Source organism: Galendromus occidentalis, unplaced genomic scaffold (assembly GCF_000255335.2).
Source record: "Galendromus occidentalis unplaced genomic scaffold, Mocc_1.1 scf7180000077488, whole genome shotgun sequence".
In the NCBI taxonomy this organism is placed as follows: domain Eukaryota; kingdom Metazoa; phylum Arthropoda; class Arachnida; order Mesostigmata; family Phytoseiidae; genus Galendromus; species Galendromus occidentalis.
The window spans coordinates 873,364-1,011,074 of record NW_003805476.1 but is presented as its reverse complement, the minus strand read 5'-3'; the positions used below and the strand labels follow the sequence as shown (position 1 = coordinate 1,011,074).

At 51.9% G+C, this 137,711-nt stretch overlaps 13 protein-coding genes across 13 annotated transcripts in view; 6 read left to right on the top strand and 7 right to left on the bottom strand.

The window, feature by feature from the left end:
* The window catches only part of LOC100903665 (beta-1,4-glucuronyltransferase 1), a 5,621-nt gene extending 2,168 nt beyond the window's left edge, over positions 1–3,453 (top strand). Inside the window, exons 2-4 of the mRNA XM_029112254.1 lie at positions 1,635–1,817; positions 1,921–2,048; positions 2,210–3,453. Of these exons, the coding sequence (XP_028968087.1) occupies positions 1,668–1,817; positions 1,921–2,048; positions 2,210–3,293 (1,362 nt within the window). The 5' untranslated portion in view covers positions 1,635–1,667 and the 3' untranslated portion in view covers positions 3,294–3,453. The remainder of the gene's footprint in view (positions 1–1,634; positions 1,818–1,920; positions 2,049–2,209) is intronic.
* Positions 3,454–20,095: 16,642 nt separating this feature from the next.
* LOC100903521 (protein sax-3) lies at positions 20,096–39,801 on the top strand. The gene is made up of 10 exons (XM_029112282.1): positions 20,096–20,358; positions 29,005–29,271; positions 30,015–30,145; positions 31,773–31,932; positions 37,661–37,957; positions 38,063–38,314; positions 38,467–38,701; positions 38,816–38,929; positions 39,028–39,283; positions 39,547–39,801. The coding sequence occupies exons 1-10, from the start codon at positions 20,289–20,291 to the stop codon at positions 39,799–39,801; spliced, it is 2,037 nt and encodes a 678-aa protein (XP_028968115.1). The 5' UTR covers positions 20,096–20,288.
* Positions 39,802–59,992: 20,191 nt separating this feature from the next.
* LOC100900317 (facilitated trehalose transporter Tret1) lies at positions 59,993–61,867 on the bottom strand. Its single transcript, XM_003746062.2, has one exon. The coding sequence runs from the start codon at positions 61,790–61,792 to the stop codon at positions 60,377–60,379; it is 1,416 nt and encodes a 471-aa protein (XP_003746110.1). The 5' UTR covers positions 61,793–61,867; the 3' UTR covers positions 59,993–60,376.
* A 2,560-nt stretch (positions 61,868–64,427) lies between these two features.
* On the bottom strand, positions 64,428–76,385 carry Vinc (vinculin). Its single transcript, XM_003746059.1, has 9 exons — positions 76,329–76,385; positions 69,048–69,327; positions 68,672–68,909; positions 67,198–68,490; positions 66,781–67,054; positions 66,587–66,662; positions 66,042–66,268; positions 65,670–65,892; positions 64,428–64,766 (listed from the first exon to the last, which is right to left on the bottom strand). The coding sequence occupies exons 1-9, from the start codon at positions 76,383–76,385 to the stop codon at positions 64,600–64,602; spliced, it is 2,835 nt and encodes a 944-aa protein (XP_003746107.1). The 3' UTR covers positions 64,428–64,599.
* Positions 69,810–71,372, top strand: LOC114828376 (uncharacterized). Its single transcript, XM_029112259.1, has one exon. The coding sequence runs from the start codon at positions 70,130–70,132 to the stop codon at positions 70,925–70,927; it is 798 nt and encodes a 265-aa protein (XP_028968092.1). The 5' UTR covers positions 69,810–70,129; the 3' UTR covers positions 70,928–71,372.
* Positions 76,386–77,514: 1,129 nt separating the features above from the next.
* LOC114828375 (uncharacterized) lies at positions 77,515–80,202 on the top strand. The gene is made up of 2 exons (XM_029112258.1): positions 77,515–77,616; positions 78,029–80,202. The coding sequence occupies exon 2, from the start codon at positions 78,269–78,271 to the stop codon at positions 80,123–80,125; it is 1,857 nt and encodes a 618-aa protein (XP_028968091.1). The 5' UTR covers positions 77,515–77,616; positions 78,029–78,268; the 3' UTR covers positions 80,126–80,202.
* Positions 80,203–82,861: 2,659 nt separating this feature from the next.
* Positions 82,862–93,127, top strand: LOC100903233 (uncharacterized). Its single transcript, XM_029112281.1, has 9 exons — positions 82,862–83,118; positions 83,222–83,394; positions 89,720–89,800; positions 90,005–90,144; positions 90,361–90,424; positions 90,467–90,732; positions 90,824–90,965; positions 91,569–91,828; positions 92,789–93,127. The coding sequence occupies exons 1-9, from the start codon at positions 82,862–82,864 to the stop codon at positions 93,125–93,127; spliced, it is 1,722 nt and encodes a 573-aa protein (XP_028968114.1).
* Positions 93,128–95,809: 2,682 nt separating this feature from the next.
* Positions 95,810–97,816, bottom strand: LOC100903087 (sodium-dependent glucose transporter 1). The gene is made up of 8 exons (XM_003746163.1): positions 97,745–97,816; positions 97,516–97,642; positions 97,255–97,413; positions 96,987–97,135; positions 96,676–96,898; positions 96,384–96,569; positions 96,149–96,297; positions 95,810–96,022 (listed from the first exon to the last, which is right to left on the bottom strand). The coding sequence occupies exons 1-8, from the start codon at positions 97,814–97,816 to the stop codon at positions 95,810–95,812; spliced, it is 1,278 nt and encodes a 425-aa protein (XP_003746211.1).
* Positions 97,817–104,763: 6,947 nt separating this feature from the next.
* Positions 104,764–107,137, bottom strand: LOC108864586 (sodium-dependent glucose transporter 1-like). The gene is made up of 7 exons (XM_018640561.1): positions 107,066–107,137; positions 106,801–106,927; positions 106,527–106,685; positions 106,269–106,417; positions 105,686–105,911; positions 105,148–105,296; positions 104,764–104,979 (listed from the first exon to the last, which is right to left on the bottom strand). The coding sequence occupies exons 1-7, from the start codon at positions 107,135–107,137 to the stop codon at positions 104,764–104,766; spliced, it is 1,098 nt and encodes a 365-aa protein (XP_018496077.1).
* Positions 107,138–109,901: 2,764 nt separating this feature from the next.
* On the bottom strand, positions 109,902–112,525 carry LOC100902946 (sodium-dependent glucose transporter 1A). The gene is made up of 8 exons (XM_003746162.1): positions 112,451–112,525; positions 112,209–112,356; positions 111,969–112,127; positions 111,732–111,880; positions 111,382–111,604; positions 111,052–111,237; positions 110,240–110,388; positions 109,902–110,114 (listed from the first exon to the last, which is right to left on the bottom strand). Exons 1-8 carry the CDS (start codon positions 112,523–112,525, stop codon positions 109,902–109,904), a joined length of 1,302 nt encoding a protein of 433 aa, XP_003746210.1.
* Positions 112,526–114,235: 1,710 nt separating this feature from the next.
* Positions 114,236–116,839, bottom strand: LOC100902798 (sodium-dependent glucose transporter 1). Its single transcript, XM_003746161.1, has 8 exons — positions 116,765–116,839; positions 116,511–116,637; positions 116,264–116,422; positions 115,990–116,138; positions 115,224–115,446; positions 114,822–115,007; positions 114,573–114,721; positions 114,236–114,448 (listed from the first exon to the last, which is right to left on the bottom strand). The coding sequence occupies exons 1-8, from the start codon at positions 116,837–116,839 to the stop codon at positions 114,236–114,238; spliced, it is 1,281 nt and encodes a 426-aa protein (XP_003746209.1).
* A 2,170-nt stretch (positions 116,840–119,009) lies between these two features.
* On the bottom strand, positions 119,010–121,980 carry LOC100902651 (major facilitator superfamily domain-containing protein 4A). Its single transcript, XM_003746160.2, has 9 exons — positions 121,877–121,980; positions 121,564–121,781; positions 121,195–121,321; positions 120,925–121,083; positions 120,414–120,562; positions 120,063–120,285; positions 119,785–119,970; positions 119,508–119,656; positions 119,010–119,389 (listed from the first exon to the last, which is right to left on the bottom strand). Exons 2-9 carry the CDS (start codon positions 121,636–121,638, stop codon positions 119,177–119,179), a joined length of 1,281 nt encoding a protein of 426 aa, XP_003746208.1. The 5' UTR covers positions 121,639–121,781; positions 121,877–121,980; the 3' UTR covers positions 119,010–119,176.
* Positions 121,981–133,714: 11,734 nt separating this feature from the next.
* Positions 133,715–136,095, top strand: LOC100902509 (uncharacterized). Its single transcript, XM_003746159.2, has 3 exons — positions 133,715–133,850; positions 134,291–134,417; positions 134,499–136,095. Exon 3 carries the CDS (start codon positions 134,669–134,671, stop codon positions 135,821–135,823), a length of 1,155 nt encoding a protein of 384 aa, XP_003746207.1. The 5' UTR covers positions 133,715–133,850; positions 134,291–134,417; positions 134,499–134,668; the 3' UTR covers positions 135,824–136,095.
* Positions 136,096–137,711: the final 1,616 nt, after the last annotated feature.

The following is a 137,711-nucleotide window of genomic DNA, read 5'->3' as shown; positions in this document are numbered from 1 at the left end:
CACGAATCGAGAAGCGTTGGCCTCATCCGTGGGCAATTGTTTGCGATGACCTTTTAAGGCTGGCATGTAGACAGTGAGACCCTGTTCCTCTAGCTGAGTCTTCACATCCCGGAAGCCTCGATCCACGAAACACATGTCACCCGCTCTCAAGAAACCGCCTAGACCAGTCGGGTCTCGCATCGCGTCCGCCATGATTTTGGCATCGTTGACATTCGCGTTGTAGGGTCCCAGCATGTCGATGACGTATCCAGTGGTTGTACAGATGGTAAACGGTTTACAAAGTGGCGCTTTCTTCTGTACTGAGTACGATTTTCTCTGGTACGAGTTGTTTGCGCTTTTACCGTGACGAATATACGTTCCATCGAATATCAGAGCCAAAGAATCTCTTGCTCCAAAGAGCTGTCTGACGAACTCTGATGTCTCAGTCTGGATCAAGTCCTCTCGCGCGCGAGCTGAGAATCCGAATCCGACAGGGAGAACGTCTTTCTCCCGAATCGTCGGACCTGCGGAGATCCTTGAGTCGCTGTTCCGGGATGGAGCTACCGTTCCTGATATCAACGAAGATAGTGACGAAGACTGATTCGGGATCTATGTCATGCTCCTAAGTATCATCGTAATAAAATATAAAAATCCCCGCCGGTCAATTCGATCGAAGTGTAGTACCAAGGAGGGCGCGCAGCGTCTGCTCGATGCTCGGGAAGATTCAAATGTGTCCCGCGAGATCCTGGGTCAGAGTCAGACCAGGGAATAGCGATTGGGAGGGGCAATGGGCGTTTACTAAAAAACCATGGAAATCAGTGGTAGGGAATGAAGTGTTCGCGAATGAACCTATTTGGACTATTCCGATTTTGATGAAAATTGGTGTGCGTGTACTATGGGTTTACGGGGTTTATTTGTGACATAGTGTCATCCATGTTCACGAAGGTCTTCGGTGTCTGGGAGCTTGAAGAAATTAAAAATTCGGAAAAAAATGATGATGAAAAGTACTGAGGAAAATGGGACCGGGCTAGAATTGTGGCATTTTTCGCCAGCTTTCCAACGAGACCAAGCACGACCCTCTAGCTCTTACCGTTTTCGAGAAAATCGCATTTTAAGATTTTCGAACTTGGGCCGTTTTCTCGAAACTGGCCGCGTCGATTTCTGGGAGACTCGTGAAAAAGTCTTCTACTAACCGAGAGCTATCACCCTATCTAGTCAGTTTTCCAAAACAGATCGTAGCCGGGATCGCCACGTTATTCGGCTGTACCCTTTGCAGCTCGTTCCGGGAAATTCCGCATGTGTCCCCGTTGGAATTAGGATGAAGGAAGACGGAGGGTCATAGGGGGCGCGCTTTGCAGAGCTTAGATCCAGGTTCAAGTTCCGGGAATGTCATGCATAGGGTCTTCGAGTCCGAATATAAGCCAGCAGGGGTGCTTGATCCGAATCTTTTTCTTGATTTATCCCTGAGAGATTCGGAGCCCCGAGAGCCCGGCCAATGAGTCCGGTAGACACCGATCGCGTTTCTCCTGAGCAGCGGGTATGGGACTGACTCGACTGATGCATGAGGTTCACCCATGAATTTTATCTATCATACGTGATCGGAGCATTCGAAGCTAACGCATCGAGTAACCTTGCGGGGCATCATTCGATTTCAGATGATATGAGCGTATACACGGTAAGCCTCCAGGATGGGTCACACAAAGTTTGCTTATCGGAGCGGTCGTGGAGTTTTCGGTCGCGGTTTCCGGCGACGTGCCACGGTTGTCTTGGCCGCATTAGTATTCGTGGTCCTTGTGAACACCACCGCCGCGCTGATCGCGTCCGACTTCAACGCACATGTGAGCATAGGAATTAAGAAAACTGAGCTCAAATAACTAGGAGAAGCCATCATGAATACCGGGCGGTCGATTCTTCGGAGAGAACTCAGTCCCTCGATTGCAGAGTGCCTGGAAGCTCGTGTGGACCAATCGTGCCTTCATGTTCCGAGAGTCCAATGTTACAACCACCACAGTTTCCACGGTTATTAGTACAGGCTTCGATATGCCGACATTCAATCTTCGGAACGTCAGGTAAGAATGACGGATTCGAACGTGTATCGAGCGGAGTTATTCCGGGCTACCGGGAGAGATTCTCCACCAACATGTGTATGATGACCTAATTTATCCCAAAACTCACCAAGACTGAGGATGCCTGCTCGGTAGAAGCCGCTCAAGATTCATATTTCCCTCAGATTGGACCGGTCGGGGCACTATCGAATTTTCGAAGACGTCGTAGTAGCCGAGGACCAGGAGTCCACTTCGAGATCCCAAGTGTGTTTGGCGACTCTCTCGTCGATGGATCGTCTCCTGGGTCTCATGGATATCGCTCAGCACTGGGACGGACCTGTGTCGATCGCGGTTTTCATCCGGACCACCGAAGAGCTCCAGGCTCTCCGCCAATTCATTCGGATACTCGGTATCTGTTCGGATGCGGTGCGTCTGAACTTCGCCTTCCACCTCGTCCTTCCGATCAGCAATCGGAGCCGGATCGATCTCCACGCAAAAGATATCGTGAGTCGATCGAGCGAGTCGACCTCGTGCGCAGACCAGCTTAAATCTCTTTTGCCGGCTCCCCCGCCTGTGCCCATGAAATCTCTGAAGAACGTCGATCTCCTGAAGCTTCTGTTCCCTCAAAACCATCTGCGAAACGTGGCCCGCGACGGATGCGAAAGGATGGGATCGAGGTTCTTCTTCTTGACAGACATCGATATCATACCGAAACCAGCCCTAGCGTCCCAACTCAACGAGTTCCTGCAACCACGACAAGCCAGCAAAGAGATATTTGTGGTGCCCACGTACGAGATGCATGATCATGCCGAGATGCCCCAGAGCAAAACAGACCTTCTAAAAATGGTCTCTGTGGGCTATGCGAGACCGTTCCATAAAATTGTGTTCATACATAACCAGTACGCCACCAACCACGATCTGTGGGAGCGTATTCCCAGAAAGAGTCCCGACAAGATACACGTCGCATATAAAATCAATAACTACGAATTTTTCTACGAGCCCTTCTACGTCGCCCCCTTCAGCGTTCCTCGTCACGATGAACGCTTTGTGGGTTACGGCTTCACTCGAAACACACAGGTGTACGAGACTTACCGAGCGGGGTTCTCGTTTCAAGTCCTCGACGAGGCATTCGCCGTTCACCGCGGCATCCAGACTAGGAAGGGCCGGGGCTTCTGGCGCGAGAAACAAAACGTTCAGAATAGAAGACATTTCCTCCAATTCAAAAAAGACATGCAGACACGCTATGGCACAGCCAAAGCGACCGTGTAGTCTCCTGAAGATCGACGCAAGGTATCAGTGATGTTACTATTGCGTAAACGTATTCCTGATATGGGTGTGACGGTTATTGTGATGAGCGGGAGGACATCCTGAAACGATTGATAAAGGAAAAGTGAGATAGGAGGGAAGAACAGACAGCAGCGTGCTCCTCTAGCTCAAGCTTATTGTGATCGCTGATCATAGGTACCTAATGGGGAACGAGAGCGTTTCTCGAGAGAGAGTACAATATCTCGAAGACCAGAAAATCAAGTTCTGAACAGCCTAGCGGAAAGCACATTTCGAAAACTATCTTCTGAGCTCGAGCTCTCTCTCCCAGCGAAACGCACTCTCTCTCGACGTGCCGACCCCGCAAGCCTGAAATGTGGATTTTGAATCTTCGATGTGTTCGTCTAGCTCGTCTTCGCAACTCCTCCGACAGAATTCCAGACATGACTCGCCAGAAAAGTCTGCAAGTCGATTCGAATCGCAATTGCTGTATGTACACTCATTGTAGTGCGGCAAGAGACCAACTAATTCCTCCGGACTAGCACCTTTCGGGAACAGAACTTCGGGTAGTTCTCGCGAAGCCCCAACCTCGGGGAACGGATTAACTTACTGTTATCGTCCGGGAATGCAATCTCTCTATCTCCGACCCTGTTGACGACACCGTAAATTTTATCGACGGAGACATCAATTCGAAGTATATGAAGAACTCCTCGAAATGTGCCTCATGATGATCCTCAGACGTGGAAACGTCTCGGAGCTCTCTAGTAGCATCGATGATCCGCGTCAGAATGTTGTGAAAGAATGAGGCGAATTGTATAAAATGTAATATTGTCAACTCTACGTGAAATGCGATCAGATTTGATGCTGCACCAGTTTTCCAAGAAATACAAACCCCTAGACAGCCTTGCAATAAAGGTTGCGAATCGAGAAGCCGGCGAATCTTGCGGGCCCTATGAAGGGAGAAAATGTAAAGAAATTTTCGACCGGTAAGGGGAAGGGAATTCCAGCATGAAATAAACTGAGGCTTCATTTGCGAACCTTCATTCTCTCGTCAAACTCGAATAGCCCACAAGAGGTAGCGCTGCGACCCGAAAAGAAAAAATCGTCTCACGGGTCATGAACGGGGAATTATTCTTCATAGAGATCCAAGATGGGTGCCATCGCTTCGGAATGGCGGAAGGAGAGTCGAGGGCGCTAAAGAGGATCCGAGGACCGAAGCCAAGCGTCGCGTTCGACGCGAAAACAGTCGTCGCACCAAATCATCAAGCCTCCTACGCCAGAGCATCGAATTAAACTCGTGGCGGACGCTTCCCCATTCTTGCCTCGCGTGGACAGTCTCAAGCATCTTAGTTTCAACTGACCAACAACCAGACACACGTACCCTCACAGACACGAGCTGAACGAGAGCACAAACGATGAATAAACAAAAAACGGCCACTTACTTAAAAAGACCGACAGTTTAAACAAGAAAGGCTCGCCAAAGAGGTGGCGAAATTCGACGGGTGTGTTTCAGTGGCGGGTCCAGTCATAGAAATAGAGCTGTCTATAAACAACGACCTCATTAAAAGGTGAGAACCCATTCTCATAATTTCAACCAGAGCCATGAAAGCGATTTCGGCGGAAAACACGTGGGAGTCTCACGGTGATTCAGATGATTGACGTCCAGAGAGCTCAGACCACCTAATCATCGGTCGGTCACTCGGTGCAACATCTCAGCCCCATATACCTCTTGTCGGATCGATCACATTAGGATTTATGAGCCGGGGTTGACGACCCGGGAACCTCGAGGCTATCGAGGAGACGAGGCTCGGGAACATGTCTGAAGGTGCTACGTCGACGTCCTGTTGAAGGTCAGCATGACTTATTGATGAGGTTTTTCTATCACAAGACGCCTCAAAAACTTCCGTGTCAGACATCTGCTCATAAATACACTTTGAAACGATCGACAGGTTTCACGGCATTCCGAGGGAAAAATCGCTTTCGCTTGCTACGAAACCTTGGCTCTTGATGGTTCGAGATGTCTAGCCTTGCTGTGTCTATCTCAACGAGCTGGAATTTCGGCGATAGTAGACTCCGCACGCGCTCAAAGTCCATTGGGAAGGTCTCGGAACGCAAGACGAGACTTGAACTCGTCCAACCGACTGACAGACGAGGCTGATGGTTGGGAAAAATGGAAGAAAGCTCCCAGGTAACGATCTCGGTCCCTTCGTTTTCGGATCGATAAAGCCGGATGGTTTGTTTTCTATTCCGACGGGGAAGTCGGAGAACAATCCTCAAGGGGAAAACGAGGGTGGAAGGTACGGAAGGGAAGCCGGGTCAGGTAGCTATCTCGTCCCATCCCAGCTGTTCCGGGCTCTTCGAGGCTGACACGCGTGGCGGAGGACATCCCTGGTGTACCGCTCGGACGGTTTCGCAGACGTCCGAGAGAATCAATAAGCCGTTCATATCGCGTCCGACCCCGGTCTGAGGAGTTGAGCTGCGCAAACAGCGGCGCCCCGTAAAATCAGAGCCGGTCTAATCTGGGACAATTCATTAAACTTAGCGGGCGTCCCTAAATTACGGGAGAGGCTCGCGCTGTCTCTGCCTCCGCTATTTCTCTTCTCGGCATTTTCTCGGTGAACGTCTTGTCTTCCCCGTTTTGTCTCGACGGCCGACGTGTACATCACCGGAGGGGCAACGACTACTGAGCGTGACAAAAGGAGGCCTTCGCACCGGTCTGTTATTCTCACTTATCTCACTCTAAGAAAAAGAAGAACAAGCCCGCGAGCGGGAGAGCAAAGTGCCCGATACGAGAGACTCCTCAACTAATTTCTCGATGGGCTCGTACGTTGCCGTGTTCAGCAGGTCGAGCGGCAATTCATTCTATTGATGCAGCTCCGGGAGGCGCCAGGTTGTTCGACGCATCACCGTTTGTCAACATTGTATCTCGCTAGAGGGGCTCGGATGCCATTAGCATAAATGAGCTCTTCCTGCTCGTTAATAGCCATCGTTATCGCGTGATTCGTTCGACAACTTACGACGCGAAAACAGCTCAGAGTCTACGTCATATATTCTGGAAGCCCCTGAATGGGATCCATGCTCAGGGTCGGGACTCGAGCGTTTGAGGAGAATCGAAATTCCCCTGAGCACGCTCACAGAGCCTCGAATCCCGAAGATAACCGAAATTTCCTCCGCATACTTTTCGTCAAGCCCTCACGGCTCGATGGAAAATCTCGGTGGATCCGAGCAGAGGGCCCTCGCTGTCCCCATACATGAGCCCAGAATCCCAGAGCCGCAACCCGAGCGGCTTGGGGCTGATACGCCGCGCGTCACGATGCGATCCAGTCAGCCCAATGAATGAAGTGACCGGCACAACATGGTTTCATTGGCGCCGAACGAGCGAGTAATGTTCGTTCTGCCCATGATAGAGATCTCTTCAGTGAAAAGTTCTCGCGTACCTCAAACACACTCACGGGCTTGGCTCGTCGATCATATCTGGCTGGTGAGCAGATTTTCGGAGCGTCCGCTCCGAATTCTTCGCCTCGAACGACGTTTCGTGGGTGAGTATCAAACGAATGTCAAACGAGAAAGAAAAATTCGGGCCGAGACTTTCGGTCGTTTCACTCTGATCGGACTGGAGAATGTCGTCGCTGTCTTCAGAGAATCCCTTCTCCCGCGCAATCATCGTCACCGTGCCCGTCATCACGGTCAAGAAATGTCTTAGCTCGAACAACGGCGGGTCGAGAAATCGAGCAAACAAACTGTTGAGACTCCGCAACAAACCGCCAACAGTTTCGCGTGCGACATTGTCGTCATAAGGTATATGTATCCAGTCATCGCCTCTCGTGTCCCGGTTGAGTCGGGCCATTCGTCAGAACTCTTGCTGGTTTGGATCATGAAATCGGTCGACCCTCTGACAGACTCTTTCGGATAGATGGAGCCGTTGGGCGATATAACACCACGTCGCGAGCGTAGGGTAATGGATGCGTCGACACGGTCTCTCGGTCGTCAGGCGACAGAGCGCGAGAGGCTGAAATGAGAGTGAAAGTGCGCGGGAAAAGATAGATAGTAGACTGATAGTTGTCCCGCAACCCCGCGGAGGAGAGCGTGCGAGAGGGTGTAGTTTGTGTTTCGGTTTGTCGTCGCGGGCCAATATTTCCCGGCAGGCACAGCAGCGACGGAAGCATCGACGCCTACCCCAACAGAGACAGTAGCACCCGAATGGAACGTCGAACCGAAACTGTTGCCGTGGAGTGGAGAAGAATGGCGAGTTAGCAACCCGCTTATTTGGCCGCAATAGTATCCGCATTGCCTCCGATGTGCTGCTTCCGATTGGTGTTTGTCGCTCGGTGTCTCTGTCGTTTCTGAGCGTTCGTCGATACTGCATCGCTGTGCAGATTCCACGTCCGACGCCCGTTCCGGGCGTAAATGGAATAGTACCTCATGGGAGACAAACGTGCCGCGGACGGCAGATGAATTATCTTATTTCTTGCACCTACGCTCGGTTCTACCGAATCTTTCGGCACTCGTTCATATGGTTTTCAGTTATTTTATCTCTCGAATCGGTGAGCGGATTCCCTATGGATCCGTGTCCGAGCGCAGCGCAATGAATCAGTTCGCTTACCGGCCCGGTCCGTCGGCTGGTCTTCTTTCGGTCAACGAGACCACCCGAGAATCATTTTGCCCGAAAGTTGCGGCTTCAGTGATTCAAAAATGAAAAGACCGTTTGTCATTCCCCGCTGGGCTCGATTCGCTGACGCCGGCGCTTTTCTGCCGTGAACGGATTACACGATCTGTGAATACATACAGACTCGTTCCAGAAAGTGACCGACCGGTATAAGCGCGGACGCTCAGCGTTTTTCTCACAGTTTCGAAGATCGATTAAGCGCTCAATCACAGACATTCCCGATCCGGGTCTCCATTGCAGTGTGTTTCAACAGGACATATTTCTGTTCCGCGCGTTTATTGAGGGGGATCGTTCGGATCCACCGACGTCATTCCCCGCTCTAAACGCCCCCCCCCCTAAGAGGAACGTCCTCCATTGACTCCGCAGCAAGTCTCATTCATTGAAATTGCCTCGCTCTTCCGCGGTAGCCAGAGGCTCTTCTTGAGATCGCAGCCGTCTTTCGCGGAGACTTGACTCGAGCTCAAATCGAAAGCACTCACCCTGACTCGGGTGGATAGCCAGTCTGAAAATCGTCACGAAAGAGCTACGGGCTCTCGATTCGGATCTCCTCGTACGCGGTGGCGGGTACCCATCTCTGAAAGCATCAGAATCGATCCTTTGAGATCCCTCTTCGTGGCGATGATGGATATCTTCGTAGCTTGCAATCACCTCGGTGTCCTTCGTAAGAGGTAGAGATCAAGATCTCCTAATTGACCGAGGAATTTTCTCTGCGGGTTTCTCTTTTCACGGAAGAAACACCCGCGCAATTCAACAAGGATGACCTAATGCAGCGATTGAGTGCGACACATCGGAACAACAACTCTTCCCCTCGATGTCCCGCGCGCACGTGACGAGCGACTTCTGAGAGCTTGAAAGGGAATTCTCCGAGCGAGGCGACCGGAGTGCATCGTGAGGAGGCCAATCAAGGACCCACATTGGCAGCAGCCGACCAGATAGAGAAAGCAGCGGCGGAGCAGGCACGCGAGCGAGCTCGTGGGCGGGCAAGCAAGCGAGTTCAAATCAAATTGTCACCCTCGTTTCTGTCGTGGAATTAAATCTGGTTCGTTGGACACTACCCACCTAGCCTGCGACAGCGTACCACCCTCCAGACGAGTCGTGTTGACAGCTACGCACTGACTAGCCTTACCCTAGGCTCTTTCAGTATATAAGAAATATTCGGGGTGGAGAACGAGGGGATACGGATGGATGGGGATCGACGCTGCCGAGGCGAACTTCGAGCTCCGAGTCCAACTTCTGTTCACCATTGTCCGACAGAAGTTCGGAAACTCACTACCGTCGGAATTTTGACAGAGCCAGATGAACTGGTGGTTTGTCGGGGATGAGGGCGGGCTGGCCGAGCAAACAGACTGTCCAAACACGGGCAAGTCCGCCATCATCTGCCGTGACAGTGGACGAGGCGCTGCCACACAGAAATTTGGTCGTGGAATTACATCGGGGTCGGATGGTCGCTCGGCGATTCCACACTTGTTGACGTCACTGAATGCGTAGTTGACGGTGTTAGGTTGTCACGGCACTCTTGTCGAAGGCAAGGTGAATAACCGTAGTGAACGTAAATGAAAATAAAAAAATCAACCCGATGTGTCGCCGGAGGCCTCGGTCTATTATCAGCTGTCGACGAGATGTTTTACACAGGCTGTCTTAGCGGCCGGACGGCCGGCGTTTCCGACGACAGTCCCACGGACCGGGGGAATCTGAACTCAATCAGCCCTTTCAGCGACCGACCGAGCGATCAAACGGATATTCAAAATTCATTCTTTCCACTAAATCGGCAACGACTCTGGAATCCATCGAGTTCACCCCATCAGAGGATATCTGGAAGGCTCTGCGGAATTTTGAGAGCGGAGCGCTATTCGTCCACCCGGACGGCGCGGCGGCGGTTCCAGGTCTGATCGTGAGTGGGACAGGTGGTGGAACTGACGTTAGCGGGATCAGCGTTTTTTTAATTATCCCGCGCTCCGGGAAACAGGACACTTCACACAATGTCCCTCCCGCCCTCTGACCTCAGGTTGTCAACGCCACGCAGGTTCGCAGGCCATGGATCGTGGAACTTTGTGCATGCAATGACCATTACACGTACGTGATCCGAGCTCCATTCCGTACTCGCAGATGAGCCAGATTCGCCATTGAATCGTGTTCCGGAGCGGCGACCAAACGGATTCGGGTGATCCATCAAGAACGAGAGCACGGTTCTCACTTTTCGTTCGCATCCGAAAGATTTGTTCCGCCGCTTTGCGCTGGATTGAACTTTTTTTTCGGGTTCACAGGCGATCCCACACCCAACACCGAGACAGCGATTCCGGATCCCTTCTCCTGAATAATTCTAATACCCGACCACATTTAGAAATCGATACACTTCGGTAGCGCTCGGCTCTTTTGATCGGATCGTCCCAGCGAGTGACTGGACTCGGACATTAAGTAAAATTGATTGCCTTGATCGCTGCGTATCCGCTCCGCATTCTGGCGACGAGGGTTCCGGTGGGGTTTTCGACCGACACAAGTCTCGAAAAGCAATAATTGTTGATATCGTACGCCGCTCTCTCACCCATTCATCCGTATGGAAACGCGGTTATCTGAAACGTTGAAATACCGAAAAACCCTCCAACCTAGGATCTCATACGTCGCCAGGCCGAGTCGACGTCGAGGGGTCCCCTCAATGACTCGGTAGACCAGGACGCTTCCCACTCGGGAAAAAAAGTACGACGACAATGAGTTCACTTCCGTTTCTCTTTAGCGAGTCCGTCGATGAGCAACGTCCAGATACGAGGAGACGCAGCTCCACCATCCGGGGAGCCGCGAGCATCGAGCGAAACCCTTCCGGAGCGTCCCTGCGTTCACATTCGGCCTGACCGCGGACCGCTCAGTTCATCTACCCAGGATTGAGAGTCAGTCAAGTGTTCCTATCTCGAGCTGCCCGAGCGGTGTTCGTTGGTTTGCAACGGTCGGCAACTGTACTCAGCAGAGGGTTTCTTCTCGTTCGACGAAATTTCTCGTCCTCGTTTCGCGTTTCCTGCAGGTTTTGCTTCCGGGAGAGGGGAAAAGTGCCGGAAGACGCAGCGGAAAAAATCTTCATCGCCCTCACGAATCGCGGAATGCTCGAGCAAGTCCGTCGAGATCGCGAGAAGAGACTCCGAAGCTCGCTCGGGCTTTCCAATGCCATTCGCTGCTATTTCCAGTCGGGCTCTCGATCCCCTCGACGATCGAACTCTCATTTCGTGGGAACGATACTAAAGAAAATGTCGCCTGTTTCATCAATCGCTCGGTGCCCTGTTGCGTCGGTCGGTCGGTCGCTGTCTGACGCCATGGTCGCTCGATCAGTCGCTGCCAGATCATTTCGATCGTTTCAAATCGTTTTCAATTTCGATGGCGCTGATGCCGCGGCTTTCCTCGATGGACCTCGTCGGAAACTCCTGCTCGGAGACTCGGGAGAGCAACTCGTAAATGAAAAGCGAGCTTTGTGACGCGACCTCACCCTCTACTTTCTGTTGCCAGCTGTAGGTGACAGTACTCTCCGGAGGTCATTTTCGAACTCATTTTTCTCGGCCCATTTCTCTTCTGAGTCCTGCAGAACAACACGCTGGCTGAACGAGTACGATGACGTCGTCGACACCAGCGCCGACATCGACTCTGACTGCGACACCAACAGCGGAAGACCTCTCTCTTAAGTGACTTGGAGCTTGTCGGAAATTTTCCCCGTCATCGGGAAAGGAATGGCTGAAGTGAGGACCGTCGAGCTTGTGTTTCGGCCGGCGGAATCGGGTCGCACCGAAAACATTGTCGACGTAGGAGCAGAAATACGTCGCCGGGAGACTTCGCTCGGAATGCCGCCGGAGTCAGAGGTTCCAGCTTTTTCTTCCCTTTCCCGACTTCGTAGATGACATATGAGTGGCATGCGCGTGCACGCGTGCCTTCGTCACTGCTGGGAACGTTTGCAGGATTAAAGCAGCGTCTGTTGGTTCGGCTGCCTGTGTTCGTCCGTCGACCCGTATTCCCAGGACACTTCCTACATATCCGAGTCGTTCCCTCCGGTACAGTCTCGGCGAGGAAAGATGCCCGTAGGAAGGGTGAAGGGGAAAAAACGGGGGCCACCGGAGGAAAAAACTGCAAGAGAAGCACTTGGCATTTTAGAGAACAGAGCTCGAGAAGTTTCTACTCGAGTTGAACAAAATCAACAACGTTTCCAAGCGCTCTGTGTGTCCTCTCAGATGCTCGGAGAGCTTCGAACATCAACAACGAATCCACACGGAAAAGCGTCCGAGCGACGTAACAAGATACGAGCACTTCTACTCGCGCCGGGGAACGATGACAAGCGCTACTGTAAGCGCATACGAACGACCCGAGCTCTCCTCGGAGACGGGCGAGGGCATGATTGAATTTTTGGCTACAAATGATCCTGGAGCACCCCGTCAGCTTGTTTTTCCTCATCATCCCGTTCCTCATTCCTACTTGAGCCCCGTACGAGCCCGGCAGCCCCCGTGGTCCGGAGCGTTTCCTCCATTTCAGTCCATTTTGAAGCGCGCGAATTCGTCCACAGCGGAACTCGAACTCCGTCGCCGAGGCTGTTCAGGAGCCACTTGCAGCGTATTGCGGCTCCCTGACGAACTGGGAGACGTCGATGTGTTCTCCGTATCGACAATTCGCCGATCGAGGGCTAATATTGGCTCCATACGCGTAATCAAGCCGCCGCCGCCTCGTCGTTCCTCCCGATCGATAGAGAATCTCACCAGCTGTAACATTGGACCGAGGGGGTCTGCGCAGCCGTCGCTTTCTCATCTTGAGCAGCTGCAAGGTGTCAGCGCTGGTGGTAATTCCCCAGCGAATCGACGAGCACCGCCAAGATGGGAGACCGAATGTCGGTCTTGGCAGCTAGTCTACTTGCCCAACGAACCCACCGACTTGAGGCGCTGCTGCTGCCACCGGAGAAACGAGCGTGGCAAGGAAGAGGTGTTCGCAAATTGACAGCTCCACGAGGTGAACGAGTCCACGAGCCTGGAAATGGGAGGAAACCTTTGAATCATCGCTGATTGACGAAGGGATGGACTAGCTGACTTCGAATTTCACCAGCCGTGGATGGGACGGACGAGTTCTGGGTCTCTTCGATCCAAAGAGGAGGTTCCGCGTTTCCCGACCTCGGGCAACGAAGGGGGTGAACGCTGTAGCCGAATGCACTTGCCGCTTATCACGCGAAGGATTCCTCGATCTGTTGAAACAGTATTGAATTTCGCTGAGGGTACGCGCTCTCCCTCTCCGGACTCCGCTAAATGTTTGGCTACTCGATCTCGTGGGAGGCAACACCGAGGTGCTCTGCTGAACTTCGATCGCGTTCGTGTTTATATAGGAATCCGAATCTTTCAGGCGACGCTAATGATCGGTTCATAATTCATTTAATCGCGCGCCGGACTCGCCCGGTCATAGCTGATACTCCTCCCGCCTTCGGTCGATCCGGCGTATCGCCTCAGGGGAGTCCATTGTGTCAAAAAGTCACAAATCAGGGCCAATTTGTCTTCGGACGGACCTCCCACACGATCCCGAAACTGTGAGAAACAATCGAACCCGACTCATTGAGGCCGGCAGGCGAATCTATCAAGAGCCGAGCCTCAATTTAGTACTACTCATTCATGACAGTCTTCGAAAATAATCATCGTTGAGCTCGGCTAGGCAAATCGCGGCTGGCAGAGTGCTCGAGACATCGAGACTTTCGTTTCGAGACGGAAAAGAATTCCGAAGTATCTCTCACCGATCATTTTTCCATCGTCGATACCGTTTCCGTTTCAGGCTGTGTCTGTTGACAACGTACGAAGCTCGTCTCGGAAGTCTGACAATAGCGATGCGTTCCGATGGTCAGCGAAGTTCTTAATACCGCAAAGATAGAGGAACAGCTGCCACGAAGTTCGATGCAGGCTTCCCATACATTGTCTTTAATGACCAACAACAACGGAATCGTAAATCAAGCTTCCAGAGTCGACTGACAGAGCGCCATTCTCGTATGCTCGTGTGCCTTTCCTAGTGCCCTCCACCGGGACAATTTTTTTGTCTCATTCTCCGCATACAGTGTTTCGGTACATTTTCCCTCTTTTTCGGTCTGTTTCGCTTGAAAGCATCATTTCCCTTGTTGGTTCGAGAGAGTCAACTGCTCGGTCGATGTCACGACACCGTGGGGACGAGCAGCTCGACTGAAACGAATGTGTCAGATTACAAGAAATTACGATTTCGATTTACGAAAAAGATAAACCAGAAAGGGACGTCCATAAGAACGTCGACGAAGACAGCAGCTCGATGATAACGGTGAGGAGACAAACGCTAGAAGCAGCGGCGGCACCACCGGTAGCCGGTCTGATCGCATGTAGACGGTAGTGCAACTTTCCGCCAATTCTGTCTGTTTAGGGCCTCCTCCGCGCTCTGGATCAGATGCGACGATAAATGGGTAGATGGCTCTGCCGATAAGGTCCGAAACGACATGATAGAATTATTCGATTTGAATAAATCCGTACATCAAGCAGCGAACAAACGACCGAATACCCGACATGGCTCCCCTTGTCACCCACTGTAATGGAATCAGCCATGTGAAGGCCATGACGTCGGAAAAGGGAGCAGTCGTAGGGAAGCGCAAGGCACCCGACACGATAGAGTGACTTCTCAAAAGAGAATAGAAATACCGGAGGTGAATACCTGACGTGCATAGAAATCAGCATTGAAGTCTGCTGTGAGTTATATGCCAGAGACCGGGGAAATGGGAGACGCAGCAATATCCATGAGAGAAGAGCAGGGAGCTAGTAAGAACGGTTTCAGCTTTTTCCGTAATCGCACTAGACGGTGTCTCTCTGATGTAAATCAGATCTCCGACGGTTTTCCCGAATGGAGCAGCTGCTATCCGTCGCTCGATCGAGGGAATCAATACGATGAGAGAGACAGAAGAGCAATGTTTGATCATTTTTTTTGCATCCGTCGAGTCGGAGGGACAAGAAATCATTCGGAATCTTCATTGAATATTTATTTTCATACGTTTTATGCGCGTTCGGATTCGTCGACATCGCATAATAGTAGCCCCGTTCCTGGAGAGAATCCGGAGTGTTTCCGAATCCAACGACCACGCAGCAATAAATTAATTTTTTGAATCCATGCAGGGCATTCGAAAAGTTCTGGCCCGAATCCCCATCGAAAGTGTGACGTTCATTCGGAGACGGCTCACGATAGTCGCCGATAAGATCGAGCATTCGGGCTTCTCAGCATAGAGCTCCTTCTCCGACTTCTTTCCGTGGAGACGATGCTTCCCCAAGGCTGCCTGGAGCGAGAGTGGCTGCTTAATCGGAGGAGCCCGGGTCGGAAGTGACAGGCGGGTGGAAGGAGCCCTCCTACCTGCTGGAACATTCTAACATTCATATTACGTGAGTCAAATTTGAGACATCCACCGTCAGAAATCGTCGCGAACGGAGATGGGGATAGACCTTATCACAGGGGATGCCTGAGGGAGGGCCTTAGCGCTGAGAGCGGCTCGAGCAAAGCCTCAGCAGCGGATCGAGTTTGGCAGAGGAGACTTCCCTACGCTCTGACCGGTTCTCTAATGAGGCCTCTCCTTTAAACAAAACTCATTTTTTTTTCTGGTTTCGTAGTCTCGGGCGGACACATGTGTTTATTGCTAGTAATGTCAGCAGCGAAAATGTAAAAAAAAACTCGAAGAGAAACATACTTGTGGCGACCGTGAGAACGCCACGCGGGCTTTACGATTTTGTGTTTCATCTCAATAATTTCATGTATTTGGTTCATTCATCCATCAACGTTTCTGTCGATGTTCTCGATAACGGAAATTTGGGATGCGAGCGAGGAACGGAGGCTCGAAGTCTGGACCGAGATCTAGAAGTCGACGATGGGTGTCGGCGAGGTGCCCTCGCTGATTTTGATCGAAAACGGAATACTCCATGCTTATTGTACGTAGTTCAGTCGTCGTTACATCACACATTCAGCTAATCGCACCCAGGGGCCTATTGGGACTCCACTCGGGAGTTCGGGAGCCTTCCGCTCGGAGTTATTGTCCCCATAGCTCCACGCCGCAGCGTGACAGCGCGTCCCGAAAATGAACAGGCGGCATCATAGGGCTCAACACCGACGCCGAACCCCATATTCCCTGAGCTCGGAACGGACTAAGGTTTCCCTTAAACATGTGGAAAGTTCCACAGGACACGCCCCCGATACTCCGAATCGAACCGAATTCAGGTTCGAGGACAGTGTGAGTGTTTATGCTATCGAAGATTGAAGAGAAATCTGTGATACAATGACCGATTAGGAGTTGCCTCGCAAGTCCAGTCCTTCCGGTCCATCGAGAGGCTCGCCAGGCCTGCCGCAAATATCGAACGTACTGCCACCGAATCTGTCCTGGGACCGGTGGATACATCGAAAGATCGGGAGATCCCGGTTAATAAGTGACCTCGAGACCAGACTCACCAGTTACTGAGACAAGCGGATTGAGGAGCACCGGGGCTCAGGAGGGACCCTCAGAGCGGCTAGCTGGCCAGCCACATCTTGCATTCGATGCAAGACAAACCCAATTTATACGCCCCAATCTAAGCTGGGATTACCACCACACAGTACTACGTAGACTTCTTATCATAGGTATCGGGTCGGTTTGGTGCTAAGCCGCTGCTCCGACGACTACCGGCCGAGTTAGCTCTTCACGTGTTTATCCATTCTGAGCTCTCGTATTGCATTCGCTCCAAGCTCCAAGAAAAGACTGAGTCAGGAAATTTTTCCCAAGAAAAAAATACCGCTCACTTGTGCAGGGTACTATGTACCGAACCCTGCCGCAAGCCCCGAGTCCTACGACAACAATGAACAATGAGGAAAAATCCATATTCGGCCGGGTCTGCTTTCCTAAGGAAGCTTTTCGAAGGCGAATATGAATGACGAGACACCCCGACGCACCACGACTTCGTCTATCAGGGAACCTGCGCGAGAATTGCAGACTTTCAATCCGGCTCGACGTTGTGCACAGCTCTCGTGAATCTTTTCTATGCGCGCATACACACGCACATACGCCCGAATACATTTATTCGTAGTCTGGATGCTCGCCTAGGTGGCTGCCTGCTGATATTAGAACTCCGCTCGAACAATGGAAGCGCTGCTGCCGAGGAGAACGTCTTCATAAAACGGAATAACATCTCACTTGCTTCTCATAAACGGTAATGGGCGCTTGCAGATCGCCGCCTGAGGGAAAGCTGCTCTGATCTGCTTGCTCGGGTGGGGCGTACGGCAAGCTAATAATAAAGTATGGCCTTCTTTGATCTGCAGGGTGACGGGGCCTCTGGGATTTCGTTGGCGGTTGATGCGCAGGATGCCTACAAGCCGTCCAGTTCGGCAGCCCAGCCTGCGAACCCGGCCGCCCTCTTCCCCAGCTCAATGGGGAGCGGGAACTTCGGCTGCGGAAGGAGGGGGACCGACAGCGCCGTCGTCCGCGTGTGGGGGGACAGGCCGGCGGGGCTTGGCAAAACCACATTTATTAGCCATGATAACCCCATAAGAACATAATATCTTGGATAGAGATAGGGCAAAGAAAACGGGAGAGCCTGCTGACTAGATGGAGAGAGGCTAATGCCATTTGGCTTTTAGTGCCGACGAGTCGCCGCCACCGATGGTCAGTTGCAAATCGCTCCAACGGGTCAAGAGCAAGAATGAGAGGACGGGTTACAAGCCGGGATCTCACTGGGAGAACAAACAATGCAGGTGCAGCAAAAGACTGACGCCATACACTCAATCACATCGGGGACTCATCGAAAGAAATCTTCCCGACCTTTGAGAGCGATATTTTTCACAGACTCTTTTCGAGCTCGAGCCGAGAGGACTCCGCAGAAATCATCTTCCAGCCAGAGAAAGCGTCTCTGAACGTCTGAGGGTTTTTTCTAGGGCAGAGAAGCTACGCGGGCAAGGTGCAGTCGTAATTTCCTCAGCATCGACGGAGTTTCGCTAATCGTGGAAGTTGGGAAATTTCGGAACCCGAGCGTTTTCGAGAGAGCGTAACTTTTGGGGCCGTCGCCGAGGACAGTAAGAACCGAAGCAGCGTGTTGACATTGAAGTTGCCAAGTCTGCAGTTTACTCATTTATCTCTCTCCGCCGTCCAGTGAGTGAGTATTGGGCAGCAGTTTTTTTGCAGGTGGCGGCAGGTGTTGGGAAGAGGGAGCGGACGGAGCCGACCGACGAGGGGTGGAAAAACTAGGTGGTTATCTTAATGATGCCACAAACTCCGCTCCACTTTAGGAGCTTCTTAAAAAATCAGCGCAGAAATAAAACAGAAGAAGAAACGAGAGACAGCTCCGAAAACGGTGGACTCGACTTATCTAGGAATCGACTTATCTCAGTGAGTCGGACAGTTTTGCTGCTTGAGCGAATTATCAAGATGGAGCTGTTGAACGGAGGGAAATAAAATCTAGACAAAGAGACGGTGCTAAATACTATATTTTCTCACCATCTTCGGTCGGGGAGGCAGGAGCCGCGTATGGCAATGGACGAATGGACCTACGACCAACAGCCGAACTCAATACCGTGAATGGGAGGCACCGACCGAAATGCACCGTTCGGGCAATCTGAGAGCGAGAAAAGGTAGCTGTCTCCTTTCTGGCCTCCGCGATCCTTGTCTCCGATGGATGATTCCGAAGAATCCATCCAAACTGATAAAAGTACTGAATTGTAAATTCGGAGCTAGCGAATGCGGTTTCCTCGATTTTCCGCGGGTGAATCACGAGAGCAGAGAGAGAATGCGAACCCGCTCCCCTTGGAGCATCCACTCGCTCGCCGATACCGCCACCCATGAGGGGCTGGAATCGTTCGACTGTCCCGCTCTGTTTTCCTCAAAATCCCGGAGCTTGCGCTGGCATTACTAATCTCTAATCTCGGACAGGAGTTTGGACTCGCTCTTCCACGTGTCATTTATCTGAATCGCACAAAAGGCGACTTGACTAAATGCAGCGCAGCGTCACACATGAGTCACATTTTCAAAATCCTTGTTGCAAAACTCGTGCGACCCGCATGTCCCAGGTGGCCAAGCACATCCATAGACGCAGGCGGGCGAACGGGTGGGCGAGCGAGCGAACTCACTCAGTCACATTAAAGGTTAAGTGGCATGAATTCTGTTAGTCATCGTAATGTACCCGATGGTGTAACTTAGTCAGGTAGCTCAACTCTTCTCGGATTCGGGGCTCGGCGGCGAGCTTTCGCGGGTGGGCGTGTCTGAACTTGCACGATGATTTATCCAAGCGAAGAATCACTCCGTTCCTGCTATGAACTCGACCAATGCTCGATTCGAAACTTTTAATCTCCGGAGGGTCGGCGAGTTAGTTCAGCTCGGGATCGTGAAAAAACACGGGGAAACTACGGCGCAGTTCGGGCGCGGAGTAAAATGGAAACCGGAGAGAGGGAAGTTATTGGCTTTGGGGCTACGTGCCGTAGAATTTGGACAAGAGGTGGAAGCCCCCGAAGTCTCTTTCTGGGGCTCTAAGGCGGGCAGAAGACTCTATTCTGATCAGGGGCCCCAAGGACGACAGGGGGTTCATTGAGGCGAGCCATCCTCGCCCGGGTCTCGAAACGCAATCGTTTCGTGCGTTTCATACGATACTTCATGACGTGCGCTCAGGGCCATGATCGAGCTAGCGCACCACATGTTGCCATCGCTTCATGACGTTGTCCGAGCCGCCAATCGATATTGCGCCTTCAGAGCAACAACAGGTAGAAGGGCAAGGCTCCGATGTCATCCCCGGGCGGCTTACGCCGTCGACGAATTCCGGAGTCCAGCCCTCGAAGTTGAACGTCTTCATCGATGGCACCGTCAGGACCGAAGGGGAGGGTAAGGGCACCGCTATCGACAGGACTTCGGGATGGAGGGAAGCGCGACTATTCTATCCGAGGCAGGAGTCGCGATGTGGGAGAAATCGAAGAATATCTTATTTACCAAAAATAAGTTAGGGAGAAATCTGACCACAGGTAGTCAACCGAACAGCCAGATCGGCTTTCGGACAAGCAGGCAGGCACACATTGACAGGGACCACAACCGCCGCCCACTTGGTTTCTGCCCTTCCCGAATTGCCTGTGACCCTCTCCCACTCAGCTTTCGGTACTGAGGGGAGCAGAGAACCAAACCGCGAATCAGACCGAGCTGCCCAAACTAGAGGAAGGAGCTTGTCACTTTGTTCGTTGACACTAAAGTCTCGTGCTTATTAGTTCGCCCGTGTGCCGTGCAGGTGGTGCAGTGATCTTTCAAATTTCGCTCGCAAGCAGGCGGCGGGGTGAACATGAGTTGACTGATCCGAACAGAATTTGAGTGTTATCCGATTGGATACGTTTATTTTGCTGTGGCAATGATTCCGGTTTGGTTAGCACCGCGATTATTTTTCTTCGTCTTGATTACCCACGTCCGAGCCGCTAAAGGTAAATCAATATTGGGTTTTCCAGCCTGCAACGTGATTCCTACAGCTGCAAGCGACACCTACTGACACCTAGTAATTGACAATCATACTTATCCAATGAACGGGACGATTAATGGACGGTCATATCGTCATATCGCTTTCCGATTACCACTCCAATGGGGTCGCTTATGTCGCCACAAGGAGTCGAAGCGACGGTTTTTCCGGCGCGCGACGTTGGGAATATCGGTTGAGAGCAACCGTTTGTGATAATTCTATCGAACCATTCCTCGATCGCATCTGGCATCCCCGCGTGCCGCAAGCTCCACTATGGTGGTGTTCGGAGGAGCTGCTCTCCGAGAAAAAGCGGAGGAATTTCCTCGCTCAATCTCAACGAGTTACCCCCCATGAATGGAAAAAGTATCTATGGCCCGAACGCCGGAAAATAATTTCGTGATCGATGGATCTGGACACGGTAAGGATCCGAATGGTCTTGCCGACGGACCTCGACGTGAATCGGCGTCGTTCGCTTGTGATCGATTACGAGCGCAATACCAACGTTAATCAAACCCAGTAAATCGTCGAACAGTCGGAAAGGAACACTGTGGAAGATATTCACATACATATGTTCGAAGATTCCGAGCTGAACGGCGATCTCGACCGCTGGTATCTTCTATGAAAGCTTCACGATGTTTGCCCGAAACATATCTTCCCTTATCGTCCAAACTCTCTGAGAGAGACCACTATTCGGTAACATAAACCGATGTCTCTCGCGGCAGGAGGAGACGGGAAATATGTGAGCAAACGGAGGACCAGATCTCGGAAGCGAACCTGACTCATGATTTATTGGCACGAGAGAAAAAATAACATGGAAAACGAAACAATCCTCATGAGACGCTCTGAGTGAACAACCCGAGAGTCACATTCTCATTTTGAGGCAGAGGTGGAAAAAACTCTCAAGCATGGAAAAAATAGTTCTAGTACAGTCTGGCCGAACGCAGGCTGCCCGAACGCTGATTGACTCTCACAGCACAAAACAAAGAGTCATTCCTCCGGAAGAAATCTTGCAGAGAGTAGCAGACGGTTTTTTATCCGAAGCTCTTCGCGAGACCCGTCACAAAAATTTATCTAAAAACAATGCTGCGTCGGTCATGATAGCAGAGATGTCACCGCTTAGGCGATGGCTTGCCGTACAAAGCTAACTCAGACCACCAGGTCTCCTCACCAGTACGGGGCTCCGAGGTCCTTCGACATTGAAGCTGCACGAGCCGTCGACCTTCATACGTCGGTCGGTGGCGTTCTCCTTTTCGCGTCGCATAAACCAAAAAACTTGATCACTCAGATTAGGTCCTCCTTGGGTCGAGCACCGACCTTCACGTCGCTATCGAATATTATAACATCATTAGTCCAACGACATCGGAATGAGAAAAAAAAACAAGCCAGATGTCTTGGCCTGTCGCGCGAACAGAATCTATTGGGTGGAGACCAGGAGCCATGTTTTCGGCTCGTTCTCGTCGTCGATCCGTTCCTGTTCCTTGAGCCCGCTCTTGTCGACGAGAGATGGGCAGAGGAGGCGGGCGGGAATTTTCAAGCGCGAGCGAATCCTGTGTACAGACACGGCATTGATTAAATATTTCGGCTTCTTGCTCGTTAGAGACTGTCTCAGCCGCTTGCCATCCCTGGCTAACTGGTTTGCCAACGGAACGATGGCTGATGTCTGACGGAGGGAGGACGTTGAGGGCACGTCGCGTCGTGGCTTATGCGTCTCCTCGTTTTGCTTCTTTGTGAGCAGCCGTAATGGGTTGGTCCCAGCTGCAAACAACATCTCGTACTCTAACTCTCGCATACGCAAAGTCACACGCCGTTCCCTTTTCCCCTGTCCAGTCGCGCACCCACACGAGGCAAAAGAAGACCCGGAAACATCAGGAAAGCTTGTCGTCCTCGAAGTCAATGAGGGTCCTTCGCCCCACATTAGCGTTCGGAGGTTTGTGAGCAATGTTTGTCCTCCGTTCGTATACACGAGTTCGCGCGTCAGCTGATGCCTCCGGACGTATTTGGACGTGCCTTGTAGGTTGCAGGGAGACTGACCCGCCTCGTCAGTCGGTCGTCATTGACTTTGACGCGCCCGGTGGTCACGTTGGAACTTTTCAACGTCAAAGCGCACGAAATTACTCATGTGTCAGAAACTCCGATTCTTAGGTGTCACTGTTCCCCTGTAATTACCCGCCCGCCCGCAGAACCGTCAGCTCGCACCGACCCTCGCCATTGTTCATCGGTGCCATGTTGTCCTTTTCCGATGCATACTGCCGACTCGGTAGGATGGGAGGCGTTCCTTCTCAATACGCCTCGCGAAGGTGTTGGTCTGGTCGGTATTGGCGCTCCTAATAGCTTGATTATTCGCCGAAAGTTGAGTGCGGCATTGGCACCGCTGAGCCCCTCAATTATGGGGTTCGTTTCGCGTATTTGGCAACCTCTCGCCCTCTGCCTGTTTCGTTCCTATTCACGAAACCTGAATTGCTGCTTTCCGCGCGATCGATAGCCTTCCGGAGCCGCAGGGACGTTTCTTCCCGGTACAGACCGGCGGAGGTGGTTGAGAAATTGGAGTAGCTACCGTGCAGTCTCGACGATTCAGTCAACCGGTGTGACAGGCAGTCGACGGTTCACTCACAATCAGACCGGTATTACGCAACGACGGGAAGGGCGAGAAATTCAGTCCGGGAGGTGGATTTCCTGAATTCGGATGAACACGAATCGGATCCGAGTCGGATTCCGAGAAGATCAGCCGCGGCTGCATTGCACGCTCGCTGATGCACCAGCGAGAAAATTAATTTATTGTAAATCCTCTTTAGTCTGACGATTTTTCTAACAGGGAGCCGCCGGGAACGGAAACGTTCCGCAGGCGGGATGGATTCAGCCCCAGCCCATTCTTCCGAAAGGACCGTCCTTTCTACTCGGAAATTTTATTCGGAATTCCGACCGTTTCCACGGATAGCTCCGATGAATGGATCTAACCGAAAGCTGCATAGACACACCTCAGCCGAATTCGACGCAGTTTTGGATGGTGTGCCTCCGAGACTCGGAGTGGAGGAAGTCCACGGAGCGGTTGGAAAAACATAGGCCGTGGCCCGCGGGTCATAGAAACCTTTAATCCGCTCACTATCAACTCGCATGCCGAATTCTCCCATTTCACAAATCCCCGCATCCTTCTCCGATGTTCATGGTCGTAATTGCCGGATTCTGGGCCGCGATCCACACGACCGGACTGTTTTCACGCTGAATCAGACGTTCATCCGAATATTAGGTGTTTCATTCCTCCATAAATCATTGATAGGATATCCGATCGTAGGATACCCGAATATTTTATAAACTCGATGCCGGATCAATGCGGAGCAGATTGTGGAATGTAAACCAGGCCGGTGCCGCGTGTGTGTCGAGCTAAGAAAACGTTTGTCGAGACGAAACTGAAACCGCAGAATCCAGAAGTTCTGTCCCTCTGTCCGGTGGTCTCTGAGCCTCCATCTTCGCCCGTCCATATGTCGTCAGGTGGCGGAACACAGGAAAGATGCGCCCGGTCGCGTGGCTAAGCTGTTGGAGCGGCCGTAACCGGCAGCTGGCGTTCGAGTCCTACGGCTCGGATCAGAGCAGAAGCCTGACCTTGGAAAACCTTGAAAAATCTCCGTGCTTGAGCAAGTTTCACGCTCCACAACGTGCTCGTGCCGTCGTCTCCCAACTGTGGACCTCGCTGAGGGCGTTTAATTGAATTCAGAATTCCAACAGACTTCGTATCCATTCGCCGCCTGGGGTTCGGAAGTATATATGTATAATTGGCTTTTTCTCGGCGGAGCCGTAAACTCGTTTTCTCGTCCCTCAGATTCTATCTGCATTCTCGATCCGTGTCTCAGTCAATGAGTCACCAGAGATCTTTCAATCGGGGCTACTCAAACAGAAAGCCCGTCTCGACATCTTCAAAGGTCGGCCCATGAGCTGTTCGGAGGGTACCCGAGGTCATCAGCTAGCCACGGATGGGAAAAAAGCGATTCAACTCTGACGCAATTCCAGTCGTGGCGCTTGTTGGTTTCCGCAGTGAGGTCGGAGACGGAATTACGTTCGGAAGCCTCTCGGATGCTTCTCCGGCATGGTACGCTCCCATGCAAGCAAGCTCCTCATTGAAGCCTCCTCCGGGATTAGCTTCCGTCTTGCTGCTCGGAACTTCCCGTTTGCCTCAACGTTCTTCGAGACCTTTGCGCCGACTCCGCATCGGATATCGAGGCAGTCTCCAATAAAACCAAGCTTTCTCGGATAGGGCCAGAGGTTTTCGAGATCCTTCCCGCGTCGTCGGCAGCTCATTAGACTCCTCCTTTGGCTTAGGCGTGATTAACATCTTCTCGATAGCAGATCGGAAGTGTTGATGCCCAGGTCAGCTTATTTGCGCGGAGCTAAGCGAGACCGGAGTCATCAGCATTTAATTTGGGTACGAGGAAAGCAAACTTGTCCGGTCTCGCAGCGATCGATGAAAGACCAGCGAGAAATATCCCGTTCTCCCAGAGCAGTTTTTCTGAAACCGAACGGCTAAATTGCGATCCGGTCCAAAAGAGACGAGCCTCGGCAAGTCGTCTCGCGAGTCAACCACGGTATCTCGCTACTACAGATCCGTCATTTTGGCATCAAAGCCTTTAGGCGTAATCGACGCCAAGCGAGAAGAACCTAATGGCGGCCGGTCGGGCGGCGCGGTGTTGGCGGCAACGACCTGCCAAAGCAGGAAAGTCTACGGTTGCCGCATTAAAATACATGGAGTTATTGTTGCTTGGCGCTTTGTTGCCTAAATGCCTTCGAAATCCGGTGCCTCATCGCCTCCTCGTATACTAGTGGGAGTTTGTCTCACAAGTCAGTCGGATGAAGACTTCGAGGTGCCGGTCGCTCGTTCGACCGCTCCATCGTCCGCGCGGATTCACGGACGGGCCGGCCGCGACCACTTGCTCGCCTGTGGGTCTTCAATCTTCATCCGTACTTGACGTATCGACTGCTCGTTCGACCGATCGTCCTTCGCTCCGTTTGAACCGATGCTGCCAAAAATCTGAGCGATGCTTCGTTCTTCTCGCTTTTCTAAGTGCAATTTGCCCAAATGTGAAAGTGAAGCCGTGCATCATCATCATCGATGCCGTTATGATCTCTCCTGCTGCCTTCGTTTCGCGGATTACTTCGAATTAATCTTCGCAGCTGTATACTCGATTTATAACATCTTCCTTACCTGTGCGCGAACAAAATTATTGCTCCTGCGGTGGGCTTCGGGCTCGAGATTCGGGCAGTTTCAAGCCGCTGGTTCCGATCGAGAATTCAGTGCTTCCCGGATCTGATCCGATCCGACCTCGGCATGCGCTGGAGAGAAGAAGTTCGTTCGAGAATAAGATCCGCGACCCTTTTAAACGAATTTCCAACATTCCGCGAATGCTTACCCGACCAGATAGCACGGAGAGAGATCGCGGAATGGTGGAAAATATAGAGAAACCAAAGGAATAAGTCACTGTTCTCTCAGTCAAAGAAAACCAAGAAGTCAGTCAGTCAAGCAACCCACCAGCCGACCAGTCATCCGCCACACTGACAACACGGAGTTAGGTCGATGCTTGATTCCATTTGGGTTTTGGCATCCGAAAGGAGAAAACTCGCGCAACGGAGAGAAAAGAGGTGGAATAGGGGGAGAGATTCAAACAAGTTGGTTTGCCGATCTGACAGCAGCAGCGCTGTTCTGAGAAACAATTGTTCTGCTGCCATATGTCGCTATTTAAGAATAGCGACGTCGGTCGGTCCGTTCGTCAGTTTTCGTAGTCGGCGGTGGCGCATTCGTTGATGGCACTTTTGAGGTTTAAGGCTTTTGACAGGAGCCGTCTCTTGTGCTGCTTTCTCTTCGATGGGCTCGAGCGGCTCCGCCAATCGAGTAGATGTTACAGTTTCTCACATCGCAGCGGCCAGGCAACCGATGCTCTGCCCACTGAAATACGCATGAGAAAGTAGGCAGGACCGAGGGCTGGAGCATGGAGACGAACACGTGTACATCGAATTCGGGAAAAATGGCCCGGGCAAGAAACAAACAGTCGCCATTCCTGAAGATCGAGTCTCGAATATTGTGTCCTTGATGAGGCTCGGACCGCTGGAAGCCCCGGGAATGGCATGGGCTCACTCTCCGGCATTCCCTGGCTGTTGATTCCGGGAGTCATCTAGCCCGTTGCATCCGAGAGGTTCGAGCGAGGAACCTGCAAATGAGCGAATCTCACAGAGCGGCAGCAAGTCAGTACGTTCAGCGTGACGGGAATCACGATGACCTTGGTCGATGATGGAATGACATTCTATGAGGAATAGCGACTCGAACCGACTAGCTCGTCGCACGATGGACGATCCAGCGCGTCCATCCGAGGTGATAAACACAAGCCGTGGTGGAGACGACAATGAGCAAGGAAATTCCCCGGTCGCTGTAATGATGACATCTGATATCGGGGAAGAAGAATCTGTCCTTATTCCGATCGGGGATATCGCTTCGGATTTTTTAATGAACGTCTCGCGAAGGCGGGAGCTGACGAAACCCCACAGTGCGAAAGCGGATGAGGGAAGACGACATTCGTCTTTCGCATCCTACGCGAGCGAGAGATCCTCGTTTTGAAGCTCAGTCGGACCTGACACTGAAATTTCACTCGGACACGAGATCTGATCCTGCGGGGGCGCTAACGTTGACGGGCCATGCAAGTTTTCCATGATTGAGTTCATCCTCACGGAGATACTCCGGTTTCTCTTGGAATGGACGTCGAGCAAAACGTTTGTGCAGTCTGATTTTTCAGAGATTTCCTCTGGAATTTCCGCGGTTCTGGATGAGGGGATCAGCGATAGACTAGACTCCGTCCCTATTCGGTGGCAGAACGACACAAGCACCGAAGACTGATCCAGACCACTAGAATGAGAAGTCGTGCCGTTGTCGAATACGCGCGGTCGATCGCGTTCCTCCGAGCACTAACCGAGGCCGCGAGCGTTTACGCAGAGCAAAAGACGAATACCCGGACAGGGATTGATGTCACGAGGCGAGCGCTTATCGCTCGCAGGAAATTTATGGACATTAAGCGGTTTTTCTCCAGATTTTTTCTCGATGACACTCTTGTTCCCCGTGATCCGCCCGTCGACATTTCCCTGTGTCCGCGCCGTCATCTGGATCAGAGATTGTTTCGAGCGAGTAAAGCCGATTCCCTTCTGAAATGAAACAGGATTTTGATGAAGGGCGGATAACCGAAAGGCTGCGTCGACTAGCGCGATGTGATTCTGGAAATAATAATGACTTTCCTGCTTCTATTCCTCTGCTCTTGATTGATAATGCCGCGTTTTGGACTCGGTTTCTGTGCATTGCTTTGCCCATTAAGGCACGGTCCCGACAAAGTCCCCAAGTTTCAATCGTTCTATATCTTGCTAAGCCCACGTGAGCACAACCGTCGGAGGAAATATTCGACCACAAGCTCTTCGGCAAAGTTTTGGCCTTAGCGAGTAGACTTGTAGAATATCTACCCTGTCCGGATCGAGAATACGTTTATAGGAATCCTCGATAAATGCATAGTTGCTTGTAATGTCAGAATTTATTCCCTCGGTATCTTGGTTTTTACGGTCGCTACAAAGCGATACGGCTTCTGAATGATCCGAAACGGAGCCGGAATCGAGGCATCGTTGATTCAAGTCGGATCACAGAAAACTTATGAGCCATGTACGAGTGTGACCCGCCGGCCGATCATTTTTCTCCTGTTGGTGCTCCCTGTGGGTCGTTTAAATCTGGGCTACCGATTTCGCGCGTGGCGCGTCGTCGACACACGAACTCGCAGTGAGGCAGAGATAAGCGAGACATAAATTGACTGAGCACGCTCTCCATTCGGAATAAGAAACCATTCTGAAATATCGATCTTTAGTGGAATTTCTCCCGAATTCTATGATCCTGGCGCAGAAGATTGATAAGTGAGAGCTGAAGAATCAAGTACCGCGCATAGCGCCGGAATCCATTTCGCATATCGCTGCCGCTCGAGCGAAGTTTTCGAAACGGGTGGACGCATCACGGAGAGACGGCAGCGGCGAACACTCCGAAAGAGAACTGTGGACCGGAAGAGGAACAATCTCTGCACATCCCGGTCGCCATCGGTTGAAATTTCAGAGCCGCACAGGCCGCCAGCTACGCCATGAGGGCCTAATGACCAATCTCTGGCGAGCTAACTAGCGCTAACGACTGCCGCTAGGATTATTAAACAAATTCAAAACGGTACTCCGTCTCTCCTCCTGCACCCCCGAGCTTTCCCTAAACCTTCCGCCCGGTCGTATTCTCCCGCCGGGCGCCACGCCTACGACCACCATGAGAATCGTTGTCTGTCCTCGACTTCCGGAATTCCCGAAGAGTTATCTGACTGCGCGGATAGCTTTGAATCTGTGTCGAGCAAGCGTTATTCAATGGATGACGAGTGACAAGTCGTGAGGGGAGTCGGCGCAGACCATCGTTAGTGTAAGCCGGCGAATCCGACAAGTGATAAGCGATTAATTAGGTATCTTCTGCTCTGATAAATGAGGCCTGAAGACCAAGCCTGTAGGAACGATAATAATTGATAGAAATAATAAATATGAGACAGCCATTAATTAGAATGTATCGCTTTTCTCCTTCCAGAGGAGTTAGTCGTCATCGAGCATCCTTCGGACGTCGTAGCGCTTAGGCACGACCCTGCTCAGCTGAGCTGCAACGTGCAAGGTGCGAAGCGCATTAATTGGTTCCACAAAGGCCGAGCTGTCACTTCCAACGGAGGAACCACCGTTTCGCTGGGCACCTTATTCATCCTTTCGGTGCTAACCCATGACACAGGAGTGTATTGGTGCGAAGGAGTGGCTGAGAACGGCAAATCTGTACGCAGCAACAACGCGACGCTCAACATTGCATGTGAGTAGGACGGGCTGTTTACTTGGCTCCTTGCCGTTGTATTTTTTCTTTGCTCGAGACCGTAGAGGTCACAGACACTGCCGTCGTCGGAATCGTGTCAGATTCACGAGATGCGGTGGTCGTCCGGGGGCTCGGCGAGCGTGGCTGCTGTCATTCTTTTCGACTTCCAGTCGCGTCTAGTCGTGTATTTCGATATCCCAAAACTGAAGGAAAATATATTTCATAGCAGCCCTCCAGCCGACAGAGCGACCAGACCAGCCCGAGCGAGCAGTGGTATTGAACCGTTCCCATCTCGTTCCGTGGGTGGTCTTCGACGATTGCCGTTTCCGAGTTCAGCGTATCGACTTACGGTCAATGCGAAATCCCGTTGAAACGTGTACGGGCTCAACACGGAGCTATGCGATTTGTAGCGAATAATTCTTCAGAGCTGCCAAAACAATTTTCGCTTGTGGCCGGAACGCGGCGAGGCACGCGAATGAATGTCAGTGCAAAGGTGTCGAAACTTTCTCGCCCACATTGCCATCCTTACGAATGCTCATATGTGCGTACACGACTCGAAATGGGATCGATAAGGCTCTTTCACGCGGATGTAGGAGGATGGAATTTCTCTTATTCTTGGTCCCGCCTTAACTTGTATGCGAATGAGAAATGGCGACTCCATCGAATCATCAGAAAGTTTTCCGACTTCAATGGGTATCGAGGCTCCGTGATCGACTGAGACCCTTTCAATTCGAAATTTCCAGATTTACGGGAGGAATTCACCGTGAAGCCCAGGTCAACAGAAGCGTCGATCGGAGGTTCGGTCGTTCTCGAATGTACCCCACCGTCAGGTCTTCCCAAACCGGACGTCGAATGGCTGAAGGAAGGCGTGCCCGTAAGTACAATCTGCAGCTTGCATCAAGAGTTCATAGCATGACGAGCCACTTCCGTTGAGTGCATTACATGGCCGCTCTCAGCGCCTCCTTTCCCACTTCATAAGGAGCTTCGGCCATCTCTGCGAATCTTTCCCCTCATCCCTTACGAGCAAATGTATGTTCCCCGCTACCCCTATCGTCGGCTCGTGACGAGTGCTCATGGCAGCCATGGGAACGTTTCTCGTAGGAAAGGTTTCCTTGGTCCCCCATGTCGAACGCGTCCGCCGTGTCGGTTGGTGCTTCGGAAGCACTGGCTCGCTCTGGCACTGCACCAGATCGAGCTCGTTGCTTTTCTTCCTTGTGGTGGAGTTGTTCATCCTCCGTGTTCTCTATGGTCACAACGGAGTCTCACATGCTCGCATTCAGGCTCTTACACTCACTCATTCGGTCAGCCGGCCAGTCAGTCAGTCAGTTGGTCCGTTCGTCTGCCCGTCCGTCTCCGGTCGACATTCGCTCACCCACACGATAATCGATGATGACAGAGCGGAAGCTGTTTTTTGCTAATTGCTCATCATAACAGAAAGAGCGCCACCATTTTGGGCATATTCTTTCTTCGGCTCCCTCTAGAAGTCCCGATGGCGCGCGGCAGATAGCTCTTCATCATGATCAACATCATCGGTAGCGGCATCAACATCCTTTTTCCATATTTCGCTGATCTCCGAGGCTCTGGGCTTTGACCGCAGGCTCGACTGTATTTTCATAGCAGGTTCCTGGCTGCTTAGCGAACGCATTCTATCCGACGACATTTCCATCGCAGATTCGTAGATTTTCGTCCTCCGTAGAGAGAAAGCGGCTGGCTGACTGGCGGGCAGGCAGGCGGTGGAGAAGGCGCATAGGAGACAGAGCGGCCCAACATGCCCGGCCCGTTGACAGCTTGATCCCCGACAAGCGATTCAGTTTGGCTTGATCCGGCTTGCTGGGATTCTCGCTCGGCTCGAAGGCTGGCAGCGAACCTGAGGTAGAAAAAAAGATTTGCGGTGTCGACACTACTGGCGTCGCGCTCGCGACCATTGCTGAGGGTGTTCCCTTCGATTGCGATTGGAATCGACTAGAATCCGCGGACTTCCAGCTCCCTGTCGGAGAGCGTCACTAGTTCGTCCCAGGGTTCATGGAATCCATAGGCTGGGGGAACACTCGGCTATTTTAATGCGCACATGTCGAGCGACCGCGAGAAAAATAATTGACTCGAACTTTCAACCCTCTGCTGCTCGCTCTATCACGGCAGGAAATCTTTATTAAATTACCGAGAAAAAGTAGAACAAGTGGGATAATGAGGAGACTTAGATCCGAGGATAAGTTCGGAAGACCTGCCCTCATTTGAAGACATCTTAATTGACGGAGTATCGAGATAAGATTATATCCGTTGGTTTGGCAGCCTCTTGATAAATGCCTTCGGTATTCGTTCAACTCGACAGAAGACGCCGTGATCGGCGCCGTTGTCGTTCGTTGCTGCTTCCTTCCCTTTTCCCCGCGTTTTTTTTTCTGCGTTGTGTATTTGGTTCGGTGAACGAACACAAGAACCAACCGATAAACGAACCCTCATTTTCCTTCGTATTCTCCCTTCAGCTAATCCATTGTACATTCCAGGTGAACGTCGGCACGGGCCGGAGCCGACTCCGGCTCCAGGGAGACAATCTGCTCATTTCTGAAGTGCGAGCTAACGATCAGGGAGATTATGTGTGTAAGGCGGAGAACATCGTGGGTACTCGAGAAACAGCTCCCGCCAAACTCAAAGTCAAGCTAACGAGTAAGTTTCGTAACTCTTCCAATCACGGGGCTGACTCGAGATTTCTCCTTTTATTATTTTCATTAGCGTTCATCTTATTTTATATCGATCTACGGATTCTCGCCCCTAACGAAGCGCTTCGTCAAACGAGCTCGATATTCGCCAGCCTGATTTAATTTCGAATTTGTCATATCATGGTGGCAGATTAATTCAATATGCGGCCCTTAGAGCCGGGATCCGGTCGGGTCTATCTGATGAGAAATCTTCTGACGTTTGTCGTTGGCTGGATCGCTTGCTCAGCTCGGGAGCTTCCGCTCGTCGGCAACCGCTCGATGGTCGGCCGACGACAGCAATCTCTATCCAATATATCGGCCCACTGTAGCTTGAGGCTGAATTGGATTTCATATAGGGAGAAGGGGAGAGATAAATTCTCATCAGGCATAGTTCAGTGTGTGTTTTGTAGATGAGTTCGGCCTATCGATGAGCAATATCTGCTTTCCGCGCAACCTGCGGCCTCAACGATTATCGCTCCGCGAAATTGATTGTTGAGATCGGATTTCTGTGGCGCCAAGATCCGTGGAAATGAATGAATATTAATCTACGGGCCGCATGTTCCCATCGGTCTTCGTTGGGACCAGCCGGGAGTAGGCCGGAGCGAGCTCCTCGAAAGACTTTGCGCGACGCGAGCCCGGGGCATATCGAATCCGCCAAGCATCCTTTGCTCGAAAATAGTTCCAGAGAGAATTATTGAGAAGAAAAAAGACAGGACATTGAAATAGTGCATGGAATGGCAAGCGAGGGGAAACTCATTGGGTTGAGTACGGTTCCAGGTTCGACGTACGGAAAAAAGAGCAAAATATTTCAGACATGCGAGCAGCAATGCGGAGAAGATATACGATGACGTTGGATGGCGACAGGAGGGAGAGAGCGGGAGAAAACCTTTTCAGACGAACACTGTCGCCCGAGATGCAATTTCCGTAACGGGGTCTGGGTCCACTCGTTGATTTCCGGATGAATGCGTCATGAGGGTACAGGTTCTGTTGCCCTCGCCCCGCCCCCCCGTCGTGTGCCTTGCCCTCCTCCTCCGTTTGCCTTACGCTTGCCGCCGCATCGTTCCTGTCGGGTCGCGCAGATTCTTGCCGAGCGCGAGCTACGACAACAGCTACTACAGTCGAAGCGGCTTGATCAATTACTACCTGAGTGTACAATCTTGTAGCTCGCTGCTCATTGTTTGCACTAGACGACGCTACTTTCTAATACGTGCCACTACGTACGTTGTGTGTGCGTAAAACGTACACACAGCCAGCACGACGGTTTTGGCCGTCGTCGTAGTGGATCGTATCGCGCTGGGGCGGCGGCAAGCATCGGCTGATTTCACTTGAGCATTCCGTAAGCGGCAGCACATACCTTAATGTGATGACGGCTCTTCCGAGAGCACGGGTATTCGCTCCAGCTGGACGGTTGATGCAACGACGTTCGTTGGTCGCTTACTGAGGTCGTCGACGTCGTTACCTTGGCTGACGTCGTTGTCGTCGTCGTCGTCGCTGTCTTGCCCTTCGAGGGATGTCGTCACCCGCATACATAACATCCATATATTCCTTGAGTCGCTTTTGTAGCAGATGGTGTGAGGTTGTGTCGTCATATATTCATTTTCCGAACGTTCCCAACTCCCAGCCCAGATCCCTGAGTTTTCCTCGGTCTCGGTGGCCTGTCAAGCTTCGAACCATCGCCGGCTACGAACTTTGTGTCCAGGTAACGAGAATTTGAAACGAGGAATTTCAACTTTACAGCCCCCACCCCTCCCCCTAGCCCGCTTCCAATCTACGCCCGTCCCGCGTTCCCCACCTATTCAGCAAGTGGTCTACCCGTCAATCAACGCCGCCGGCAGCTAGCCATTTCTGACATGGTAACTTGGAAGCCTCCAGCGACGTTGTCAGGAATTCTGCGAGCCCTCTTCCCGGCGATGATCTTGACGATTCGAGAGGGAAAGATTCAGTCGTATTCGGACCCAGGCAATGAGGGACTTATCATGAGAACCCAAGGCTTCCAACGAAGAATAATTGATTCTCAATCGACGTAGTTTTCGGAGAGCTGACGAGTCGTTAAAACAGGATGACGTTGTCAGAATGAAAACATCGCCACACAGACGTCGTCCCGGTTCACGACGACGGGCGTAGCAGAAGAGAGCTGATCTGAGACTTTGTTAAGACTTCGACGGAGTTATAAATGGTTCTGCTGCTGTTGTTGTTGTTGGACCGACTTCTTGTCTATCCAGAGGTAGCGACGGCATCTCCGAATTTTCCCGGCCGGCGGATCGCATGGTCGAGTCGATCGACCGGCCGCCACTACCGCTCGCTGTCAGCTGTTCTGTAGCTCCGCCGAAACCCAAGGGCCAAAGGTCATTTGTGTTCTGTATAAAATTCTGTCGAATTTTATGCTACGGAACCGCTACTTGAGATTCGCAGCTGCTCATCGGAATTCAATGCGCCACGCCATGGCTTCAGAACAAAAAGAAAATTCTTCGGCGGGTAAGGCACGTCAGAAGGCGCGTGAATTCCTACTCTTGGCGACCACTCACGCATATCCCGGTCGACTTCGAGCCGTATGAATGTTCTATCTCACTCCCAAGTGAGCCTCGTCGAGGAAGGGATGCGTTCGTCGAGGAAAAAAAATCGCTCGCTTGCGACGATGTCAACTCGCATCAATTTTTCAGCATCGAAAAGCTCAGTCCGACAGTCGGCATCTAGCATCCAGTCGGAGAATAGGAATCAAGTCGATATGCTTTTCCATGCCATCCGACCCAGGGCGCTGAACAGGTTGTGGCGTTTTAACGAACGGGACAATACTTTGCTGCTGACAGCAGCTCCTCGTGGGGGGAAATTCGAATCGACAGCAGTCTCAAAGGATTCTGGGAGCCTTTGTTCTGTTTTGTTGTGGATATACAATGTGCTCCCTCCCTCGAACATTTCAATTTTCGGTACCAACGAGTAGCCTTGCAAATCGTAGCTCCGACTAGGAAATGAGGGCAGAAGGCTCGGGAGATCCGACGCTGACCGCCCCTCTCCCGAACAGAGCGCAAAAACTCAATTAGAAGCCAATAGTGGGTAACGAACAGTCTTCAATGATCAATTACTATCCGCGAAGAAACAAGTTTTCCCGCCGCGGCGCGCCGTATCGGGAGAGTGCAGATTTCAGAAACAAAGACATCCGTCCCAGCCATATTGGGTCACGATTCGTATTTTCATCCGCACGCTCAGACCGTCCTCCGGGACGATTTCTTGAAAAACTCGTTCCGATGAGCTGGACGACGCGGATCCGTTGACTTCCTCCGCCAGCACCGTCCACATGATGATTATTATTGGGGCTGCGAGCCACGAATTCGCTCCCGTGCGTGGAGAAAGCCATCGAACTCAAGGACGAAGGCTCCGCATGCTCGAGTTGTTTGCCCAGACCGAGAACACTCCGTACGCAGCGATCGAGACTCGGACCGATACCGAGCGATTGTGCAAGAAGAGCTTTCCTTCCTATTCCGAGGAGTCCATGCGCGTCTTTGTTCGATTGGATCGCCGTCGCCGCGCCGCCTAACCAGTCAGGGGCCAAAGTGAGTGGTTGGCTCGTCGGTGTGGTGAAAGCAGATCACGCCAAAGCCATGGAGACACGTTGCATTGACGGATGGCTACATCGATCTCCGAACGCTGAGCCCCGCGATCAATCAGTCATACAATCAGAGAAGCGATGACAGCTGTGACTAGCGGTGATGGCAGCACCGCACTGCCGGCGCGGCGGTGGCAACTATAACACAGGGAACAAACAAAACCAACAGCGAGCCCAATACACGTTTCATGCAATATGCTCATTCGGTCGCCGTTTCGGGCTGGGATAGCTCGCCGGGCTGAACAAAAGCACCGCCGATCATTACACGTGATGTCTGCGTTATCGTCAGGTGTACATACGTCAGGCTAGAGGAGGGGGGGGGGCATCCGATATCGTACTTGCATTACCGTCTCCTCGTCCTGAGCTGATCCTCCTGATGAGGAACGTGATATGCGATGCTCACAAGATTCGGGGCGGAGGGGGAACGGGTTATGCGAGATCCTGCTGGAGAGCTCGGGATCCGAATCGATGTGTACGGTGTTCGATTCTCTGGTGCAACCGCGCGAGGAACTCATCTGCTCTTCATTGAGGACGCCCCGGGCTCCATGCGCCGAGACGCTTAGGGCTTCATGCGAGTCGAGTTGCGCGGTCTCGTTGAGAATAAGTGTCCATGATCGAAGTCTCTTGGAAGGTCTCCAGCAGGACGTCGACTTCCGATATATCATACAAGAGGAGGGAAAATTATATGTAATCGTTGCCGAGCTTTTGTTCAGAACCCACGGGACGGACCGGGTTTGAAGAATTCCCGCAGCGAGAAGCGGCATCCTCCGATCCCATTTCGGGATTCGATGCGTTCCCATTCCGAGTCAGCGATTTCGATCCGGAATTCCCTTAGGAGACATTGAACGTAGTCTGTGTAGCCAGGGGAGGAGTCTCCGAAAAACGAGGTTGAGGTTTTTCGAGATTCCAGTAGCTAGGCGCGACGGAAATTTGAATGCTCTGCCGTTTCACAGGCTCAATGAACCTCGATGATATCGTCCCCCCAATTTAAATGCAGGCCTTTGGGGGCGTTAGCGAAATCCATGAGACGTTAGTAAGAGGAAAGAATCATTTTCACAATTATTTTCTTCTCGCTCCACCTCAAAAGTGGAAAGTTGTGCTCATATCATATCCCTGATCCCGGTGATGGTGTCGCCTTGGCAAACACTCGGGAGCTCCGGACGGGCTCTTCGACGGCACGATCTCGATACCTGACGTCATAATTTGCGGGATGGCATCGAGGTCGGGATTCTGGAGCCAGAACATTTCTAGCAAAAGTCGTAATGTCACCTTGCCGACGTCATCGCTGATGTCGCCCTTGTTGTTCCACTGCCTCAAGAATGCGGCGTGTTGTGGGTGCTCGATCCATTCACGAACGTGAGTGTTATTTTTACCTTGCTCGTTCCGTGTACAACAAGCGACTGTTGTCCGCCCGTGCGTCCAAGCAGCTCGTCCGCCCGTTCGTTGGTTCGACATTAATTTTCTGTCTTCTGTGATGCACAAAGCGAGTTATCCGGCGCATGCAACAACAGACTCCGTTGTGAGATATCCGCCAACAGATGCGCGATTTGGCCGGTCGGCCGCCGCGATCGCTACATCGGTTTAGGTTGATCGCGCGCTTTTGGTTCGCTTTCAAATGAACAATCATCCGCGCGGTCATAGCTCCAAACATCGCTGCGAACGAGGCAGACCAACCAACGAGCAGAGTCGCAGCTCCGGCGAAATCGCTGCCGGAGCGAGCGAGTTTCCTTCCGAGCGTATACACCTCTTCCATCGGAGACGGCGACGACGGTGGCGGCATTACGATTCCTGCGATTGTTAATAAGAGTGTTGTTGTTGTTTCCGCGAACAGCAGAGACTCCCGGGAAGCAGCAGCCATAATTAGTAGCAAAACGAGTATATTGCATGTTTTCCCGCACACTCCAGCGCGCCCTCGACTTTCTTCTGCTCGCTTTTGAGGCGAACATTCGGTGCGGCCGCCTCGCGATGATTCGATTCAGCGGCTTGACTCGTTCTTAACGAGTCGGGACTAGAGTAAATTGCGAGCTCAATTTGTGAGCTCGCTCGTGTGTTTGTTCAATTGTGGCTAATTGTGATGGGATTTTCATTCTTTCAGGTAAGCCCCACATCGTCACTCCACCCAAGGACGAAACCGTACTCGCTAAAGAACACGCGAGCGTTCGATTCGTCTGCACGGCCGGTGGAGATCCATCACCCAGAGTACGTTGGCGGCACGGCACTCGAGAGCTGAACGGCGACGACCGCTTGATCCTCGCGTTAGAAGAGTCTAGAGGGTCCACAACGTCGACTCTGGAAATAAGCGACGTGAACCCGGACGACCACGGAAACTATACGTGCGAGGCCGAGAACGCTGCCGGCAGAGCCACGTCAACGTCCCGGCTAACTGTACACTGTAAGTGGCGATCGGTCATTGATAAAATCAGGGAGAATCGACGGCCGCCGAGAGCGGCCTCCGGATTCGGGATCGCTTCTGAAACTCACCGAATCCTCACCATAGATCGACCGCAATTCGCTGTGATTCCGTCGAGTCAACACGTCTCGATGGGAGCGTCCGTGGCTCTACGCTGCGCAGCATCGGGCAATCCGAGACCGGACGTTTATTGGAGCAGAGACTCCCAGCCGGGCAAACTGCTCTTCCCAAACAACACGTATGGACGGCTTTCGGTCGATGCGTTCGGCACGTTGCTGATTCCCCGACTCGGACTCGAAGACTCGGGGGTGTACATCTGCACCGCTCTTTCAGCCATTGGTAAGTTGATTTTTATTTTTTTTCCAGCAGTAGGCCTTCCCTGAGTGCACTCAGCCAGACTCGTGCCGCGGAAAATGGAAACGAGATTCCAGTGATGTCAACAAGCCCCAGGCGCGAATCCTAAATTTTCTCCTCTTGCTCGATTCGTGTAGATACAATCACAGCCACTGCCCGTGTGGAAGTTTCTCGTGGAGGCGCCGAGCATCGGAGCGACCGTCATCTGCTGCTTGATCTCGTAGAGTCGCCGTGGCTACTGCTGTTAGTTTCGGCGATCTTGTGTCTCATTCTGATTTGTGTGGCAGTCACAATCTTGCTGGTCCTACGGAAAATGCGGAACAAAACTTCTGCCGTCACGGAGGTGCCCGTCGCAAAGGGCGGAGACATAAAGTAAGTACGCGCTCGGGAAGCTCGCGAACTAGGGCGATTTTAGTACCATTACGAGGAGCGTCACGTAACTCCAGTTTCCCCTATAACTTACGGACGAATTGGCGCCGTTCGCAGTTTCTTCGCTGCTCTGGCCCATCCTACCACTACGGAGTACTACTATCCGCCTGGACGTGAGAAAATGGTCCTTTACGAAAATAAACTCAATATCATGGATTGTAATTACCCCATGTGAGTAATAAGAGTCGCCCACTGTCGGCCTTGTCAGCTGAGGTTCGTCGAGACAAAGAGACTTCCTAAGTGACACGTCATTTCACGCATACATTTAGGGAATGCGCGCCTCTCAGCGAGCCTCAGCGACCGTGTGCCAATAAGCCAGAGGTTTCCATGCCGGGTCCGTATGCGTCAACGACCCTCGTCGTCGGTCTGCCGCGAAACGAAACCGGAACCGGAGTCCATCGAAGGGCTTTTCCAGTGAACGGAGGCGCTCAGGGAGCCCACGAGCTGGAGAATCTTCTCCAAGGAGGCTACTCGAACAGCGGAACGAGTTCGAGCGAGACGTCCAGCTTCGGTCAGAGGAGCGGGGTTCGTACCGTAATTCCTTCCCCTTTCTTTTGTTTTTGTCTTTCTCGTTGTTCCCTTCTCCCTGCTCGCACTTTCTGTTCTCAAAACAGGAAGTAACGCCGATATAGTGAGCGCGAAGGTGGAAGCGCGGCAGTGTCAGGATGGATGTTCCTTATTTACTTGTCAGTGATGGCCGCTTGCGAGCCCGTCGAGGAGCCTCGCTTCGACTGGCTCTGACCGAGACGAAACGAAGCCCCAATAAATTCTATCTACGAATTCCGCAGCGCTCGAGTCGGAGCAGTTCACGTCCTACGAGAGTGCGAGTTCAGGAGACCACGAGCTGTGAGGACAACACGGAACCCATATACAGTTTAGTTCCGGAGGACGTGGACGACGAAAGTGAGGTCTCTCAACTCAACAACTACCGAAGACGAGCGCCACCCCCGTCGGCGTCGCTGCCCCAAACCCCGCAGTTGAAATTCTCAAGGAAAGAGATGCCGAGTACGGATTACTTGGTCTCGAGACAAATCCAACTGTGAGCATTCTTTCTAGAGGCAGGTCGCAGAAGTCTTTCTCTCTGAAACATTTCGTTTTGAAGTTGAGTTTATCTCAGAGAAGCATCGTCAACGTTGCAGACCAGCTTGTTGATTCGACAGAGACTATCGATGTCGACACTGACCGTGCGAACAAAAATACGTTGCCTGTGATACAGAAAGAAGAGAATGAAATGAATGTTAGGTAGTCAACGCAGCTCGTGGAGGAAGAGCAAGAAATCAATCAGCTGCAGATCAACGAGCGGAATATTTGAGAGTATTGAGGAATGTGAGGTTATCTGATAGGAATGGTCAGCCGGTTGGGTCACTACGCAGTCGCCATCTTGTAAGATACACAATTTAGTTTGGTAGATCACAAAATCCATGTTCATCGATTCGCAATGTAAATAAAAAATGGAAGCATGACTCAACGCAAACGAATTGTTTCCTTCATTTTTGTTCCGTCCCCGGATCCCGTTTTCGCACTAATTTCGATCGACTCGAATGCATCGAAGGGCGGCATTTCACCAGCTCCGCGAAGTCCATGGAGCTTGACGGTGCTGTCCTCCATGATTCAAATGAGGTCTTGCCCGCTCATCGCAACGTGTCAAAACATTTTTTGTCGGTTCCGAAACTTTTCGACAGCGGAGCGAGATACGTCTTTGAATGCAAGTATCACGTCCGAGCTTTCGCTCGACTGTCGTATGCGTCGCTCGTTTCTTGCAACTCTTCCTAATTAGTTTGCCGAGGAAATATACGTCTGCTGAGCAAGATGCAAAAACAAGGAGCCCACACGAGAATAAAGAGCGAGCCGCAAAAAAAGCTCAATGAAAAAACACATCTTCGTCCGGGAGCAACTTTCTCAATTATTAGTTCCCGTCGAATCGATTCGATCGGTCCTCTTTCAAGAAGGTAGAAAAACATGGTCCGCAAAAACGCTCTGGACCTCCGGATCTTGGGTATTCGAGGCGGAGCGGTGTCCCGATTCCTCCGGTCGGGCCGAGGGTAGAGACGGTTGCTTGCGCCTCTGTCCTCGCTCTCTCGATGAATCCGTAGATTGCTCGTCGGACCGGTCCCCGCCGACTATACGGAGTTAATCAAACTCTGGTTCCGTCAGCGAAGGTCGTCTGATTTCGGTATGGACCATTCCGAGCAGAGCTCTCGAAGTTTTGGAATGGAAATCGATCCAAACCAGGGAACTGGACACGGTCCTGATTTATTTTCGTTCGACAGGAGCGTAAGACCATTCGATATTTGAGTTACTTTAGGGATTCCATTTATTCTTATTGACAAGGGGTGCGAGGCCGAACCTCGCAGAGATTTCCGCGTTACAAAGTGCGCTACCTCAGAGCTTGAAAGTGAACTCGGGACCGATCGAAAGGCATATTCGAAGCATGAATATGTTATTTGCGATCAAGGTCAGCGTTCCTCGCCGCCTGGAATGAGCCGGTGGAAGATCGCAGAATCGGCATTCTCGCTACCGAGCCGGAGCAGGAACAGAGGAAAGCTCGGGAAGCGAAGCGGAGAACTCCGAATGTCGAACTCTGAGCTATCGAGGATGATCCAGAGCGCGCGAAAGTCCCCAGGGATCAATTTCCCGAGCTGCACATCCGTGCTTGCAATTAGGATCCCCTGACAGCGGCAAACGTTTACCGGGCGGCGGTGACGGGAGGTTCCTCAATGTTTCTTCTCTTTCATTTCCAAACGACCCGTGAAGCACGAACCAGCTCGAGAACAACGTAGAAACGAAGGCTGCTGCGTTCGTCTGTGTCCTCGTTACACTTGAAGGTGGTGGTCTACCTCTCCCTTTTCGCACGATTGAACGGGGCTTTCGAAAACGAAACTGATTTTTAACTCTCACTGCCTTAGCTCGGACGGCGGCTCTCGCCGATGATGGCTCCGCTGTTAGTCGGAGCTGACGAGGCGGATCCGGGGGCGGTGGACCGTCTGACCGACCGGCGGACCAGACGTCGGCGTCGTCCCCTCAAACTACATAGCGCTCGCTCTCGTTCGATAACTCTTGCGCAAACTCTGTTCATCAAGTTTCGGCCGTCGAGCGCCTTCTGCTGACTGGCTTCATTTTCAGTTCTTGATCGTTCGGAAGATTTGCCAGAAGTTTGAACGAACATTTTCAACCGGAACGAATTCAAACTCGATTAAGCGATCATGGTGAAGCATTTGGCGTCGGGTCCTCCGGAACGCAGGCGCCGCCACAAATGGCTCTCGCCTTCGCCTCATTTGATCAGAGAGCTTGCAGTGTCTCTTCGTGTCGCGATCCGGAAAAAACGGCTCCCTCCCTCAAGACGATGGATGTCCCTCGATTCCGCGTGAGAGCGGGCGGGGGATCCAGACTTCAGATATGGGCCACCCCGCGTCTCTTGGATCGCAGATTAATTTACGTTGGTACCCGGGGTTTGATCGCGGACGGCGGAAAATGAGCTAAGTCGGGAAAAAGGTTTCCGATCGATCTCGCAGCGGGAGTGCGCTTGCCCTCATCGAAGTCCTGCCTGAACAGCGTGAAGATCTGAGGGGCTGAGGGGCTCGTGGCATTCGTAGCTATTAGATATTTCTTGCACGACCGATGCACGAATCGTTTAGCTTCATGCGTGAGTGCGTTTCCAGGTTTGTCGATTCGCTCTCGATTTGGCCAAGCGTGTTATCTACTGATCTCATGAATAGACATATGTAGGAAGACTTGATTGATCCTCGATGAGATCCACTGTGAGCATACATGAAATCAACTAATGGCTGCGGATCGCCCACCACATTGTCCGGCGGAAGCGAGAGCGCCCAGGCGACAGTCACGGGCAAGAATATTCGCTTTTCCGATGTTCCGATATCACCCGAACAGGTTCTTCGAAGGATCCGAGATTCGCAGGAAGAAGGCCGAGGCTCTCAGAAACGACTGAGAGAGCCCTCCAAGGTCTGTTCTCCGCCAGGCGGAATATTGCCAGCAATGACGTCCTTCGTGCAGACAGCAAATTCCAACTAACTAAGAGCATTTTCTTTGAGTTGTCCGACCCGATTCGGCCCCAGCAATTAGCTCCAGCTGGTCGAAGGGCTACGGGACGCAGATTCCCTTTCCAGAGCTCATCCGAGTTTCTAAATTTAGAGTCGCTTGAAGTTTTCCTTTTCGCTTCCCCTACTAAGAGAACGAAACAAATGATTTGGAATTTCCCTCGACGGACGCGGCCCGTCGCATTTAGAGTGGCCCGGATCAACGAAGCTCGATTCTTGGAATCGCTTCTTCTCCCTCTTCCTCTTTCGATGTCTCTCCAGGTTGCCTCTCCTCTGGAACAACGAGCCTGGAATGTTTTCCCGTCGTGCAGTCTTGGACAAACGGGCGCGAGCATCCTCTTAATGGGAAGCTCTCAACGAACGAGAGATGAGGAGAAACTCACTCTTGAGACACTTTAAGTCAGTGCATCGCTGAACGAGCTGCCTTTCGACATCGACAGAGTCGCTCTTTGTTCTTCTGTACAGTGCCGTTCTGTCACCATTAATAAGTCGTCGTTCTTGTTTGTCGTCTCTAATTTTTTTTACCAGTTTTTCCTCGAGATGTTTTAACATGGTTATGAATGCTCACGTTTTATATTTAGCTATCTTGATACAACGTTTATAGAGCGGGGGAAAGCATCCCGCATGGGCAAAGCGGTATTCGGGACGAAAGCGCAGAGAAACCTGTCTTGGTCAGAGTGATGAAGTCTCGCCAAAAATGAGAGCATCATGGCATTGATCTGTCAGACCCTCTAATCTTAGCGAGAAAAAAACGCACGGGGCGAGAATCTTATACTGAAGAGAGAGAGATGACGGATAATATTCATTAATGACGCGTTTGGGGAAAACTCCGAGAGCCGGTGGAAAAGCTCCGCAACTTCCATACAGACTTCTTTTTGAACCGACAGTCTGCTGGCTTCGAGATCCACCAGAATAAACAAAGGTCCCAACCAAACAATCCCTGTCATCGAGTCCATATGTGAAATGTGCAGCACGAATATAATCATGGAAAACCTGCAGTAGTTTATAAAACGACGAGTTATTAGAATGATGATGCGCGCACGCTCCTCGGCGATAGAAACTTCGGACGCTCCTTTTGCCATGTGGTACTTATGTTGATGGATTCGATAATGACAAAGAAGCGCTCTCCGGTGGATCGCTCGTACAACTTCCTCACTTTAAGGAGAAACTTTCCTCCTTTTGTCTCGAAGCTCAGACGCCCTCGGTCATGGAGAGCTGTCGAAGGCTCGATTATCATGGCAGTCACTGTGACGTTAAGACGCCGTCCAGTCGATCTGGTTTCGATGCAGAACACTTCAGCTAATCGCCTCGAAGCTCAGCTCGCCGAGATGGACACGGGGAAATCGTCGAACTTGAGAGATGTTCGGGGCATTCGGCCCGATCACACTCGGAGCTCAGGCCGACGATCACATTGATTACACCCACATTTTCTCAAAACCGCAATGCTCAAAATTCATACATGTGGGTTATGGAACATATGGGTTACACATATGGGCGCAAATGGTTTTCCATGGAGCGAAGCTCATATGACCGCCCGCCTGTTGGGAATCCGAGTCTGAGTAAGTGAGTCCCGGTTCCACTCGGGAAATATCCATGAAGTTATCACAGTGGTCTCTGCGTCACCGGAAGAAGAGTCGGATCGGCTGAGATCCCCTGACGTAGAATGCCGACCGAGCAATAAGGGCACACGCCCTGAACTTTGGAAGTAGCGCGGAGCGGCGCTCTAAATATATCTTTCAATATCTTGTTTCGCTTCCCGCCGTTTGTAGTCTCGTTCCATGCCGATCGAACGCGACCGATACGGCTGTAAGAAAATCTGATTGTCGGCGCGGCAACAGCGGCTTCCGATCGAGGGCTGAGAACGGCTCTCGCGGTACGCCGATTCTTGCCTTGTCGAGTTGCACTCTTGACTTGTGCTCATAACAGCCCCTCAACAAGTCCGGAAACGACGATCACGCGACGCGGGGATCGGCACGCGCTCGATCTCGCGGTTGACGGTCGCTGAATCTCGCGATATCTCCGATTTGACTTCATCGTCGGTGCGAGAAGAATGACTCCGGCTGTGTATCTCGAACCTTGTTCATCAGACCCAACGACCGACTTGATGGCCGATAAGAGGGATATTGCCGGCTTCGACGAGATTGGGGACCTTCGACACGGTCGAAACGAGCGGGGAGCCTCCGCTCCTCACCGGGTGCGGCCTCTCCCTGGACCCATTTTTTTTCCGAATTTCCCTAGATTTTTGTGCGACGTCCTTTCGTGCTTGATTCGTTTCCCCCATTTTCCCCGTTGATGTTCTCCCATTCGGAAACTTGATTTTCGCCCGGAGTTTCGATACGCGAAATTCTCAGACCCATCCTCTCTCCTCAAGCCGGATACCGATCAGTCCAAATCCGGATTCCGAATCGTGAGTTTCGAACAGAGAAATGCTCTTGTTTCGTTCACGGTGAATATTCTAGTGAGTCGTACGTACTCGAAATCTGTACCTGCGTGATCGCAGGCGTCCTTTCGGATGGATGGAGTTTTTCGCCTCTATTACGAGCCGGCTCGAGGAGCTTTCGACCAACGCTCGACTGGCCGTGGCCTGTATAAGCACTTTTTCAAAATCGTATTCGTGGCCTACATCCACAGGTGCCGTCAAGTTCGAGCACTTGAGGCCTCGCGTCCGCACGAGTCGAGGCGCAACGGACCCCGACGTACGTCCGGCTGGTCCTCACTCCACAACACGTGCTTCATGAATTTGCGTGAGCCCTCAGGTGTCATATGCTTTACGGTTCGTACGCTGTGGACATCATCAGCTGGATCCACGAAACTTTTTCCGTGGTGAGGGTACGAAGGGTGCAGTCTAAAAAGTACGCTGATCCGTTTAGGCAGGTATCAGCTTATCCGCATGCATATGATCCCGGCCGGGAATCGATCCTCGTACGGGAGATTACAATTCGATTTGGGTGTTGCAAGAAATTTCGCCTCCGAGGAAAAGTGTTCCCACATGTGAAATTGAAACCTGGGGCACTACTTTCGGTCAAATTTCCCCGGTCGTCTGATTCCCACAAGACTTCACAATCGCATTATTTTTTAAGAACGGCCGACGTGAGCCAGATCGGCATTGCCGATTTCTCATGTCGAGAGCCGGTGTTCATGGAAGCCTCCAATGTACCCGAACGAGTGCCGGTTTCCTCGAAGGACGGTGGATGCATGGCATCTCCTACCCGATCTGGATTCACTTAATCTCATATCTCTCCTCGGGATAATCACAGAGATCAAGCAAGCCGAGAAGATATCCAGCAGCCCTTTCAGTCGGGGGCTTTCAGGGCTTCGAAATCGCCCAGACTTTTCGTGGGTAAAATTAAAGTGTATACGCTCAATGAGTTATGAATGCGAAGCCCCAGCCGCCACTTGAATCCAAACTGGCCTCCTTGCAGGGCAATGCTGGAGCTCTTTTTTCGACCGGGCGAATTCGTCAGACCAACGATGAGTCTCCGATTTCATTCGGAAGGAACTCAAATTCTAATCGTCCAGCTCAAGGAGACCATGAAATTCACAAGTTCGGAGCAATTGTAAAAATGCCCTAGTTGACCACCGGCGACGGCAAGTCAGGTCCCCGGGACGAGGTGGGGAGAACTATGGAACTTCGAGTACGGTCATCTAACGTCTAACGATACGACTATGGATCACACGTACAGTGCGCCCGCATGGGTGGACTGTCATGTCGACACTAGTTCACTCCACCCTATGAATAAGGTCTGGATATTCGAATTAAGGAATGCGAAAGCTGTCGGCCGACCCCCGTGGAATTATAGGACCTCCAATTCACAATCGCTTTGGAGGGATCCCGATTCCCCTCGTGCTAAAGGCTAGAAAGATCGGACCGATCAGAATTCTAACCTACGGCTTTTGGTGACACTCCATCCCCATTCTCACATAGCGGAAGCGAGTCGGATGAGAATTTCGAGACAAAGCCAGACCTGAACATCGTTCGCGAGAGCCACACCAATCGAAGTAATGAGATTCTGCTCGGGAAAAACTTCGCTCGCATGCCCTGAGCCGAGTGTCAAGTTCACCGGCGGAAGTGTCTGTTCTATTAACTCGCGAGCAATCACCTTAAGACGACAATACGGGGTTTGCGAGTAGCCGCATGGTCCTCGGCTGTATCCAGATCCATCTCAAATTGACAGCTCACTCAGTTGCTTCCTCTTCCGCCTCCCGCTGTCGGTGCCCGCTGCCGAGCATGAGCGACGAGCCCGAGCGCTCCCCATTGGCTCACTCTCGGAACAGCCGGGCATCAGGGCTCAGGAGTCAGGCGGTGGAATTTGATTTGATTTGCGTGAATTTCTCGGAAGAATTCAAGGTTTGTTTATTCCGTCTCGCTCAGAGCAAGCTCGAGGTCGCCGTCAGGTTGGATATTCGAGGGGGCACCGATATCGGTAGCTCTTCGAACGGAGGAGAGAATATAAAGAGACAACGGACGCCTGAACCAGTGTAACAAGATCAGGATAAGGATCCTAAGCTTGGGTTGATTGGCTCAAGATCCAGCTGCTAATTTCCTCTTCCCCCGTCCACGTGTGCATCCGACTTTCCAGGCTACCGCGCGGATGTGGAACTCGGAAGCTCTCTTGTGAGTGCAGACTCGCGCGGCGATGCGTCTCGGGTCTCGAACCGAGACACTGGTCAAGATCAGAATTTCCCGGAAGGCTAATTGCAGTTCGGAGTTTTCTTTCTTCCTGGAGTTCCTCTGAGCGAACTCCAGTACGGACAGCACGAAGATGCTCAGCATCGGCGAGATCGGAGACCGGCATGGGATGTGATCACGCAAGGAGATCTGGCATGACATGTTTGTTTTTGGTGTCGTCGAGTGTCGCTAGATCGCTCAAGATAGTTGCTCTTTCCCTAGCCAGCTAGCCAGCCAGGCAGCCAGCCAACCGGCGTGTCGGTCCGGTGGTCGGTCGTTGCCGAACTTTTAATGCACTGTCAATCACTGATATCTGAACAGACTGATATCCAGTTGATTGCATGCGAGAGCTCCCCGACCGTCAGGTTGCTGCTGCGTGAGCCGATCGTCCCGTTGTTGCTTGAGCTCAGTTGAACTAGCGAGGCGTTGGGACCTCACACGCAAAAACTTAATTGAAGTGGAGCGGAAAAACGCTCGTGAGCGAGCATCAAACCTCTCCGATCGAAACCGTTGTTATAAACGAACGGAGTAGTCGAGCGGGTCCATCGAGACCAGGTTGAGGTTCGATGAGCCTAGAGCGCGCTTTGAACAGGGGTCACTAAATAATTAATGCGCACGAAGTCAATAAATAAGCTACAGGCGAATCGGATGAAATTCAGCAGAGTCCACTTCGGATAACCTGTCGCCCAACAACCTTGGCCAACCGTGGCCTAATGAAGACATGAATGGGACCTGAAAGCTCCCTTGACATTTTACGCTTCCTGACATTGGGGCACTCCTCTGCCAAAAGTCAAGCCCATGCAGGGTATACTCTGTTCGTAATTGGAATCAGATCGATTGTTATCGATAAGATATTCCGATCTCACTTCGGATCCCTGTCTCCAACGGAATCGTCGTTATCTCATCCGCATAGACCCATATATAATATTTATTGGATTTAGAAGACGGGTCGAAGGTCGGCCATGAAGGTAAGAAGCTCCTTGACCCTCCAGTCTCCTGTTAAGTCGACGCTCAGTCGACTCGTTCCCACGTAGGGTTCAGGAAGCTTCGCGGTCGATAGGAGTCGGACATCGGAGTCTCTCTATCGCGGGAAAAGTTGACCTTTTCGACCATCCAGAAGGAGCTTCTGCGTGCGATGGTCAAACCTACGCAAAAGTCCAATCAGACAGCTGAGGGCTGAGGTCCGACTCCATGTGTTCCGAGCTCTGTGAGTCAATATCGAGACTCGTGCTGGAAGGAGCGAACGTGCGCGCGCGCATGTACCTTCGGGTGCTCTATTCGAGTATCGTTATTTTCTTCTTCGAGACTCTAGTCGTGAGAACAAACCGGATAATCGACCAGATCAAGGAGCTCCGTAAACGAAAAACTTGTCGTAGTCGAGCCGAGGGAATCGATGTTGTATTTTTCGCAGAGGACCCATTATCTTGAGCACCAGGCCCGTTCTTTGGAGATGATCAGCCTGTGGGTATTCCGACGGTTAACTGGGTCACTCGCTTTCCCGTGTGTATGTACGTATGTATGTATGTATGAGAAACGGACGCCCTCATCTTGCAGCATGGCTCTTTTGTTTGTTGGCTGTGTTTGTCCTGCAGAGTCAACATCTGCCCAGGACATCAACGCTCTCCCGATGTTCCCCTTCGTTCAGCAGGCTGCTTAGTTGCTCGACCCGTAGGCCGCCCGAGGGAGTTGCCCTCAGTTCGAAGGATCGTTTTGGTTCTTCTCCAGCTGCGCTGTTCGGTTCCGTGTGCGGCGACGCACGGAGAGCGTTCGGCGTTCGCATGTCGGCGAGTTTGGTCAATGACCGCGAGGTCGCAGCTTTTCCGTAGCACAACACGTTTTCTCCAGGTCCCCCAATGACAAGCGAGTCGCGAGTCAGAATCCTATTTGAGTACCGCCATCTCCAAAAACTCGCCGAGGGCCCTTCCAGACCTCAGGCAAGAGGATCCCGGAGTAGCTCGCGAAGCGAGACCTGCGACGTCATTCGGAACGGGGATGAACATTCTGCATGTGGTATTGAGGAGTGTACGGAAAGCGAAGCGCGATCCTTATCGAGTATGGCTTCGAATTCCGCTGCAAGGATCGATGGTTGACGTCCTTCGACCGGAGCCATATGCGGGACCGACGTCGGAGGCGTTTATTAAGCGAGACCCTCGAAATGCGAAATACGAAACGTTCAGTGGCCTGATGCAACACGGTCGAGAGCTAATTGAAAGTGCTGCAATTCTCGCTCGGCTCTGGCACTGCACTTGGGACGGGTCGAGCGAGGCCGCGGGAAGGAGGGACGGCCGTAGCTGATGAGGTCAGGCTCCGTTCCATTCGATGAGAGGAAAGGTCGACCGACCACTGCGCTCACAATCAGCAACAACTCCACCAGCAGCGAGTCTCGGGTGCCGAGACCACAACAAGGAGGGAGTACAATAATTCCACTCTGACGGACCCGGAAACCGTTCGGTGCGAATTCTAGGAAAGCGCCGCGAGGCGCTCGTTTGGGCCGAACCTTCTCGCCTGACGGGTTGATTCTGTTGTTCTGAGTTGCTGAGGCATCTGGACTCTACGCTCCGTATAGAGTTCTTGGCCGTAGCTCAGTTCACTTATCTCCCTCTCTCCTGCCGGCTCCTCTCGTTCATTGAGCAATCCTATTGGAGGTGATGGGAGGGCCGTGCGGCCTCTTGTACATCGGCCGTTTTCTGTCTCTAGGGAGACGTTCGACATTCTTATGGACGCAAACCGAGGATGCTACCAGGAACACTAGGACCCGACGGCGACACCTGCGCCCGAGTCTCACGTCGCTCGTTTTGTCTACGTCGCGTCGTCGTCGTCGGGAGGCTGCTCCCCTTCTCCTTCCGCTCCTGTTCTGCTCTCGGTCAGTGAGAGACTGCACATTTTTAGACGGACCAGTGAGTCCCACAAACAGGCTTGTCGAATGAGAACTTAAGCGAGAGAAAAAAAATCAGCGGATGGACAAGACATACACGGTCGCCTCACCAACGGCGGCATCCTGAGCTGGGACGCCCTCCCTAACCGACCCGCCTGCACGCAACAACCCGTTGAGAAAAAAACTTCAGCGACAACCTCTTCTCCAATCATTCCTTGTAAGGAGCTGGCGTACATCTCCCGACAGGAAAAAACAACTGTTCCGGTTCTCCGAAAACGTGTAAGATGAGCATTGGATGAGTGATAAGCTCTAGTCTGTCTATTCCAGGAGACCCGAGGAACACCTCGAAATGTCCTTGTGATGTACCTACTCCGGATCGAATATCTCTGTCCCCAGTGCTCGGTCTCAGGGTTTCACTGTCAGTCAGCATGTGAGCGAGGTCTCCGGAAATCCTCGCAGAATCGATTCGTGTCTCTTATGCAAGAATCAGCTCCCCGGGATCGCTACCTGTGATTCGAAGTCGTAAGTTGATATCGCTTCCGCCGTCGACATCTCCGTCGGCGACGCATGGATCGAAACGAAGCTCTCTCGGAAAAAAAGAACCCTTTGAAACGGTGTAGGATCGCGACTAGAGTATTCGAGCTCACTCCCAAGACTTGAAGCCAACGTTGTGGGGATCGAGTTTTGTGCCGCCGGAAGCACGCACCAGTCGGAACATGCGAGAGAACTCAGCTTGGAATAATTTCTCCACAATTCAAGGAATATACAGTCCACTATGCAATGAGAAACTTCGGCGGCGTAAAATGCTCGAGCAGGGGCAGAGAATTCTATCCACGGATATCAAGCCCGAAGCCGCTTTTTCCCGTCGCTGTCTCACGACCTACTAAATCAGGGCACTTTGAACCGCCGAGAGGGCGTCGACATGCAACGAGGTTGCCGACGCTTTCGAAATAAATGATTCTCCAAGAGGCCCCTCGTGCAGCGGGTTTATCTTCGAAGCCCAGCTCGCCGTTCTCTGGATTCCCGCGGGCTGCTCTCGGTGAGACAATTTGATGAGAACAATCGAGTCATCCCGAGAATTCCAAGATTCCGAGCCGATTTCGAGCGCGAGAGCTGCAAGAGGGATTGTATTGTATCCGCCACATTGTCCGAAAGTCTTTTCCATAACAAGCCGTGGTCGAAAGTCGAAGAAACCGATCGAGACGCGTATACCCCCCAGAAGATTGTCGTTGAGCTCATTGCTCCCCTCCAATCATTCATGAGGAACTTGTTCATATCACCAGCTTGATCGGAATCACCATTGTCCCCCGAAGTTACGCGTATGGAACGATTGAAGTTGGCTTGAGGGGAAAAACACTTGAACGGTAGGGACTTGTGATAGGCTGGGTCGACTCAGAGTGCTGGACCAACTGCTGCCGAGATCAGTAGATCAATCAGTCAGCAGCTATTCTCCACCTGACTGGCAAACTTATCGGCCGTTCGAGTTTCTTTATTGCCACAGACTCAGCAACGACAGCGAAAAAACAACAACTTAGCTCCCAGTTCAGCCAGGTCAAAAGGCTTCCGAGAGACGGGGGCTACAACGGCAGCATATCGTCCTGGACGTTGTTGTCGTTCTCCTCAATGTGTTCCGATGCTTCACTGCCGATAGACCCTCGCACTCGCTCCTCGGGGCAGGCCGTGCGTTGCATGGATCGTTTCTTGCCTGCGTGGCGGTCGGCCGGCCAGCCGTCCGAACGGGTGGGTGGGAGAGTTGGGCCGACTCGGTTGGCGCCGCCGTCGGTGTTTCACCGATATCCTCAAGTCATTTCTTCTTGCCCAAGCCCCAGGGGCTCCGCTTCTCGGACAGGGAAAGAATAAAAGGAGGGAACTCGTTTCGGTAACAGATGGAGAATGACTCCGGCTGGGCGGACGATCCGAGATGAAAATGCCCGAGATTTACTCGTTCGTTCACGGACGCAGGGACCACTAGCTGCCACGATGCGAGACGGCGAGCTCTCACTGCCGGAATCTCTTCCGCTGCGCGGTCTTATATTCCGCCGCCTCGACTTCGAATCGACAAACTCTTTTTTCCACTACTCCCCCTTCCCCTCAGCGGACCGCACTGTCGCTTCGAAGGTCGTTGCGATTCGAGACGACGCAGAGCAACATCGGGGAGAAAAGGCTATGGGAAGATCTAGGTCCCTCTCATCCCAGTCCTGGAGATTCCTTGATCTTGAGCTGATCTCTGGACGGTCTGCGGCCGATCCGGAAAGCATGCAAGGCAGGTTTTTCCATGTCTGTATGGAGACCGAAGGATGCCCATATTGTTCAACGGCAGAAATCGGGTTTCGAGTTCTGACCGATCGGCAGAATTCGGCCGGTCATGCTTCCATTTCAGGCAGGAGTTTCGTTACAACGAGTCGTCCGGTGGGATTTTTTCAATGAATAAATGTTCCGCCGTATCACGCTGGGTGGTCTGCGTTTCAGTTTTTGGAGTGAAGGCGATCGCCTGTGATTCTGTTGCTGTATCTCGTCGCAGGATCGTCATTTCACCGTCTTCCGAATAATGAGTTTTTCCGAAAAATTGATCCGCAGGCAATCAGCTTCAGATGCGACTCAATCACCACTGTGGTAAGCTTGCAAGCTTGTCCATTCCACTGATAAACTGATGACGCAATGCCACGATCGACGGAACCGTCCTCGACCGAAGTGTCCGATTCCAAAAATGATCATTACTATTATTATCGCAGTTTGTGGTATCCTGATATTCCAATACCTCGCATAAGATTGGCTTACAAGCTGAAAGCATTCCTGTTTTTATGTCCAGTCATCTGCATGCAAAGTATATTGAGCTTCTCCTCTTCGGCGATCGAGTCTTGTCGCGGTTGTTGCTCGTGTCGTTTTCATCGTTAGAGACGCTGCTGCTGCGGTTGTTGTTGTTATTGTTGTTGTTCCCGAGCAATAAATTGAACATTAGTGACGCTTTCTCGTAAATAGTTGAGCGCTCGCTCGTTCTTCCCTTCGCTCCCCTACCCCCACCCGTACACCGATGTCAATTAACGACTTCGATAGAACAAGGCTGAGAGAGAGGAGGCGATGGAGACTGAGAGACAGTCATAATCTTCTTCGTTATTTTTATGATCAGTTATAAGTTTGCGTCCAAGCAAACCCCTTGTCCTGCTCGTATGTCACGTACAAGAGTTGCGCAGATGTTTCTGATAGCGGTCATACAATAGCAACTTTCCTTCACGTTCGGAAGGACGAGGGGAAGGAAGAGTGGAGGCTGTCTTCGTACAGATTCTGTCGTCCTGGAATCCTTGGCGGAATGTAGGCGTGACGGGATGGGGGTTCGACGTCCGAGGATGTCCTGTATCGTTCCCCTCTTCTCTGGCACATATTTTGTCGAGCCACCCGAGCGCGAGAATTAGAACTATCGTCACCGATGATACGGATGGAAGAACAGTGAAATAATGAGATCTCCCAGGACCAAGGATTTCGCTCAGGCCCACGCTCGTCAAGGAATCGTCCCGAGGAACGTGTGAGAATTATTCGTAGGGGACCGAGCCCCTCGTCCATATATCGAGAGCAGCTGTTCGAGCGGTCCGGAAGGTTTTGAATATGCGAAGGGTCATTCGCGACTACGGTCACAATGGCAGTGCTCGAGACAGAACCGTTTCGCACCTCCGGGAACGGAGCCATGGAGCAAATCATCGGCGCTCTCCGGACCAAAATCCGTTGCTGAGACTTGTGAACAGCCGCCACGAGAGCAGAGGAGTCGGTCGAGGGTCGGGCCAAGAGTCCCAATGGAGCCCCATCTGCGGCTGAGGGGTTTTAACCCGTTCTTACTCCTTCCTTTTTTCGATGGGCCCTCTTATTGATGGCAGGCAGGCCCTGCTAGTACTCTTTCCGTCTGCCCCGGGGTGGATATCGACCTCAATGAGAGAAGGGGAACATATTTGAGCATGTCTGTCCACGTCCGACGTTTTCCGCCCGCTGGTACGGAGACGCACGGATCCAATTCTCAATTTTCGAAAAACTTGGTTTCCATCGTCTGGGGAACTGCTCTCGGATCTGCAAGGGCAGAGTCCTTCCTCGAGCTTGATTCCCGCGCTTGGTTGATTCGGGATGGAATACTGGATCTCGATCGACTCTCTGCGCGGAAGTAATCAGATGGAAAGCGAAAATTTGGATGAATAAGTGACCCTACAAAAGTGGGCGACTCCCGTTTTTTTTTGTGGGATTTCTGAGAGTCTTCCCGGATTTCTATCCCCGCCCCATTGTATGATGGGTCCGCACGGGGGAGGCTCTGAATTCCGACACTCGAGGGAGATCGAATCGCACTGATCGTATCGGAGTAAGGCTTTCATTTTGAAGCATCGAAATTTTGAAGCACAGATCGGGTAGGATTATTCGATCATTTGGGAGAAAAATGAGCCGGCAACGCACCGGCGCTTTTGTCGTTCGAAAAGAGCGATGCGAAGCAAGCGTGGAGTATCAGTTTGGCTTCGGAGAGCGTCGATTGTCGTTTCGTGTATCTCTGAATTGATTCTGAATGGATGTAAGTTTCGCCATGATGTATGAAGCAACATCGTCGTATATCGGCCTAATATTCCGCCGGAATAGATCGTGCACACACATAAACACACAGAACGCGCCTAATATTTACGCGGTACTCGAGTCGTACCTCGTCCTTAATTATACTCCGCTGGTCGACACGACGAGCTACAGGAAGCGCTTTGAACATGCACACTCCGAGCTCGCATATGCTCCCGGACAGCTTTTTTTCTCAATGACTCCCCCAGCCTGTGTTTTGAGCCAGCTTTATTGTATAATTATTCTGCCTTTCCAAATAGAATCCACTTGGTCGAATCTGCGCAATTATGCGAATTCTCGAGAGGTACAGATAAAAGCGGATGGCAAAATGCAGGGTGGAGGGAGTGAGCATGCCCTTCTTGCTTGGCTCACGATTCGCCCTCATCGTGTCCAAGGTTGCTCCGGCGTTCGACCGTCAGACCCGATGCAGTGATCTCATCAGAGTAGAGGATACCGGTCCTCCAGAATCCGAATCCAGCTCACTCAGTTGTTAGATTGGGGATCGGATAGCATTCTACCCTTCAAGAACGGCATCACCTAGTTCCGCTCCTCAATCGATCCGACGACTCTCCTTTTTAATCGGCTTCGGGACTTTCATCCACAGGGCACTATCGTAGGAAACCATCGCGGAAATACGAGACGACAAGAGGACCGAGTTAATGGAATGGGACATTGTCACCGACGGACCATCAAGCTCGGTGATTACGGGGATTAGACGAGGACGGTATCCTCGCTGATCTGTTTTGAGATGTAGAAAATTAGTTGTTGTCTGGAGCGACATATTTCGCTCCCGGTCGGCTTTCAACACCGAGCTTTTCGCAGCGAGAACCGTCGGCCTCGCAGTCGCACGGCTTCTGCTCCACTCCCGAACAGATGCAGCCCCCAAGCAAGAGAGCCGGCATCCCCGTTTGGATTTTGAAAGCGAGACTGCAGTATGCCTTGTTATCCCATCGTCTGATTTCCATTTCTTCCGACCACGGCCGAATGAATCTAATGAATTTGAATGAAGAGCAATCGTTTCTGACTGTGCACATACTGGCCCGTCGAATTCCGTGGGTGTGAGAGAGCATTCCCAGATATTTTGGTAGGAGGGAGTACCGCCCAGAATTCTCACGACAGGGTGATTTGTGTCTCGTCGAAAAACCGTCCCGGCGAATAATTATGTGGCAGATTCTGGTTCAACATTGCGAAGGACCCGAGGATCAACCGATCCGTCCATCGGGGCAGAGTCGGAGTAAACTGTTCCGTGGATGGCAGTGGGCTCAGTGACAACCAATTCGGGACGAGTCGATCCCAGCGAAGGCCTCGTTGCGGAGCATCTGGAGAGCTAGAACCTCCTCGAGAATCCCCTAGCGAAACATGTATAGCTTCACAACCGATCGGCCAATGACCATTCGATAGAGCTAGGGGTTGAGCACTTGCTTTGCTGCGTTGAGGTCCGTAGCGAAATGTGCGAGCCTTGATCCGGTGCTACGATATATCTTGCCTGCGGTCTGGTCCCTATGGACATCATTGAGGTACCGAAAACCGCTAAAGCGGGTCGATGCGTGTGAGAACTCCAAAGACAGTGTGCCCGAATATTCGGATCCGAGATCCGATCAAATCAGTGAAACCCCATCAAATCTCCGTGATCGAGCCTCGTCGATCGTCGTGTTTATTGGATTTTGACTCGTCCGAGCACGTGCTTGCCTCGAGCGGAGGCCCAGAGATAGAGTTCTGCAGGAAAGCTACGGCCTACAGCTCGATTTCCTGGACAAGTCTCACGAGATCGTCCGGGGGAAACAAATGGGAACCCATTGAGACGTCCCAAGACCCCTGGATCTAGAGGAACTCCCTGTTGTTCTGGTCACTGTGAATATACACATGCACATGGATTTCGGGCGTATGTATATGAGGTGGAGAAGGTCAGTTCTCTGTGTGTAGTCCGGCGATGTGTCATCGACGGCTGACTTTCCGTCAGTGTCTTCTATTTTCTCTGTGGAACTTCTTGGATCTCGGGAACCCTTCCCTTCTATGCTCAGAATGAGATACCGCCGCGGATTCTTGAGGTGGATCGCTCAAGTTTTTCGGCTTCTGCCGTGGAATTCTCTGAAGCAGCCGCGGAGTGAGTGAGTGGGTAATTGGATTTCGTAAACATGGACGCTCGGAGGTCATGTCGTGACCACGCTCCGCGTGTCCGACGTGACGGGGAAGGCGTTAACTTTAAATGAAGTTGTGACGATCCTACCATGTATATTACGTGACGATTCTCTTTTGCGTCGGTCGTAAAGAGCAAGCTTTCGCGAGCCGCTCGCTCTGATGGTCCATCTGAGCTACGGGGACGGGGGATTCGTAAGACAAGGCGCACCTGCTTTCTTTTTCACTGAGGTGACATCGACGACCGACGGATTCTTGCACCACAATCGAAACAGATTTGGTCCATGACGGAAAGATAACTTTGAAGCCTCTCTCCGGAACAGATAGAGTGCTTGTCCACATTGGTGCTCCACAACCATTCGTTGGTTACCCAACCGTTGGTGGAGGGAGAGGATTCGGGATAACTTCCATCGCGCAGCCACGCGTATAAGGGTCCGCACTTTCGACTGTTAGATTGCGACCGGAGCCTCTTGCCTAACAGGTGTCGGACCTCATTCTCGCCTTCGAGATGCAGGTCAAAAATTTTGAATCTCCCATGGGTTCTAGGAATCGAAGGAGTTTCCCAATCTTGAAATAGGGATGACGAATGGTTCAATTATACAGCACATTGATGCAGACGATCGCTAACGACGGGGAGATGCCGTATCGTATGTAGATATAATTTTTCGCATGTAAGCGTGCTCTCGGCTTCTGTCAAGGATACGAACGTTGGAGCACCACGGCCTTCTGAGCTGAGCACATCGCTTCCGGGTGCATTCAAGCTTCCACGGACAGGAACCCTTCTCAGCTCAATGATCTCTCGAAGAACTTACGCCGAGAAGCCCTCAAGAGGAAAATCCGGAGCGACAAACCTGAAGAGTCGCTCCTAAGTTTGAAATCGATTCCGAATCTTTCGATTCTGAAAAATCGGCGAGAAAAACGGGGAAACGCCAGGAGGCTCGAAAGGTTGTATTTCGTGCGTATCGAGGGCGGAGACGACAGGGGGGAAGCGGCGGGTGGCCCCGGGGCAAATCGGGAGCCGTACACGGAAACCTTTGGAATCCACACTGAAGAATGGCGAACGGCGGGGTGCGAAGCAGAGTAGTAGAGCACGCGGATACCGGACATTTCTTCAGTCAGGATGCTTATGTCCCGGTGCGGGATCGATCCATTCGGATCCGATTCCACGCCGTAGGCCTTGGGCTAGTTTGCTGCGGAGGGAGCGATTGAACTTGCTGAAGTGCAAGTCTGCGGAAACAAATACTGAGGTAGGCGCCAAGCTCGTTCTCCAGCGCCGATCGCGAGCTCAATGCTTGGGATCGGAGAAACAATTCGAGAACCGATTGCGTTTGAGGATGGAAATGTCGAATAAGAGACTGCGCAAACGTCGCTGTTTTCGTCAGAGGAGTAATTTGCGTCTGGATGGGCCCGGACAGATAATCTTGGCCGATCAGAAATACCTATCAAGATTCGGCTGCGGTGTCCGGATCGAATAATTTTGATTAGACTTTCTCGAGCGCGCGTCCTCGAATTATGAGTAATTCTTCAGTGCACGCTAATTTCACAGTCCAATGCTTCCCTCAGAAGCTGCTCGTGCGGATCCGGGGGAGAGTAGCCGTCACCCAGTCAGTCTGCCTGCCTGCCTGTCTTTCAGTCAAGCAGCCAGCCAGCCAGAATGGAGAGTAAGCACGGAGTCAAAGCACTCCATCGAGATTGGTGTCGAGGTCGCGGATTGAAAACTCCATTCGACAAAGAAACTCGAGGTCGTGACTCATCATCGAGCAGCTTCCGAGCTCTCGATCGAATGAAGACAAGAGAAACTGGAGGGAGAGGGATTTGAACATCCATGCACTCAGAGCCAAGCGGAGTGCCTAGGCAGTCAGGGATAGACGAAGCTCGTGGGAGAGGCCGGGATTTGCATGAACACTTGTATCCGAATTATTAATGCACCTGTGAAGCTCAATCGAATCGTGCGCCCGAAGTCCAATCGAATATTCAACAAGCGGAAGAGCGGGACTTCAAAAAACAGAGGAATGGAAGAATCAGTCGGAAATCGCTCATTCCAGGTGTGTGTCCATCTCGTCATACTTGGTGTTTTCCCCGATTTCTGTGAAAAGGCCTGAAAATGAGAAGACGTTTGCTCGTCCCCGCTCCTATATCGCGGGCTCCGGCTTTTCTGTAATCTGGACTCCCGGCAGTCCTAGAACAGCCTCGAGTTACAATCGACTCCTCCTGGCCGAGCCCGGCTCATTCCTAGGAGCCTGCGCTCGTGATCTTCGTGAGGTGCTACGCCGATACGTTTTCAAAGAGGGCCGATCAGCGTCGGTGATGTGGCGCGAACGCTCCCTCGATTGAGCTTTCTCGCGGAATTCCAGCTGCTGTCGGTAGACCAGAGGAGAGGCTCCACATGGGAGATCAGAATGTCCGCAGCACCGCAGAAAAACTTCCGTCCGTTCGGCGGAAAGCGGTGCGCCGATTAAGCCCATGCTCTTTCCTTCAATCTTTCGGGAGTTGATCTGCAATGGACCGGCATCGACGGATTTCGTACAGATCCTGTGGTGTCCCTCGATGCAACCCGAGAGACATAGCTGATTTGTACATTGCGGGTGAAGCGCTGACGGACGCTCCTGGACAGGAATAGTTACGAACTTTAGAGGGTCGTTCCGGGAAGTTTAAATCATTTCATTACAACAATCTCCCATTCGCTTTTTTCTGTGTTCCGTATAGTGTCGAAAGTTGAGCGTTTCTTCTCTTGAAATTCGTATTTTTTCCAGGTGCGGCGCCCCGCAGCTGGGAGATTGCGTGCGAAATCTGAAGTATCCCAAGGATGCATTGCTTTCATTCAGTCAGTGACTCCCGAACATGGACATTTGTTCTGCCTCTCGGAATGGTGTCCTATCACAGAGAGGCTTGTGCTTCCCTCTCTTTTGAGAGACTTTGACCGAGTGAAAGATTTTCAACGCTGGCTGAAGTTTATTGAGGGCCAGATGCGACGTCATCGCTCTCCTGACCCGGCGCTAGAATATCAGTTCTAAATGTAAGATGAAGAAGCCTAGTATCTCTACAACATAAACTGTACACGATCAGGAAAACCATATTCGATTGTCGTTTGTACAAACGTCTGACGCCGAGCGCCACTTCCAAGACTTCTCCAAGACCTTCTCTATCGCGACCCAAAAGCTCCCACAGGGCATGCGTTGTTCCACGATGCTATCGTCAGGACAGTGGATCGGGAGAATCAGCGGGATAATCGTCCATTATTCCTGCTTGGGTTTCGGAATAGTTCTTGAAGGCGATATAGGCGACGAGGCTCATAGTGAGGACTTTTCTCATTGGATTTTGAAGCTATTAGTTGTCTCCACGGTGTCAACGGAGCTCAAGGCCAGGTCGGCTCGGGTGTCGAACAGGGCTTCGATTTCTTCTAGTGATTTGCCCTTGGTCTCGGGGACCAGGAATATTACCATTGCGATTCCTAGGACAGTGATGACGGCGAAGAACGCGAAGGCGTAATGAGGACCGGGACTTTTGGAGACATCCGGGAATATGAATGTCACCAGGAAGGCGCAAAACCAATTGAAAGCAGTCGCGATGCCTGTCCCGGCGCCTCGAGCTCTGACGGGCAGGAGTTCGCCCATCATCAGCCACGGAACGGGTCCCAGTCCGCAGGCGAATCCAGCCACGTAGATCGATAATCCTGCTATCGGCATCCAAGCGATCGACCCCGGTACGGCACCCGTTGCGGGCCTTATAGCGTAGAATACGATGAACAGGATGGTGCCGAATAGCGTGGCCGACGATGAAATGAGCAGCAGAGGTCTCCGACCTGCCTTGTCCATGAGAAGCGCCCCTGGCACAGTGAAAACGACCAGGACGAATCCTACGATTATGGTCTGCACTCCGGGATCTATGCTCGTTACTCCGGCTTGAATGAAAATATTTTTCGTGTAGAACACCACCGCGTTGATCCCCGAACCCTGTTGAGCCAACATTATCCCGAGCGCGATCAAAAGGGGTGCCAGGACCGACCGGTGGAACAAGTCAGTAATCACGAAATCGTTCGCTGTGTTATCCTGAGCTTCTTGGAGAAGCTCTCGTTGAGCTTCGGCGCGAACTGTCCTCCCGTAGAGGAAATACAGAGATGACATGATCTCGCCAATGGGTCGCTTGTTCTTTGAAAGCCACGTGGGACTCTCGGGCATGAAGAAAATGGCAAGAGCGTTGAGCACCACGGGAATGATACACGTGATCGCCAATAGCGAAGGCCCCATCAGTACACCGAAGATGTACGTGACCAAGATGCCGATAACGCAGTTGAGCTGGTGGCCTGCGCCGAGGATCCCTCGTTTTTCCACCGGTGAAATCTCACCGAGGTACACGGGAACCACCATGGAGTCGATCCCGATGGCGAGGCCGAGGATCGCTCGCGAAAGGTACAGCATCCATGGTCCGCTCCTGATCAGCATGAGAGTCCATCCCAACGCGAAAATCGCCGCCGAAAAGAGGATCGTGAATTTCCGGCCGAGTTTCTCCGCAGGATAACTCGCTACCAGACCTCCGAACAAGGCGCCCAGAGCGATGACGCTGCCGAAATATTCATCACTGATTCTGTAAGCTTGGACGAACTTATCCGTCACCGGTGAAGAGTATCCGAGAGCGGCTCCGACCGCATACGATCCCAGATATGCGGATCCTACCGCCAGCAGGTAGCGTGGCTTCGTTTCTGTCGGGTCGGTGTAGCCCTCCATGGCTCCCACTCGCTGTCGCAAGCACTTCGAGGGTCAGAATGGACAGAGACGCTTCCAAAGAGGAAGTTTTGTTCAGCTGGATCAGCGCAATGCTGGCCGCCTGGCCAGCCGATTTACGGACAGACGAACCGATTAAAAGCTTTGACTAATCGCAACGGCGGGCTCACTTCGTGAAAATCACACTCACGCGAGGGGAGGACCCTCATTCGCTTTCTCCGCGACGTCGTTGCTGGAAGAGATCACTCTAAATACTAATCCGTCGGTCGTCTGTAGATTCTCCCTCCCGCGGGACAAATGAAGTTCAGTTCATAAATTTGTACAGGCGTTCTGAGCCTATTCAAGTCGAAAGTGTTGCGTTACGGCCTTCCATTGACCGCAGCGAACGTCAGAGGGCGGAATCACCAACGAATCCACGAGACGCTTGCTTTCAATCAAATCATAACAGAAGCACGGTATCGGCAACATATAGTCTGTCACGAGCCTGACAGAGAATCGCCCACCCTATCCTATGGTTGTGGTGGTCGCTTTCGAAAATTTCGCAATCCAGAAATCCATGAGCGAAGAATTCCGGAGGGCTCACTTCTTTCGTACTATCTTGCCATCATTGTCGACTATCGAAAAATCCCTTGGGCAGAAGAAAATACCGAAGTCTTCTTCTTGGCATCCGGGAGTGCTCGAGACGACGATGCCCCAGAGGAAAGGGTTTGCGCTTCCGAAACATGCGCAGTTCCCGCGGTTGATGCAGGAATCATTCGGTCCATTATTGTTCCCACGCTCCCAGGAAGCTCCACGATAGCGCGTCGAAGGTAGCAGATTCCAACATCTTTTCTACCCATAAAGCCTTCTGCAGCGAGTGTCGAGATCGTTCCTCTCTGCTCCGGAGAGATCAGCTCCCTCATCATGAGATCTTGAGCGTGTGCTCGCTTCGACACTCGAAGTATGATTATTACGGGCGAGAAGTCCAAGGCTAGGGTTGGTCGTCGACTAGTAGAGCCTCCTCATCTGCCACGAGACCCGGGCTCGAATTGGATACAAGAACCGGAAACCGCCATTCTCGGAGGTGACCCGGAAGACCGATGAAGCATCTTTAAACTGTAAGGCCTTTCGTGAATCGAGGTGGCTTCTGTCTGGTGGATCCGTCATGGAGTTTTGCATCTCATCGCTGGATTCATCCTGGGAGAGCATGGGACTTTGCCGCGCGAACCAATTATCCCTTTTTGAACTGTCGAAGTGACCCGTGGAATCAGTGACGACAACAGGGGCGTGATCCATCCCGAGACTGGATCCATTCAATATCCGAACGGCCCAAAAAAACACGCAGCTAGAAATGCTAGCCTGGATTTTCATGGAATCTCAAATTTCGGAAATGACCGTGACCTGAGAGAGGGAGCTCGAGCCATTCTCCTTCAAGTCCCATGAGCTTCCGGCATCTATGTTCCACATAAAGTTTTCTTTTGGCCAGAAAATACTCAAGGAGAGCCCGCGTGCAAGATGCATGTGCTGAAAGCCTAAGGAGCTTAGCACCGTTTTGACCGGTCATTTAGTTCAAGCTCTCGAAGCTCAACCGCCGTTTCATCACGAGCTCAAGCTGACCTGACTTCTTGATTAGGATGATAGGAGTGAGCGAAAACAGATGCGGAGGAATTAGAATCAGGTTGATTCACACTTAGCTTTACAGGTTCGCGTTCGGAGCTTGGGCTTAGATTTGCGAACAATCCGAGAAGCGTCCGTCTTGTACAAGCCGACAGTATCCCAGGAAGTCGACGAATTCTCAAGATATCTTTCCGCGGGTCCAAAAGCTCTATCCATTGTGAGAGAGTTCGACGAGTATTAGAGTGTCACACCGAATACGACTCAGCCAGGAGACCCTCAGGTATTTGCGAGGGGTGGGAAGCGCGGTTCACAGGGTGCGAATGCAGCGACGGATCGTCAAACAAATTAAGAGCGTTCAAGGAACTTGACAAAGACTCGACAAGACATTGATAGTGTGTTATAGACTCGATTTTTATTTGACTTCAGCGTGTCATCTCATTCCGATAGCCTCTAGTTTAGAGGTTTCTCCGAAACACCGTCGGAAGCGTCGAAATACCGTATCCACCAAGGACGATCTCCCGAGTAGGAAACCAAATTGCTCTGAATCAAGTGAGATAATCAATCCTCACTTCAGCCATCAATCTCCAACATTTCCATGTATAATAGTTGTTAATAGCGCGCAACTACGAGTTAACAACAATTGAATCGTTCAAGTTACGCCATTCTCGTCCATCCTGAACATGGGGATCGCTACCTTCCGATTTCTCCGTAAATGCTGGCGCGTTGTCATCCAGGAATCGTTCTGCTGACTCATTCAAATTAAATTCACATTTTCTTTTTTCCACTCGTTGTCGAACAGTCAAACGAGAGTAACATCAGTAACAACAGTACCCACTAAAGTTAATTCAAAGAATCCTGTCCTCGGAAAACGACGAACAGAGTGATTATGGCCAACCTCAGATAATGAACTCTAGCTGTTCCATCGTGTGTGACACAGATGAGGGTATGAATAAGTTATTCTCGTAAAGCTACATTGTAGGCAACATGGTGTTGTTAGGGGCTCGCGACGGCTAGACGAACGTGGGCTTCTCGTGGATATTTCCAGAGTTGGCCCCATCGGGTCCGATCGCGAGCAGTTTTCATAGTCTCCTACCTAGACTGTATGATTTGTAGTAGCAGCAATAGAAGAGGTCGCCGATCATGAGTAGCAGTTTTACGGGAAGAGCCTGGAACTCGGAATCTAGGCCTCAGACCTGGATTTTCGACGAGTCCGTTCACGCGTACCACGGGTTCTTGCGTACCCAACGAAGTTTCATTCCGGCGTCCGTCCGGATCTTGATTGAAGCTGCCTCGCAGGCTCTCACGGTCTCCTTAACAGACTGCATGAGGTTCTGGGCGTTACCGACAAGCATTTCGGTAGCCTCGCGGTCTTCGTCGGAGCCTGGAATGGAGAGACACTTCAGACAATCGAGAAACGAGCCACATAATTTCAGATCTGCTAGAATCAGTCCAACGCGATCTCGAGTTCCATCGAATAGTACGCGAACTTGAAAGACCCCGGACGTGGGCCGAGGTCAAGAACCGCACGATCGTGCATTTCTGAGGCTGCGCTCTCGATCAATTACTCCTGGCGGAAAAATACTGCCACTGCCTGATCTGAACCGAGGACCATTATGTTTTAATCCGGGATTCGGGAATAAATAGGATGTTCGGGACAAGAGGATGATGGAATTATTCTGCCAACTCAGGACTAGGGAGGGGAGCTAAGCGAATCAGACGTTTGAGGGTCGGAGGGTCACACACACACACGACTTGGAGGAGCACCCATCTATTTACCACAAATGATCTCGCTGCCATCTGGTGTCGGAATAGGAGCTAGAAATCGAAAATCATAAGCACATTCTAATCAATCGATCAACCATTATTATTATTATTCAACTATTCAATACTCAATCCATTCATCAGTCAGGGGGTCAATACGTATCGCCTCCAATCGCAATAGGTGTCTGAGCGTTCGATTAGGCCTCGGAAGTTACCCTCAGTAATCCATCATATAAGTCATTCGAGTCGTCTCTATCGTTCAATACAATGACGTCGGATGAAGAGATAGCGAACGCAAGAAAATTCCAAAGAGAGAATCGTGCCCGAAGGACTGGATTCCCCAGGATTATCAGTGATTGTCGACTCGGAATGATTCCGTTTCCTTGGAAAAGACCACGTCACAGAGGGCTCAAGATATTTTTCTTGAGAGACTCGGAATGACAGCGTCGTTCCCCCGCGTGATATCTCGTCTCCATGACGAACGTTGCGCGAACAATTCTCGGCTTGAGCCGATTGAACTCACCCTGAGCGCCGAGCATGGTAGCCTTGACGGTCGATAGGATTTTGAGCTGTCCTCCAATGGTGGGAATCCTTTCGCAGACTTGCAAGATGGCCGTTCGCATTCTGCGGTCCGTGCAGAGACGGGCATGTTCCTTAGCGAGTCTCGTGACTTCTTCGGACGCTTCGGCGATGGCCTTCGCGCAAGCGATCAATTCTTTCTTAGATCCTCCCTCACCGCGAACGAGCTGAAACGTGAACGAGGACATGCTGAGTGCTTGAATTTCCTTCCCTCGACAACAAGAGAAATCATCACCTGATTGTAATCTCGTTCCATGTCCCGAGCGACGGGAATTAGGACAGGACAGCACTTTCCATTCAATGGTCAAATTCTAACCTGCGACAGCCGGGCCATGAGCAGAGCCATCCTTTTGGCAGCGGCGATGATCTCGTTGTCCTTGGACGACCACTGCCTGACCTCCTGGTGCAACCCGTGGGCAGCGGCGAGAATCGGTTGATTCGGTTGTGGCACCGGGAAAGAATCATCGTCTTCGTACTCGGGTGGGGGTGGTCGGGGAGGTACGCGGTCTCCAGCCGGCGGCGGAGGACGGGGAGGAGCATAGTCTGTGAAAAGAGAAGCGTTGAACAGGTCAGACTCTCTGGGATTAGCTGAGTAAGTTTCCTCAACGGACGGCTCTTTCGTTGACAGGACGAGCATGCTGGGGTTCGACACACGGGCAAGTCAAACTGTTTCACTCGATTATACCTCTGTGGAGACCAGTTTGTGCCAATGGGGCCATTTCCTGGCGCAGAATGCTGTCCAGATCTACGCGGTTGTGGATTTGACAAGGTAATATCAAAATTTGAGTTTTCGAAGATGATAGTGCTCATGAAATATCTACCCTCGGGATCGAAAGATGCTTTGCTTGAATGAAACATTACCGTTTAGGGTGAGATTGTTCATCTGATCGTCGAACGGGGAGACAGCGTTGCGGACACCCTGGACGGCCTTCAGCAGCTGCGTGGAGGGATCAGAACTTTAGGAAATCTGTGTAAATTCATGCGCAAGCTGACATGGTCTTCTTCAGCGAAATTTGACGGCTAGGGGAATAATTCTCACTGCCGAGTTCGCTTACGCCATTGTTCGCCGTTCTCCATCTGGAAGCTGCATCAGGATCATGGATTCGCTGCGCCACTTGCTTGGCGTTTTGAATCATGGGTGCGATCGCATTTTCGAGCTGCGTGGAAGCTTGGAGCAGTTTGGCAACATAATGGGGATCTTCAGAGTTATCGCATTCTTGTTTGCATCGCATCAAAACGCGATTGCCCAAGCGAGCGATCGCCGATGAGTTATCAACCATGTCTTGCGGTTTTTGGCGGGAAATCGAGTCTTCGCACATGTCGGTGTGCCTGCAATGCGGTCAAGGGTGGAAATGTGTCCTGACAAATTATTGACTTTTATTATATTATCACCGATAAGCTGGCGAGCTTCCGAGATTGAACGGTATCTCGGGTATGCGGCCAGATCCGCGTTGTCGATTGAGTCACGATACCTTTTGATCGCTTCTTCTGTCGCGCGCACGAACGCGCTGATATCGGTGGCCTCGTCGGCCAGGTTCCTCATACGATTGACTTGATCTTCGTATTGGCCTCTCAAGTTCTCGAAATGATCATCAGCAGCGACGTTGTCGGGATACGTCATACGGATCTTTCCAGCGCTGATCAACTGAGGCGTCAAAGACTCGACGTTGTTGGCGGTGTTCATCAAGGCCTCGGCGAGACGCTTGTTGTTGGTAGCGCCCATGGCGACGTTTCTGGCAGTTCTCGCAGTTTTCCTCGAAAAATCGCCGAGGCGGCGAGCTTTGTCCTGGAAGTTGGCTTCTCTTCCGGGCATGCTCTCGGGCGCGTGGACCGCCTCGACAAACTGTTTCAGAGGCGTGTGAACATCGATGAAGTCGTCGACGACGCGGTCGACGAGACCTTTCTGAATTCGGCCGCGAAGATCGTTCAGTCTGCCAGCCAATAGTCGGCCGAGATTCTGCGCCTCGGGAGTGTGACCCAAGCCCTTTCTGCAGAGGTCCTTCAGCTGATTTGTCATGTTCTCAATCTCGTTGCACAATGAGTGGATCGCGGCACGTTCCGCTGGCGGCATCGTTTCGGCAATGCGTCTTCCTTCTTCAAGCAGGGCGCGTATGGCGCGCTCGCCATTTCCAGCATCGTCGAGACTAGGGTTGTAGCACCAAGCGAGAGCTTGCTCGATTTTCGCGGCAATATTCTGCGACCCACGCAGGCCGCCCCTTTCGACGTTCAGGATCGCCTGATTGATCAATGAGTTCAATTCCCGGAGCTTGATCCCGATGTTCCGCGCGAGCCCAACTGCTTGCGGGCTGTTACCTTGTCCGCTGGTGCGAAGTTCGCATAACGCGTTTAGCATCGACTCGATGTCGCCGCAAGCTTTCAGAATCGCATTGCGGTCGGCTGGGAGCGCGCGCTCGGCGATTCGACGAGCGTAGTCCAGAATGTAACGGATGGACTTCTCACCGACTCCACCCGGCATCGCTGTGGGGTCTTCGAGCCAGTCGTGGGCGTACTGAATGCGACCCTGTATGGCGTTCTGAAGTCTTTTCATCCCGGTAAGATTATCGCTCTCCCATTCGTCTTCGTCGTAGGTCGTCAGCTGCAAAACGCGGATGATCTCATTGATTTCTTCCGACATACGGTGCGTGAGGTAATTTCGGTTCTCGGCAGCTTCTTCGACGCCTTTCCCGCCCTGAGCCTGGATCTGGACATAGATTTTCATCGAGCAAACCAGGACGGGGGCGAGCATTTTCACAGAGTCCAGGCACCTGTAATTCGATGGAATAATCGTCAGAAAAATCTACACGGGAGCTCGGAGGAACGCAGCAAACAATGCCTAATTGAGGTTAGGATCATGAGAAATATTCTCCTCTGAGTCGATTCCTCTTTCTCGCTCCCTTGTTTAATAGGGCTTCCCTTCAATGGGATATCAAGGATCCCGCTACTAACCGAATGAGGATGTCGCGATGAACCTGATGAGTGAGTTCTTGTTGACGTCCATCGACGTCTTTCGACACTTTGGCAAGACACGGCGACATGTCCTTGACGAACTGGACGAGATCCTCGATGGATTCGATCACTTCAGCAACCGCGAGATACTCCAGAACCTTTCGGCACTCCTTGACAATTTTACGCACTTCGGATTCGTCGAAGCAAAGAAGCAAGGACGACGTTCCTTGAAGTATTCCTACGGTGGAGAAAAAATATTTGTCAGTGAGAACCGCGGCAAATCGTCGAATCTCGGGCAGGTCTTCACCCCGAATAATTCATCCATCATTCATGAAAAATAATTCATCGACTTGGAATCTTCTGATTAACCCCTCACCTCGCGAGCCTTCAATGAGCTTCTTTCGAGCAGGCTGAGAGTATGGATCTCTGAGAAGCATCTCGCAAGCTTCCTCAAGCAATTTAGAAGAACGTTCGACTCGCTGCAAGGATTGCGGCATATCTTGCCGTAGGATGATGTCGTCTGAGGAGTTGATGGTCTCGCGTCCGACTTTAACGAGGTTGGCGACAGCACGGGACACCGCCTGCACCGGCCTTGAGAGATTCGGCATAGCGTTTCCATCTTCGGCCTCTTCGTGGAGAATGACCAGTCGCTCGACCTGAAATCAAGTCCTTGCCTTTGAGTCTCGATGTTTGGAGCCGGGAGATACGGACTCCGGCTCGTCTCCCGTATTCATGTCGGCCTCGCTCCACAACTTGGTCTCGAGTGCTCTCGCTACCAGGACCCAGACGTTCCAAGATTATTCGGAACTCAGCCCCCATCTGTTCATACGGATACGTTTGCCTTTGGAGAATGCTCGAGTTCCGGATCTCCCGCTTGTCTCAGACGGACTGGTTCAATTCTTCGACTGTTCCCTATGCTATGTGTGTGTGTTCATTAAATGATATAGGAGGATCGATGAATTAGGGTCAGAACTGGAAGTTTCGCGCAAAACATCCGAGGAGTTCATTCTGCCGCCGTGGAGTCCGTCTTGTGGGGTCGCAATGACTAGAGCCACTCTCGTCTCAGAACCGCCGTGAGCGAGCAACGTGAACGTTCCCATGCCAACGTCAATCCTCTCCACCTGTTTGTGTTGTGGACAAGATGGCGACTGCCTTCCTCGGAAAGTCTGTGCAGTAGTTGCGGATCGGGAAGCCGTGCCAGCAAGATTAGAGTAGAGTCCGTGACTTCACTTGTGTGTTTTTCTTGGCATTTGGTTCCGTCGCAGTCTCCCATCGTTTTGAAACGCCTTTTGTCGTCTTGTCACCCCCCTCTCGTGGTTTCTTTCGGAGAAATCATGTACGTCGGAACGTCTGTCATCGATCCTATGCTTCATCGTGATCAGCTGTTACCATTGTGATCGTATAGCCCACCACACATGTTGATGTCCCGTTTACGGTAATAATAACCACTTTCTCAGTATGCACTCTACACTGATGCAGGCCAAAGCAAAGAAAGAAGTCGACTCGTCCATTCACGTCGCTATCGAGGATTTACATTTTCACATGAGGAAGTGCAAGGAAGAAGGTGAAACTCTCCGCAAACAGAAGGAACATCTGCTCCAAATGCTCGACAACAAGACTCTCACCACGCGGCATCTTCACCAAAGTATCCAACAACTGGAACGGATGAATTCCGAACTCCAGGAGAAAGTTCGAACCCTTGGCGAAGAGAACGACCGGCTCCGGAAGGAGAACCGTGTGAGACCGGTCGCGAAAGAAGGCCGTAAACCCTTCAAGCACAATGTCGACATTATGGGATCGGAGAGTTGGGAAGATCTCAGTATGAAGCTGCTCGAGCAGATGGAGCGAGACATCAACGACCTGCACGACATGGGCGAAAAAGTCAAAGATCGGGACGGGTCCGCTACATCTACGGGCGAGGCTCCGGTCAAATCACCGACCGACGATCGGGAAGCGATGCAAATGGTCACCGAGATGAAAGGCCAGTTGAGCACAATTAAAGAACGCCTTCTGCAGCAGAAAGCGCTGCTGCAGAGCGCAGCGAAGGAGCAGAGCTCGGACAGAGCGACCCCACAAAGGCCTTCGGACGACTCGTTCCGGGTGTTTTTCACTCAACAGCTGAGTTCAACAAAAAAGCCTGATGGCGGAAAGCAATGCCCGATGTGCGAGGAAACGCTGCCATCGGGAACCACCCAAGCAGAATACGAGCATCACGTCATGTCGCATCTAGGGGCGCCGGCCTCGCATCGTTTCTGAGCTGATCCCTTGTTCTTAATCTCAAAAAACTGCTCGGATGGATTCTCCGGCAGTCGGAGCTCAAGAGAACCAGCGAGGCCCCTCGTTAAGCTGCGATGTGATTCGTGATGACGACGAAAGAAATAGTCCGCCTGACGATAGTCGAAGCCGGAGCTAAATTGAAAAAATTGCGACACACCTAACACTTGAGAAGCCGGGAGTTTCCCCGAAGCCTGTTTCAAACACTTGAGGCGTGAGATGATCGTTCTCTAAATCATTCACTCGTTAGCCAAAACTGAGATTCTCGCCCGCTCAGTCGGAAAGCATTTAAGATGGGGAATTCCATTCATCGTCCGGTGCCGCTGGATGCTCTAGACTCTGGTCTACATACATACTTTCCCACCAGTCCACTAACTTTGGGCATGAATGGTGAGCGCGAGCTATGAACCGTGTGATATGCGAACGACAGACACAATCGAGAATATATTCGTGACTTGAAAAAATCAGGAATGCTGATACCATCCGTCACGATCAAGTTTATACTCTGTGAGAATGCGAGCTCAAGGTGCTATGCACAAATATTTATTTTCGAAGCTAGCTATTTATGGAAGTGTTTTGATGCGTTTTCTAACGACAATAAACCATCGTGACCGATCATATTCGACCTGACTTCCCCGGAGCCGTATATTCGTCCAAACTTCGAATGCGGATTTATTCCACTGACCATAAAAGAGGAATTTTCTCCTAAGCTCTAATAACGGAGATGGAATCTTTTGTCAAATATACGTTTCTACCTCTCTATTTTCGAGATCTTGGCAGGATCCCCGTGCATACACCTCTTGTCGGGGTTCCCTGTCGATAAGCGAGCGATGTTGACACACCCTTGGCGAGTTGTCTCCTTTATGCACACACCAAGCCGGAAGATTCCGATCTCGCCAAGCAAATATGGATAGACGGCTTTTTCCGATGCTCTCTACATTCGACACCGAGAAAAAGTCTCGCTTGGTCCCGGGGCCGATATCATGAGAGGAGCGATGAGGACCCGCGGGCAGTAGGAATCGCTTCCAGAAAATACAATGATGCCTCGACATTTAATCATCGACAAGATGCGTTCTTCACCTTCCTGTGATCGTTGGCAAGCCTTGCAGAGAACGCCTACTGAAATCATTGGCACAAGACCCGGTCTCGGTCCGGAAGGTCTCCGCCGTCGTACAGCCTACACCCTCACTGCGCGAGCGAGCGAGCGACCGACCTACCGACGACCAACCGACCGACCAACAGACCAACGCAAGGGGTCGGTTCCTTGGTTCGCTGGTTGGCTTAGTAGCTTGCTCGCTCGTTCGTTCTCTTGTCTTCCGTCCTACCCGCCTGAACTGATGGTACCATCCTCGAACGGGCGAACTCTACCCACGGACCACCAGGGCTTCGAAGTGGCTTTGTTCTTCGAAGAGCCCTACAGAGACAGATACGCCGATGTCCCGGACGCACCCACGTCGAGACACGTCGGGCCAAGAGCACGGAGAACATGACACTCTGTGATGAGAGTGAATAATAAGCAGGATCCTGTGGACGGAAAATTTGCGGACTAGGGAACGATTTCCCGAATACGATACCAAGCAACCGACCACAGATGTGCTCCCTGAATCAAAGCTCCGGGAGAAGCACATGTCGCCGCTCTGGTTCGATAGAAGGGAAACCTCATCGGCAGCGTAACGTGGGTATGGCGGGGCGGTGTGACCGCGCTGCTGATTGTGAGTTTTGAGGAGCGGCCCACGCGTGAATCGGTTTCTATGGGATTCTGTGAGAGGTAAGAGGAGCAGAGAGAAAATCTCTATAAGCGAAGAGACCGACCAACCGGAGTCGGAATCAAGCTGATCTGGTCGGCCGATCCGAGGTCCGACACGCTGTGATCTTGCGGCTCGGGTGGAAAAAATGGCGGCAACCGGGGACCTCAGCGGGACGCCGGAGCTGAAACAGGGTGCTTCCTCCGGCCGGGATCCCCTTCTCAGGGTGTGAGCACCGGGTCTTTTAGAAACGGATTTGAGGTTTGCCCTTTCATGGCAGCTAAATTCTATTTCTAACGCGAGGAGTGTCCACTGGCTACTTGCGCTCGAAGCGTTGTCGGCGACGTTGCTAGATGAGTCGACCCGGGGTCGAGGACATCGCCATGCGGTGCCAACAAGACATGGCTACGGGAACCCGGCACGTCGATTCGATGAATCATTTACGCTTTTCATTGATACTCGTAATGGTGGTGACGCTGTCGCTGACGATGTAGCGGCTCTAGCGAAGCGAGTGTGAATCACCGCTGGCCTGTGACTCATCCAACCGACTGACGTTCTTGAGAGTCTCAGGCGCTCTACAGTGTAAACAGACCGATTTTTCCTCCGAGACGACAATAAGCGCAAATCGCATCCGACAGCGGAGCGCCCACGGTATTGGTTATGCTGTGGTGGTGACCTCGCAACACTCGGTAGGTCTAAGCGTAGGTTTCTCATCGCGGCTCAACACTAGCGTAAACTAAGACCATTCTAGGGAGTCGAGTACGCTATTTTTTTTCTAATGCGGTGAAGAAACTGGATCTGATTGCGATCCAAAGCCCAGAGCGGGAGAGCAGGTCTTGACCGGGAACCTTCTGCTGCAACTCCTGGTCTTGCGATTCGACTCGAAAAATCTCAGACGCTCCCCGTGCTACATGACGTAAGATACGCCACCGGGTCGTAAAGGACTATGTGACGATAGTCACAGAATTCAGAATTACTCATGACCACACTTTGACTTGAGAAGATCTCCCGAGTTTTCTCTCCCAATACATGACGTGAAGTGTCGCAACGCCACTCGCGAATAAATATTCTAGACTCTCGAAGAACATCATGGCACTTTCTACAGAAGCACAAAAAAAATTCTGTTCATCCCACAGATGGCCCCGGTCGTTGTCGTCGCTCAACGACGAATCCTACGGAACTTCCAAATAGGACCAAAGCCGTAGCGAGAAAGCAGGAGCCAGATCCAGAAGAATTCTCGAGTTTCCGCACGAGAATTCCACGAGATCGTTTCTCTTCCGACAAGGAACTGCTGTCGATAATCAATTAGAGCTCTCCGTTTCTCGAGTTGCCGTTTCGATTGGGACTAGATTGAGAGCGATAGCCACGCATGTTCCCTTCCGTCTTCGATCAAAAAGAGATGGCTTTCAACCAGTTGATACCATGACATATCAACAAGTGATCAGCAGCGCTGACCTCCTTGTCTCGGAGACTGCGCGTATTTCTGACTGAGTGAATGAGAGAGAAGGAAGACGCAACCAAAGCGGACTGGCATAGAAACTCTTCCGCCTCTCTGTTCGCCTTTTGGGCAGACCGTCGTCGATAGAAGCACGCCCATGCATAACAAGGATGTTGGTCAAGGTCAACTAGAGGGAACGACAAGACCATTTTACAACCCAAGGCTGAACTTGAACCTCAAATTTCCTGTGGAGATTTTCCCCTCCTAATCTCGAGAATCCTCGTCAGCCTCACACTCAAGCTCCGGGTGAGAGCTGATGCAGCGAGGAGTACTCCAGGAATTAGCACGAGCGCAATTCATTCAGGAATTATTCCGAATACATGAATGAATTCGCAGAAATTCTGTCAGCCTTCCCGGACAGAGAATGCTCATCTCCATGGTCCGAGTGTCGCTCAACATGTCGCTCCATGTCGACGAATAGACAATCTGGCTCTATTGTTTTGATTTCCGAAATGCTTCTCCTCGACACGACGACCCTTTGAACCATTGGCAAAGCAGTATTACCGCACGTATGCACCGTGGATGGAGTTCTCGCGGTGCAGGCCGTGACTGTCAAACCATTACATTCCGAGAAACCGCGATTGATGATACTATGTCGGGTGGACCGATCGGCAGGTTGAGTAGCCCAGCGGTGGCTGCTAGCTCCTAGCTCGTGGAACGTTTTATCGTTCCTACGGAACCGCAACGCTTTCGGCCGACTCCGAAGCGGAAGTGTCAGGGTGCAAACTACGACCGACCGTGACGGCAAACTCGCATGCTCGAGCGTACACCACCCACCGTCCGGTCCTTAATGATAAAAGCCAATATACGGTTGTCGTCTTTTCCCTTCCTTCCTTCCGACCGCCCACCCCTCGCGAGCGAAGAACCTAGCGGGCAGGCAGGTCGGCCAAGCCTGCGAGCTACCAACTTTCCTGTCTGACCTCAATCGCGCAACACGCAGACAGACAGATAGAATTACACTCTCACTCCGTGTCGCCGAGGAGCGCAATCCCAAAACGTCGACGAGGTGTTCAACAACAGATGTTCGACAGATGTTCGCCGATTTCATCCGTTCGGGGCATTTATTCCAATTACCGTATCGACGCTTCCTAGCGGAGAGAGCAACCTCTCCGGGACATTCCCGGGAATAATTACCAGCGAAACTCTCCCTCTTCTTAGCTCACAGTGTCAATAGAGCCGTAGGGGAGAACTCATGTGACGCGCGATCGCCATGCGGGCTCTTCAGAGCACGGTCCCTACAGGAACGCGTGGATTATTTCGAGTGTCAGCGCTGTCTACGAAATTTCGGGAAGGAATGTCGACACCAGTAGAGCGCTTCGCTCAGGGAACTTAACACATCGGAATAGGAGTGCTTGAATGTTGATGTCAGAGCTGCTCTCAGCTTCTAGAACTGACTGGGCAGAATTATTTTCACACGGAGAGCCGTTCAGAGTATCACCTCGCGGGAGCGTGCTAAACGCGGTGTTCTCCGTAGATCTCGATCCTCAAAATTCATAGCCCTCCATTGAGCCCTGCTCCGGACAATCGTTTCTCCATAGACCCGACCCGGAATATGAGCCGATCCCCGATAAGCGCGGAACATTGGTATCAACTCCGGAAACTTATTTTGAGACGGAATCCCCTCCGATCGTACCCATGGGATGGATATGTTCCGCTCATAAAATAAAACCTTCCCTACGTCGAGAGATACACGCAACCTTATCAATCACCCGGACATTTTCAGATGCCATAGCTCCGTGAGCAATCCGCGCTCCTTCTCCGTTCGACTGGGTAGTTGAGGCTCAAGTTCAACAGCATTCAAAGTTATTTTGGCGGGAGCTTCGAACGAGCGGAGGCGCGGCGCCAGCTCGCAGTCAGGTCTGCCCGCCTGCATGTGCGCCAGGGCTCCTCGGATTAGCGGGAACCGTACGCAACGGGGCAGTTCGGACTGGGCATGTTATCTGGCAATCCACCCACATAGAGGTCCATGAAGAGTTCCGCCAGAAAATATACCGTGTGGTGAGCCAATCATTCGCTCTATTCCCGCAAAACACAGCGGATTCCTCCCGCGGAGCCGCCGCACCAGGACAGGTTTCCCTATCCGATCAGCTGTTCGACCGAGAACCCCTCAGTTGCCGCTCTCTACCTTAGTGAGACTCACCTGATTAGAGACCGGCTCTAGGATGCTCGCGATGGTCTTCGTGTGGAAGACAGGCATGATTGTTTCGTTGATGGGCCGCTCTAGCCTCAGGTAGATCGGCTAGGGTAATCGAACAATTCACACGGAATCCTCGAAGTTCCCAAAACACAGAAGAAAAATGATTCACTAGAGAACTTCAGGAAACAGTGCAACTACAGCCACAGCACTCGGTGACAGTCGATCGAATTAACTTAGATGAGCAAACTAATGACTTGTGAAAAATATTCAGCAGGCGTTCGTATCGACGATTCGTCCGCTCGTCCGTCGGTTCGCTAACCGAACGCGCTATCGTAGGAGCTCGATGGTCGGTCGGTCGTCGTCGTCGTTCGTCTAAGAGCCCGAAGGGGACCTGGTTGCTAAACAAGACCACGCCAAGTTTGGATGAAGAGATCGACTCGAGCGCCCTCGGTGGCTTCAACAGCAAACTCCGCGCTTCAACTGTGCTGCTGGAAGAAAGAGATGGCAGCACATGCAACAATAACACCATCATCTCCTAAAGCCCAATATAACACGCAACCGAGCTCGCTGGTGGCGTGTCCTCTCGTTATATGGACGGAGGCTCGTGGATTGATGGAGACTCGTATGGCAGCAGCTCGCCACCGTTCTCCTTTCTGTTGCTCGAGGAACTAGATATGCCGCTTCTTGTGAGAGTACCTATGGAAAATCGAATTTCAGATTTTTCAGACCTCAGCTTTATTTAGATCTTTCGCCGCGCGAAGAAAAAATCAATTTCCTCTGAGGAAAAAAGATTTTTCGAGCATTGATGGATCTTCGTCGACGTCTCCGGGTCGACCGTCCGCGGGACGACGAACACTGCGGAAGCACCTCCATCGTCCGTCGCTCGCGCGAAAAAACGAGTTACGGAGAAGTCCAATTCCTGATTTATCCGATTGGGAAAAGAAGGCGAAGCTGTCTCGTTGTCAGCTTAGGAAAAACCGCTCGAGTGGGATCTGGTGCGACTTCCTTCTCGATCTCGCGCGCGCTGTTTTTGGTCCGGAGCTTCTGAGGAGGCCCTTCTCTCTTCGGCCGCCGCTATAAGCTGATGCTACCACAGAGCTGCTGCTGCTGCGGCTGTTGTTGTTGATGATGGTGCACCACCACTAGCGGCGGCCGGTACCGGAGAAGGCGTCTGCCTTGTTCTTGACACATCACTAACCAGCCAGAGAGCTAGCCGGAGAGCTTGGCAAAAGTGTAGAGGAGCTTCCAACAAACTAGCGGTGGTGGCGGTAGTTTCGTCGTGTTGAAGAGGGTAAGAGATTCCGAGCATCCAACAAGTAACCAACGCGAGTCGAGCGAACCGACAGACAGTTGAACCCGATTCAGCGAAAACGGTTCTGCGTACAGTCGATCAGCGACAGCCGATAGCAAGTGGGACGGCGCTTGCGACTCATGTTCTCCTTAACTAGTCGTAGTCCAGTGTGCCCGTTATATTCTTCTGTGTGTCCGTGCCGGAAAACGGACAAGAAGTGAACCGTCCCTCCGGACGTCGCGCACTTTAATTCCGTTCTGAGTATCGGAGAGCTGATCCCCGGTAGAGAGAATCTCGTGTTTCTGAATATTCATCGATCAGTCATGCGGTCCACGATGTCCGACTCGGACGGCGCGCGGGAGAGCTCCTAGTGACAGTGTGACTAATAGACTGTGTGTCCCTCCCTCCTCAGAAGTGAATTGGCAAACATCGACATCGAGCGTGAATTTCGAACGTGAAGCATGACCAGCTGATGTGGAATTCGACGACGGAAGGCAGCGGAACGGATCGAATTCCTCGATAGGATGCCGACTCGGCTCGAATGGGAGCGATTGAATCCGAATTATCGCTGGCAACGACAGTGATCCCCGCATCGAGCGCTTCCCCACCGGAAAAAGCCGAAAACGAGGAACGTAGAATTTTTTTCTAAGTCATGTTCAACTCGAAGAAATGGACGGTGCCGGACCAGGCGGAAATGGATCGGCTGCTGGAAGATCTCTACCCGAACGGAGCGCCCGACCGCCGTCAATATTTCACAGACTCGAAGAGCAAGATGAGACTCCAGTTGGCGTTGGACGGTTGCACGTTCAGCATGGTGTGGCTGGCGAAGAAAGTGCTCACCGAACACCCGAAATCCGACGGAATCGCCATGGAGCTCGCGTTCCGCTGGCTCCTCAAGGCGGCTCGGGGAGGCGACGAGACAGCGGTCGCCATGCTCATAAACGAACGACGCTACTGCCCGCAGATTCTAGCTCCTTTTGTGGACAATATGATCGAACAAGGCTACTCTAGCCACGAGCTCGCGACAACGTATTCGCGGCGGATTGCATCGCGCTTCAAGAAAATGTACACGAACGCCGACGAGGACGGGGTGGCCGCGGAAATCCAGAAACTGATTTCGGGCGACGCACCGAAATGCGAATCGTTGTTCTCGCAGTGTTTCGAGAACACGTTCGGAGACCTCGTGGCCCTCGCGGTGACCATCATGGTCGGCGGTCTGACCGGTTTGAGGTATCTCTCGGCGTTCGATCATCTATTGAGTCACAAACTGGCACCGATGATTGATGCGTTTTTTGCGTTTCTCTGCACTCTCCTACTAATTGTCAGCATAAAAACTTACTCGACGCTGTTCACCTGTGGAATGTACTCGCAAGTGATGGCGCTCGATGCCAAGTATCGGGACCGTCCGTTGCCTTTCCGGCTGAGGATTTGGTGGATAAGGATCAAACTTCATCTCCTGTCGCTTTTCTGCGTGACGTCCATGATCGTTCTATCGGTGCTGAGTTTCGCAAAAGTCTCGCTGACCGTATTCAGCTGCACGACGTATCTTATTTCCCTGGTCGACGTAATTCAACACCTGCACCTGTGGGCCACCAAGTCCCGCGTGCCAGACCAGTATATCGGTCGATATTCTCTTCTCCTGAAACTCATTTCGACCGTGTGCATGTCGTGTCTCTTCTCTCTAACCAAAGCCGAGTGGCAGGACAATATCATTACACTGAGCATGACTCTCGTCGCGTGCAGCCTCATTTATATCCTGCACGACTGCTCGGTTTTTACGTTCGCCTTCCTCACCTGCGAGTATTCCCCGATCCTGCAGGGGCTGTCGATCCTGAAAACTTTGATCTTCGTTTTCCACCGACACGTCACGTTTCATATTCCCAAGACCATTAAAATCCTCCTTGTCTTCCTCATGACCCTCTACGCGTTCCACAAGGTTCCGCCCGGGATCCTTTTCACGCCACAGGACACGACGTCGGAGGAAATTTACAACGCGTGTCGAACGACTCCATCGCTCGAAGCAATGGTCGCCTGTAGTCGTCTGGAAGGAATGCGAATCTATGGCACCTGTTACCTGAATTCGGTCCGGCTCGTGTCCAGGTCGAATTTGCAGGAAGCCTGCGGTCTGGAGACGTGGTCTCTGGACGACGGCTTCGTTCAGCTGGGAGTTAGCTCCTTTGAGAAAGTCAAAGTGGAAGTTAAACTCAGTACCAGCTATTTCACCGCTACGGCCACGCTCGATGATGACTCAATGGATGTTTTGCGGCACCTCAAAGCGAACGAGTACATCACCATCGACGGCGTTATAGAGTCAGCAAGGCAAGGTCCCGAACTGAATTTGATGCTTCATGCCATCGAGTACAACGGTCGCTATCTGGAAGTGAAGCGCTTGGGCACGGCTATCCGTCATTACTGGAAACATGTACATAATGTCCTCGCCGAGTGGAAGGACAGAACTCGCGATATAACCTCGTCGGAACCTGGAGGCAGATGGACTGTCGAACTGTAATGCTACACGTACCGAATCATTGTATATTCATGTTCTTATTTGATGATAAAATATAAGCGTGGTATGTTCGATAAGGGGTCGATGAGCTCTTCCCTTCTGACTGACCAACGCTCAGGATTCAGCAGAGAACCAGGAAATCCAACAGAAAATCTGGGGCGGCTCGTGAACTTGGAAGAATAAGATTAAGGTTTCGAGAGTTTTCCCTCAGAGAATTTCCTCCAGTTAAAGGAAACGCCTGGGCTGATGAACTCTGCTCCTCCGAGCGTCTGGTTTAGCTTTCCGAAATAGACTTCTTCGCCAAATGTTCCTTCATTCATCTCCTCGCGCTGTACACTCGTCCGCCGCTCTCTCGCCGAGCGTCTTTGAAAGCGTGCCTCCGCAGTCGAGTGTCAGTCCATGCTCGTGGAAGGAGGTGTTCCTACCCCAGGCCGGTGTCGGTGGGTTCTTTAATTTATGTGCCCTCTTCCATCTTCGATTCCCAATACGAGTCTGTCGAAAATCGTCTCAACCCGGGAGGTGAAGCCGTCCGAGCGAATCGGAAATGCACTGAATAAAAGAGGAGCAGAAGGAAGCGGCTGCGAGACGCATCGCACGGAAATCTATTTCACTTCACGAATAGGAGCTCCTGATTTGTTTACTCAAATCCAGATTGGATTTGGAGGCGGAGAGCGGTGACATTGAAGCTGACGAGGCCGCTCATTGAGTCGACTGTCTTCGCTATGGAATCCACAGCGTGCGAATCAGAGTCGAGTTTGATTTCCTCCCGATTCGAAAACTTCAGGGACCAGGGAGGCCATTCCCAACATTTTCAAGGAGGTCAGAGGTCAGCGAGTCCCGAGTCACGGAAGCGACAGCATTTTTGGGATACCGCGATTGGAAAGATGAAGCGAGACCGGCGACGCCGACGTCGGAAACGCGGACTTCGCACCCTCTTCGCGGTAGAGAATATCTGGGCGAATCATTTTCGAATCCCTCGGAGGAGGAGTCGTTCGCTACAATCCCCAACCTCTTCAAGCACATCATCCCCTTTGTATTCGCTCGCACTTCCCAACGAAGACTCAGGAGGCATTTGTCTTACGCCTTCAGACTCCGATCAGCCAACGTTTCTTTTTCCGCTCCTCTTGTTCTCTTCGCTTCCCCGGAGAGAGAAAACTCGCGGAACCATTTTTCAAGGAGCGAATACGGCTGTTGCGACTCTTCAACTGACTCGGGGTGAATCTCGCTTCCGAAACGTGCGTGCTGATTCGTCTGTTTTTCAAGCTGCCGTTGGAATACCGCCGCATCTCGATTCCTGCCTGAACCGACTCGGAGCAGCGAGCCACGTGGATAAGGCCACGGTACGGCAGCATTTACAGGCAGGAATGGTCGATTTCGCGGTACTGCGATTCAAGAATAACCTCGGTGATGAAAACCAGCTCGTCGGGCAGGGGGCGGATCCAGGAATCCTCTGAGGGGGGGGGAGGGGGACGTCAAGCTACCGGGGTCCTGCTTCTACATGAGGAGTAAAGGAGGTCGGAAGCCTCGAGGAAAGAGGAACCGACCGACCGACCGCCCTCCCCCCTGGATCCGCCACTGCGCCTGGCGTGTACCGAGACGATTCTTGACACCGTCCCACTCGACTTGTATTCTCGTCCTCGGCTCGACCGCTGCGTTTACGATGTCAGCCAAGTCACTCTCAGACCCCTGGTCAGATCTCGCCACTTACAACATGCGGTAGATAAGGACGCAACAAAAGGAAACTATCCGATCGGTGATAGACACGCGGAGGCACGCACTCACTACTCTATCGGTTGCTCCGGCTGAGGCAAAGAGCGATTCTCCGGTGGGTGTTCTTTGTGCGATCATTCCCCTCGCGATTAGAGAAGCCTGCGTCTGTGTTCCACGAAGATGGCTCCTCTGCCGTCTCGAAAGCTCCGGTCCTTCCGAGCGACTGACCTTTCTATTTCCGTCTCCTGATCGTTCGCCCGTGTGGCTAACGGGTAATGTTTTTAGAGATAAGAGATGAAACGACTGTCTGGGAATAGTGACCTCATCGGGTAAGGAGCAATCGTATGCGGCGAGCAGACGCTCATCCGATCCCCTCGATGCCGCGTCAGTTCTTTCAGGGCTGGAGCGTCTCCTGATGAGCGCTCTGGGAGACATGGTTTTTTTAGAGAATTTCTTCGGATCTACAACTCCGATAATAATCACCACGGAGAGGATAAAATGGATTCCCTCGCAAACGAGATATCGATTCCGGACAGCGCTGATGGTTGTCTCTGGGCCCCTCTTTCTCGCGCGCGCAGAATGCTCTGCGACCGAGAAAAATGTCCTCCGGAAGATACGCTCATTTGAAAGCACATACAGGTGACCATTGCCGAGAGCATCAAGGAGGGGCTCGAGGATTTAGCCCAATCGAGGAAAGAGCGGGAGAAGGGAAGTACCTCCCCGTACGAGTTCATCCATGATCCTAAGTCTCCTCTCGTCAGTGGAACGGAACATTGATAGAACGAGGATCACACGCCTTGTTTGTTCCTGAGCGGCCCAACTCAGGCTCACGGTCGTACTTGAGGTTCCAGCACCCCGGCCGGATGCTGGACCGCCCAGCTAAGGACCTCCCCGTGACAGATTCGAACGTCGCATCATTCGACTTCTATTCTCTTTCGGCCTCTCGGCCCGTAGTGAGCACCGACTCCGCTCGATCCGTGAGTCAGCCCTGCGCGAAACTCCGTACCCGTCGAGTTATGCGTTGTTGAAATGAGCTACACCTTCAGTCAGAAAACGTTCACGCCGAAAGCACCAGAGAAAGGAAGCTTCCCGCTTGACCACGACGGAGACTGCAAGAAAGGTGTCCTCAAATATCTCCTTTGTCTGCAAGAGAACGCATCCGACTCCACTCCGTGCAAGGACCTCGCGAAAGAGTATCTTCGCTGCCGTATGGAAAATGAGCTGATGGCGAAGGAAGAATGGTCTCGACTCGGATTTTCTGACGACAAAGATTCCGTCGGAGCGCGGTAGCATCGACTCAGTGCGTGGCATCGAACTTCGACGACGATTCTGTCTGTTGGTCCTCTAACTTCTTCGAAATCAGCGGAAGACGATGCTCGTCGGTCGCAGACTCGCACCCCTGTGCCGGAAAGCCGTGCGCTCCATGTGCGACAAACCCTCGCAAAGCACGGCCTCGAAGCAGAAGACGGAGAAAGACGAGCAAAAGACATCTGAGGAACGAAGTGTCAAGGATGAGCCCGAACAACCAGAAGATCATATCAACAAGGTCACTGGAGAGATAGGTGGTCCCAGGGGCCCAGAGCCGACGAGATATGGAGACTGGGAGAAGAAGGGGAGAGTCTCCGATTTTTAGGAACCTCGTCATCATCACGCTGTTGCCTTGCTCGATGCGTCTCCTTGGCCCGAATGGAGCTGATGATCCGTTCGGGGGAGATAATTGTTCATCACGTCCATGGCCGATGAGTCGTTCGAGGGAGATCGTTCATTATGTTCATTTACGTGATGAAATAAATTACATGTACTAGCCGCAGGTCCCAGTCTCAGCTCCACAATTTATTAGGTATCTCGTCTCATTTATTACTAATGTTCAACTGATTCAACGAATATCCGCGTTGGATCCCGGTCAATCTGGTGCATCACAGACCGGTCGGAGTCAGGGACGCAGCGGCGGTGAATACGACGGAATTCCGCGTCTGGGGACACGTGAGTATATCAGGAATCATGAGAGGGAGAACACACATCCTCGAGAGAGGACGTTTGACTCTCCGGACGGAAATCCAGATGCTCCCGATCACGAAGCTGTGACGATCAATCCAACCACCCCCGCGAAAACAAGCAGTGAAGCGTCGGAACGGTTCCTTGATCGAGCGGAAAGAAGTTGCCTTAGTTCGAATGCTCGGCAGCGTGTGGGACCCGACGTGGAGATTATCCGCTCGTCTGGCATGGGGGGAAAGGCTTACGTACGTACTTACGTTCGTGTTCGAGTCACCTCTTCGAGATTTACTCTGGGCGCCTGTAAGCGGCGTGGAGACGGTTCGGCTGAGGAGGCTTTGTATATCAACTCGCAAACGGCATGGGAAAGAATTATTGCGGTTGCCAGCTCTGTTGCGAGCGGGAGCTATTTTCACAGATAACGTCTCACCAGGGACTGCGTTGCTCCAGACCACCTTCGCAACCACCGGAGCTCACAACCGACGGTGCCTCCGGCCCCTCGCCCTCACCACTGCCGCCGGGCGTAAAGCCCTGTTCGTAATAATAAGCCCGCTGATATTAAAATAACAACGCTTGCGGCCGCTAAATCCTCTCGGGGATATTTGACTGAGAAATTAGACGCTATCATGCATCGGCTCCCATGGTCTGGTCTCCGTTACCCCAAAGCAATTCCGACCTGTGTCCAGCCGTGGAGGCGTTGTGAGAAAGAATCTTCTTGCTGGTGGGAAGCGGTTGACGGGCAGGAGGCGCGGGAATTCGAGTCTCGCATATGGATCTTACTGCGGAGCGTTGGTGTTTTTCGAGGCGTTCCGATAAAATCGATTGAAAACGTCCCCACTGGCCGATCGTTCAATCCAGCGATAATTATCGAAGTCGGTCGGCGAATTGACCGTTTAGATGAGTTTCCGTTTCTACATCGCAGGATCCCGCGGTCGGAGCTACAGCCCCATGAACTCCGCCTATCGCGGTCGCGAGAGGTCGCAGCGTAAAGCGAGGCGTATTTGATTTAATATACTCCACTGCAGGCAGCTTATTACGATGGATGTTGATGTGTCGCCACTTCCGGGTTACGGGCCGACAGGCAAATATTGCGCAGCCTGCTGCGGAGTGTAAGAGCGAGCGTAGGACTCGTTTGTCGCTACAGAAATAGGTGTAAGCGATTCAAATCAGGTGGAGAGGCGAACGGCTCGGATGGTTAGCGGTGGCTCGGATGCTCCGTAGGGTGGATTCAGGACGCAGGGCTAGTGGAGTGGGAGGTGGGTGAGTAACGGAGCTCCGCTATAGAGTTCCCTTCACCAAGCGCTGCCCTCCTCCTTGCGTTCTCTCGCCCAATATGGAGTTCACTCTTGGTCTCCTCGGCCCTCCAGCAGGAAGGGCCCCAGCCCGTTCTCGGCATCTTACTCAGCAGTGAAGCTGATGCCTTGTACGACTATTTGAATTGAACGAAGTGTAGTTGTTCGCTATGTTTGTTACGTCGACGGTGGAAGTTTGTGTGATCGCAGCCATTCGACTACCGCAGCAGAAGCTCAGGATATAACCACCCCGAGACCAGGAGCTAGGAGCGGAGGCGGACTCTTGGCGATGATGCCGAGTTGCCTCTGAGTCGTGCACAGGATACGGGAGATGCTTTTTGCGGTGAGCGATTTTTTCTTCAGCGAATCGAAGATGCTTCGCATTTTGGGAATCTCTCTGAACCTTTAATCTTCTACCGGGCAATATCGACCGGGGATTTGTGACTCCAGGAGAAGGATTCGTTCCTGGAGGGATTTTGTATCCTGAGAGGAAGCGATCGGAGGCGAAGCGTTCCGTGTCGAAATCGCTGCGTTTCACTTTCGGATCCGTGTCGATTCCGCCCGAGGATCCGTAGCCACTCTGTTGCGGCCGAATAAACATATCGGAAAATCCTCTTCCGTAGCGCTCCGAGAGAGCGTTTCGAGGAGTGAACGACCCCTAACCATCCCGAGCGGAGAGGATCCAGCATCGCTTTTTCTCCTTTTTGTTACCGGAGCTTGATTCGCAGGATGATCGCCGTGCATCGTTCTTCCATTGTTCTCCTGGGCTCGCTGCTGCCGCCGCCGCCGCCGCTGCTGCTGCTGCCCAAGGCGATTAGTATCGCCCCGGGATTTAAATTTATCACCCTCCCGCGGAACAGCATCGACGTGCAGTAACAAGCCGACGCGGACGGTCGTCGACGGCGGCGGCGGTCGCTGAAGAGACGGGAATGACGACCGAAAGCACTGCCGACGTTAAGGGTCAAGTGTCCCATCTTCTTATCGTTGAAGGTACTCTAGGCAACCTTTGTAGGAGCTCGCTAGCTAGCTCACTGGCTGCCTCGATTGCTTGCGAGCCGAGAGGAACGTACCCCTTCCATGCTCCTTTTCCGTCGGAGCGAACAACCGCAGAGAGACCGTTTTCGAGAATACGCAACACGAGTATCACTCGGGCATAACTTGCGCTCGATTTCGAATTGAAAACATCTCCGACGACGAGATTTACATCGTCCGCGGACTTGACTTCGATCAGAGAGAAATTCGAAGAATAGAGCGATTCTCATAGAGAGGACTCGGGTGCCTCAGAGCACCCTTAGCCCTCAAAACGTCACAGAAGTCTCAGTCCGACCAGAGATCCACACCACGGACGGAGGAGCCTCACTCGCTTATGGACATAGACTCCGCGGATAAGCGTAGCATCAATCATCCTCCGCTACTCTTTCATCGAATCGGCAACCGAAACCAATAGGGAAAGGATTCTGCGGGAAGAAAAATATTTTCCAATACTAACCCGTGCGCCTTTGGCTCCGCCGATCCGAATCAATGTTCGCCCCGATTCAGAGCGTGTTGCAGCGATCCGAATCACGTTCTCTTTCTCTCAAGTGTCCCCGAAAAATTGCTTGGTTGGGGCACGGAGCCGATTCGACGTTCCATTCCGACCTGTCCTCCACGTTCGCACGTCAACTCCAGACTCGGGATCTCTACGCGAGGACTTTTCTCCCATTTCTGTGTTCTCGTTCCGCTGCCTAGCTAGTTGGCTGTTTTTGAGAGGGGGTTCGCTAGAGACCCTCATCGTCTCTGAAAAGTGAATTAGTTCGTCGTCGTCATTTGAATACGACAAGAACGTTTCGCTCAATTCGATTGACCCGGACAAACGCAGCGACGTGCCTTTGTGAGAGCTTGTCATTACGTCATCCATCACAATTCCCTTGTTCCTGATGTTGGAGCGATACGACGTCCGAAACTTTGTTGCGCAACACGCATCACGCCTCTTGGACCACCGGACCAGCTTCCAAGCAAGCACGTCCCTATTCGTCTCGTCCCTCAGGCGAACTCTGCTACGACGATTTGGATTGAGCTCATTTCCGGAGAAGAACAGAATGTGTGTGATTCCCATTCGAGTTTCCCGAGCTAAGTGACGTCAGAGCTGACGACGCATAAGACACAGAAGCGGGAAAAAACATCCAGGATTAGGACCGTAGCTGTAGCCTGGCTCCCCCGACCCCTACCGACTGGCGACTTGATCAACGAAATGGATTTCTGAAGTTGCTGCGAGAGAGTTCAGAGCTAGTCCCGATCGTTCTTCGTGACGGCTAGCTCCCACCTTGATATAGAAGCCCCTATGGGACAATCCCACGCTTCCCCGTCCGGCGAGGCTGCGTGGTCGGGTCGATTCGAATCAATTGCAGAACGTCGGAGGGGCTTCGAGTCTCCCTCGACAAAAACCTGTCTGAACATGGGCTATCCAATCGCGTCGCAGCGGCGGCACTCGTCATCGATGTCCATGAATCAGCTGACGAGTTCAGCCTCTGAAAACGAGTTGCTCCACTTCCCGGCTCCGCATATTTTCACTTCGCCACCGATTGAGCAGCAGCCGTCTTCTCCTTGGCCGCTACTCCGGGTTTTTATGAATTTTAATTAGGCCTTATCTTCGCCGAGAGGCGTCCGCTGTTCGCCCGTTCCCTGCACATTCGAGCATACGGTGAACGTCTCGGCGAGCTCCCAACGTCGATGACGGATTGCGATTCAGAGGAGAATCTCATTCTCATGGATGGAGTTCAAGCATCGGTTTCCCAACGTACCGGGAGTTCCTTCCCTCCCGATCGGATCGAGTTCTCGTCGCATAGCAACCACAGCACCTGAATCTGGCGACAATTCGAGCGTCGAGATCGCGGTATTCACTTTCCTCCCACGCGAAAGCAGCCTCGGCGACTCCCGATCGTCACTGTGTCCGGCCGGTGCATCGATGGATCCATGCGGATGATCCATTTCGTCCTCGCTCACGTCTATTGGGAGATCAAGTACAATATTAGCGGTAGAGAAGAGTGAAGATGGTCTCCGCCGTGGTCATGATAAATTGCTCTTCTTGCCCCATCTTCTAGAGTAGGGCCGCTGCTTCCTCGACCCAATAGTAAAAACGCTAAGCCGCCGCAACGATGTCCTCTTGCTGTCATCCTATTCCACCGTAGGGAGCTTTTGTCCCAGGCTTATCGCACATCACCGCCTCCTCTGAACGAAGCAGCGACGTCGGCGGCGGCTGGCTGCTCGCCCTTCTCCTACTTGCTTGGCCTAACTCTCGTTCAGTGTTGCTACCGCCGTCATCACCGAAAAGACATCCGTTCAGTGCTCAGATACAGCGTTGGCGTCGCACGCTTCCGTTTGGCCCTGCCTTCACTCACTGACTCACTCAGCTAGTCGTCGTCAGCTGCGAAGTTACAAATTATCCGCACGCGGACGGTCTTGCATCGCAGGCGACCGAGACCTATAAGGGGCCCGGGGAAGGTTTCGGAACTCCGCACTGAAGAACCTACCGCTTGATTAGATGGCGGTCCCGGAGCCGAGCCCAAATGAGCAATCCTTCCTCGACGGCAGGAAAGAAGTTGCAGCTGGGACGGGAGAAGCCGCGCCAGCTGCGTACCGTACGTGGTTCGACCTAGCCACCAGGTGTGTCATCCGGGGACGCAAAGAGGAACTGGTGACAAGAGACAAACCTCGGTTCTCTTGGGAGGGGACAAGAAAAGCAAACGTTGCCTGCTCCGAGGCGGAAGCACTCGATCAAGCAATGGGCTTCTAATTGAGCGACTCGGGAACGAGCGTGAATTAAAACCCAATGAGAAACCACTCTCTGATCCTCCTCGTTCCTCTGTCGGTGCTTTCGTTGATGCTTCTGTCGGCTGCGTTCCCCTGCTGCCACGTCCCAGGGCGCCTGAGTGCGAAACTCTCCGTGCGGCCGACGACGCCTGAGCGAGAGCTTGATGACGATCGGATCGAAGTCAAATCGTTCCCCTGAATTTTGATTCGCTTACATAAACGTTCCCACGGAATCGGGGCCACCGTCGGGTCGTGGTCGCAATGAGAGCTCCGAATGTTTTCGAGAGCTCGAAAGAGAAAAGTCTCGGCGCCATCAAACGCCGCCGGAAGAAACTAGCGAAGCGATTCGAGCTACGGGCTTGCTCCGGGTCCCCGATATACTTGCTCCACCGAGGCTCTGGACTTTTCCTCAGCGTCGACGTCGGTCAGGCGCCGTGGAGAACGTACGTTCCGTTCAGTCAGCATATTAGAAAGTCTCCCTTGAGCGTCCGGATAGGGACCGGGACACGCATGATTTGAGTAGAGCCAGAGGAGTTTATCCGTTTCCTTCCCGTTCCTGACAGGATCACGGGGAAGAGAGCTTTTCCCGGTCGGCCGATTGTAGGGCTCATTCGTTCGCCGGGGTGCTATCTGAACGTTCGTCAAGTCGGCTTTCAGCACAAGTCAGCCGGAAAACCGAACCCATACAGAGCTGTTGGTGGTGGTAACTGCTCCTTAATGGAGCCCTCCACTCATTACGCTTTACCGGGGGGACGATTTTTCGCGCACTGATCTCACAGACGATAACGATAGCAATGTTCTTCCCTCTTTGCAGATGCGGGCACGATGAAGCCTACAATGAACTTGCAGTATAGCGGCATGCAGACGACTGCAGCTTATCCGACGGGATACCCAGGTGAGTTATTCCTCTCGCTCGCACTCATATTCCCTCCGCATTGACTTGCTCCGCGAATTTCTCCGATGAAGATCCAAGTTCTTGGCCCTGGTTCCTTCTGCCGTCTTCCAAACATCTCATGGTATCCAAGGAAAGCGCTGGGAAAACTAGCGCCGTACTTTTTTAGCTTCGTCCAGTCTAAATTCTCACATCTGGCTTCATTAGGTTATCCGTACTATCCGTCGACCATGCCTCCGCCACAGCAGTTTATGCAGCCGAACGTACTTGCCACACAATTTCCGGCAATCCAAGCTCACGCGGTGCCCCAGGCTGCCACGCCCACTCAAATTCCAGCTCCCATTCAGGTAAAACAGCGACTCGGAGGCCGGTCGTCGTCTCCTCCGTTCTCGAGACCTCGTTCTAAACGAGTTTGAACTCCTTGTGATCGAGGGAACTCTTTCCCCCTCTCTCGGTCTTATCCGTCTTTTTGTGATGACAACAGCGTTTTTGCGACCTTCCGGGTCCTCGTCGCTGGCTCCTCGTTTCTCTCCTCCTACTATCGTTTTCCTCTCTCCTCGCAGCAAATGGCAGCTCCCTTCCAACCGGGTATTGCACCACCACCACTCACACCACAGAGTCAGACCGGCCCCGCATCGACTCCTCAAGCCCTAGACCCCGCTCCAATAGGAACTGCCGCGGCGGCGGTGGGAACGGCCCCGGCGGCGTCCCATGCCGCCGCAAGTTGTGTCCCCGGTGTATCCGGAGCCGCTCCGACGGTGAGACCCGCTTCGGCCATGGAGGCCGAGAGACCCCCCCAGGAATACTACGATGACCAGTACGATCATCGCTGCTCGCTGTGCATAGCCGCGTGGGGCTTCGCTTTCCTCTGTGGACTGACGGGAGCCGCAGGCTTCTTTTTCGTCCAGCAGGCCTCATCCAAGCTGTCGTTGAAGGTAGGCAAACACGGAGGTGATACGCGAGCTCGCGGCTCGTCTGCGTTGAATGTTTCCATGCGACTGAAGACTTTTCTTCGGATCGTTCTAGGAAGTTGGGATACTTCTGCTAGCAGTCAGTGGATTGCTTTTCTCGTCAATTTTCCTGTTCCTCCCGGCCAGTAGCAAATACGCCCACAAGCTGCCTGTCCATAGACAGTGTCTACCGTTTCTGTTGGTCCTCATCGCCTCCGGTAAGTTGATGACTCGCTAGGTGGCCGAAACTGAGCGAGTGCGTTGGAGGAAGTGAATGGGCGACTCGCTTGTGAGATAGGGGTCGCGGAGAGAAGCTGTTCCGCGGAAAATACACGTAGCCAAGAACAAACTTGAAGAGAACAATAAGTCGCTGCCATTAGGCTCCCCGGTGTCTCTCCGGTCGACGACAGCTCTCCCCTCTCTGGAGAAGCGAAATAACGCTCCGACAGCTGTCTCGCTCCGCGACTTCCTCCTCACTGGACATCATCACCATCAAACTGCGGGCTCGCGAGTCGCTCCAATGGAAAACGTCGCACTCGAGATAAGGGGAAAATTATCATTCCTCGCCTCTGTTCCTCCATCATACACTTCTCGGCACCTCGGGCTGAGCTTCGTCAAACCCACACGCCTCCGTCGTATACTAAATGTCGACTGATGTGAGCGACGTCTGATCTGGCGACCTTCTCCAAGTTGCACGACCGGACCTTGGCAGATCATATCGTTTTCCGTTGCTGAGATACCACGGACATAATGAAATTCCTCCGAAGAATCCTCAGATGATCCTTGAATACGAGTTTTTTTTTCTTCTCCTTCCTTGTCAGGCGAACTCTGTTGGGTGGTGTATCTGATTGCTCAAGAAGGAACCGAGGGTAAGGGAATCCTGGTAGCGTTAGGAGGATTCCTTGGAATGTTTTGGTGCTCGTTATGGAAAATCATGTGCCTGAGATGCTGCTGCCACCGGAGGCGGATTTGTGCTCAGAAGAAAGCGCAGGCCAGATTGGAGCAGCAGACGAAGAGACGCAAACGACGAGGCTCCGATCCCGACGAGTTCGAAACCGACTTCCACCATGTAAATACTCAGGTGAGTTCCATCATCGGTCGTCGATAATAATTCACTTCATCACGACGTTCCGTTCAAGGCTTGGCCCTTTTTTATAACTGGAGCAGCTGCGGTCACCGGAGCAGCCGCTGCTGCCGTCGCGCGGGCTTGCAACCCACTGACCACTTACTCTTATTGGTCATTGTCCCTCCCGTCGGCTCTTTTATTATCTGTGTCCGCAGCGCGACGTTCTGATGTGATATACGATTCCTCGGGGAGCGCGAGTCCCGCTGAAGAAAGGAACCAAGCGTTCTGTTAGCGCTGCCCCGCTATGCCCTATCTACTACCATGCGTAGGAAGCGTAGCCCAGACACCGCTTGTTGGCACCATTGCAAGGGCCCGGGCGATAGAAACAGCAATGATACCTTCGAGATCTGCTTTCTCGTTCAGCACATGTTCCTCTCCTCCCGTGATCAGATTGGAAAAGTCCAGAGAGAACGGCGACAGCTCACCGACTCGATGGAACGGAATGCTTGCGCGACCTTCGGTCGAACGACCTCGCAGGGCGGTGTCCGATTCCTTCGAGCAGGTCGAAGTAATGAAGGTCATTAGCTCGCTGCACGATCACGCATTAGCGTGGCGGGTCACCGTACGTTACCATTTCAGTGGAAAAGACTCTGATCAGTCCACGGGCAGAGAGGCAGATTTTTTTCCCTTCTGACTCGGAGCACGTCACGTAAGGAATGCTCGTGATGCGCTCCGCATTTCCTTTGATCTCAATCGATGGCGAGTATTCACGATCCTCATCAGATATCGCTCCGGGTAACGACCTTAGGAACTGTGGGAGTTGGGAATTTCCGGGGCGAGTCATCGAGTAATATTTAAGGACCGAGGAACTTCCGACTAGTTACTAAATTTTCGCAGCCGCTGAGTTCCGAAATCACCGAACCGCTCTCCTCCTCACGGTCGAGCCTCATGTAGATTTCTCTATTTCTTTCGCAGGTTCGGGAAACTCTCCGGAATCGCTTTAACGAAAGTATCCTTCAACAAACAATTATCCAGTCGGCTGCACCCACGCTCGCGATCGGGGCCGATGCGACATCACTCTCCATTGTCACTCAAACACCGAGCGCCCCGCCCGCCGATCCCACACCTCCCCACAGTGTGAATCCCACGGGAACCCTGACGACGTTCTCCTCATCTGGCCAGAGCACGTCGGCAGCGGGTGCTTCATCCGCAGGTGTACAGCAAGCTGCCAGCGCCCCTCAAGTGCATGACCCTCCGCCTTACGACGCGGTGTACAGAAGAACGCCTCCACCCCCCTATTCAACGCTAGTCTAGTAGCTGTGCGTTGCGAGCCGGACGCCATCTTTTCGCCGCAGTCTATCGTTGACGATGTTCTTGTTGCTGTTGATGTCGACAAGAGCTCAACGAGATGGCCTCACGGGCGAGTTGTCAACCGGCTCGGAATACATCCGACTTCTTGGTTGTCTCGGTTTGGTTCTCGAGAGACTCACTTCAAACTCACCGAAGACAGCGCCGAACACAAACTCACACCTTTGAATGAAAGCCTTGAAGAAACCTCTGGACGCCAAGAAGTTCATCACTCGGTTGTTTTATTTCGTTTACCCGGAACAAAATCAATGGTGGAATTCCATCGGTAAGAATGATCGATCCTGATGGACCGGCGCGGCGGTGCGGAGTCAGATGATGCCGGTCGATTGTCGGTACTGTTCGCCGCGCGATCAACACCGCCGGCTGCTCAGGAAAATTTCGTTGAGGTCGACAGCTCGGGAGGATGAGACGATGAGCCTGAAAAAGCGAATTCCTTTGTACGAAAGGGTAACCGAATGGTCAACCGCTGTGTTCTTCTGAAGATGTCACTGCGCCCAAGGCTGTGGGTCTACTGCTTCGCGGGGCTTCACCTCTGCCGGAGACGATTTTTTTCTCTGTCTTGTATAATATTAGAGAAGTTTCATTATTAAGTCTACGTCAAGCGAGCAGGGAAACAATTTAGCTAGGGATTTCGGTCTCTGGGAAGCTATCTTTGTCCTCGCGCATCGGCGAGGAGTCTCACGGTAACGCGATGTAAGTTTGTACAGGAGTCTCCTCGGGCGTGGGCAGACGCAACATCCTAAAACTTTCGCCGAAATATGCGAGCATACGACGGGGATGTCACTGTAATTATTATGAAGTAGTTATAATGCCCGGATGCGGGGCATGAACCACGAAATTCCGGGGAGCTGCGCGATGTTTTGGGCCGGCGAGTAAATGTCAATTTCAATACGGCTTTTCCGCACTCCCTCGCATAAAATAGTCACTCGGGCACTATCCCATTCGCATCGGGAATAATTCCAGGAGCGCAGCACCGAGGCAAGCACAAGACTTAACCGAATTCTGGATGAAGATAAATGCTCGACCGGGATCAGAGATCACTAGGACTCGAATTTGGCTGGTACTAAATATTGGAAAGCGCGGGATCCATGAGGAGAAGCATCTTAGCAAGACTTTTTGTAAAGATGAACAATTATTCAGGTTCAACTAAACAGGCGGAGGATCGAATGTGTCAAGCTGACACTTCCGATGCGATCAGAACAAGAGGGGTGTGCGTTCAACTGAAAAGAGGATAATCTCGATGCTGGAAAATATGATTGTCTGTAATTCTGGGTTGAGGACGACCGTGAGCAAGACTCACGCATGCGTTGAAGGGGGCATTTGCATAATCGAGATGAAGACGTAATTACCTCGCCTGAGTCTATCGGAAATGTAATTTTAGCAGAAGATTCTCGATGCTGTGCCAATGAGGGCAGACCTCCGTCAGAAGGAAGGCGTGTGTGGTTGAGCGAGCGAGAGTAGATATTCTAAAGCCATTCCCAACCCGAAGACCTCTCCCAACGCCAGGCTCGTACCCCGAACTGAGCCTGAATTTTGTCTCTCTCAGCATATCGGCACAAATTGCGGAGGCGGTGGACGAAATTAATTCAGAGAGTAGACCGAGTCTTCGGAATTCGGAATCGATCGCTGCGTTCTGTCAGACATTCTAGGATGAATAAAAATTTTGTATGTTCCATAACAACTTGTTCTCTGGTGTTTTGGGGTAACTGCGGAAGCCCACGAGCTCGGAAACCTGTGCGGAGGAACAGCGGAGGTCCCGACCAGTGGGTTGCCCCAGACGTGAAAGTATCGCAAGAGCTATGAATTGGCAGATGATGGATGATTGGATTCATTCCGCTGTTCACTTACGGGATTCGTCAAAGGCTCGAGCTCTGGAACTCATGACCAGAGCTGTGCGCCAAGCTCCGAGACGTGGGGCACAATGGCGATTTACCATTGAGTCTGCGGGAGTTTCGGTGCTTGAGAAGGCGCTCAGCTCTGTTGGTGAGTCGTCGACGGATAACTCTGCGGACCTGATCTCCACTCAAACTCCACTTTATTCAAAAAGGTATTCACACGTGAGCGGGCCGTGAATAAGCTTCTTCGTATTCCCTTATTACCGATGAATGAGACCCTGCACCTACAAGCTTCTCGTATGACAGTCCCTTTTCACCTGATGTGGCGCTATGATAAAACACTTTCCCTGGTCTACATCGAGTCTCCTCCAATATTTCAGCCGTCTCCCATTGTGTACAAGGGGTATATCGAGCGATAATTTGACACAAGGCCGAGTTCCAGGAAGAACCTTTTTAATATATGAAAGACTTCAGGAATATATAAACGGCCGAGTTCCGGACGATAAATATTGATCTCTGGCCAGCTTTTGCCTACTCCGACTCGCAGGTGATCCAATGCTGTCCCGGGACACGGGAGATCATTTCGCGAATCCCAGGCTGATTGCTTTGGTAAGTTGTGGGATTAAATGCGCTCGATGCTTCGTGATTCTCTCCGCAGGCATATCCACATCGTCGAGGGCTTGATGAGATTCTCTTCATTTTATTCAATGAGATTGAATACTCCGTTCTACTGATACATGGATGGTTCGCTTCCGAAAGCCAAACTGGTCCCAGGACCGATCGGAATGAAGATTCAGGCGACCACGCTCTCTCTACTCATTTCTTGGGCTTCCTCCTTCTTCGCGGTCAACTTGCTTCGCCCTCTCAGAGCCAGGAACATCACAACCAAAACTAGCGTATTCAACACGTTTCCTACCCCCATGTAGTACTGAAGGAACATGGGCCAAGTTCCGATGAAAGGAGGGACGGCGTGAGCTGATATGGCGAGTCCGAGACACGCGGCCGCCTGGAAGTAGGACACAAATCAAACTGGGTCGGAGTCGGATAGTTCGATGCACAGAGAAGTCCAATAACGAGGAGCGAAGCTCATGGGCTTTCTATCATGGAAATCCTTAACAAAATCGGGAATTACCAGAATTGCGCCCACATAAGAGTGGCGTATGCGGACATACTCGAAGACGAGACCACTGGCAGCGCCGTACATCGACGAGAGACCGAGACCCATGATGCCAGATCCGATCCATGCGCAGACCTCGGAACTCCTCCACACGATCAGCATAGCTGCGAAATTCAGCTTTTAATACATATGATCTCAAAGACAATCACATGAGACCGCAACTTCACCGACCAGGATCCGCGTTCCTTACCCGATCCCCCGATGACCAATGAGTGTGAGAGCACTAGAAGCTGTTGCAGATCAAACAGGGCGGCCAAGAAAATTGAGATGAGCCGACCGCAGGTGAAGGTGGACCAGTAAATTCCTGCGATATATGCTGCTTCGGATCTCGAAAACTCGAGGTCAGGACTGTTGATTGCATAAACCGAAATGAAGGCTGCAATGGAGATGCTTGCGATGAGCATCAGCTTCGAAATCACCGGGAGAGTTCATCCGGAAAAGCTGATCAGGACAAAAGCTGCTAGACCCGGGGCGATACTCACTGCCGAAAGTGTGCTCAGAATTGACACACATGCAGAGGTAGATGAAGAGCAGCACCATGAGGAATGTCTCTGATCGTTTGCCTGCTGGATCGTCCTTGTGCTCATCTTCAACCTTCGTTTTCTTGATTGTCGCCGGATCGTATAGGTACGCAGCGATCATAGATCCCGCTACCATTGCGTATAGCAAGCCGAAGGCAGCGTACGGAATGTGGAGCTGTGTTTCCTGTTTCGAGTAGTTTCGTTAATGCCAAGGACCCGACATATGTATTATAGCGCACAAAGAATTGTAGAAGTTGAGGCTGTCTGCCTACCCTCATGATGTCCTCATCGTCCTTCAGGCTGAGGAAAGGAGCCACGAAGAACGGCCCGATCATTGAGCCCACCCCATAAGCGCTGTGGAATGCTTGGATTGCCGATGCACTTTTATCGGACCACACTTTGACGAGACGTACTTGAGCTCCTGAAATAAGAGGAACTCGCTTACTGAGCGTGAGGCCCCTCCACGGCATGACAACGAATCAGGCAGCATCGGATCACGGAATCCCACGGAGAGGGTAAAGGGTTCCCGTATCAACTCACCGATATGGGCGATTCCGAAAGATGTTCCTGCGACGAAGCCACATACATGGAGATACCATATGCTCGGGAGCAATGGCGTCACCACCGTCCCGGCACCGTATATGATCAAGAAAATCAATGTCAAGATCTGATCGTTCATGAAATTGTAGAAGAAGCCCCCTGCGGAATGAATTTCTCGTTTTGAAATCGTCCGGAAAAGCTACGCAAGCGGAAGCCAGTCGAACGAATTGTATCCCCGTATTCGAATTTCGAAGAACAAACCGGTGCAGGATCCGAGGAACATCCCGATAGCCCTCGCTGAATTCATAAGAGCTATGTCTCGCGGTGGTGAAGAGTAGATTTCGGCCAGATCCATCAGAGAGGGTCCGTAGATGCCGAACCCGAGTCCCTTCCGATCAAAGAATTTGTTAATTTTACGATTCGATTTCCTCTCTTCGTCATTTTTCTCCATCGCTTGATTTGACGAGCTGGAAGCTTGATCTAGACTTACCACTCCAAACATGACCATGACCTGATTGATGCTGTGCCACCAGTCAAGCTTCGATTTCGATTTTCCAGCCATCTCTGTCCCGGCTCTCTCCAGACCGATCGATCAAGTGAACCTTATCGATTGACAACGACACTGTCGCGGCTCAGGCGTCCGAGGATCCCCGTAAAGCACCTCTCGGATCTGTGGTGTCGTCGTGGAGCGCGGGAAGCGCTGCGGAAAGATCTCAGATTGTCATTAGTGAGCTGTGATGACGTTCTCGAGCACGATCTATCGGTCGGAAGATCTCCTTCGGACCCAGAGTGATTGCAGCGATCATGGCGCACTCAGGGGGATCATCGAACATGAGGGGCTCGATCGCTTTTCTCGGATCCTCTCTTCGATCGTGGTCATTGACGAGCACAGGTGGGAACAGTTCTGCGTACTTTCTCTCCGAACTCCTAGCACGCGAAGCCGAATCGAAAAGATGCGCCGAACTCTGCGCTCATCTAGCCGGCGCGGCGAGTTGGAACCCCAGTGGAAATATTATTCTGGAGATGGGAGCTTCTCCCCGGAAGGACTCGGACAGGGCTCGGGGGAAATTCGACTCAAGATGTCTACCGAAAAGTTTCCCAGGCTGGTCTCGAGGAGCTGATGTCAGATACGGAGCAGTTTCGGATCGAGACGTCCACAGAAACGAGATTCAAGTCCCGGAAAGCGACGGGTCGGGCACGAGATCGCCCGGAGTCGACCAAGGTGTAGGAAGGTCACTGATGTGGAGCACCTGGTCGACAATTATACTAGAGACTGTCTCGATGATGAGCGTTTAAAATTGATTACATGATTGATGATCAAATGAAAAAATAGCCGAATATAAGGTTCCCGGAACGATTCTCGGAAAAAAAGTGCGTGGAGGATCTGCCAATTCGGCGAGTGTTCGAAACGCCCTTTCGGCCTCTTGCCCGCGCAAAGAGCCGAGGGTGAGAGAACCGAGTCTTTAGGAAAGAGAAGGTAAGCTGTCGGAGAACGTCGACCATCTGCGCAGATCTGACTGAATCGGTATCTCGCTATCTAGGGAGGCTATCGAGCGGAACTGACTTGAAACGCCGATCGCGGCCATTTTCTCGCGGTTTCCCTCCTCTCAACATCTTCTCAGGACCCGTGACCCTTTCCCTGCGGTCGCTTGAGCACTTTTTCCGGAGCGGTCAGTCTGAATCTTTCATTAATCTCTGCCTTTCTCTAAAATCCGACCGGGTATTCGACTCGCGCCTCCCTGTATCCATATGACCCCTTTGGACTTTCTACCTGATTTTCCGGCGGAAGAGAAGTTGCGCGGTCGTCGCGTCCCTGAGACCGCCGCGCTGAGCGCGCGAGCCGCGTCTGGGTTTCCCTTGAGTACTATTCAAAAAATGTATCCAACCGAAGCAACTCACCATTCAGCAGATGGGTGCGACGTGCTTGATGCGATCTCAGCATCTATAGGTAGAGGTGTCACGTGTCACTCCTCCGACCGCGAAGACACTTCATAATTCATCAACTCAGAGATTCTCTGGGATCCGGAAATCGTTCAACGAGTAGCTGAACACACCGCACAGATTCGTTTACGATTGCAAGCAGAGTCTGGAGAAAGATATTTCTGCCAGGCTCTCCGACGAATCATTCACAGTGTGCAAAGTTTTGAGTCTCTTGGCTCATTCATGTGTCAAGAAGAGTGATACATAAGCGACTGTCTTCCGGCGTGTAGCGAGGACAGACGAGCGCCAGCCGGCGTTATCCGAAATGTCGTCGAGCAGGCAGCGGTCCCCGATGTCCCCGATGATTCGTCGAGAATCGATCAATGGCATCGGGAGCCAACGAACTGTACTATACTCCCCGCGCTCCAAGGAGTGGCTTGCTCATGTGGCCTCATCGGGAGGGATCTCGATTATTTTCCCGGGTTGGAATCGGGACTCGGCACAGGGAGCTCTTTGAGTCCGAATCCACGATATCGGGACAGCATAGAAACCCGTCGCACATGCTCCGTCGCTGAGCGGGTAATCATGGAAATCGCCAGACGCGACGCAACGCGGCAAATGACGCGTCGCGTCAATTGCTTCGATCGCTGCCCCCGCATCTGACACCTCTGGATGCTGATGTTGATGCGATCTGAGCGTCGATAACCGTCGACACGGGACGATCATACTTACGATCACCGAGGGCAGGGGATTGGCTCCGAGATCTCGATCCAGAGTGAACCCAAGATCTGGAAGGGGCGAGTCGAAAGTACGCGCTCAGAAAGATTCTATTTCCATCACTGTGGGGGTTCCTCTTCAGCGTTGGGCATCGACGTATCCATCCCGCGTAAGGGGGGAAGTCACTGCTGACCGTCATCCTAGCGGGAAGTTCGGCCTCAAGAGGAAACCGAGTCGACCACTTCAGTATGCGACGATATCAGATCGGGAGTACATTATTGCGGACCCCCGTCCGCTGCCCGATAGGCTTAGAGGTAGGAGTGATCAGTGATCACTGAAGTTTCCGAGATCAATCCAATTGCATCCGGATTCATTCTATGTACTTTCGAAATCGTGTCCACGAAGGGTCAGGAGGGATGTCAGAACAGTTAAACAGCTCTCGTAAAAAATCTCAAAACTTGAATTCGCGAAAACTCGTCATCGCTCATCAGCTCAGTGAGGCAGTTCCCAGAAACACATGCGCTCTATTGTTATCCCAGGCAGCGACTCGTCTCTCACGTTCACAGTGAATTTTCCTGCTCCATGGTGACTTTTTTGCCTCGTCGAATACGCTCTTATGCGGTTCGCGGGGGGGGGGGAAGTGCCGAGAGTTGCTCGTCGCGGGCTCCCGCTGATTGGTGCTTGACTCGAACTTGAATGTGCGAAAGCCGGTCTCTAACTAATAAGATGGAGTCTCGATTCCTCGGCTCCCGCAGGAAAGGATCGGATTCCAGAGTAGAATGCTCGAGGACGGAGCCAAAGACCTCCTCCGGCTCGCGGCATACGAACGTGTGAATGGAGTACTTGTCCTCAAGTACTCCATGACCAGAACTAAGTGCACAGCCCCCCTCCTTGGAGCCCCCGGCAATCTCTCAAGATCTCGCTTCGAGCGACGCATCCAGAGAGCCCATGCATTCGGTCGTGCATTCGAATCGCGTCGTCAGCATGGTTCGTCGTTTCTTTGCGGAATATCTCGCCTCACTCTCCTCTGCTTATTCTACCGGGAATGCAACTTTATTCCGGGAAAGCAGTTCCTAGCGGGGCATCCACGGAAACGCTCCCACAGACCATCTAAAGGAGCTTTCCTTCTCGCCCGACGAGGAGGCTGTTATGTCTCGACCAGAGGGAAGGTCTACGACGAGAGCTCCGGCCATAGATCCGAGCCCGATCGCAGTGTGGAACGTTCAAATGACCGAATCAAATTTTCACGAGCCACACTTGGAACCCTGCCGGGCCTAAGAAGAGGAACTTGATGATAGAAAATTAGTGTGTCAGCCTTTAAGGACATGATGGGACGGTCCTGCCGGGGGATCCTTAGGATCTACCATGATGTATTCGATGTGTGCGATCCCGAAAGACAGACCCGTGAGAAAACCAAGAACGTTGAGAAACATACAAGAACTCGGATTGAGGATCCCTACGTTTGAACCTCCTGAACGTTCCAGGAGGCTTCGCGGAGTTCATCACAGCCGTTCGGTGGTCGTATCATAAGTATCAGACAGAGCCATCATGAAAGAATCAGAAATCCTGAATCCGAGTCTCCATCGAAGGAGAAGTGATGTCTATCTTGTCTGTGAGAGAAAGTGAAGCAGAGTCGAGCTTATTTTTCATGATCGCTCGATTGTCGGAGACCATCAAGATTCAGGCTCTAGTCGCGACGCTCATCCCTTCCCTTGTGTGAGAGCGGATGACGCGAACGAGAGTCGACTGGTATAGCTCAGGGAAAACAGTTGTACAGGTCCCAGCTCCGAATATATCCATCGGTTGCTCAAAAGCATGCCTACCTACTTCCAATCAATCTCAGTTCTCTTTCCGCAGCCCTTCTTAGGATCCGACTCTCACGTAGAAGGATCTGCACGGCGTGGCCGCACCGCCGATTGACAGCTGATATTCACAAAAAGTGCGATATCCGAATCGCAACTGCCGAAACGTTCCCGGCTGTCCGCGGCAACGGCGGACTCGCTCTTGATCTAGCATAGGACAGGAGGGGAAGGGTATTCAAGAGTCAGTCCCTCTGCGTCGCTTCTTGTGCAACGTCGCAGGCCAATTGTCTCGGCAAGCTTGTCTGAACAGAGCTCTCGTTCGAGTCGCATCCAGCTAGGCATACCATTCAAGGAAATCAGAGACCTCTGCATCATTACCGTCATAATTCTAATAATAACTCCCGTATTCCCTCCAATGGGGGGCATGCTCTATTCGACGGACATTGTTCGATAGATCTCATATAGACGGGCATATTTGAATCAGCGGGCACTCCTCCAAAGCACTGTTTGACGGGCGCGGTCCAAGGATGGACTGCACGCTATTATACAACGCTGCACGAAATTATACAACGGGAGGTCAACGAATGCAGCCTCAGCACGGTGTCGAACGAGACGGACACGGACGAGCTCTAATAAGCTTGTGCCCTCCCGGAGCTAAGTTTCCGACTTTTCCTTCACTTCCAAATAATAAATCATCCAATACAGGCGGGCATGCTTCTCAGAACGAGTACTACCATTCGACGGGCGCCTATCTTGGATTTCTGAACGATTATCGGACATGCTCTCCGACTAGAGGAAATCCGCGGGATCTAAACCCGTTTACTCCAGAACCATAGTCGAGGCCGTTTCGTCTTTGAGGCTTCTCAGTGATGCGATTTGGGACGACGCGGAATTTAATCCCCGACGTGGAAGCTGATTTCCCAGTGGCTCTGCCGGTCTCCGTCCTGATCATCGTGAATCGCTTCGGGTTAGAGCTCTCAGCTCTCCCCTTGGGTATCCCGGTCGATCAAAGGAATCCGACTTCAGACGACTTCAAGAAATTCATGGAGAGAATTGAGCTCATTTTCAAGTCTCTAGCTTGGCCGAACGGAATAGCGTCGGTCGGTCTCCATCTAGAGCAAGCTGTTATGACAGATCGCGAGAGGTCATGCAGCTTCGAGACATTAGGCTCCGGAAGACTGCCCTTCGCTGTATATTGGACCTCGATGTAGAAGGTATCGAGATCGTCCAAGCGGATTTCTATCGCCTCTATTCCATTTCTTGCGACGCATGATTTCGCGGGGGTCGATCCCGATGCCACCTGTGACCTTCAATTGTTTCGGACATGTTGAATATTGTCATCCAAGCTGTCAGAGGAAACACATGTTCGCGTTGATGAGAGTCTTGCCGGTCCTCTGGAAATGGAACCTGACCGGAGGAATGGTCGAAACGAGGGAAGCCCAATCAGAAGTCTCAAGGTACGTCACCGACGCGACGTCTAGGAAACTATCGTTCCTCCATTCGGCTGTCACGATCACGGCCCTGCCTTGTGAGCTTCATGAAGAGGGAATGTCCTTCAAAACGACATTCACGAACGGTTTGAATACAATGACGCGCGTTAAGCTACCCTTTGGAAGGATGCTCGGGTTCGGGCGATGCCCGTCTCACGGACCAAAGACTACAAGACGAAAGCCATCACAGCAGCGCCGAACCATGGAAAGGAAGCTGAAGCACAGGAACGGATAGGATAAAGAAAATTCGGAGAGTCTAATCCAGAGCCGCGATCTGATGTCATGACCGACAATGTCTGACGTCGGATATAGACGTCCCAATCGCAGTATTTGACTCGTGATCTCCCTGGGGCGTCGGGGATCCACGGAACGGATGGAGAAGCTTCGGAAAGTTTTTCCTACAGTGCGTGCTCGACCCGGACTCCCTGTTCTAGAAAATGCTCAAGTAGACCAGATCTCTTCAAGTCTCTTTCACCCATGATGCAACTGGGGAAGCATGATTCCAGCATGCTTCCATTTTGTTGTCGGGCGAAGCTTAGGCCATGTCCTCGCGATTCGAGACTCGCCCTCTCGAGCGGAGCTCAAGGACAGTCAGCTTAGATAGGAAGATTCTAGGCCACCCACTCGTTCAGAACCCAGAGCGCCATTCGAGCGGGCTGATTCCCCTAAGAGCTCCCGCGACGCGCTCCTCTTCGATGAACTCTCTTTCGATCGACTGGCATTCCAGATATTTTCCACTCGAGCAGGGTCTCGCTGGTTCCGTCGACTTTTCGTATTGATGGGATTCGAGGTTGGAAGCCTGAGCTGCGGACCTGGCATGTTCCAGAAGCAAACGCTGAACTATCAAGAGTTCCCGTCGTCGAACGGAATGCTCGCGGGGCAGCCGAAAGTAGATACCGCCGGGAATTAGAACACTTGAGGAAGCCCCGCAGATCGACGTTCGAGACAGATCGAGGAACGGGTGGCTAGCTAGCTAAGCAACCAGCCAGCCAGCTAGCCCGAGTCTTGACGAATCAGGCCTCCAGCCAAAGCTCACTTCCAGAATGATTCCGTCTCGCTTGCGTTCAAGCGAGGGTGCGCCTCCGAAGAGCCCCATCATGGTTTTGACCCCCAGTCCTGTATGGAGAACCTGCATCCGGTTAGGTCATCGCACTAGACACAAACTCATTCAATTATACATGGAGAATGGAGTGCTGAATATTCAGCTTTCAGTATTCATTTATACTGTGCTAGGTAGAGTTTTAGTTTGCGAGTCTGTCCCTCGTCGAACTTATATACATAGATACATGATGAGGACATCCGGAGGGCAATTAAGAGTCCGTTCGTGACCGCGATCGCACAGCATTGTCTTCGTACACTGGTAGAGGTGTAGATCTGGGGATGCGCAGAGACTTTTATCCAGCGAGGCATGTTCGAATGCGGCGCAGACTTCGCGCAGCACCCAGTTCTTCGCTTTGTGGGTTCCATGGTCATCCTGAAGCGTGAGATCTCGGGCAGCGTCTGCGTACGAGGACGACCCCAAATCGGGTTCTGCAGGCTTCAATGGAGGACGCTCCAAGCTGTCGCAGTCAGTCATCAGACTACACGGGAATATCAGTATGGTTCTTTCGGTCGCTTGGCTCGTCTTTATCCGCGATTATCTTCTCGCGGCTTCTGATAGCGGCGAAAATCATCAGGAGGAATACGATGTTCAATATATTACTAAATCCCAAGAAATACTGGAAGAACATGGGCCACCTCTCTATGAAAGGAGGAACGGCGTAGGCTGATATCGCAAGTCCCAAGCACGAAGCCGCCTGGGGGAGAAATACACTTTTCATAACACGTCACACCAGCATCAGAGGAAGCGATTGTACATGTATAGAAGACTGCCGAGGATAATCCAATGAAAGGCAGGTTTGAAGTTCTGTTGTGATTCGCGACGCCCCTTGAAAGCCCCTCAATGAATATTTCGCTATACTTGCCAAAACTGTGCCGACGTAGGAATGCCGTATGCGGATGTATTCGAAGATGAGACCACAAGCCGCGCCATACATCGAGGACACGCCGACACCCATGAGGGATGAACCGACCCAGACGCAGGTGTCTGAACGCTTGAATAAGATCATGATAGCTGAAAGGGATCGAAAGACATATCAGATATATGATTCTCCGGAGCAGGAAAAGAAATACTCCGAAGACTTGTATCCAGCGCAGACCTCCTTCCACTCACTCGATGCACCGGTCGCGATTGAATGAGAATATATTAAGAGTTGCGGTAGGTCCACGAATGCAGTCAGGAATACCGAAGCTATCCGAGCACAGGTGAAGAAAACCCAATATATACCAGCTAGGTAAGCCGATCGAGTCCGCGAAAATGCGAGAAAGGGACTGTTTGCGCCGTAGGCTGATATCAAAGCTGTAATCGAAGTCAGACCACAGGGTCACGTGAGTCTGATAGATGAGATGAGCCGAGGTATTTTACGACAAGTCGGGACATGCTTCACGGGACATTCAACTCACAGCCGAAAGTATGTTCGGTGTTGACGCACAGGGCGAGATAAACGAACAACAGAGCCATGATGAATAATTCCGTGGATTTCTTCATTTTTGGTTTAGCTTCTTCGTTTCCTCCGACCGACATCTTCTTGATGGTACTCGGATCACAGAAGTACGCTCCGAGCATGGACGAAAACATGAGGAAATAAAGGACACCGAAGAGCAAATAAGGGGTCTTGAGCTCCGCCTCCTGCAATGATGCGAATCGGAATTATCCCTCGAGCGATGACTCCTCCGACCCACAGGATACAGATGTTGGCAGACTTCACTTTCTCTTCAGAGCAAATGCTCGCAGACCAGGTCGAGGTATCGCTTCGGGCAAGCGCATCTAGGGACCGAACTCGCAGAAAGATCCAACAGCGCGAGTCGAGCGCTTCCTGATGGAGCCCGTGGACCTCCTAACGATCACTCCACCGAGCATGTATTCGACCCGGATGACATCTCACACTTGAAGTGGACGGATGCGGCCCAGTCCGTGCGGAACTCCTGATGAAGCACTTCCTTGCGGAAAAAGCCTTACGTCCATGCATCCATTGATTTTTCCTACCTTGACGAGGACACCATCATGTCTCGCGCTGAGGAAGGGCGCCACGACGAAAGGTCCGACCATAGAACCGAGCCCGCACGCAGTGTGGAAGGCTTGAATGGCTGATGCGCTCTGATCAGACCAGATTTTGACGAGCCGCACCTGGGACCCTGAAGTCACAGAGGAGAAAGGTCCGACTTCAAAAATTCGGACGTCGCGCGGGGTCATGTCATGAGACGATCCTCTAGGGAAAGCCCTTATTATCCCCGAGTATTTTACCGATGTGTGCGATCCCGAACGAGAGACCGGCGACGAAACCGAAAATGTGGAGATACGTGGGGCTGGGCAGGAGAGGAATCGCGATCGTTCCCACCCCGTATACGGTGGAGAATATCAGCGTCAATATCTGATCGTTCATGAACTCATAGAAGTATCCGCCTGTGAAATGAACCAAACGTCGAGCTGCAATCCATGTTTTATGTATATGCTCTCGGCTAAGGTGGCTACTAGGATCAGCTCAATGAGGGATTCGGAATTGAGGATCGTGACATACCGAAGCACGATCCTATGAACATTCCGAAAGCTCTGGCGGAGTTCATCAAAGCCACCTCTTCGGTTGTGGTAGAATGCATATCAGCCAAATCCATCATAGAAGGTCCGAAGACCCCAAAGCCGATTCCCTATTGGATGGGTCATCACGTTATCCCCCCGACCAACTATTGCCGCAGGATGATCGGGACTGCAGCTCATCATGATCTCAAGCTAGCGTCAAGGGTTAAAATTCCCCGCGCACAGCATCGTCTTCATTATCAACTCACCACTCCGAACATGATCATGAGTTGATTGTAGCTGTGCCACCACTCCATCTTTGTTTTAGCCCGCCAGCCCATCTTGCAATCCGACTCCACGCACGAATGTTCATCGACTGAGCCGCAACGCGATATAAAGTAAAGATCCGCACAGAGGTTTGATTGCCGAAAGTTTCCCAGGGTTGCGCGGAGACAGCGGGGTCACTCTTGCTTTAGTATTGGATGAGAGAGGGTATTCGAGTGCTGATCCCTCTGCGTACCTAGCTACATACTTTTACTATCGTGTCGGTGAACGAGTCAGATTCGAAACCTTCCCCGAATCGCATCCTATTCCAAAGATCAGTCAGGCAAATCGAAGGCCTCCGACTGGGAAAGATATCACATCGCATGCCAAGATCGGTGAGGGCTCGAAGTGGATGTCTTTCGGGGTAAACAAGCTAACTCGATGATTGGGTGTATCTCCACATGCGCCTTGGGGTGAAAGTCCGGATCCCAAGCCGCGAATTCGAGCATTCACGGCAATATCCGGAATAGCGGAGTGCCCTTCTCTTCAGATCATTGATCAATCTGGCAATCCATGATAAGCGATGAATAATGATCATTGCAGCCTTTACACTGTACAGTCGAGTCCTGAGGTGCTCAGTGAGTAAACTCTGAAATGATTTCGTCCGAGGAACTCCATCGTTGAGACTGTCGCACAGCCCGACAGGGGCCGGAGCGAGATTCTCAGTGAGGAGCGGGATCGAACGGTCATCGGCCTGGCTTTTCTGGAATGGAATCTTAATCTACTGCGTGAGGAAGGTCATCGCGAAGAGATCAAAATAATTCCTAGATGCAGGCTGCCCCAAAACGCTGGCGTGATTCGCGATGGAAGAAGCCAGCGCTTGACCCTCTTGTTCTTGACCCCAGATCTCGATTTATGAATGAGATCGGATTCGGAGGATGCAATGGGTACGTCAGCGGATAGATTCGAGAATGAAACGTTTTTATACTAATCCCGGTCCGTGTTTCACAATCATGTCGGCTTCCATTCAGCGGAATCTGTCATGACTCATGAATCATGAGTCATGATTAGGGCTGGGAATTCATCACGGCACTTTTTCCGAAAATTCACGGTACCGTGAATTCTCGACCTTGAGAATGCCGGGTAGGTGATACGATTGTGCTGATGATCATTTTTTCGGCGTCTCTCGAACGTCAGGTTCTTTTTCCGATAGTGGAATCCTCATCTCCTCGTGGAAACAGCTCTTAGAAATCGGGAAACATCTAGAAGAAGAGTGAAAAAAAAATTCACGGCATCTCAGGAAGAAGGGAAATTCACGGCTTTCGGCGCGACCGTGAATCCCGTGATGGATTCCCAGCCCTAGTCATGATAGATCATAGCAGACGGACATCGTCTTCTTGGCAGCTTCTCCTTCAGGCGGATTGACCGTACAGTCGATTTTCGACTTCCGTTCGATCAGATCAATGAATGATCCGCTCCATTTGGATTCGCCTCAATCTACGGAACCTCCCCTTCCCGGGGAATGGAGACTACGTATGTCCATCCAAAGAGGAACAAGAAGGAATCTTGCTCCTGTCGTGACCAGCGGCGTTTCGAAGTGAGCGGGCGCGACGGCAGGGAATGGATTTCCTCTGAAGAATTTACGATGGAGGTCGCCAATCGCATCGATACGAGGAGAGCTTCGAGCAAGCCACTTTTCTCAGGGGAGCGAGCTCTCTGATGGCGACGTGCACGGGCGATCTCCTTCAACCCGGGCATGTTTTGCAGCTGTCCACTCTAAGTCATGATCCGGTGCTCACAGGCATGTCGACGGCAACGAGTCTGGTCTCAGAAAACATCACTTGAGAACAGCGGTCCTTCGGAAAAACCGGAAGAGCTTGAGATGACCTCGACTGACGATCATTATTATTGTCGGGAGATCGTCAGGGAAGGGTTTCTCGCATTGGCTTGCATCCGCTCCGCGGCTATCCCAGCCAAGATCGAATCTTTGACGTCCAGATTGGAAAAGTCAACGCGCTGAGCGGCCCGTTTAAGGTCAAAGCAAGCAATTTGCTTCAGGCGCTTCCGTTTTGATATTGATCGAACAATCCGTGTAGAACGATGGGACATCGGTGTCGGCATGGAAAAAGCAAAAACTTGTTCTTCTTTGGTGGCGGGAGATAGTGGTACTGAAGGAGATTCACTGACTTTATTTACGCAAACCAAAAGATTGCTCTCATATTGTCGTCGGATAACTGGTGATCCGAGTGACACCATGCAGCTAGAGAATAATCCCGTCAACACAACTCGAGCTCGGAGCGGTATCTTGGAATACCCAGCGAATAGAGGCTCGACCAAGCTGGAATGTAATTTTCGACCCGCGCACTCGACTGAGCCCGCGACAGCGTCATCGTCGCCAAGGCGTCTACTGTTCCCGTCAGCCGATTACGATGCACGATCGATATACCGGAGTCCATTGGAAAGATTATTTTCGAGTGGGACGATCAAAACAAATACACGAAGCGGATAACTATCCTCCTTCCAAGGGAAATGCTGGACTTCTGTCCACGCTCAGGCCACTAAATCCGCCCAGCCTGCGCCCTCAGCGTCGGGGTCCCTGTCGACATTGGGTCCCTGCGGCCCCCATCTCAAGACTCGAATACCTGTATGGAGTATTCCTCAGCATCCAACCGAAAAACCACGCCTATACTCAGAAGCTATATGCCTAGTACATTTTCACAGTCTAGATGCGCTGCGTATTCCGCCGCGACCGCGCCACGATCCGAAAATTCGTCAGGAGAATGGATCGCCGGGTCGATGAGCTACAGGGAGTTGAATCCAGTGATTATCGAGTCGAGTATCTCACGTTGCGGTTTCTTCCTTGCGTGCTTCTTGCGCTTCTTCTTTCTTCGAATGAATGGTCGGTCTTCCGTTCGTGACCAAAATTATAACGAATAGAAGCATGAAATGCAGAATACTTCCTGCTCCCGAGTAGTACATCAGGAACATCGGCCGCACCTCCACGATTGGCGGCACGAAGTAAGCAGAAAGCGCGAGGCCCGAGCACGATGCAGTCTGATGAGAGAGTCCAGTCAATTATTATGAATTCAGGCACGCCTAACAATCGGGTTATACCTGTAGTCAGCATACAGAACCTCAGGAAGATATCAGCTCGGTCAAGTTCCGGCCTCGACGCTCACCAGTATCACGCTGATATGAGCATGCCGAACGTGGAAGTACTGCAGCACGAGGCCACAGACTGCACCGTACATAGACGACAAGCCCAAACCCATGACAGCAGCTCCGACCCACGCAAGCGGAGGCGAACTGCAGAAGACGATCAGAATACCTGCGGAGAGTATTTCAGGGAGTCTGAGAGCCATATTCCTGAGGACACAATCGACCGCGTCTCAGTCGAAACCAGTTCCTCTGGTCAAATTGAGTCGGTGATCCCTCTCAAGTGGGGATGACAGAGATTCACTTCCCGACAAGGAAGAGTCTCCGTAATATTGGGATAGATATTTTCTCCGTGTCCGAGACTGAATACCCATTTCCTGTTTTCGAGGGGGCTACCGTGAGCCTCAATCTACTTAAATCTTCTTCATCGATTGAATGAACGGAAGAACTTGCTTTCGGGTGGATAAGCTTCGCTTTAATACTGTTGTCATCCTCAAGGCATTCATGCAGCTTCTGAGCGAGTCGAGGATCTCCCTCCCGAGTGGAGCTTGATGACAGACCGATGAAGCGAACGGATACAAGGTGATCCGATCGTTCGGGGCATCGTTCAGCCCGGCTGATTCCTGTTCAAGCCATCACAAGAGGCCCCGATTCTACGAATCTCTGGGAGGTTTTTCTTTGTTTTCACAGGGCCTGTCTCGCCATTTTCCGAGGCGAACCTCGCAATGGGGGAGTTCCGCCGGCCTTACCACGATCGCTTTAGCGGAACCTCACCGCGCACCTATTCCTCGCGCGCTGAAATCCTGTTTCGGAGAGGAACATACGGGTGACTCACCTGCCGCGCACACTGATAGTGAATGCGAAATTATCAGAAGTTGTTTTATGTCGAAGAACACAGTGACGACGATGGAAACAATTCGACCACCCGTGAAGAACGTCCAGAACACTCCTGCCAGATAGGCTGCATCAGCCTTAGAAAATTGCAGGGCTGGACTTTTCACGGCGTACACGGATATGAGTGCTGTGGAAAGCGAGGGCCGATTCGAGCCTTCATTCGTGAAGAGGGAGGCAAGGTGCTCGATGATCGATTTTGGTAGGACAAGACAAATGTGGTCAAACCGAAAGGACGGTCTCCCTTGAAAGCGTTCTCAATTTTTGTACTCACTGCTGAAAGTGATCTCAAGGTTGACGCAAGTTTGGATGTAGAAAAACAGTAGAATCATCAGCACGATCTCCAGAGTCCTGCTCGAGGGACTATTCACGCTTTTGTCGTCCTTTTCGGTTTTTTTGATGCTTGATGGGTCCAGACAATATGCGGCCATCATCGATACGAGGATCACGACGAAGAAAATCCCGAAACCGACATAGGGGATGTACAGCCGGGTTTCCTGGACATGAAATCGGAACTCGTCATTCGTCATGGAGGAAGGTATCTCGAGTTGGCTTCCAGTATGGAATCGAGATCTGGTGGCTCGCCCAAAACTCTTTATGCCGAGCCTCTAGCCTGCTTTTCACCTTGAGAGTGACTCCGTTTTCCGTGAGACTGAGGAAGGGTGCGCCCACAAAGGGTCCGATCATGGCTCCGACTCCGAACGCCGTATGGAAAGCCTGAATGGCCGATGCGCTCTGCTTTTCCCATATCTTCACAAGACGCACTTGCGACCCTGCAAACTGGGCGATAAGAAGAACCCGCGAATGATCGCATCTATTTTCGTTTCAAGTCGCGATTCTGGCTCTACATAATATAATCACCGATATGTGAGATTCCAACCGCGGCTCCACCTCCGAAGCCGAGGATATACAAATATGTGATGTTCGGCAGTGAAGGGATCAAGGCGGTTACAACCGCGTAGATAGCCAGGGTGAACATCATCAAGATTTGATCGTTGACGTGCTCGTAAAGAAAGCCCCCTGTAACATGAAGTTTATGGTTCTACGGCTCTCTGAGATCTAGTGCTTGCGAGGGATCGACTCTGGAACCTGGGAACCCACCGAGGCACGATCCGAGAAAACTCCCGAGAGCTCTCGCTGAGTTCATGAGTGCCACCTCATTAGGAGCCGAAGAATAGATGTCAGCCAGATCCATCAGAGATGGACCGTAGATTCCCCAAGAGAGTCCCTTTCCACCGGCGGAGGAAGACTATTTCAGTTCGAGCTCCTTTTGGTCCATATTCGCCCTTATCGAGGATAAGATCACAACCTGGGAAGCACAGATTCGACGATTCGGAACTTACCATCCCCAAAACAACCATAATCTGATTGGCACTCTGCCAGTAGTCTACGAAAGGTCGAGTCAACTTCACCGTCATGTCGATTCTTCACTTCTGAGATCTTCGATTCTGCGACAAAACGTTGTTCTTGCTGAGGCAATACGGGAAGAAGCCGGTCGGAGGAGACAAAGCGCACCTCTAGCTCATTTGGGATGCCCATGCGGTTTCTCTTAGTATGGCACCCGGCTGTAAAGTGAGCGAGCGAGACGCCGAGAGATTCAAAAGATCCTAATTGTAAGGATGATGTTCACGGCGCTAGGGTTCGCCAATCATCGTATTCTGTCCGTGGTCAAAGACCTTGTGCATCTCAACATCCATCTTCGAGATGCCTCTCTCGATGAATTCACAGATATTCCGTGCCTCGAACGAATATCCAGAGCGGACAATTCTCTTACCAGGGAATCTCAATGGGATGATTATTAATCGAGGGAGCTGGCACGGTTTTGGTCGATCGAACCGCAAGCGTCTCCGAGAAAGAACCTCTGACGCGAATGTATCGCTCAGGACTTTCGCGGAGCTGAAGGATGGAATCCCGTCGCAGAATCCAGTGCCCGGCGATCCCGCCAATGAAATTCGATCCCGCAAATGGAATGCGATCTTCAGCCAAGATACAAGAGGGATCATTATGTGAGAGTCCAGGTGAGACAATGCAGCAATGTGGAGCAAGTCTGCCTCTCCCTTCCCCTAGCTGTGGAGCCGTGATTCGCTCAGTTTTTCGGTCGTCAAAACCCGATCTCGTTCGATAGATTGCCCAGTGTCCCACCAGTTGATGATATTGTGCTTGAGCGCTATGGAAGTTGCTCGAAGTCGAGGATTCATTCGATTCCGAGATTTCATCCGACTTCCCAAGGCGTCGCCCAACATATCTCCATCGAAACATGAATATTCCGTCCTTTGGACATCCTCGAAACATCCTCGGTCAACAATCATGATTCGGCTCAAATCCATTGCCTTAGAGCATGGGGCTGATGACTGACTCCGGCATGCCCCGACAGTCGCTCGGCACCGGAATCACAGCGAGCAGCGAAAGCGACTATCGCAGCGCGGTGTCGACTAGGCAGAGACAAAATCGTGTGAGGGGTCGGTCACCCGAATAATCGAAAAAGAGCGGCATGGAAGAATCCTGCTCCCCGATCCGGAGTAGCATTAGAAATCAGGGAAATCGGCCACTCTTATACGATCGGCGTAACGGAGTGAGCTTACAGCGCTAACCCTGGACACGTGGCAGATCTCGAAGAAATTCGCTGGTATACGCTTCGGGGATAGTTAGGTGATTTTTCGGGTGAGATTTTTCGCTGAAGAAGAATCAAGACAGAGTTGAGGCTCGGCGAAGAAATTGTATAGTTTTGCTGCAGACAATACTTATATATTTATTTATATGTACGTCATCTGCCAAAGGCAACTCCCTCGAACTTCCATCGGTATGTAGAACCACCTAGCCCGCGTTCATCTAGCTTCTCGACAGGCCTGCCCCATTGAAAATCCGAGATTCCTTAGCTGCAGCCCCTCCCCCCTCGAGCCGGATACTCCCTATCGCTCCGGCGTCTGGATGGGTGCGGCATCTGTACGAGGAGCGGGAAACGTGCACGTCGAACGCCGCGCCGTCTGGGAAACTACAACGAACAACCGAGACGGACCCCGGGACCGGCCCGGAACTCCGTCGCGACAAGCTCGCGTGATGAGTGATAATCAGATCGTATCCGTTTGTAGGCCCCGATTCGTTCGCGCCGCATGAGCGTACGGAATGGATCAGGCTACGCTACTGTCTTTCTTCGGCTCTTGATTCCCTGCTTCTTCCGAGAACATAACTTGCTTCCCACGTAAAGCCCAGAAGATCGCCAGCAATATGATGATGTGAATGATGTTCCCCAAGCCCGTGAAGTACTGAAGGAACATCGGCCACACCTCAACGATAGACGGTACGAAGTAAGAGGGGAAAGCGATTCCCAAGCATGCGGCCGCCTGTGGACACGATAAATTGGTTTACGGCGACTCCGGAAATTCTCAAAGGAGCAAACGGAAGCTCTTATCAAAATGGACACTAGTGTCGACGAGCATTCCCTCACATATGAGCAGACATGTTTACCAAGATCACGCTGACGTGGAGATGCCGCACGTTAATGTACTGGAAGACCAGACCGCTGGCTGCGCCGTACAAGGAAGATGCTCCCAAACCCATGAGGGCAACACCGACCCAGGCACACATTGTTGAGCTGTTGAAAATGATCAGGATGGCTGGATAACATGAAAAAATAAAAGATACCTCAGAGTCCACTTCTCCTCCTATGCTCTACTTGAGATCCTCCCATGTGATGTCTGTCCGCTATTCACAAACCTGAGGCGAGAATCACGAGCGAATGAGAGATGATCAAGAGCTGCTTCACATCGAAGAAAACAGCGATGACGATCGAGACGATCCGACCGCCGGTGAATGTCGCCCAGAATACTCCCGCCAGATACGCCGCTTCAGGCTTCGAGAAATGCAGGGCCGGACTGCCGAAGGCGTAGACAGATATCAGAGCTGAAGATCATGAATTTCAAACCTCAGTGTGGTCCCACGACGACTCTCCCAGTCTGCGTCCGCGGTGACACTGGGCCGACCGCGTGATCGAATGCTACGTAATCAGCACGCTCGAGGGCGCCTGTCTGCGCTGGCTGGTGTCGAGGGGCAGCTCATTGGGGACAGATGGATTCCTGGATCGCCTATTCCTGCCTTTTCCCTACATCGAGCACTCACTGCTGAATGTACATTCTCCACTGCAGCAAACGGCCAGATAGATGAACAGCATAGTCATCAGAATGATTTCCAATCTTTTATCCGATGCAGAGTGCTCGATCTTCTTCGCTTCTTTCGTCTCCACAATTCCAGCTGGATCGAGGATATACGCGCCGATCATGGATGCGACGACCACGACGCAGAGGACTCCGATGGCAGCGTAGGGGATGTGGAGTTGCGTTGCCTGCGTCGAGGATGTCAGCTTGATTAGTCCTTAAGCCCTGTTCGTGTGAGACATTCTTGGAACAATCCCGAACAGAACCGGTGAAGCCCGTCCGGACGCGAGCAATCTGGACGCCTTGGGCGCAAACCATTTGCTCGCCTAACTGCCAGTTGAGATAAAAAGAGATTTTCAGGTATGTGCGAACACTTAGAGGGTTCTCTTTGTGTTCACCGATTAACTATTGGAAGCGGAAACGTCTCGAAGCTTTTGCCACCACCAAAGAGGGATAATAATTCAAATGTCTGTCCCGGATCGATGAATATAGGAATTCGTGCGACCTCGCGGCAAACGTCGCCAATCCCGCATTCCTTTCGGCGGTCGAGCCTTCAGCCCGGAGAACCCTCCCGCAGGGCTCCGACTCGAGGCGGCGAAAATTCTTCGCCCGCTCTAACCGGGGCCGGTGGCCGGAAGAGACCGACGTTCGAATGGGGCGCTACATTCGGAGACAGCTCTGAATCGTCTTGAGTTTGTAGGATTTAACATACAACCGGAAAGATTCCTCACCCTTAGAATGAGGTCGCCGTCCCGCTCACTCAGGAAGGGAGCGCCCATGAATGGTCCAAACATCGCTCCGACTCCGTAGGCTGTGTGGAAGGCTTGGATCGCCGAAGCACTTTGCTTCGGCCAAATCTTGACCAGACGTACCTGAGATCCTATTCGAGAAGCACAATTCGATATTTCGTAATGTTGATGACGGTCTCGCGGAATTCGACTCCCGGGACTTCGACACACTCAGGACGGAATTACCTGGAGACGAGTCCCCGCACGGATCACTTACCGATATGCGAAACCCCTATCGACGTCCCAGAGATGAAACCAGTGATATACAAAGAGGTGATGTTCGGAAGCAGCGGGATCAAAGTCGTTCCGGCCGCGTAGATGAGTAGCGTGATAATCATCAATATTTGATCGTTCATTCGCGCGAAGAAAATACCGCCTGGAAAATTATCGTACCATTGACTGAGTGCTGGCTTTCTGGGTCCCGAGGCTCAAGGCGACGCCCACGTGAGCATTCTTTGACCTACCAACGCATGATCCGAGGAACATTCCGACGGCTCTCGCTGAATTCATAACTGCGATACCATCTGGGGTTGAGGAATACACTTCGGCCAGATCGATCAGAGACGGTCCGTAGATTCCACTCGAAAGACCCTGTTATCGAGAAGACGGGTCAAAATCATGCTCCTATCCGGCCTGGATCCGTTCCAGTGTTGCGGATCGCCTCCGATGTCCGTGGGATTCCACCAGTCCTCCGATCCGGAGGTTGCTGAACACTTGCCGCTCCGAAAATGACCATGATCTGATTGATGCTGTGCCAATAGTCTAGGCCGGGTCGCTCCAGATTCACGATCATGGCGAAAGGATAGAGAAGGAGACGATGTTCTTCCCACGGCGATGGTCCCTCACGAATCTTCCGGAGACTATGATCCAATGTGAGGCTTGAGTCGTTACTGGTTGCCTCTTATTATCGCATTCTGTCGTAAAATTAGCTTGAGGCAGGAAGGCGAGTCGAGAGATAATATTGAGCTTGATGACAGAACGCCCTGCCGCTGGTTTACGACTCTCGAGTGAGGTTTATCGAGAAGTTTGTCCTTGACATCGGAGGGTTATTCGGGCCCACGGCTCGGACCCAACAGCAGGACTCTGATCACGCTCCGTGCTACGAGGTTTCGAACATGGATGTCTCGGATTCGTGCGTTAACGCTGCGGCGCTCTCCAGACTCTTTACTTCCGGATTATTGGTTCGAAGTATTTGCCCCGAATCGGAAAATGGAAGGAGCTCGCTGGAGCCCGGAGACAAGAAACGAGTACGGGCTATTTACTGGTCAAGCTCCAGCAGCGTCCGCGGGTTTCTCGGTTTTCCTCGACGGCACCGTAAACTCCCTCAGACGCACAGTCTAGACTCGCAGTCGCCGGGAGTATCAGCGGAGTCGGAACGTTCCATGCTCGAAGATCTTCCACCCGTTTCGCGACTCCGATGTTTATCCTCGCAGACGCTCTTTGAGGTCTAGGTCAGCGCTAACAGTAAATGCAGCCCATCCGTTCTACCAGGATATGTAATCCGCGAGCCCGCGGACGAGACTCACTGCAGCGGTCAATGGATCAGTTGTTCCGGAAGCGATCAGTCTTCCGTCTTCCCCTATCGCTCGTACGTCTTTAGCTAATCCCACTGCCGCGTTGCATTCGGATTCGGAATAATCGATCGAGCGCAATAATGATAGCATAATTAGCAGTATACAACGCGGTCGGCCGAGCACCGCGAAGGCGGCAGGGTGGAAACGTCATCGAGGCCATGCTACTCAAAATCATGACTTTCAGGCCAGGGGGCTCTCGGGCCGTTCTGGACATGATTTATTCTAAGGGTGAATTCAGGGCGATTCTGAGGAATTATCACCGGCCGACTGCTCTGCCATCTCTGGTATATATGTGTAACAGGGGTGCTATGATCGATTTTTGGACACTTCCTCAAAACTTTCCGCAGTAAGGGAGAAAATGTTAGGAAATTGCCTTTCTTCTGTGAACAAAGGCGTTTCCATTACTGTCTTAAAAGTTTTCAGAAGTCAGTATTTATGACACTTCAGTATACGAGCCAGCCCGCTGCCAATCCGGTTGTCGATTAAATCAGCGCGTTCAAATTTGAGCCTCAGATTGCACGCTACTTGATTGACCCGCTACAAAGCTCTTTCGGAGGCTGATTGAGATGACTCCGAGTCGAAGGCTTCTTCGGGGATGGCCTCGACGATTTTTGGATCTGCCCCGGTTACTTGTGCGGTCAGGTCACGGAACATCGCGATAGCTTTGTCGTGAATGCTGCGACCCACGTAGAGAGGGACGACGCGGAGTAAGGACCACGATGCGATCAGCCGACCTTCCGGGGAGAAAATCGCGATAAGGGCAGGCATAGAGCAATAATAATTGCCGTGAGTATTCGAAGCTTCTTCCTATCCATGAGAACCGTATCTCTGAACCGATGAACCCACCGAGCCGGAATTCGTACACGGCAATGTTCAACATATGTGTGGCGCGGAAGAACACCACCACGTGAAAAATCCAATGATACCACCGGTCTAAATGAAGCATCGTAGTCCAGAGTCTCACTCTGAGATCCCTTGAATCTCTCGCTCCACACACGAATCGGCTAATCATGAATAAATCGAAAAGAGGCCAATTGCCGTTCAGAATCAATTCCAGCACACTATTCTCCCCGGAGCACAAACATTTCAGAGCGAAGAGTAGCGAACAGGTGTGCCACAAGAGATCGGAAATCTCCAAGATTCCCATGGAACCCTTCCGCCGGAGCCATATGACCGGATTCGGTCTCCGTCTCAGCACCAACACTTTCGTTGTCATCCGAATTCGAGCTTCTAACTTCTCACGCAACGACTAGCAACTCATGATTCTACTGGGGCGACACAGGCGTAGGGTAGACCTTAGTTTCCTTCCCGGCTGATTGGGAGCCTGGGCGTCATTTATTCAATGATTTGAATGGATTCCCTCTACTATCGAAACTTTGGGACTCTATTCAAGGACAATGCACAGGATTGCGCCTCACAAGCGACAAGTATGTGGAGGCAACGTGAAAGAAAGAGGAAAAAGATATCCTTGGCTCGATACAACATAGCCACGCTTGCGTTCAAGTACACACGAGAGGGTCTCGAAGATTTTTAACTCTAGCTAAAGGTAGTTGCGATCACGGGAGAGCATCTTCTTTTTGGATCCCTTTCGGTTTCTCGTTCGCCTCATGTATCGTTCGCTTGCCCCTGACAGCGTTGAACATCAGGAGTAAAACGATCAAATGCGAAATATTACAGGTCCCGATATAGTACGGGAGAAACATGGGCCATCTTTCCACAACCGGTGGTACAAAATAAGCAGGCACTGCGATCCCCAAACACGCGCCCGTCTGGAACCGTGGAGAGATTAGATTTAGAGATCTCGGGAGGGGAATCGTATCTCAGCTCTCTATCTCACAGCCATGATCACCACGTGTGATCACTCTGAAGGCATCGGGAAGAACTCACAAGAATCATGCTGATATGGAAATGCCTCAAGTGGAAGTATTTGAATACTAGAGCTTTAGCGGCGCCGTACATGGCGGACACGCCTGATCCCATCAGAGCCACTCCGATCCAAGTGCACGCAGCGGAGGAACCGAACAGGACGAGAATACCTGTGAAAGTCAAAAATAAATATCTCTCTATACTACCGCCGTTTGAGGACCGGGGGACGATTTCCCCGTCGTTTCTCCAGTCTGTATTGGCGAAAATTGTAGTCGATAGTCTTGCTCGACTCCCTCACCTGAGGCGCAGAGCACGAGCGAATGGGAGACGAGGAGGAATTTCTTCACGTCGAAGAAGGCGGCCACGAAGATCGAAACGATCCGGCCTCCCGTGAAAGTAGTCCAGAACACTCCCGCCAAGTAGGCCGCATCAGGTTTCGAGAACTCCAGTAGAGGGCTGCCGTGAGCATAGACCGAGATCAGAGCTACGAGGAAAAGAAATATTGTTCACGAGACTCCAGAAAATCGACATCCAGGAATGCATCGAATAGCGAAGGACAAGTATTGAGTTGCTCACTACTGAACGTTGATTCGATGTTGACGCTTGTAGTCAGATAAAGAACGAGAAGCGCCATGAGGACAGTTTCGAAAGCTCTACTCGAGTCGTCGTCTCTGACCTTCTTGCTCTCCTTGGCCTTCTTGATTCCAATCGGATCTACGCAATATGCCGCTATCATTGATATTAGAATCAAGAAGAAGAGGAATCCGGAAGCCGCATACGGAATGTAGATTCGTGTCTCCTGGAACGGCAAAATAATGTTCAAGCTCCGATTGACAGCGCTCGTTCATCGATGTCGAAAAGATTCGCTTCCGAATTTATCTATCGTCAGTCAGACTCAATGATCAGAATGTTTTCTCCATTACTGACCTTCACAATGATATCGTTTTCCCTCAGACTCAGGAAAGGTGCACCGACAAAAGGTCCGATCGTGGCACCGACGCCGTAGGAAGCGTGGATGGCTTGGATAGCCGGAGCGCTGTCCTCCGCCCACAGGGTCACGAGACGCACTTGCGATCCTACAACGCAACAGAACCTTTTTCTCCGATTGTCGTGTTTCGGCACAGGCAAGCCGCCCCGAGGACATATGGCGCGGAGCTTGGGTATCGGAGCTCGGTCAGTCATGGATTATTATTTAGGAATCTTTAGCGACGTACGCCAAAAGGCAATAGGTTTTCCGACGGAAGCCCGTCAGGAGCCGCATGGAAGCCCTCCGGGAACCCGAGAAGGACCCGGGGAGGAGCCGAAGGAGGAATCTACCTGTTTCAGCCCGCTGCCGGTCCCGGAGCAGAAACCTCCCGTGGAATATGACGTCTTTAGACTTCCAGATTGGGTAATTACTAATTCTTGCAAGTTATTCCCGGAACGGATTCTGTCGTACCTATATGGGAGATCCCGATCGCTACTCCTAAGATGAAACCCAAGACGTGGAAGTAGGTGAGGTCTGGGAGGAGCGGATGGAGGACCGTCCCGACTCCATATACGGCGCCCATGATAATCATCAGGATTTGGTCGTTGATGCGCTCATAGAGGAAGCCTCCTGAAATTGAAGAAAGTCCCATCGAGGAGCGTGGTCGCGGATTCTCATGAGCAGACCGCCAACGAACGAGAAACGAGAACTGAATGAGAAATGCTGTGATGTGACACGCACCCACGCAGGATCCGATAAATAATCCGATGGCCCTCGCCGAGTTCATGACAGCCACTTCATTCATGGCTGAAGAATAGATTTCGGCCATGTCCATGAGGAAAGGTCCGAGAAGGCTGTTGACGAGTCCCTTTCAAGCAGAAAACAGCATGTTCAGGGAAAATCCAGCTTTGAGAAGCCGAGGAGACCGCAAAGCGTCTCGGTAGCATTTCAGGAGCATATTATGCTCTCTCAAAGGAGGGCTCCGAATCGTCCCCGAGTCGTCCCTCGATAAGGCTGACATCTCTGATAACAGTGCAGACTGAGAAGATCCTATGCTCCTACGACACATCAGCATCAATACGTGACATTCCGAAAATACAATGATCTTACCACGCTAAAAACGATCATGATCAAGTTGGCAGTATGCCAATAGTCCATTCGGGAGCGCCTTGATTTCTCCGTCATCTTGAAAATCGCTTCCAGACTCGCAATCTATTAGGTGGAAGTGTCACCTGAGCAGTCCGTTTGAATCCCGATGGAGTAATTCGCTCCCGCTGAAGAACACGGATCCCACCACGGTCGTTACTCGTAACGGGAGCGGGAGGTGACTGCAACGAGAAAACAAGGACGCTTATCGACTTGATGCTTGCGCGAAAAAAAAGAGTGTCATGGCCTTCTCCGGAGCGAGAAATCATCGACTTGCCTTCCGTTCGTGTAGATGGATCTATCACAAATGACTCTCAAAACTTTCCCTCCGTCATCCATGCGCCCGTGAAGCCCTCGGACCTTCCAAAAACGCCGAGTGGTATAGCGCTCGAGTCGAACTCGGAAGAAATCCGATATGTCGCTAGAAAGAGGATTCGCAGCCCGGCGGACTGGATGTACGAATGTTTCCGGGCCGTGTTGTTAGTTCCCGGCGACCATAAATGTTGAAAAGAGGCGCTGACAGTGTTGCGGGCTGTCGATTCCGCAATAGACTCCTAGAGCAGCGACACGGTCGCAATGCTGTAATTGAGAAGAGAAATTCAGTCTTCCGATGGCGGTCATTCGGAGGTAGGCAATTTAATTAGAGGGCTCCTTCTCAGGCGAGCGAGGGATGCGACCCTCTCGTCTGACGGATCCGAAGGTCGGGTAGAAAATTCCATGAAGTCCTCGCGGAATCGCTCGTTCTCTACTTGAATCCGCGGATCCGAATCGCTCGAGTTGGGGGCCTGACGACCGCGTCATCGTCAACTATCGATGACGTCGAAGATCGAAACAGCAGGCGATAAGAAATAGATGGATGAACGTCTATGAATGACTGGGAACACCGCTCCGAAACAACCCTCCTGAGATTAGACGGCGGTGGATAAATTTCTCCCCCACGGAACATCTACAGGCTTTAGTCATGCCATTACCGCCTCGGAAGTGTCCGATTTCGGACGACAGAGATCACTATCGAGCTTGGAGAAGCTCGCGAGCCATGGTTGTGTCTGGGTCTACCCCGGCTGTACGAACAACGGGTGATTCCATGAGAAATGGGATCTGGGGGCCAGATCGAGTACCATACCCTGAATTATTTTTTCCTGCTGGTAGTCGGGAAACTCATGGAAGGAGGAGTGAAAAGGAGTGCACTAATTAAATTATTCCACGATGCGACTGTGAAACGAGACACAATCAAGGCAATGAGACTCAAAACAACAACAGACGTTGTGAACAGCTCTCAAAAAAACGGTGGTGGTGCGTGCAGAGTGAACACAACTGTGCAGCGCACCGAAATAAACAAAAAAGCTCTATCTACCCTGCAAGGTTTTTGTCCGTGGATAACATGGCCAAATTCGAAAGCACATGTGAGCAATGCGCGAAGAACTCCATAGAAGAGGGAGCCGGAAATCGGTATTGTCTCACCGGACATCTAAGGACGAAACTGGCCGAATCAGTTTTGGCCCTTCAGAGGTCCGACAGTGCTGCCTTGCAGGCCCAGATAGAGGCAGAACACACTGAAGAAGCTCTCGAAGAGAGCGAACTGCACGCCCTCGATTTGGCAAAAAAAAATCGAGGAGCTACAGTCACAGGTTGCAGCCCTGCAAACAAACTCGGAAAGGGTCGAGAAAACCTCAAAAAAAAGTGAAGTGGACGTGGCAGCAGGGGGAGTTGCCGAGGCCGTTGGCCGGATGGACATCGAGGATGAAGAACATCAGCCGACGGAGACCGTCAATCCCTGTGTACTGATATATACAGACAAAGGGCTCCGGAAGCTGAAGTTCGGAGAGCCCGACGTCGACTTGTTCACCCACTTTGCGGGCAACACCGTATTTGGGCAGTTCACCTGCTTAAGCGAGATTAAAGCGGAATCAGCTGTCTCGCAGATTCTCCAGTTCCTTGACAGTCACCCGGAACAAGAAGTCCACGTGATCTGTCACTCAGGAATCGACGACCTGGGCTCCCTGGCACAAAGTGGGCTCAGCGCCGTAGAAATTGTCGGAAAAATCATCGCGCCACTGGCATCACTCGAACGAAACGAAAGAGTGCTATCAGTGACGTGGTTTACAATGATCGAAGGCGGCACCAACAAGACAGTTGAGTCCGTGCACATCGACGCCACCAACCTCAAAGAGGTTGAAGGTATGACCGTTAAAGTTAAGGCCCTGAGACTCATATCAAGGGACCCCAGAAACATTAACGTTCAGGAAGCTGACAATCCTCTGAGCATCCGCTTCAACGGGATTGGCAACAAAATCGCATTGAACCGAATCGAGCGAGCTTTAGAGGAGCTCCTCCACATCAGCGAAGGCGACAACGACTATCACCAGATAGAAGTAGCTCGCGAATCGTTCCAGGAGTTCCTACACTCAAGGAACGAGATGAAAAGGAGGAAAGCTAATTTATTAGTCGAGAAGAAGAAAGCCTTGGAGGGAGCAGTGAACAAAGCTACCAGAAGTGCAAGGGAGGTGAGCCAAGTGACCAAACGAAGCCTAACCCCCCCCCCGAAAGTCACTTTCAGGCAAAAGGAACGAGGGAGGTCGCCCAGGAGGACCGAGGAGAACACCCCGAAGCGGAGGAAACAGTCATCCGTAGAGGGAATCCGGCGTTCCAAATACGTATGGCGGAAACCGGAACCACAAGAGCAACCAGGACCTAGTGGGGAAGGTAGAGGCCAAGGACGAGCGGACCCTAGAGACGGCAAAAAGTCTCGTTTTTAGCAAATCCGAAGGTCCTGTACGCCCATTCGACCCGACGGTGGCAAAGAGAAATAATAAATTTCTGGAACCAGACAAGTCGACAAAGCTGAAGATCGGTGTTTTGAATATCAATGGCACTAGAGACAATGAGGCGAAATCGGCGGCGCTTGAGAGAGACGTACTGATAGACAAGGAAATTAATTTTATACTCTTATCAGAGACACGACCCATGAACGACGACCAATGTCCGCATATTGAAGGCTACCAACTTGATAGCAGCAACGCGGAGAGAGTGCGGCAGCAAAAACCCCAACGGTGGAATTGGAATCCTGGCCCCTACGCATCTGGAGATAATCTGGATCGAGGAAGGAGATGACTGGATAGATCGAGCCTTTGCAGTAGGCAAACAAAGTTGGATGACCTTATCCTTCTATATCGCACATGGACATGGAGACGCAAACAAAATCACCTACGACTCTATGGAATTTTTTATTTATGACAGATGCAGCGATAATGACTGCATAACAATGGGGGCCGATGCAAACGCGCACATGGGAGAAATCGACGGTGATACCGAGGCGAGAGGAACTCTCCTTGAAGAATTCGCTTCCGACTGCGGGCTAACAATCCTGAACGAGACTGAGAAATGTAGAGAGGAATGCACGAGAGGAAAATCGGCCATCGATTTCATACTCGGAAACGCCTCAGCCCTGGAAATGATCGAGTACATGCACATAGACGAAGGAAGGGAGATCAAGGCGATTAGTGATTTTAACCTCCTGACCCTACAGTGCACTACCGGCTCCCCTAGAACGAAACCGTCAGCCCAGCTGATTAGCAAGCTCATCACAAAAAAAGCAATTGAGCAGAATAAAGATCAACTGGCTCGCAACAAGGCGGTTGGTCACGACTCGTGTGTGGACCTAGAACGAGGGATCAAACGGAGTCTACGTAAAAATAGTTAACCCATAAAGATTAAATCTAGACCAGTGGTACATTCAATACGCATCTCGGAACTCGGAAGATTCCGGAAACTCAAAAACAATTAATGGCGTCTGGCTCGCCGAACAGAGTCTGACGACACAAACAGAGCACGCGAAGAGTACCGGGCGGCTCAACAAGCCGTGAGAGAAGAGGTGGAAAGAGAAATCTTCGCTCGCGACACTAGAGCGTTGAGAGAGATCCTCACAGCTCCAAGAGGTGAACGCAGCTAGAGATTCTGGAAACACGTGAACAGAGCCAAACCCAGAATCAAGAAGTCTGCGAAACTCAGAAATGCGGAGGAAGAACAAATCAAAGATTCCGCCCTACCGCAACACCTCACCCAGTTGGCCAAAGAAATCCTCGAAGCGTCTGAAAGCAATGAGCCGGCTCTCCCAATCCCATTCCTGTACCTACCGAGGCCATCGAGACTAGCGACAAGCTGTGAGAAACAAAAAACCATTCTCAAATGCATTAAAGCAAGCTCGAGCAGCGGTCTCGATAAGATTCCTGCGAGCGTACTCATAGCCTTGAGTACGTCGCGGAAATACTGAACGGAATTCTAGATGGGAGACAACGTATTCCAAAAGAGGTGGCGACTGAGCCCTGTGACTATGATGAAGAAACCAAACTCGACTAGAGGGAGGCTGATTACCTATCGTCCGATCATGGTCTCCTCAGTGGTCAATCGCGTCTTCGCGGAAATCCTGGTTAATAGGTCACAGGCATGGATGGAAGAGCAGAAATTACTAGGAGAAATGCAGAATGGCTTCCGACCGGGAAGGAAAGGTGACGATGACCTCTTCATCCTCACCTCAGCAATCGAGATATCCAGAAAACAAAAAAATGGACTTTTCTGTGCATTTCTAGATGCAACGAAAGCATATGACAGGATCGATCGGGAGAAGCTGTGGAACATCCTGGCAGAACTAGGGATGGACCCCTCTTGGATCGAAATCCTTCAGACCCTGTACACCTCGAATAAGACAAAAATAATCGAGAAGGGAACCGAGTCGGACTGAGTGACAACAGCCAAAGGTCTAAAACAAGGATGCCCGCTATCCAGCGTGTTATTCATGCTATACATTGCAGACCTAGAGAAAAGGCTCCTGCAAACGAGAACGGGCTTCCACGTTCGAACACAAACATGGCAAAGGGACCTGAAAGAGGATAGCTCTTTCAGAATTCCGGGCCTTCTCTTCGCCGACGATCTCGTACTGATAGCAACGAACAGTAATGAAATGCGAAGACTCCTCCGAATAACGAGCGAATTCGGAAACGAGCGCGACATTACGTTCAACCCGAAAAAGAGCGCCATAGTCGTCTTCTCTCCGAACAAGAAATCGGACTGCAGAGGGCTCGAGATACAGGGACGTTCAGTACCTATAGCGTCGGACTATAAGTATCTCAGAATTATTCCATTCAATTTCAAGAACTACTTGAAAGCACAGGGAAAGAATCCTTAGCAACATTGCACAGAATGCACGCAACTTCCATATGGGGCTTCAAACGATTCGGAGTTTCCAGAACCCAGAACACAGTGGAAAGCGACCGCGGTACCACAATTGACCCACGCAAACGTAGTAACCCTCACAACTGGGAAATTGCTCGCAAAACTCGAACAACGACAGAGAGATGCGGGGAAATGGGCGTGAGGAATCACATCACATCCTCTATAACCGCGAACGAGTTATCACCGGCGAGCTCGGGTGGTCCTCCTTCGAAGCGAGGGAAGCCCGGAGCAAACTGAGATATATGAAAATATCGAAATCATGCCTCACGACAGGTGGCCAACAGAGTATGATGGAGATGGTGGGCGTACAACCGAAAATGTACGAGAGGACCGAACACCTGAAAAGAACATACAACTGCGATACAATCGAAGTTGCATATTCAGTACCGGGAGCACCATGTTTGAATACCCATAACTCTCAGATAGGAAAGAAAGTTAGAGAGACCCAGGAGAGCGTCTGGAGACAGGACGTGATGCTGAAATCGAGCCTTGAAGTTCACCGGCAAGGCAAGAACAGCCTCGGTATCCAAACCTTCCTCTACGGAAACCGGAGAGGGGACACTCTCCTGGCCTTGGCCAGAGCTGGAATATTACCGACGAGAAGCCGAGGTAGGTCTATTGACCCACAGCAGGAGGACACCTGCCCCAGATGCGGAACATTTGAGGAGACATGTGATCTTCGAATGCAAGGGCGCATATTACACGGACAGGAATTCCCTCTCAAGATTGGGCCTCCAAGAGTAAATACAGGAACCCTTCGATCGTGACAAAAACCAAACCTATCCTCGAGAAGAGGGAGAAGGAGACCAAGGATCTGCTTAATCGCGCCTGACATGAAAGGCTGATGTGTCATTTTGTAACATACACAGGAGACCCATCTAGATCAATAAATTACCATTACCATGAATCCGAAACGGGCAAGAGAACGTGGAAAAGTTGCAAGGCGAGCGACGCGCGGGGTAAAACCGAACAGTCGCGGACTTAGGGTCGGAGATTGTGGTTCTCAAAGGAAACAAAGCATACAGATGTACTCCGTGGAAAACGCCAGCGATTGGAGAAGCGACAATCGTGTACGTTTGCCAATTCGGGCCAGAATAGGGAAGAAAAATGGAGATGAACCGTGTGGGCGTGCGGAAGTGTTACACTACAAGACCTCCGAGTTTTCCCGAGTCGCATCCATCAAGCACCTTTGATTTTGGATCCGGTAGGATACCCTCGGAATCACGAGAGAGAAATTTTCTTGAGTAGGTACTCACGGACATTCCCGACACAGCACCTGGTGGAAGGGGTCCTTCACGCGCGAACGATATAGGAACTTTCCCAGGGAAACAACAAGACACAAAAAGCCCGCTGTGGTAGAGCGGGCGCACACGAGAGCTTCCGAGACAGACTAACGAGTAGAGTTCGAAAAGAGGAATCAATGCATCATTGGCAGTCTCGAAACGCGTCGATTTCGACTCGCAAGCTCCATTCTCGCTTTCGATACTGCCGAGAAGTATGGTCTGGCTGTACGGAAGGAATCCCGAGCCGAATCATGTTGATCTCCTCAGTGAAAAACAGATTGAGAAGCTCTCACGAAGATCGTCAAAATAGAGGGCGCCCCGACGAAAGCTGCGCTGACCTAGCCGGTCCAGATCGTGTCTGCCCTGAGAGAGCAGTCGTCGAACATTCGGTTCAGATGAGGAAATACTTCTCCATTACACATCGAGAGCACCGAGTCAGCTCTGACAGACAGACTTCGCCGAACTAAATGAGCTCCACTGATTCCTTCGAAATTCGATCGTTCGAAGCATGAGCCTTTATGTAACGGCCCAAGGCGGCTCATCTCGAATGAGAGTATCTCAGCACCAGCTCGAGGAATGACTTTTCCATTTTTTGGTTTTCCTCATGGAGAGAGACATTGGAAAGCGTCAGATGAGAAGAGATCCCAAGGTGAAGCGGTCCCAAGATCTCCGAGTGAGAGCCGCCTAGATATCGCGAAGTTCTTCCGTATCTCACGCAGTATAGCTTCCGGACCTCTGAGAACTACAACACTGCTCACGAGATCAAGAGTGACCATTCGATTGTCGAAAGTGGTATCGTAATCTTGTGCCGCGATCCCGTGGAAAGGTCAAGGGAAAGAGACCGTTACTTGCCTTGTCGGTCGGCAAAGTGCACGACCGTCCACTGTGACAGCGATGCTGCTCTTGAACCGGGACGGGAGCAGAGTGACGAGCGGCTGGGAAAGATCTTCAATCGGTGGCTGTAGAAGTGCTCGCTGTCGCTTTCCCCTTCAAAGGCAGGATCGAAAACCTCAAAGAGCGGCTCTTGCCGCACAATTTCGAATAGTTTCACTCGGGAAACAGGCTCACTTACGCGCTTGAACGCTCAGGGGAAGCGCGCACTCTGGAAAATTTTCCGACGGCAATCTTGAATTCGAAATCACCGAGCAGCTCACCTTCTACTAGGACCGGTGGCCTCACTCCGGGAAGTCTCGACTTTCTGCAGTCTGCCGCCTCTTGGAAGCCCGCTCCAAAGGCTGAGATGTTCCAGGGCAGCGGGGCGAATCGAGTACCCAATCTGATGCTCTTATACTGTCTAAATCGCGTCTACCCGTCCTTCCCTTCGATATGCTCCATTACCCAACTGGGTGCACAAACTAGATATAGTCAGGCAAGGTTGCGAGAGCCCCGGGGCTCCTGATTGTCGACATACGATTGCACTCCAAGAGCATGAAAAGTGTAAGGGAAGCCATTTCCGCCTGGTGGCGACCTTCCGCCTCTAATCTCGCTCATTCCCGAACTCCATCGGTGCGTTATTTGACTCCACGACGCCCGACATTGCTCTGGCCGGGAAATTTCGCCGGGGATTCGACTGTCCAAGGAGGAATCGTCTGACAGTCAGGATGGAATGCATCGCACGTTGAATCGAAAGTCAGTCTTAAGGCCCTATAGACGGATCTTTCTGACTGAGCTGGACTTTCGCTTCGGTCGGTACCGAAGACCGGTGATTTTCGGACTTGGTGCTCCCGGCTCACGAGACGTCTCCCGATGAAAATTCTCTCTGCGATCGAGGATTCCGAAGAATACCCGCGAGGGCTGATTCCCCGACACTTTCCGACTGATCGCCGAATCAGCCTCGAGAAAGATAACGAGCTCGGAGGATCGAGTGCTGATCACTCGTCTCATCCATTGTACCCGGAGGATGTTTTTCACCACTTTATTCGGAATCCGGACGATGGGAAGATCCAAGAGGAAGAAAACTGTCGAAGAACCAGCTTGACCGCGAAAAACGGGACACCTCATTCACCGAGATCAATCGTGACGTTTATCTCTCTGATTCACAAGAGCTCCTAGCGGTCGATGTCGGCGGCCCATCCTCCGCTGGATCCACCCTCAGCGCGCAGTATGTAGGTAGCGTCAACGAACCGAGTTTGTGCGCTCAAATGACGCGATTCCCGATGGGGATCTACGGAAATCGACATGGGACAGAGTATGGATAAAGGAGACCCTATTCCTAGAACAATCCAATGACCCTTTTGTTGGCGGACGAATGATCTCCCCGGTCCCCCTCCCTCATGGCTCCATCAGTCTTCTTGCCTCCCCCACACCAGGAATATGAGATTCCGTATCGAGAAACATATTTTGCAATCGAGAAGAGCCTCTGCTCCAATGGCTCCAGCGAGGAACCCAAGGGCAAGAGCACTTACGACTTCAACTCACTCTATCTATTAATGAAGCCCACTGAGTGAAGCCAGGAGAAAAGAGCCGCTGATTGGGAGGGCAACGCTCCGCGAGTCTGTCTCCAGTCGTTTCAATTCTATCAGAGTCACCTGCAAATCAAGCAATTATAGAGGGACGCAGATTCGTGACTCATATCGCAAGACACAGTCGACCCATTCCGCGAATCCGCGTAAGTCAATGAGCGACCCGGACCTTTACCTAATGCACGGACGTGCATCTCTCCGCCCGTTAGCCGAAAGTCTCACCCTTGCGAAAGCTCTCTCGCCCATATTGGACGCTTTGGGGACCCCCATTACGCTGTTCTTTCATGTTCGTCCAGCGTTTTGCTGAGTGACGCCCCAAAAACCGAGTCCCGAAGTTCGACGAATTGATCAAAACCATCCACCGAAGTTGAGGTGAGCCTATATCTATCTCCCCTCCCGCAGTAAATTGAGGCTTCATTGGTCCTGCCTGACTCTCTCGCTGTCAGAGTTCACTCGCGACTGGACTCCAGCGGACTCTCTCCAGACTCCGTCAATTTCTTATCGGGAACGACCCGCGAGCACGGAAGGCGGGTCGCTGATGCTCATGTCATCAATCAGATGTATACCGTGGAGCTAATTCAAAGCGAACTGACGGAAAAATGTTCCGATTCGAGTTTTGCCCGCATCCACCCTAACACTGATCAATTCTTCTTCGATCCTTACTAGGTATATTCCGTCCGCAATTGGGTCCTCCCATTGCCTCCTAATCCTTTTCCTATTCCAGGAGGCAGTATTTCTCCTGAACTACCATGGAAAACCTCCACAGTGAAGCCAAGGTTCGTTGATGTCGCAATTACTCGGGAGCTGGGGCTCGTTAGGCATGAAGACCCTGTTCAGAGAGGAGGGCTTGTCCTAGAATTGGAATTGACGAATCATCTATTTCCAGGGTATGTCGGCCGGGGCTGTGTCCCAGCTATCAGACGATGTCCCAGCCCACAAGAATGTACCAGAGGCTCACGGAGCAACGCCAGATCTTCCAGGGGCTTCCCCAGACCAGACGTGGACGTTCTTGGACGACAAAGGGGAGATCTTGGAGAGTTCGGCGGTCCGCGGGGGAGAGATCGGGCTGGAAAATCCGGAACAGGCATCGAAAGCTTTGAGCAACTCAAGGAAAGCTCTGCAGGAGACAAACGGAGTCTTGAAGAAAACAGACCAAGCCATCTGCTCTCTTTGGGAAAATACGGACAAGTGGAAGAGCTTGCTGAGTAAAGATTCGGTCTCGGCCCTGAGAGTTATGGAAACGCGCGTAGCGAGATTAGAGAAAATCTTGCGATGGCTGAAGATAGCGCAGAGGGAGAGAAAGGCCCAAATCGCCGAAAAGATATCTGGGGCCGAAGAAGATTCGCGGGACGCTCTAGAGGACCTACAGAAGATATTGCGGAAGACCTCAGGAGCCATGGAACACTACCCGGAGAAGTCGCGGCGATCGGCGGAAGAATCCGTCAAGGCTCTCCGCGAGTCTGAGCGGGCCCTCAGAGGTGCCGAGGAAGCGATGGCGGAAACGCGGAAACATGCGGACCAACTGAAGAGAGCCCGAGAGAGTTCAGGAAAAAGTTTCAGCGTCGAGCAAGTCTCGCGTTACTTTTCGGACGACAAACCGAGGGAAGAAAAGACGCTGGCATCGAAATCGGCGCGAGAGATTCTCGGAAGCCTTTCGAGGGATACGGAAGATGCGAGACTCAACATGGAGGACCTCCAGATTGAGCCCGCGCTCTCGAGTTTCACTCAGGGGGAAGCGTCTCGCCCTCCTCGGGCTGCTCAAATCAAACGAGCGGGCGGTTCCGTGGAATGCCACATGGGATCGGATTTGCTCGCGAAGCACCTGCGAGGGAAGCTAGAGGCATTGCAGAATGTCTGGGGAGTTCTGCGAGAGAAAGAGTATCGCTTGGAGCGGCTCTTCATCGAGTTGTTCGAAGTCTTCCTCCGACAGAGAGAAAAATTCTGGCAACTTACTCGTGAGCATTGTGCGCTGGAAATCGACAAAGGTTGCTGGTTATCCTTCAACATGTATGTACCGGCGGAATTTTCCCCACTCGAGTCGGGATGGGAGCCTACATTCCCCGACCACTGGTCCCATCCGGACTTCCGGGGCCCGGGAAGCGTGGCGTCCAGGCCAAAACAAACCGACGGCGGCCCGGTAACGATCACCCAAGAAGGACAACTGGATCTGATTCCGGGACCGGGCCCCCAAGATCCATCGGGCGACTCGCCCACCTATCAAGACCTGCTCAATGAAATCGGCTACGGAGCCCCCGGAAGGGACGCAGGGGATGCATCCTCGGAAAAAAGGAGTCGTCTGTCCGCACTTTTCGGCACTCAATGATTGAGGGTGTGCTGAGCTTGGGCGGATGATACACCGGAGGCGATCGGGGAGCGGGGAATATACGGGCCTACTCGTCTGTTGAACTGGATTAGGTATTTCCCCTGATATTAGGTTATCCTGTTAGTAGATTTTGATAGGGTCTATTCTTGTTGGTTGTTTTTGATACTAGGTAAGTTACTGCGCCGCGACAACATTTGATCATCCCATATGTCAAGGAAGAATAAATCTAACGTGTCTCAGTCCCACTTTTCATCCCCTGCCACGAAAAGACTCGTCCCAAGATGATCAGGATGAGAGGTCGAGATGATCGTCGCCGGATAGGGACAGATTGCCGAGAGTCCTGGTACGTCTAGTCGAATGAGCGGGGAAAGTCGGCCTGAACCTGAACGAAACACCCGTCCGAATCAGATGGCTCTCGGAAGATTCTCAAAATCCCTCGGAGGAATTTTTCCGATCGTCCCATGTTTCCTTTCTACCGAGCTAACACTGTTTCTCCCCAGCCGCTGATCCACGCTCGTTGAGCTCACCTTCGCGCTCCGCGACCGATCCTATGTAGTACATTGTCCCCCACTGGATGGCAACTTGGCATCTTATGCGATTTTCCTGAGTCCCACGAAAATTTTCCAGCAGCTCCATAGCGGATCGGACATCCTCGGTGACCCCGAGAGAAAAGCATCCGAGGATCGCCGTTATCCGATGAACGAGCAAGACGGTTTTCTAAAGCACGGGCGTGCATCCGTCATTTATTCGCACGTCTCGCTTCGTGATATCTAACGCTCATGCGCCACACGCGGCAGAGATTCCATGCGTGTTGTCACAGATCTCGTCGAAGCGCCCTCGATAGCGTGACGTCTCCGAAATCTTCTCTCAAAGTTTGAAAAATCTGCCGAACGCTCCCAAGAAACTATCGGCTCCGGGCCTTGCAGCACTTTCGCGCAGTTTTCCGAGAACTCTGTAAGTTTTCTTCCGCTTTTCGCGAGGTTTCGAGGCTCACAGCAGGCGAAGCATCTGACCTGCATCTCAGTGCGAGCCAACGTGTTCTTGTTCGGTTGATGTTCGACCAGGAGCGACTCGCAGGCAGCATGGATTTCGGTGATGTCGTAGTTCGTATACAATGAGCTTTCGTAACAACGAGCACCGTCATATTGAAGTTTCTGTAGAACGAACAATCCCTCCTCCTCCTCCTCTTGGTTGGCCTGCCATAGAGATAATGATGGAAACCATCCGTAACAGCGAGCTTCCCTTGGAGCGAACATTTTTTTGGTCCCGCAAGGCTCAATGTAATGAGATTTCACTGAATTCTATCCGACGAGCGAGACCGGATCTATTCGAACAGATGATACGGGGGGAAAAGTCCCCACATTGAATGATTCATTCAGTCGACCCTTTCTTAGGAGGAGTTTGCCTGTATTCCACCCATCCGCGGCATACCGTGATTCCCGAAGCTTCCCCTTCACAAGACTCGCTTCCCAGAGGTTCGGATCCTCGTAGAAAATGGAGGACGTCCGGAGCAAGCTCAAGGTTTGTTGATGAGGTAATACTTCGGAGCTTGTCTCACCTGACCTGCTCTTGCATTGAGTCAAAGTTTGGATTTTCCCACAGAAATTCGATAGTGCATTCGCCCCCTACCCCCGCTCGATGAAATCCCGAAAAATGAATCGGCAGCACAAGGCGCAACGCAGACTTCTCGAGAGGATTCACTTGACGACACCTGGATCTTCTTGGATGATTGGGGAACCATCTTGGACAATCCGCCGGTCCCCAGGAAGAAGATGGGGGGGAACAATCTAGAACAGGGGCTACAGGCGTTGAAAAACTCGAGACAAGCCCTGAAGGAGGCCGATGAAGCATTCAGAGAAGCAACGGAAGCTCTGCACGAGTTCTGGAAAGTCATGAACAAGTGGCAGGAATTGCTGAGGGACAAATCTGTGACCGCCCTTGAAGTGTCGGAGAGCCGCGTCACTAGATTGGGTAAAGCTGTGCAATGGCTGGGCAAAGTGCAAAAAGCGATGAGAAAGGAAGTTGATTTGAAGGTAAGCGAAATCCTATTCGGAGCGTCGTCAGCTGCCGAGAATGCGCGGGCCGTCCTCGAGGAGACCGAACGAGCGATGGGAGATTTCAAGAACGAGGTGAGAGACGTAGCCCTCAGGTCGATGAAAACGCTCCGTACATCGGAATTCGCGCTCAAAAGATTGACCACAGCGATGAACGAAACGAGAAGATATAAGGACCTGTTGAGAAGAGCTCGGAAGGATGCGGAGACGAAAATCGTTGAAGAGGAAGCCTATCGAAACCATCAAGACGAGGAGCCACTAAAAGATAAGGAAGAGGCTCTGAAATCAGCTGCGAAGAATTTCAAAAACCTCTCGAAGATGACGGAAGACGCGAGGCAGCACATGGAAGACCTCACAATAGAGACTGCGATTTTGAAAGATTCGCAGAGGATGGCACCCGAATTTTTCTCGGATCTGCGGAGCGGAGGTCGTCGCGAGGGCTTGAGATTTCAGGAGGGGGTGCAAGACAGTCTGAGGGCACTAGAAGCAAAGCTGGAGATTTTTAGGGCAGCCTGGAGAACTCTGAACACGAGAGGAGATCGGATGGAGCGGCCATTCATAGAGTTGTACATGATCTTCCTCCGACAGCAGGAGAACATCTCGCAGCTGACCCGTGAGCAGTGCAAATTCGAAATAGATCGCGATACGCGTGAGGAATTCCGGAAAACTCCTGTGGAGTCCTTCCCCCAGATCGATAGAGGAATGGAGCCTGAATTCCCGCTCGATGGGCGTCTCCTCAAACACGGGGGCCGCAATTCAGACGGCTGGAGAGCACGGCGCAGTCATGAATACCCGAAATTATTCCCTGACGACAAGGTGAGCGAGAACCCGACCTCTCGCCAACAGAACTTGTCAGGTCAGCCGGAGAACTGAACTTTCACGGACAGATACTACACACATCGAGGCTCCGGAGAAGTCGAGGGGAGCGAAGCGACTTCTTCATTTTCGAGGAGCCATTAGGGAAAATAGGTGCGATAATTCTACCCTAAAATTGTGCTAATGAATGATGGGATTCACCGATACCGACCATGACCTAACCTTTTCCCAACGATACTCTTATAATCTAAATCGTGAATCTTCGACGAGGACGAAAATTTTTTGCGCTACCTAAGTCGCGCCTAAATAAAGGACTGAAAGTATTCTCTGATCAATCTCATTGTGCTCTCTACGTTTGTTCACACGAACGATAATGCCTTTGGGTGAGCGGCCAGGTCTGACACGACTAGAAGGTGTGCTCGAGGATTGGTCGGGGTCGGTCTGAAACCTCCGATCGAGGGTCTGTGTAGTACATATAAACATTCCAGCCGTCATGGATGGATGAAGGGCCTCGAGACGGTCTGCCCGACCGGTTCCGATTCCACGAGGCTTGCCCATGGAAAGATCTTGGGTCTCCCTTGCTGCAAAGGCGTATAATCCAAGTTTCCCTGTGAGAATTCGACCGCAACCTCGTGTGACTCCATTCGCCTCGCCCGTCCTCTGAGCTTCAGTGCTCTCTGAAGTTTTAGATACAGCAATTGAATTTCATCAGGTAATTTTTCGACAGACTTGGTAAAGCACTCATTTATTCACAGGAATTATAGAGGACAAGCGAACTGATAGGACAGTGTCATTGTTGAGGCGTTCAGAAAGACGCCACCTAAAAGACGACTGGATGAGGTTGTTTCGGGGGACGGGGATTACGAAAGTACATTTGGCACGCGTGACAGCTTGATCGCAAGTCTAAGGTCCCGATCATCCATCACGTCGATTATCGGCCTGATGTATACATCACCAGGATCTGAGTCACAGCGCCGGGAAGCACGTTCGATGGAGCTCCGCTGGAAGGATACGAGTGATCTGACCGATTTCTTGAGCCAGGGTCTCCATACCTCAACAGCATAGAGAAGAGAAGGCAAGACGATAGCCTGGTAGGCTCTGAGAACGAAGTTCGCAATTTTGCCTGCTCGAGCCAAAGCAATGCGAAGATGAGTCTCGGGACGAAGATCAGAAGTCAGGACTACACCGAGATCCCTGACCTGGTCGACCACGGGGGTAATCTCACCAAGAAGAGTATAGGAGGAAGCGTCATTGTGATGCAAGTGGAGGCATGCAGATTTAGACGACGAGATCCGGAGTTTCCAACGACAGGCCCAGTCCCCGATGTTGAGGAGAGCTTGTTGGAGGGCGATCCGGGAAGCCGGAATAGAGACATCAGCAAAAATCTCCGCCGACGACTTTTGCAGTCGATGTGTCGTTCGCCGCGATGAGTGCGACCCGCTGAAATAACTGGATTTTTTCGGAGGCGGAACGGTCCCCGGGACGCTCAATGCGATCTCGGGTCCTTAGAAGGGGGAAGTCTGTTGTAGTTTGAGAGCCGACAATGAAAACTTATGGGGGAGGGATGGAGCTCTCCAGGAGGAAGTCGAGCGAGAGAGAGAACGAAGAAGAGGACAGGTCAGAACAGAAAAAAACTCGGGATTCGCTGGCAGGAACTTCCGCGAGGGATTCAGTTCTATAGGTCTGGGTTCCCCAGTGCTTTCACATTCTTGTTCAATCGAGTCCGCCTCATGGGATCACAGCGGAAGCGAACCATTCTGGCCCATTCAGGACGTTTCGATTATCCGCTGGACCCCTTGGGCGGATTACTCTTCTTCATTTTTCCGATACCCACTTCGCGGTCTGCACCCGTGTGAGGTGGACGATGAAAAGTTATTGCGGTCTGCACCCGTGTGAGGTGGACGATGAAAAGTTATTGCGGTCTGCACCCGTGTGAGGTGGACGA

Excerpts from the sequence above, each read along its gene's own strand:
- LOC100903521 (XM_029112282.1), top strand. The coding sequence starts at position 20,289 with ATGATTCCGGTTTGGTTAGCACCGCGATTATTTTTCTTCGTCTTGATT. Across the intron at positions 38,930-39,027 it reads ATGGATTGTAATTACCCCAT|GGAATGCGCGCCTCTCAGCG; the intron begins GTGAGTAATAAG and ends GCATACATTTAG. Across the intron at positions 39,284-39,546 it reads GCTTCGGTCAGAGGAGCGGG|CGCTCGAGTCGGAGCAGTTC; the intron begins GTTCGTACCGTA and ends CGAATTCCGCAG.
- LOC114828376 (XM_029112259.1), top strand. The coding sequence starts at position 70,130 with ATGCACTCTACACTGATGCAGGCCAAAGCAAAGAAAGAAGTCGACTCG.
- LOC100903233 (XM_029112281.1), top strand. The coding sequence starts at position 82,862 with ATGAGCTACACCTTCAGTCAGAAAACGTTCACGCCGAAAGCACCAGAG. Across the intron at positions 83,119-83,221 it reads AAAGATTCCGTCGGAGCGCG|ACTCGCACCCCTGTGCCGGA; the intron begins GTAGCATCGACT and ends CGTCGGTCGCAG. Across the intron at positions 90,966-91,568 it reads GTTGGTCCTCATCGCCTCCG|GCGAACTCTGTTGGGTGGTG; the intron begins GTAAGTTGATGA and ends CTTCCTTGTCAG.
- LOC100902798 (XM_003746161.1), bottom strand. The coding sequence starts at position 116,839 with ATGATCGTGAATCTGGAGCGACCCGGCCTAGACTATTGGCACAGCATC. Across the intron at positions 116,423-116,510 it reads GTTCCTCGGATCATGCGTTG|GCGGTATTTTCTTCGCGCGA; the intron begins GTAGGTCAAAGA and ends ATAATTTTCCAG. Across the intron at positions 114,722-114,821 it reads GCTCGTGATTCTCGCCTCAG|CCATCCTGATCATTTTCAAC; the intron begins GTTTGTGAATAG and ends CATGTTATCCAG.
- LOC100902946 (XM_003746162.1), bottom strand. The coding sequence starts at position 112,525 with ATGACGGTGAAGTTGACTCGACCTTTCGTAGACTACTGGCAGAGTGCC. Across the intron at positions 112,357-112,450 it reads TTATGGTTGTTTTGGGGATG|TCTTCCTCCGCCGGTGGAAA; the intron begins GTAAGTTCCGAA and ends GAACTGAAATAG. Across the intron at positions 111,881-111,968 it reads GGTTGGAATCTCACATATCG|GGTCGCAAGTGCGTCTTGTG; the intron begins GTGATTATATTA and ends CCCAGTTTGCAG.
- LOC100900317 (XM_003746062.2), bottom strand. The coding sequence starts at position 61,792 with ATGGAGGGCTACACCGACCCGACAGAAACGAAGCCACGCTACCTGCTG.
- Vinc (XM_003746059.1), bottom strand. The coding sequence starts at position 76,385 with ATGCCTGTCTTCCACACGAAGACCATCGCGAGCATCCTAGAGCCGGTC. Across the intron at positions 68,491-68,671 it reads CATCGCGACATCCTCATTCG|GTGCCTGGACTCTGTGAAAA; the intron begins GTTAGTAGCGGG and ends ATCGAATTACAG. Across the intron at positions 64,767-65,669 it reads TACCATGCTCGGCGCTCAGG|GCTCCGACGAAGACCGCGAG; the intron begins GTGAGTTCAATC and ends TCTCCATTCCAG.
- LOC114828375 (XM_029112258.1), top strand. The coding sequence starts at position 78,269 with ATGTTCAACTCGAAGAAATGGACGGTGCCGGACCAGGCGGAAATGGAT.
- LOC108864586 (XM_018640561.1), bottom strand. The coding sequence starts at position 107,137 with ATGGGCTGGCGGGCTAAAACAAAGATGGAGTGGTGGCACAGCTACAAT. Across the intron at positions 105,912-106,268 it reads ATGATGGTGTCCTCGTCAAG|GAGGCGGAGCTCAAGACCCC; the intron begins GTAGGAAAAATC and ends GCATCATTGCAG. Across the intron at positions 105,297-105,685 it reads CACCGAACATACTTTCGGCT|CTATCATGATCTTATTCAAG; the intron begins GTGAGTTGAATG and ends GATCCCTTTCAG.
- LOC100902509 (XM_003746159.2), top strand. The coding sequence starts at position 134,669 with ATGGGGGGGAACAATCTAGAACAGGGGCTACAGGCGTTGAAAAACTCG.
- LOC100903087 (XM_003746163.1), bottom strand. The coding sequence starts at position 97,816 with ATGGCTGGAAAATCGAAATCGAAGCTTGACTGGTGGCACAGCATCAAT. Across the intron at positions 96,570-96,675 it reads TTCTGAGCACACTTTCGGCA|CCTTCATTTCGGTTTATGCA; the intron begins GTGAGTATCGCC and ends TCTCCATTGCAG. Across the intron at positions 96,298-96,383 it reads ATTGGTCATCGGGGGATCGG|CTATGCTGATCGTGTGGAGG; the intron begins GTAAGGAACGCG and ends TGAATTTCGCAG.
- LOC100902651 (XM_003746160.2), bottom strand. The coding sequence starts at position 121,638 with ATGACGGAGAAATCAAGGCGCTCCCGAATGGACTATTGGCATACTGCC. Across the intron at positions 120,563-120,924 it reads GATCGGGATCTCCCATATAG|GATCGCAAGTGCGTCTCGTG; the intron begins GTACGACAGAAT and ends GTTGCGTTGTAG. Across the intron at positions 120,286-120,413 it reads AAAACGATATCATTGTGAAG|GAGACACGAATCTACATTCC; the intron begins GTCAGTAATGGA and ends TTGCCGTTCCAG.